General features: G+C 39.2%; 5 protein-coding genes, 1 long non-coding RNA gene and 1 pseudogene across 9 annotated transcripts in view; 4 read left to right on the top strand and 3 right to left on the bottom strand.

Annotated features, from left to right (window-relative positions):
- The window catches only part of LOC107771054 (FT-interacting protein 3-like), a 2641-nt gene extending 2414 nt beyond the window's left edge, over positions 1-227 (bottom strand). Inside the window, exon 1 of the mRNA XM_016590381.2 lies at positions 1-227. This exon is cut by the window's left edge and continues 2414 nt beyond it. Coding sequence (XP_016445867.1) covers positions 1-41 — 41 coding nt within the window. The 5' untranslated portion in view covers positions 42-227.
- Positions 228-6568: 6341 nt separating this feature from the next.
- On the bottom strand, positions 6569-15565 carry LOC107771052 (dehydrogenase FPY6). The gene is made up of 12 exons (XM_016590379.2): positions 15363-15565; positions 13740-13880; positions 12566-12614; positions 12076-12093; positions 8718-8833; positions 8529-8642; positions 8173-8223; positions 7951-8039; positions 7805-7865; positions 7623-7700; positions 7380-7490; positions 6569-7078 (listed from the first exon to the last, which is right to left on the bottom strand). The coding sequence occupies exons 1-12, from the start codon at positions 15489-15491 to the stop codon at positions 6950-6952; spliced, it is 1086 nt and encodes a 361-aa protein (XP_016445865.1). The 5' UTR covers positions 15492-15565; the 3' UTR covers positions 6569-6949.
- Positions 15566-18852: 3287 nt separating this feature from the next.
- Positions 18853-24449, top strand: LOC107771051 (uncharacterized). Of its 2 annotated transcripts, none has more exons than XR_012695075.1 (3): positions 18853-19038; positions 23104-23238; positions 23375-24449. It is a non-coding gene; the product is annotated as an uncharacterized LOC107771051 (long non-coding RNA). The 2 variants fall into 2 exon arrangements; XR_001644736.2 differs by having other exon boundaries at positions 18854-19038; positions 23118-23238.
- A 26752-nt stretch (positions 24450-51201) lies between these two features.
- LOC142164130 (uncharacterized) lies at positions 51202-87366 on the bottom strand (annotated as a pseudogene).
- A 15228-nt stretch (positions 87367-102594) lies between these two features.
- Positions 102595-104508, top strand: LOC142164129 (uncharacterized). Its single transcript, XM_075221313.1, has 4 exons — positions 102595-102796; positions 103200-103402; positions 103538-103985; positions 104075-104508. The coding sequence occupies exons 1-4, from the start codon at positions 102595-102597 to the stop codon at positions 104506-104508; spliced, it is 1287 nt and encodes a 428-aa protein (XP_075077414.1).
- Positions 104509-104545: 37 nt separating this feature from the next.
- On the top strand, positions 104546-110695 carry LOC107798689 (uncharacterized). Its single transcript, XM_016621716.2, has 3 exons — positions 104546-104710; positions 104800-107766; positions 107906-110695. The coding sequence occupies exons 1-3, from the start codon at positions 104609-104611 to the stop codon at positions 110492-110494; spliced, it is 5658 nt and encodes a 1885-aa protein (XP_016477202.2). The 5' UTR covers positions 104546-104608; the 3' UTR covers positions 110495-110695.
- Positions 110696-115224: 4529 nt separating this feature from the next.
- On the top strand, positions 115225-119912 carry LOC107798690 (ETHYLENE INSENSITIVE 3-like 3 protein). 3 transcript variants are annotated; one of them, XR_012695074.1, is made up of 4 exons: positions 115225-115560; positions 116325-118290; positions 118384-118453; positions 119411-119912. XR_012695074.1 is itself a non-coding variant. In XM_016621717.1 (3 exons), exons 1-2 carry the CDS (start codon positions 115526-115528, stop codon positions 118255-118257), a joined length of 1968 nt encoding a protein of 655 aa, XP_016477203.1. In that variant the 5' UTR covers positions 115225-115525; the 3' UTR covers positions 118258-118290; positions 118384-118752. The 3 variants fall into 3 exon arrangements, 1 of the variants encoding a protein (XP_016477203.1); XR_001650966.2 differs by having other exon boundaries at positions 119244-119912; XM_016621717.1 differs by lacking the exon at positions 119411-119912 and having other exon boundaries at positions 118384-118752.
- Positions 119913-144179: the final 24267 nt, after the last annotated feature.

The following is a 144179-nucleotide window of genomic DNA, read 5'->3' as shown; positions in this document are numbered from 1 at the left end:
TGCTTTAGAGCAAACTCTTCTTGTATTGGACCTTTCTGCATTTTTCCTTCTTCGTATATTTAGAAGGATATGAACAAGTTGTATCTTCTTGGACAGTAATTAGTTCCTCAATGTTCAATAGTCTGAATTTGCAAATGATCAAGAATTGAAGTGAATTAGAACTAGAATACTTTCCTTCTGCTTAAAAACATAGGAGAACATAAAAATGCCAAAAACAATTATTTGTTTTGTTACTGTTTAATGATGAGCTTTAAGAAAAATTATTGTTATAGTAACAAGAAGAAGAATACTATTTTTTCAAATATCTTGAAAACAACTTTTGCATTGAGTATAGAAATGGAGATAGATGATAAAAATAAGTAAGCTACTCTAGTAAGAAAGTTTCAGTATAATTATATAAAAATTGATTTTTTTTTTTTCCAAATTTTTAGCATGTTAGAAAAGTTAAGAGTGGGGGAAAGGAGGGAAAAACAGATGACTTACCTCAAGAAGCAGTTGAAAAGGACAATAGAGTTGTTTTGGGTAGTTATAACTACAGCAGAATTAGTAGAAATTTTGGTATGGACCAATTTGTAATTAACAGAAAGTTCTGGGGCTGAAGTAGAAATAAAGAAAACGTACACAACAATTTGTTGTAGAATGAGTCTTGGATTACATGGTTATGTAATCTGCAATTCTGCATATGATCTTTAGAAGATACAGAAAAAAAAACTAATGTGATCCGTGTGGGTATCATATTTTGCATATATCACCCTTTTTCAAAGAGGACCATGTCCTATATTGAGAAAAAAAAATGATGTGTTGTAAGAACATGTCACGGGTCGAATTCTATAGGTTGATGAATCAGGTGCGAATAAAGTTAGAGGGACGGGTTCATTATCCGTCGAGTTTGAAGCTGTAAACGAGATATTGGACTAATTACATGAATGGCAAAGTTTGTAGTTTGGGTAAAGAACTCACTATCATATTCAGTGAAATAGACAATATTAACATTTGACTTAAATGATGTTAACGCATGCTATAATAAATATATTTATCAGTTAATTAGGTATCGGATTTCTTATTCATTTTTTGTTTGCTTAAGTTAGTTCTCAGTTATTGGGATTGTCAAGTTATGTAAGACTGAAAACGTGAATCATTTTCAAGGGAAAGAGTATGTTGTCAATATTAAGTTGTGCTCGATCGGCTAAATAAATTCTCGATTTCTTAAGTCCATATCGTTCCATTAAGAGAATATATATGTTCTTTTTTTTGTCTTTTTTTCTTTTTTCTTTTTTTTTGTGAAAGAGAATATATATATGTGCTTATTGGATCAGCTATCGAGAGGTATTGCTATAGGTCTTTGTCACACTACTTGTGGAACCAATCAATGAACAATATCTAATTTTTAAATTAAACAATCATACATACCGGTGAAATTATACATCGTCTAATTGTTATCTTGAAATGGTACATGTATTATTTATTATCTTGAAATGGCACATGTTGATAGCTTATGGAATAGTTACTATCAGGATTATTTTTTAATAAATTAAGAGATCCTGTTGTTTGGAATTATAGATCGCCAAAGTGTTATCTAGGAATCACTCATGTATTATTTATGATCGTCTAAATGATCTCTGGCTAATCGCTTATTAGTTATTACCATGTTCATTTTTTATAAAATGGAAGATTATCATGATGAATTCATAGATCGCCTATGTGTAATCTACAAAACGCCCGTGTATTATATACTACATCTTAGGCGATTCAACTTCATAGTATAGAAATCAAAAGAATTATATACGAAATGTCAATACTTTGGGTAAACAATAACTTATGAATTTATATTTCGCTCCGAAAGTACTAAACCTATTACCTGCTACATCCGTCTTTGAGGAGAATAACATCTTAAATTTAGAATATTTCAATGTTTTTTATTTTTATGTTGACTATATATCACATAGTGCATGACTATATTTATATTTTATACTTCTAAAGAAATTACTTGAGAACATTACTTCATGTACATGGGGAAGTTAGTCCACATATTAAAAGAACGAGTCTATAATAAGAATGCCTTGTTCCTAACAACTTTTTATTTCCCTTTTTCTTATCTAAAATTTACAAATACGAGGACTTTTTTTTTTTTAAACAATAACTTGCTCCTTCTGACATTAAATTTTCTGAAGAAGGAATTTAATTGGTCCATACTTTAAAACTTTCAATTCAAATAATTTTGATACGAGAGATTGCTTTCAAAATGGGTCCAAAATCAACTACTTGACTCAATTAGTAATGTGCTGTTTGTTCACTTCTCAATCAATATTCTTCATGATTTGGTAAGAAAATGTCTATAACTTTCTTTATTTGTATCTCAAAGTCACTTCCCTATATAGATCATAAAAATTATGAGGAAGAATTGATGTGAGGTGTCGTTGGTTTTAATACAAATAATTGTTTTCCTATCTACTCTCCTTTTTATCTTCTTATAGCAAGAAATATGTAACGACTCAGCCGGTCGTTTTGAGTATTACAGCCATATTTCCCCATTTAGTGCTCAATTTATGCTTTACAGTTATTTTATGAATTACCGGGTTAGTTGGTTCAGGTCAGGAAGGATTTCAGGGTGAAATGAGACACTTAGTCTCATAATTAAAAACTTAAGTTAGGAAAAGTTAACAGGATATTGACTTATGTATAAACGACCTCGGATTTGAATTATGATGATTCTAATAGTTCTATATGGTGATTTTGGACTTAGGAGCATGTCCGAAAAGTTATTTGGAGGTTCATAGTGGAATTTGGCTTGAAATGGCGAAAGTTGAATTTTTGGAAAATTTGACCCGGGGGTTGACTTTTTGATATTGGGGTCGAAATCCGATTCTGAAAATTTGAATAGCTTCGTTATGTCAAATGTAACTTGTGTGCAAAATTTGAGGCCAATCGGACGTGATTTGATAGGTTTCGACGTCGTTTGTAGAATTCGAAAATTTCTAAGTTCATTAGGCTTGAATCCGTGTGTAATTCGTATTTTTTATGTTATTTGAGGTGGTTTGAGGATTCGACTAAGTTCGTATAGTGTTTTGGGACTTGATGGTATGTTTGGTTGAGGTCTCGGGGGCCTCGGGTGAGTTTCGGGTGGTTAACGGATCATTTTTGAACTTTAGTTGATGGTTGATATCTGCTGGTGTATATTTTCTGGTTTCCTTTTACGCGTTCGCGAGAGGAGCCTCGCATTCACGAAGGGTTAAGGTGAGCTGCGAAGATTTTATTCTTCGCGTTCGCGAAGAAGAGGATGCGAACGCGAAAGTGTGGTCTGTGTGTGCATCGCGAACGCGTGAATGGTGTCGTGTTTGCGAAGAGAAGTAAGGCAGCTGGGGACCCCAGGTATTTGGTCTACGCGTTCGCGAGGTATGAGTCGCGTTCGCGATGAGTTGAGCTTGTAAAGCTTCGCGTTCGCGAAGCGTTGATCGTGTTTGCGAAGAGTAAACTGGGAGGCAGTATGAGTTGGCCTACGCGAACGTGAGAGGACGGTCGCATTCGCGAAGAAGGAAATCTGGGCAGTCAGTATTATTTCAAAAAATGAGGGTTTGAACCCATTTTACATATTTTGAGCTAGAGAACACGGAATTGGGTGATTTTTGAAGGGATTTTTGTGGAGTTGATTGGGGTAAGTGATTCCTACTTGGTTTTGGTTAAATCCCGCGATTTCATCTTTAAATTTTCTCATCTAATTTGTGATTTGGGGTGAGAAATTGGGGGAAAAGAGGAAGAACTCTTGAATTAGAATTTTGAGGTTTTGAATGGGATTTTGTTATCGGATTTGAGTAATTTTGGTATGGTTAGGCTCGTGAGTGAATGAGCTTTCGGGTTTTGTAACTTTTGTCGGATTTCGAGACGTGGGCTCGGGGGCTCGGTTCGGGCCGATTTCAGATTTTTGGGTAGAATTTCATGTTTTCTTTGTGGAATATATTCCTTTAGCCTACACTGATCACCTTAAATTATTTGTGGCTAGATTCGAGGCGTTTGGTGGCCAATTTACGAGGCAAAGACCTAGTGGAATAAAGAATTTCACGTTTTGAGGTAAGTAACTCTTCTAATCTTGGAGCTGAGGGTATGAAACCCCGAAATACACGTTATGTGATTAGTGTTGAGGTGAGCACATGCTAGACGACGGGCGTGTGGGCGTGCACCATGTGAATTGAGACTCTGTTGTTCCCACGACACTGTATAGTAGTCCTACTTTGTTGATATTCGTGTTCTCACCATGTGATAAAGTAGTTACGCTGTCAATCATGCTAGATATCATGTTTAGGCATTATGTCGATACTGTTTGGACCCATAGTGGTTGTTTCTTACTGTCATCTCACTTATTTCATTGATATTTCATACTCAGTCATATCCATGCATTCATACCATATCTCAGTCTCAGATATTATTTATTGATACATCATATCATTGTTGTCGGGCTAGTTTCATGACATGGTGAGCCCGTGAGTGAGATTGGAGAGATTGATGATTGAGTGAGGACAAGGGCCTGAGTGAGAGTGACATTTTGAGATCGGGCTGCACGCCGCAGCATATTATATTGATTATATTTTATATGGATCAGGTTGTACGTCGCAACGAGCCTTAACATATATATATATATATATATATATATATATATATATATATATATATATATATATATATATATATATATATATATATATATATATATATGGATCAGGTTGCACGCCGCAACGAGCTTTATGGCTATTTATATGTTATGGGATCAGGTTGCACGCCGCAACGAGCTTTATGGCTATTTATATGTTATGGGATCGGGTTGCACGCCGCAGCGATATAATGCTTGGGCGAAAGGAGCCCCTTCGGAGTCTGCACACCCCCAGTAAGTGCAGTCGACTATATATATGTGGATCGGGTTGCATGCCGCAACGAGCCTTATGGCCATATATGGATCGGGCTGCACGTCGCAACAAGTATTGTACAGCGCTGAGTGATTGAGTGTGCTGAGCATTGAACATAGTGAGAGAGAATACGAGACATTGAGATTGACTACTTTGAGAGTGTGAGTACATGATCTCATCATTGAGATGCATTGCATTTGACATGCGTATTTGAGATACATGCATAGAGATGCATTTTCTTCTGCTACCCGGTGTTGGTGACATTTATGATTTTACCTGTATCTTGACATGTAGGCATAGAGACGTACTTTTCTCATGCTATCTGAAAATGAAACATCTTACTTATTATTGAAAGAAGTTTTGGGAAAAATCACAGTTTTCAAACTTACTCATATTTTGGCATTTTCGGTAAAAGATTTGGGATTTTCACTAAGATACTTGAAAAGAAATGTCTATTTTTCTGGAGCTGTGAACGCAGTGAGTATTTTATTTCTGAGATACCTCTTTTATTACTTATACTATATTGTTATGAACTGTTGTGAAATATTAGTATTGGACCCGACCTTCGTGCTAGGTTTGTACTATACTTTCAACCTAAGGTTAGGTTTGTTACTTATTGAGTACATGAGGTCGGTTGTACTCATACTATACTTCTGCACCTTACGTGCAAATGTTGGTTGCTGATGTTGCTGTGTTCGATGGGAGATGGATTGAAGATGTACCTGCATCCCGGTTGTAGTTGCCCCTTGTTCGTGGTAGCTTTAGGTCTATGAAACTCTGTTTATGTGCTTTTCAAACAGACGATATATTTATTTCATTTCAGCTTTGTAAATTCTATTCTTAGAAGCTCATGATTTGTACTACTAGTTCTTGGGGAAGCGTATCAGATTCAGATATTTCTTTACTTAGTTGCTTTATTAATTGTTATTGGAACTGGTTAGTGGTTAATTGGCTTACCTATCGGGTTGGGTTAGGTGTCATCACGACTAGTGGATTTAGGATCGTGACAAAATATATTTCTCTTTATTGGTGAATAACAACCGCAACAATAATTACTACACCTTAGTGCCAAACAAGTTGGGGTTAGCGATATAAATTGGTGTGTGCAACAAGATTTTAATTTTGCGGTAAATAATTATTCTCTCATAGGAGAATGATGACTATGACTATAGCCAAAACATTTCCTCGACGATGAACTGTTGGCACCAATCTTACTGTGTCTATAAATCTGAGGAGAAAAGAGGCTCGACGAGAAGAGTGTACCATAAGAGAAGCAATCGGAGTGGTAAAATAACGGCTAGGACTTTTTACTTAAATTTCTTGAGAAATAAAGTGGACAATATTCATTGAGTCGCTTTCTTGTAAAGATTGACATTTTTGGTTCTCATAATTCGTCCTTAATGGGCAGCCCGGTGCATAAAGCATCACGCAGAATCCGGTGAAGGACCACATCCAAAGGGGTATGATGTAAGCAATCTACCCTAGTACAAGTATCAATGACTAATTCCCCAGATCAATTATTTTTCGTCCATCATTCTTAAAGTTCATAGGTCTATATTAATTGTTTAGTATGATATAAATCTTTCATAAACTAGATTCTCACTTGTTAGTTGTGGATCAAATTTCTTATCCATAGCCCTATCCCAAGAAACAAAAATAAATGCATGTACATATAGGATCAAAACAAATTTTCATCACTTTTATTCAGCTTCAACAAGGCTAGGTAACTAAAATTCCAGTTCATATAGTACTTTTTCTTTTACATATATATAGTCCAAACTTTTCTTTCTTCTCACCCTGGAAAACAGAAAGGATCTCATAGATTAAGAGGTTTTTCAGCTTCATAATATTGTCCCAAAAGAGTACAATGGTTTCGTCCTAGAAATCTTCAAGAGTTTAGAGACAATGAGATCTCTCGATCGATCCGTTTTCTGTAACCTCAATTATGAACCATTTTTTTCCCAGTAAACGTATCCGCTCCATGGTATAAAGATCAAGAATCATGTGCACGACATATTCAAGGAGAGTAATGGCTGCGTAAAAAAGTCGTAAAACTAGAACTTTTTTACTTGGACCAAAGCTCCTTGTCTCTTTCCTGATTCGAGCATTGCATCCAAAACAGCAACATCACGAGCACCTTCAGCAAATGAGAGACGAGGATCGATGTGGGAACTATGGTCCTTCTGCATAAAAGAAATCTTATGTGGTGACGATAGAAAACCTTACAAAAATGTTCTGGAATGTAAACCACAGGAACAATGATTTTGGAGTAGTGGTTTAACACTGCAATCATCCATAATTTGGTAAAGAGCGAGTAAAAGGAGCACAAGCATGGTTATTGTAACTGGAAAATGACTGTTCTTTCCCAAGCCAAATAAGCATACATGAAGTGTTTGTTGGACGCTAACAACTAAGCATTTCGAACTAGCTAATTTGTAGGAAACTAACAACTAAGCAAATGAGAGATTACAGGACGCGTTTTACCTTCAGGTTGGCCGTTGATACATCTGATAGGAATGTTTTCAGTTCGTCAGTGACCCCGCTAAAAGGATAAAAGAAGCTCTTGCTTTGACCATCAGCCATATGAAGGTGAATCTGGGACAGCAATTTAAAGAGAAAACAGATATGTGAGATTTGCACTGAAACCATTGTTCGTTGTGAAGGGAAAGAAGTTAAACAAAATTACATTTCGTTCTAATCGGAATTAAGAATAAAGTTTCCAATTACCGAGTAGCCATGTTTTCCATCCTTGTTACCACGCTCAACTTGCAGCACTCCATTCAAACCGACAACTCGCCAGATTATCTAGAGATGTGAACAGTATAATTGATCAAGAATTACAGCTCTACGGATATGTTGTCACAGAAAATACTTTCTGGAGAAAAAAATCTAGTCAGTATTAATCTTGCCTTCGGTGACTTTGAAGATACCACCATCACAAAAACTCCTGAACAACCATTCTCCAGTTGACTAAATAGAAGAAAAGTCCATCATCAATACGTTCAACTTTGTTAAAGTTAAATCCTTAGTATCAGGATAATAGTGTAGAACTCACAACATAGACGAGATGTTATCAGGAGGAGGCAAAGTCTTATCCACATGAGAATTTATGGCTGACAAAGATGCAATCTCACATCCAACAAGCTGCACATTTGAAGAAGACAATAGTGCTAATTAATAATCGAAGAAGCTTTATCTTTAAAGAATATCTTTTTGTCTTTAAATTGAACACTCGTTACAAATAGCTATCACCAAATAGAAGGGATGACAATATTACCATCCTTAGTCCAGCTACAAAATGTACACCCATGTCTAGAATGAAACCACCCTGAGGAAACCAAATGAAATTGTCAAAGAGCAAGTCAATTATTTTAAACTGAAAGAGAGATGGAAACGCATACAACGTGCTTAACAACTCGAAAATGCTTCCATTGTGCTTAAGACTACAATTGAAAAAGAAAACTTTGTGACAAGAGATGTTACAAGCAACTATTCAGTGCTATTCTATTTGTGCGAAATGTTAGCTTCAAGATTATTTAACATGTATTATGGCGAAAGAAGCCATTTTATTCTAAAACATTTTCCTCACTCATAAGATAGCGGAGCTAATATATCATTTAGTGAAATACTCACATCAAACTGGCGTCTCCAGGAGCTGGAGAAGTAAGGATTTGAGCTGTTCATTGATCCTTCAACGATTACTTGAATATTCATCATCTCTCCAATTTCAGAAATTAGTTTTTTGCCCTGTACAATACAATATTTAATTTATCCAGCTAGCCACATATGAAAAATAAGATCAAGATGCCGTTGTGGAAGTACCTCAATGAAGGCAGGTTCGAAGCGATAATTTTCTGCAACTGCCCATATTGGTTGATGAGTCAATGTGGTGCTGAGAGAATTATAGTGAGTCAATGCTGTTTCTGCCTCGTCCACAGCTGTATTAATACAATAATCTCAGATGTATAAAGGTGAAATGCATATATTAATACAATAATCCCATATGTATAGAAGTATCATTATTTGATTGACCTAAGTTAATGCAAAATATTAATAATAATGAATAATATGTTATTTCTCTTTCATCTTTAACCAGAGGCCTCAGGTTCGAGCCCTGGGTATAGAGTCGTCTTTGTTAGGGAGCGTTTTACCCCCAATGTGGGACTTCCCGGCGCGAATTCGAATTTAGTCGGGCCCCAATGTGGGTAACCGGACACAGGGTGGAAAACCAAAAAAAAATTATTTATTCATTTTTATTATTTATTTATTAATTATTAATATTTTGGTCAATCGTTGAATGTATACATGGATACACACACACACACACACATATATATATATATATATATATATATATATATATATATATATATATATATATATATATATTTATTTATTTATTTAATTTTTTTTTTTTGGCAATAAATCTAGTTTTAAATAACTAATATAAAGGTACTATTGTAATTTAGTAATTTTAACTACTTGATTACAAAAGGTTTATAAATATATATATTCAGTGAATATCAACAATTATATATGTGTAACAGTGAAATGTAATAAATGCCATGTGTCAAAAGAAATCCTAAATTTGATTTGTTTTGTCAAAACGTGTGCAGTAAAAAAATTCCATGCTTCAAAACGTGTGAAAAGTGAAATCCAAACCAATATTGCTTTCCACGTGGCAACATCTAATGGTCCAACAGAAAGGTTGAAACAAATAAAGGTCAAAAACCCTAATATTTTCCTTCAAAAAGAACTGAGAGCAGTCAGTGGTAAATTTTCTACGTCAAAAAAATGACTCCAAAATTCATCGAAGAAAAAGGCATGGACTTCAATGAAAACGACGGAAATAAAGAAAAGTACATAACCCGAACCATAAATTTCTACGGGTGGGCCGGTTTTGTAAAACCACCCGGAGATTATAGCCCAGATTTAGTACTTGAGTTCTACGCCAACTTGAATCCAACATACAATCTCTCTTATGTTAAGGGACAGCTTGTTGATTTTTCTCCTGAAGAAATTAACAATCTCTACGGTCTTATACCCGTTGATGATTCGTCGACCCGATTGGTAATAGCTGACCCGCCCGTTGAAGAGATTGAGGAAATTCTCTGTCCTTATGGAGCTAACTGGTCAGTTGATGAAGATGGAATTAAAACCAGCTGTAAAAGCAAGTATATTGGGTTTGCGGCGCGGGCCTGGTTAACCTTCGTTAATAGTAGAGTGGTTCCGAGCACGAATGTGAATGCTTCGGAGATTTGTATGGATCAGTTGGCTCTGTTGTATGCAATACATACTAGGTTGCCTCTTGATTTGGGTCGAATTATCAATGCGAATATCAAATCTGCTTGTTGGAGAGACAGTGTTAGGTTTCCTTCCACCATTACTAAGTTGTTGAGGAAGAAGGGAATAAACTCCGAGAGTTTGGTGAAAATGCAGAATGAAATGATTGATAGAAGAATATGGAAGAAAATGGAAATGACAATTGGACCAAATAAGGTACAGGGGCGTGAGGATGAACTGCGCGACGAGCAGCTAGCACCACCATCTGAGCAAAGTGCTCGGGAATACATGGAAAGTATTCGGAGTGTGGAGGAAAGGATGGACATGTTTGAGGAACGAGTAATGAGCAAGTTGGTTAGAAGTCAACATAATCAGATGCAATATCTAACATACAGTACTCGGTTGTTGTGGACATTCTGCAACATGATGAAACAGATGGCTATGATTTGGGAATTTGCTGATCTTCCTGAGTTTCCGCCATTTGTATTTGCTCATCCTACGTCTCAGCCTATTCCTCGAGTTGTGCCTACCGAGGGACCAAATGATTTAGCTGGACCAAGTCAGTATCAGCCGCCTCCACCACCACACCAAAGTGCTCAGAATTACACAGAAATAGTTCAAAGGTTGGTAGAACGAATGGACAGGTTGGAGGAACGCGTGATGAGCAAGTTGGACAGATACGAACAAATTCAGATGCAACAACTGTCTTACACTAGTCAGATGTTTTTGTTGCTCTCCAACATGATTAGACAAATTGCTATAACTTGGGAAATTTCTGATCTTCCGGAGATTCCTCCATTTGTATTTGTTGATCCTGTATCTCAGCCTGTTCCGCCTCAGCTTCCGCCTCTGTCAACTCGGAGTTACACGGAAAATATTCAAAGGGTGTACGAACGAACAGAGAGGTTGGACGAACGAGTGACAAGCAAAATGGAAAGAATTGAACACATTCAGATGCAACATCTAACTTATAATACGCATTCATTGTGGTTGTCCGCCAACGCTATGAGACAAATTGGTGTGGCTAGGAACTTTACTGATTTTCCGGAGTTTCCTCCATTTGTATTTGTTGATCCTTTTCAGCCTATTCCGTTTCTGCCTCCACCTCGGTCTTATGAGTTTCCCCAGCCATCACCCCCGCCCCCAGCACCACCAGCACCTTGAGAATATGACTCATAAATATCTGCAGTAGATGTTTCCTGTGTGTTGTAAATTTTTGTGAGTACCAGATTATCTGTTTGTTAGTTGCATCTTTAGCTGGTAAATTTGTAGTATGTCTTTAATCTTTTTGGAGTAGTGATGCCGAGGAAGTGAAGGAAACTCTTGTTTGTTGGCACAGACAGAAGATCAAGAAGAAGCTAAACTATTGCTGCATCTCTTATGGAATGTTTTGGGGAAGGATCTCAGATGTTTCAAAGGAAAATGGAAGCTTTGCACTATATAGATGCTTATGTTTTTGTTTTGTTTTCTGGTGTCCTGTTTCACATGTACCGCACCTCGTTTGTACTTTTGCAAGTAATATATTATATAGATATATCCTTAATAAGAAAGAGTACTGTCAATGTGCCTCCCCAACTCTGGCCTCAGTCCACTGATGAAGGATGTTGCAAGGTTATTAAGTTCAGATTTAACTCCAAAACAAGATTTTGAATGTAAGACATGCAATGTCTTAATTTGAATCTCAAAAAAGATCTTCACTAGCCTCAAGACCGAGCTCATGTTAAACTTCTTATATCAGTCATGTCACTAAGAGTACTGTAGTATAACACATTTAAGGCTGAACAAGTCGCAATAGGAACAATGCCAGAAGTTGGTTAGCTAACTGCACTTCAAACAGAAATAAATTGAACAGAGCAACATGCATAAGTTCAATGAAATAAAAATGCATCTTACTTACTTGCAGCGGCTGGTTTCTCTGGAGTTCCCAATTTCGCCAAGTAAAAGAAGATATGCAAATACACAATGGTTAGTTGATTGCACGTCATGCAGAATTGAGCTAAACCTTTCACAAGTAATTTCAACTACTCATAGAACATAAATGTAAGAGATAACTCAGATAAGGATAAAAAAATGATAAAACACAAGTATTTGTCCTGCTTTATCGACAACGTAACAAACGTTGAAATTTATTAGAAAATGAACTTCAAACACAAGTATTTGTCCTGCTTTATCGACAAGGTAACAAATATTGAAATTTATTAGAAAATGAACTTCAAAAAATGTCAGGCCATTATCCACGCCACCATCCAACCTACTCAAGGTGGCTTCGTTTTCAAATATATATGACAGAAAAAAGAAGTGCTCAAAAGTAAAGAAATACACCATTAAAAAGGAAGTGCTAAAAAGTAAAGAAATACACCATTTATTGCAACTTTTTATGCAATTACCTTGAAGAACATGCTTTCCTGCCTTAAGCAACTTCAATGACATATCCACCTGCATGAATTAATCCATTTATCAAAGACAATTTTCTGAACTAACTGCGATTTATTAAAGTGTAATGCTGATAGTCAGATGTTTCACTTTAGAACTAAGCAAATTGTTAAGTTCAATGCCGACAGGGAAGACATTTCCCTTTAACGTGATTGATAATCTGATTTCCTGTGAAGTTGGGTCGTGAAAAGTATGTACCTTTCTTCTTTTAATAAATAAGTACAGTCAACTTAATTCATAAATACTTCCCAATCCCAGATATTGTAATTCTGACATCAATGATTTTTTAACTATGTTCTTTTTTGCTGTTTGAAGGGGAGCCTTGGCGTAACTGGTAAAGTCGTTGCCATGTGATCTGGAGGTCATGGGCTCGAGCCGTGAAAACAGTTTCTTGCAGAAATGCAGGGTAAGGCTGCGTATAATAGACCCTTGTGGTCCAGCCCTTCCGTAGACCCCGCGCATAGCGGGAGCTTAGTGCACCGGGCTGCCTTTTTGTTCTTTCTGCTGTTTCTCTACACATTACTGCGTCATTCTTATAGTAATCTCCATAACCATGTAGTGGCTTCCTATCCCATGAGTCTGCAAAATCATTGCAGCCATCCAAACCCACCCACCCCCTCCCCACCCACACTATGCTTGTTGATAGGTAACAGTAAGTGCCCAATACAACTTTAAGACAAAGTGAGTTTATAAACAGGGGCGAAGCTATGTTGGCCCACCCTTGGCCGAAAAATTATAATACGTATAAGGTAAAATATTGCTTGTTATTGATTAAAAATAAACTTTGAACACCCTTGCATAGCCCACTGGCAAAGGGTGTTCAAAATTTGAACACCCTTATTGAATTTCCTGGCTTCGCCACTGTTTATAAAGGTCCTGACACGAATAACAACTAAGCCAACAAAACGTATTATGAAAGCGAAATAAGGAAAAAATTAAGTGAATTATTGTACATATTCTAGAAGCTCATAACCGAAAGCAATGATACTTCCTTTCCTACTCCATAATTACCTCCTTGACATGAAACAAACACAGGGTAATAAGACGCAGACAACTAACATCAATTACGATGTGCATATAGAACTTTTATGATATATACAAGCATACAGAAAAGACAGAGAGATATACCATGGTTTGTCCAGCAAGAACGACGGCAACACCAGTAATAGAACTATCCTTAATGATATCTTCAAGCCCGGCATCTCCCCACTTACATTCCACATCTGGGAAATGCTTCCGAGCTATTTCAACAGCACTTCTGGCAGATTCCTAACAAACATAAGAGTAGCAATCAAGACTAAGAATAACAACTACTTGGTGTTCGTTCCATGTTCACCACAAAAATATTGACAACTTAAATCTTTACTTAATAACTATGTTGCTCGGACTCTCTGAAAATATCACTAGGTGCGTGTGGGATCCTGAGGGTCCGGCACGGGTGCGGCATCATTTTGAAGAGTGCGCACAACATAGCTTATCAAAAAAAAAAAAAAAAATTCAGAGAAAAGGTACACAAAGAGACTCAGTTATTATTCAAACTTTCATTTCAAGAGAACGCACCAACGAGACTACACAAAGTTACAAAGTTCCTGTTTTTATGCCCACAATCTAAAATCCACAAACATACACTAGCAAATATCCTGCATTTTCTCGACAATACAATTTTCACTTTCAAGAAAAAATGCTACACTAGACTGCATAAAGTTCACATTTTTATCAAGTTCAGTCAGTAAATCCACTAACAAATGCGAGAAAATAGCAAAAGTTTTATAGTGTATAACTTGTAGTTTCCAAACAAACCAATTCTTGCTGCCAAGGAAAATGCAACAGCTAGACTACATAGTGTTGCCAATTTTATCATATGGATTTAATTTATATATACTAACACTATAGTTAGGCGGGACATGTCGGTGTTTCACCTAACCGAGGACATGACTAGCGATAGGAAGGTGTGGAGGTCGAGGATTAAGGTGGTGGGTTGACAGGTAGTTGTGAGTTTCTCCTAGGTTTACCAGTAGTACAAGTATTATTCTTTTTGTTGGTTGAAAGTTACTTCCTTCTAGTTTGCTATTATATCTGGTATTTAGCGACCACGTCCATTGTTTTTGAAAATTGCTACTGGAAATTGTTGCTCCCTAATTGTTACTATTTGATGCTACTCTTTCTCCCCTTTTACTGAAAATTGTTGCTCCCTGATTGTTACTATCTGATTCTTTTTCCTCATCGTCTTTTGTCTCCCTCTTCTCTCTTTCTCCCCCATCTTCCATCTTTTCTTGAGCCGAGGTCTATCAGAAACAGCCTCTCTACCTCTCAAGATAGGGCCATAGGGGTGAGGTCTGTGTACACACTACCTTCCCCAAATCCACCCGTGGGATTATATTGGGTATGTTGTTGTTGTTGTTGACACTGTAATGAAAATACTTTTTACAGCGTCACTGCATATAACTTAAAATTTTATCAAATCTGGATATCTAAATCCATGAAAAGGAAAGGGAGATTTATTTTAAATTCTAGATAACGCAACCTAAAAATAATATTAAATTAATTAATTAATTCCACAGTTAGACTACATAAAGTTCCCATTTTTATGAACCTCAGGAACTAAAACTAATATAATTAAATAATTCCACAGCCAGACTACATAAAGTTCCAATTTTTATCAAAACCCAGAAACTAAAATCCACAAACAAATGCATACAAATGGAGAATATTTTTTGTTTCTATAAAAATTCAAGAAATAAGTTCAATTACCTCACTGCGACTCCAAATAGCTCTTAGAACAAAGAGGTCAGGAATTTCAGCTAATCTGGGAATGTATTGAGTTTTGACAAATATGCCAGCTCCAAGAATTGCTATTTGGGGTACCTGAGACTGAGCCATTGCAGATCTTAACACTGATTGATTTGATTAGTACTCAGTAATGTTGTTCCGTTTTGATTATTCAGTTTGTTGTACTGGTATTGGTAAATGTATAAAAACTATCTATGCACGTGAGAATCACGTGACACAACCAATGGCTTTAATAATAATAATAATAATTACTCCAATTTCAAAAAGAATGAAACTATTTCATTTTGTAGTTAATTTCAAAAAATAAACATTTCTAAATTTGAAAACAATTTAACTTAAAAATTGTATTTTCCTTGGCCACACATATATCTACGAATGTTTTAAACCACAAGTTTCAGAAGTCTTATTTTTTTCTTAAACTTAGCATCGAATCAAATAAGTTTAAACAAATTAAAACAAGGGAGTAATAATTTAGGTGTCAAGTCTCGTTACTCCTCTATTAATGTCTCCTGTGAGCAGCCAAGTACATGACAAAATTTTATTTATGTGCACCTAGACTATTGCAGACTATTTTCCTCCATTCGATTTTTGCAAAATCATCTCTCAACTGCCCATATATAATTTTAATAGAGAACTTATCAATCATTTGCATATCACTCTGACACTCTCCACGTATCCAGTTTGGTTCAAGAACTTTTTAGCCTTCAGGATCCTCTGTACCACCATGAAGCTTGACTTGTTATAGCTTCATAGACTCTCACTTTTTATGAAAAAAATGATGGACCCATATAACCCATAGCTTGTTTTTTTGTTACTCAGACTCCACAACAGCTTACAAATTGCAGTCTTATTCCATGTATATATGTCTAATCAGATGCGGATTCAGAATTTTTACGGGACGGGGCATATTATTCTGCTCAACCAGTGCCCCTAAATATTTTTAGTGTTCAGGGTGCCAACTGCTTTAAATTAACCATTTTCAAGGTATATACGTATATATATATATATATATATATATATATATATATATATATATATATACAGGATTTTAGCCGAAGTTTACGGGGTCCGGTGACCCCTCACCCATACACATGGGTCTGCCTCTGTGTCTAATTAGATGTTAAGCCCACCTGCAGTCAGGGGTGGCCCATCGAATTTTGTGGCCTAAAGCCAAATTTAATGAGGGGCCTTAACTTTTTAAAATTTATTTATTTATTTATTTATTTATTTATTTGAAGTCTATTTTTTAAACTTTTCTTAGATACAAAGTAATTAATAATTTTTTTATAATCAATAACTCCTAATAAGTATTTTTCAGTTGACAATATAGCTAATCCATTTAATCTTTCTTGAGACATTGTTGATGTTAGATAAGATTTTATCAATTTTAATTTTGACAACTTCTTTCCGCTGAAGCAACGGTAATAAAAGTTATTAACATTATTCATAAGCAATATAGACATTTGGAAAAGAATAAAATATTTATATTTGATTGAGTGTATCAATTAAACTGCTACTCCATCTTCTAATTGTACTATTTTTTTTGGATAGTTTTAATTTAGAAAATAAATCTAAATCATCAATATCGAATTGATTATTATGCCATAAGGAACATTCAATATTTTTTTAAATTTTTATCATCTAGTGATCTTAGTTTTTACTGCTAAATAGAAAATTAAAAATATTTTCATATGCTTTGAATTGTTCAAATCTATTTTGAAGGGAAAAAATAGCCTTGTCTATTATGTATAAAAGTAATCAACTCTAAATGACTATTCGAAAGATTTTGAGATTTTATTATCAATATTCTCATCAAATTGTTACTTACTATATATCACATGTTTGTTACAAAATTTGGGTTCGATATTCATTTCAAGTGCAATTTTCTTGGCAGAAATTATAGCAGTTTCATATCCTTTTTTAAGAAATCAAACTTTTTCACTTTACAAATATTTTTCAAACTTATATATAACCTATTAGGTGTAACAAAAAATAAGGTTCCCACAAATATGAGGCCTAAAACAGTTGCTTTATTTGCTTTATGGAAGGGCCACCTTGGATAACACAACTTATCCCAATCTATTAGTGCCTTTTTTGAAACCTCAACTCCTTCGGTCCACAAGAACCTTCTAAAGTAGCCTCAATCAAGTGGACTATTTTTTTTGGGACCAGAAAACTTGTATCGATAATATGACAGTTTTAATCAGCTTAACTCTCCCGACATATTATAGAAATCTAGTAGTCCACGATTTTATCCTACCCAGAATTTTGTCTATTAGAGTTTGGCATTGTACTACAGACACTCTCTTTGTACTTAGAGACACTCCCGAATATCTAAAAGGCAACTCACCCTTCACGAATCCTAGAGCTTGCATAATGACACACTGATCATCTAAACTTACTCCACCAAAATAAATGGAACTCTTCTCAATATTAGCGGTCAAACCAGAAGCATGAGAAAACATCTGAAAATACTCAAAAAGCATCTAGAAGGAAAGATAAAAAAAAACTTTTTATCCTCTTTTCAAATCAAATGCGTGAATAAAGATTTTCAATAAAAATATTTATCGTTTTAAAATTTTAATAAAAAATAAATACGTAAAGAGTTTTAAGTTTTAAAAATAATCATATTTTAATATACTTATAGTTAGAGATAGGGTGTAAGTATAAATTTTTCATAATATAGGAAGTGTCAGTGTTTGGTTTTAAATCAGAGTAGGTGCATCCGAAACTGAGTCAAATATAGGGAAGTTTTAATGTGAAAAGCATGCGTCGGATTTACAGCTTGTTTGGATGGTTGTTACCCATTGTATCGTATTGTAAAATAATTTTTGTTTTGATTGTTTATTTAAAATTGATTATATCGTATTGTTAAATTCATTATTCCGAAACAATCAAAAACTCTATTTTATGAAACAACCGATTTAGTGTGGTGCGATCGTTTCCTATTTTCTTTTCTAATTATGTCCAAACTTATTACTCCATAATTTTATTTTATTATTTAATTTTTTTTTTATTTTAACTCCAAATCTCCAACCTATTGACCTACTTTGTTTTCTTCCATCTTTTCTAGAGTTGGTTTGCCCAATTCTTTTTATTATCCAAGTCTCCGTTCCATTCTTTGTCTCTTTACATAGTTTTAATTTTTTTTTTGGTGTTTCTAATATTAGTTAACTTTTTTTTTTCCAGATTTTTGCTCTTGTTTTCAAGTTACGTAATTGATGATAAATTAGTAGAAAAAGTTTTTTTAAAATTACTTTTATGTGTAATTCTTGATAAATTTTATTTAAAATAATTACGGGTATTTTAGTGAACTTATCAGTTACAATAATGTACGATACAGTCAAACCAATAATAAAAATATTATTTAATAATAATAAATAATACAATAGTACAGTATAATATAATATAATACATTATAACAAAAAATAAGAATGATCCGGACATAGTGTTAAGTCGCATTATTTCATAAGTCGCTTTACGTTTCGCCCTTATAAGTCAACTAGAACACACTTCGCGGTCCCTCCTTCCTATGTATTCCTCCATTTTCGACGGCGAATGAAGTAATTTCGGCTGACATAACCTACATTCAACCTCCAATTCCTTCACAAAACAGTCCAAAATCTTCTGATTTCAGGTAATTCTATTGTGTTTTGAGTTATCAGAAATATTTAGTTTATTTGTAATATTAGAAGATTGATTTGAGTTATTTTGGTGACTAAAAACTGATTTGAGTTACTTTGGTGACTAAAAACTGAAACTTGCTCAGTTCTTCCAAATTCAAACATTTTTTAATTTGAAAGTAGTACTGATAGTGAGGCTAGTGTATTCAGTAATTTTAGTCATAATTGCGTGGCTTTCATTTGGTTTTCATGTGCACCATTGGTTTTTGAAAGAACATTTCGTAAAGGTTGGATGAAAGTTGCTAACTTTTGGATGTTTTGTTCACTGTGATAGTACAAAGACATACCTTAGATTTGAGGCATAGTTAGTTTTTAGCCAAGAACTCTAAAATACCTCGTCTTTTATCAGATAATTCATCCCATGGATTAAGAAGTTTAGTATAAGAGTTGTCCAATCAAGAACTTTCAATCCCTGTCATGTGCACAGGCTGTGAGTAGCAATCATCTTGACATGAATTGCATTAAGATTGAAAAATTGAATTCTACGATATATTATTAGACCAATGACAACATATTCCATTTGGCAACCAAATCTTCGCTATCATTTTGAAAGTGAATACAGATGTAAGGGAAAAAAGAGAGAATGGGAATGATGAAAAGGGGTATCGTGATTCATTGTGCATATGAAATGAAGTGAGTCTAGCAGGGAACTTGTTGAAGCAAGTCTGTGGACATTGAGGATGTCTTAACAAATAAAAGAACAATACCAACATTGGTTATTTTCTCCTCCTTTTTGCATCAGATGTCTTCTCCAGCAATTTGCATTGAAGTCCCTCTGAGATTTTCTTTAATGAAGGACAATTAAGAACTACAATCTTCTTGATCTTTGGCATTCCCATATCATCCACTATCAATTCTTGTAGAGAACTACAATTTTCAATTTCGAGCAATTCAAGTTGCAGAAAACTATCTACTCCAGAGCAATCCAGCTTTTTTACACTGTTGTAGTAAAAGTCTCTGAGTTTCAAGATCTTCAATTTGAGTAGTCTTTTTAGTGTATTCATTGGATCTTCTGTCATTGTAAATGCGGAAATAGTAAGTTTGACGATATTTGGAGGAAATGCTTCCGAGTTGGGTAGTTTTTTCAGTGGTATGTGCTCAATATTTAGCTTGGTGAGATAATGATAGCCTGAAAGATTGAATGTCTGTGCATAATACGTACTGCTGATTGCCCCTGCTTCAATACTTCTAAACATTCTGTCATCGAAATTTCCGCTCAAACAAAGCTTCTCGAGCTTCTGTAACACATGAGCTGCATCCATCAATGCCCTCAATATCACTTCTGAGATATACCTTATCTTCAATCTTCTTAAATTGATGAATTTAGAGAACCAGCTTGGTTTCAAATACTCGGATTGTACATTGTACAGTGTCTGGAGATTTACTGAATCCACCTTATCTGGAAGGGACAGATTTTTGTGCTTAAATCTGCGCGTGAGAGAAAATGAGGATATGAAGTTAGTAGTATATCCAAGAAGGAGATATCTCACTTGTCTCATCCTCCAGACAGAAGTAGGAAGGTATATGGTTCCCAAACATCCTCGGATGTCCAAGGTAAGAAGGGTTTCAAGATAACATATACGGGAAGGAAATTCTCCATGGAAAGTTCCTTTTAGTTTAATGTAACTTAAGTGGTTCATGTTCACAATTTCATTTGGCAAAGAGCACCAAGAATATCTTGCCTCTAGACTCAAAACACGCAGGAACCTGAATCTGGAAATCATATGTTGGAGATGTTGCTGGTCGATTCCCTGGTAATCGCTGGTGAAACATAGCAAAGCACGAATCTTGGGAGCTTCAGAGTTTGAAGTGACATACTCAGTGACATGTTGAGGATGGAGAGCAAGTCTTCGAATTCTGGTAGTAGTAGCACCAAAACCTCTGCTGTCTACCTTCTGAAAAAAGTTGCTCTCTTCAGCCAGTGTAATGCAAAGATCATGCAAAAGATCATGAATTCGACAACTTTTGATCCTTCCATCGAATCCTCTACTAGCAACCTGGATTAAATTCCGAGCCACCAAGATGTTTAGGTAGTCTGCCCCAATATCTGTAGCATCCATCCCCCTTTCAGTTCCTAGAAATTTCTCAGCAACCCACATGTTGATCAAATCAGAAGCATATATTTGTGTATCCTCAGGAAAGAGTCCAAAATAGAGAAAGCAAGGTTTTAAAGTGGCCGGCAAATCCGTGTAACTCAAAGTCAAAATCCTTGAGAATTTGTCTTGATCATCTTGACCTATTTTCTTGAGTATCCCATTCCATTCAAGTTCTGTTCTTTCTCGGGCACGCAACATACCTGCTGTCATCTCAATAGCTAGAGGCACGCCACCACATCTTCCTACTATCTTCCTAGCAATGTCTATCAGCTCTGGTGGATCGATGGTGGTTTCTTGAAGGGTTGTGATCATCTTGGAGAATAGCTTCCAGCTATTTTCTGGATCTAGAGGTTGCAACTTATGAAGTGATTTTTCACCTCCAATGTATCGACCAACATTATTATTTCGTGAAGTAATAATAAGCCTACTGCCACTTCTACAATTGTTGGGGAAGACAAGTTTCAAACCATCCCAAGTGCTAGTATTCCAAATGTCATCCAAGAAAACAAGATACCTTTTTTCCTTCAAGAATATGCTCAAGTTGGACTCCAAGTCCTCATCTCTCCTTCCTTCTGGTAGGCCTACTTGTCTAGCTATGCTGAGTAGAAGCTCCCTCATTCTTGGCTCTTGAGAAATATAGACTAAAGCGGAGCACTCGAAATTACCTTGAACACGCCTGTAAATTCTCTTTCCAAGTGTTGTCTTTCCCAGACCTGGCATGCCAACTATTGAGACTACAGCGTACCTTAAATGTGCATCGAGTAATTTGGCCTCTAAACTTTGGCAATCTTTGTCTAGACCAACAACATCAGGTTCATCGGCATAGAGAAATGATCTTCTAAAATCCCAGTTGCCATCAGCTTCAGCACTAACACCGGTATCCATGATACCATAAGTTGTTCTTATGCGATCAATTTCATGCACCCTTCTCTTGATCTTCTCAATTTCTGAAACAAACTTAAATGCAGCTATTGCAAACGGAATGGCGTGTAAAGTGTTCTTAAAAAACCCTAGTGATTTTCCTCCCTTGGATGCAACTTTGGGAAGAAACTCATCCAGAATATCTTCCACATCACGAGCTATTTCTTCAATATCCTTGATCATGTTCTTGATTCTTTCGTCTCTGGCTTGCTTGGACTCAGCATCTTTGAGGTAAGATTGCATGTGTCTCATCTCTCTTTCGATCCATTTTGTGTTCTCTGGCAATTTACTATACCTAGAAACTTGTGCTGAAATAAGTTCACCGGCAATATCTGCAGCCTTCTTGATTACTACTGTCAGCAGAATTTCTGCCATGTTTTGTTTTGTCACAGTAAAATTGAATCTGAAAGTTGAATTGTGTAATGTTATCTCTATTGCAATGCTAATAGTTCTGAATTCTTCATTGTATTGCTGGTCAACCTACTGATGTATCTGTCTATTGTTCTAAAGTCAACCATCTCCTGCCCCCTTCATAAATATATAAGAAGTAGGCATCCATCCAACACTAGGAAAACAAAAGGAAATAATATTAAAGTATTTCTCTAGTTCAACATGGTACAGATGGAATTTGAGAATTGTAAATGCAATAAAATAGTGAAAGGCACCGACTCTGGTATCTGGCTTGTGGATTTCAACTTTTAAATCTTTAATCCTATTGTTGGTTATAGAGTTAGTGGTGTGCAGGATTTCAGGTCCTTGAGTTCTTAGTAATAAAAATAATAAAACAGCTAGGCTTTAAATAAGCACCTATATTTAAGTTATAAGTGGCTTTTGGAAATCTTTTTAACTTTTCTTGGTCTAATAATCCATATGACTATGCTTACTGTTAACTGCCAAGTGCCAACACAAAAACTGATCATACAAAAACTTATGGTAATATGAGTACTGGTGAAAGTGCTGAAACTGAAAGTGAAGACCATTTACTATCACTGAAGTTTACAGTTTTGATCTAACAGGACATTGCAAGAAATGTTAAAGGTATAGCCTTTGAAGATGTGTAGTTCAGATACATTGGAACATTTGTCAAGATTTATTTTTCTCTGTGATCAATCTAGAGATCCTCTTCTAAATCACCAGGTATGCATATGTGAAAGCTATATTAACTCTTTTTCCATCAATAATAGTTTGACCAAAAGAAAATGGACACCCAATCCTTTGTCTTTTTTATTCTAGTGTAAGGTAGGTGGCATATCATCCGATTTCTTTTATGCAGGGGATTATTGACTTAAGAATGAATTGATTTAGACACTTCAGAAGGTTGACCTTCCATATGATAAAGGATATACTGACATCAGTTATCCAACAGGGTGCATTACACAATTCAGGCCCGGGTGACTGCTTATCAAAAACGTAGGTCTCCACAAAGTTGTAAGACCATGTATGGGAGCTGATGCTTGCCCAGTGCCGGAAGGGTCAAGGAAGTTGGTGACTCAATGACAGGGGAGTTGACGACCAAAGGCCGGGTAAACGGTGGCCATAAATGTAACGGTCGTCGGGTAAGTTTCGATCCTCACGAAAGGTGTAATTATCTGGGCATTGTCTTGGAGAGAGGCTCGGTGAAATAGACATGTTTGTGAAGAAGCGGACTTCTGGACAAAAAGACCGGATGAAGCTTCACTATTCCGCAGTAATTTAGATTGGAAATATGGTGAAATGTTATTAACATCAGTGACCAATAAGGCTGCAGAAATAGCTGGTGAACCTATTTTCTTGTTTTTATCAGTTGTCAGAGAACATCAATTGAATCAATCAAAAAAGAGATGAGAACATGCAATCATACCTCAAAGATGCTGAGACCAAACAAGAGAGTGACCAAAGGGTCAAAATCATGAAGAGAAAGTGTTTTTTGTTCTTTAACATTTAGAGGGTGTTTGGCTAAACTTATAAGCTGGTCTAACGAGCTTATAAGCACTTTTCGGCTTATCTACGCGTTTGATAAAGTTAAAAGTGCTTATAAGTCAAGTGCTTATAAGTCAAAAATAAGCCAAAAGCCATAAGATGGTCACCCCCAGCTTATAAATTTTTAGCTTATAAGCACTTTAAGTTTGACCAAGATTTTTACTATTTTATCCTTAAAATTTTCCTTTTTAGAACAAAACTCCTACATCGATAATCACTGCCTCAAGTATTTTTTCAACCTAAACCCTCCTCCTCTTCAAGTCTGCAATTCTCATTGACTATTTAAGATAAGCAAATCCTCTATTCCTTTGCATATTTGTATAAATGTAATTGTGTATTAATCTTTGAACTGTATGTAATAAATGAAGACATATCAATTTTTTGGTGTATTGCTTTCTAAGTATTGTGGTGATGAAGACAATGTTTGTTTCTCTTCAAATATTGTCCTATTTAGGTTTATTTTTTACTGAGAAACTTTTGTCAATTTATTAATTATTATAACTTATGATTATATGCTTATCATAAAATAAATTATATTTATCATAAAAATTATCTTATCTAAGCACAGTTGTATTTAAAATAAAATGACAAATAGAATATTTTGTATTTGAATCGATCTAGAATCTAAAATTTTGAAGAAATTACGCCCTTATAAGTGTAAACAATTCTAAGGTTATTTAAGTCATTTTAACAGAAAAAGAGCTTATCAGCATTTTTTTATCAAATACTGCAACAACTTATTATCAATTTCAGCATTTGTATCCAAACACGTAACTGCTTATTTATTAAATCAGTTTCAGCACTTAAAAGTATATTTCAGCACCTAATGCTTATCAGCTAATTCAAATCAGCTAATCCAAACGGGCTCTTTTGCTCCTTTTTTGAGTGTTTTTTGCACAATATTGCCGCACAAGCTTAGTCAACAAGGAGAGGTGTATAAAACATGTGTTTTCACCATAACTAGTGGTGTACTTTAGTTGGAGGATTGGTTTTACAAAACCGTGCAAGCAGAAGTGTCTATTTGTGTAAAAAAAAAAGAAAGGATAGGACAGTGAGATACATAAATGACATGGTGAAAGAAGTACAATTAGATTAATGACACACTGCTACAGTCTACAGCAACAACACCTATGAATTAAGTTAAAAAATCAACTGATGGACAACAAGCTCAAACATATGCTTTTTATCCTAAAACCAGTGTCTTGTTTGTCCTCTTAGTCTGATCATCGGTTTGAGGATGGAAGGTCACGCTAAGATTGTGTTACTGATAGCTTTTCATAAACTTTGTTACAAAGTTGAAATTTAAAACGGTGGATCTGTGTGATACTATGAATTAGTGGTGACAAAATGGTTAAAAGAAAACAGTTATTCCCCCATATTATCCATTAAAAAATAGGTTGGATAATGAACTATTTAAAAATGGGTCAAATATAGATAAGAATCATATTATCCACTTAGAAAATGAATAACCAATGGATAACTAATGTTTAACTTTTACATTTGTAAAACCTAAATTGGGGGTTCCTCAAGTTTGGGAGATTAAGAATTCTCTCAAAAGTGATCATATTCAAGAAGCCATGGATAATACGGATATCCATATTATTCGCCGGATAAACCATTTTTTATCCGTATTAAATATGGGTCGGGTCGAATAATTTATCCATATTTTGCATTACCCGCTTTCGACCCGCCCATATCCGACCTGACCCGCCCATTTATCACCCCTACTATGAATGATGGTATTCCACGTAGGTGCATTATCTCATTAATACATATCTCGACTAGTTTACCGGTACCGTAGGTCATTTATGACTGGTAAGAAATGAACTAGTTTGGTCAAGTGATCAACAATCACTCAAATAATTAGACAAAGTCTGTGGCTATCTCGTCCCACTTTCAAAAAATATCTTAACTAGTTGTAATTTTCGTCTTGTTTGACCAAAAAATATAGATCTTGGTTCAACTAATTAAATTTATATAAATGAAAGGTTAATCTTAGCTAACAATAATATCCCAAAGACAGAGTTCTCAAAAGTGCAATAACTACTACGTAAGTATATCTTGATAACAACATCAACATACATTCAATATTCAAGAAATCAAAGGCAATAATGTAGCATTAAATATTGATGAATAACAGTAAATGACATTTAAGTAAATAGAATGAATGAGTCACCCAAGAAAGGATGGAATCGGTGAAAGTTCTTTCTGACAATAATGAGTGATGAACAATCCTTTGAATATTTGAGTCATTCTCGGATTTAGTGGAAAAATGTAAACAACAATCTTAGTGAAAATGTGATATTCGTATGCTTACAATGAAATCAGATTCTCTCTCTCTAAAGTCAAAGTGTATTTTTACAAATGAATATCACATGTCTCTTATCATTGCCTCTTTTTCTATTTATAGGGAACATGTTCCTAAAAAACCTTAATAGTATAAGTGCAGAGAATATCCTTTAGAATATACTCTTTAATGTCCTATCTTGAAAACTAGCTGTTATAACTCTGTCAAAAATACTCGACATCGGCCTTGATCCTTGTTGACTCCTCGACTTCATTCCTTGTTAATTCTTCGACCACAAACTTTTCCGCTTCTTAGGTCATTTCGACAAACGACGACCTGGGAACATTTTTCCCCAGTATTATCTTGACTTAAGTATTCTAAAGATAGATTTTGACCCATACAGTTAGTCCCTCCATTTATTGAGGCCGGCTTCACGGGCGGGTTCGATGAGCGGATCATGTTGTTTGTGGACGAGCTAATCGAGTGAGCTACGCAGGTCATGGTGGTTGCGGCGAATAGGCAGTGTGGTCCTCCGTGGCCGCACATTTCAAATGCTTCGATTTTTTCGGGTGATTTGCTGGAGTTATCTTGCCCATGAGTTAGGATGACGTCATGATGTCATGCATCATTATGATGTATATTCCCGATGTGTCGCTTTGTTTCGTGTGTGACCTCTGATTAGACCTGCCGCTTCAGTTCCGGTGCCAATTATGATGATCCGGTTTTGGTTTTGGTGCCATGACCTTTATAAATAGAGGTATTTGGACACGATTTTGAAGTTTAAATTTTTTGTTGTTTCGAAATCCCATACCTTTCTCTTCCTTCTCTTCTCCTCCGAACTTCTTTTCTCTGTTCCAGTGACTTACATTGTTTCTTACTCCCTATCGTTTGATGCTTTTCTTCCTTACATTGAATCATGTCTAATGTACCTTCTGAGTCAGGTTAGGGAAGTCGTGTTTCTCCCTCGGCAGTGGTGTTTCCCTCTCACGGGGAAGGTGCTTCTGCCATTGCTGAGGACGAAAAATTCCCGTCAGTAGAGGAGATAATCACGCGTAATCCCGATTCCAGGTCCGATCTTACCAAAGTACCAGATGCTGCACCTGGAATTTTTAAATCAATGATGACGCCTAAAGAATTGGCGGAGCTCAAGGCCAAATTTGGCCTTCCCAACCATGCTGAGTTGATCCCGGCCGAGGGGGACGTGGTACAGGTACACCGCCCTGGGTACTGCACCCTCTATGTCTATCCCTTCCTCATCGGCTATTCTCTCCCTCTCCTCCCGTTAGTGAAGGAATTTTGTCGCCACTACGGTGTTTCCCTGGCTCATCTTGCACCGTACGTTAGGTGATTAAGACGTTGACCAAATTCGCCGAGGTAGCCGGGGTCAAACTAATGCTACGGCACTTGATACACCTATTCGCCCATGGCTTTTATAGGGAGATGATGTTGAACCATTGCCACCGAGGAGGCAAGTGCTTGGTGGTAAAAATGGACGACAAAGCTAACCGTCGGTTGTGGGTTAACTTCTTCTTTGTCAGGACCGAGGACATTGTGGCCAACGTCAATGGCTTCCCCGAATCTTGGAACTACACTCGTGAATGCCCTGTTTCCTTTTGCTTTTACTTTTGATTCTGAACTTTGATTGGTGATTTTTTGTTTTCCCTTTTGTAGCCAACAGTCAACCTCCTTCTCTAGCTTCTCATATTTTGTGACTGGGTCGAGCGACTCCTCACTCACATCGTAGGGATCCGTTATTGGCCAAGTTTTTTCAAGAAATTCGGGCATGTTCTCCCTTCAACTAGTAATTTCCTTTCTTTTATCGTGGCTACTCCGTCTCCTATTATATGCGGATTCGTTTTTCTGATTTAGTACTTACTTTTTCTCAGGTATGGGTTCTCGTAGGAGCTGGGTACCAGTGCCTTCTTTCCGTAAGGTGGCTGTTGCCTCATCGACTTCGGCTCATGTTACGGCTACAACATCTTCTATTCTGATATCGACCCCGGCTACCATAACTCGGGAGCACGTCTCCATTCGTTCTGCAGTTCCTGCCCCTAACTTTATTAGCTAATTGATGAGGACGACGTCTCGCTTGAATACGATGTGCCGGCTTCGTGAAGGCGACGATGTGCGCCAACTGATGGAGGACTTGAAGGCAAGAGATGAGGAGCTGGTGTGGGTAGTGGGGAAGTGCAGCGTCCTAGTGGGGACGTTGAGGAATAAGGAGGAAGAGCTCAAGCTTAGCAGGGGGGTCGAAGCCCAGTGCAGTGATATTCAAGATCATGTAGTCTTGCTGGAAGGCCAACTTGAGGAATGTCAGTTTAGGGCGAAGGCTCTTAGTGGCGAGGTCGTTGAGAAGTAAGGTGAGCTAGAGAAGGCGGAGTTTGCATAGTCGGAGGCTTTGAGGAAAGCGGAGTCCCTTGAGGTGGTGATCCGGACTCTCCGTTCCGAGTGATAAAAATGATTTAATGACGGCAAGGCTCAAAGAAGAGCGGCTCGATGAAAGGATTGGGGAGTTAGAGAAAGAGACCTCTGATATTTACGATCGAGTTGCTACTTTGGAGGTCGAAAAGGCCAAACTACTTGATCGGCCCTCTTCATCTGCGATTTCCAGCTTTCCCAACATTCCTTGTGATTTGTACGAGGTGTGGGTTCTACCGAAGCCCAACTGTATATGCTTCGCGAGTTGCATGTAGCGGGATCCGTTTCTGCTACAAACTTTAAGGGTGCTCGTGCCAAAGCTCGCAAGGCTCGGATTGTGTGTGGTTATTATCCGGCTACTCCTCGTCCTGGTGAGGAAGATGAGGGCGATGAGGATGCTATAGATTGCCTCGAGGCCGAGGCCCCGTATGATTCTGTATACCCTCTGGTCGGGGATGGAAAGGGCACTAGGGGCCAAGATGGTGAGGGTGTTGGTGGTCAGGGTGGTGATGATGTTGAAGATCGAGCTGGCGAGGGCGCTGAAGGCTGTAATGGCGACGACCAGTAGTTTTCTACCCCAATTTTTGTGTAGTTTTGCCGGCGTCTTCACGAGACTTTATAAACGGTTTAAGTGTGAAATATCAAAGTTGTTCCTTACATCATCTTCCATTCATGTGGTTTGTTTTCTGTACTTGTATATATTGTTTGCTTCTGTTGTTTGCTCATTTCACTCTTGTCCTTCTAATAGTTGTTATCTTTTAGCTGGTCGTGGCCTTGGAGTCGAATGTTCTTAGGTCGCGTGCGTTTCTTTGTTGAGATGTGGCCGAGGGACAATAGGTGTTTGTTCAAATGAGTTCGAACATAATCATTCTTTAAATCGTGGCCGAGGAGCGGTAGGTGTTTGCTCGAGCTTTGTCAAACAGAACCTTTCGTTAAGTTGCGGCCGAGGGCCGATAGGTGTTTGTTCGAGCTTAGTCGAAGATAACCTTTCGTTAAGTCCCGACCGTGGGCCGGTAGGTGTTTGATCGAGCGGGGTCGAACATAACTTTTCGTTAAATAGCGACTGAGGGCCGATATGTGTTTGTTCGAGCTTAGTCGAACATAACCTTTTGTTAACTCGCAGCCGATGGCCAGTAGGTGTTTGTTCGAGCATCGTCGAACATAACCTTTCGTTAAGTTGCGGACGAGGTCGGTAGGTGTTTGTTCGAGCTTAGTCGAACATAACCTTTTGTTAAGTCTCGGCCGAGGGCCGATAGGTGTTTGATCGAGCGGGGTCGAACATAACCTTTCGTTAAATCATGACCGAGGGCCGGTAGGTGTTTGTTCGAGCGGGGTCGAACATAACCTTTCGTTAAGTCACGACCGAGGTGTTTGTTCGAGCGAGGTCGAACATAACCTTTCGTTAAGTCACGGCCGAGGGCCGGTAGGTGTTTGTTCGAGCGATGTCGAACATAACCTTAATACGAAAAAGGTGTCCTGATAAACGTAAGTTTTTTATTGCTTTGACATTGTTGCTTTGGTTACATATTTGGAGAAAATTATAGATTTTAGGCATTGCTTGGCGTTCCAGTCCCAGTCCCATTCTACCTAGCCCCTTCATTGGTTGACTTGGAGCGTATTGAGAAGTCGATCAATGAAAGAGTAACAACGATCCTACCCTCGCGTACTTCAACTCGAAGTGTTCCCTTCTCCTCCTCGTTAAAAACCTCCTCGAGAAAACCCAAATGGAATAAAACTCAAGTGAGGAAAAACGAGTACGACTCGGGGGACGCTTTGTCTCTCAGAAGTTGAAGTATTTTAGGTGGCTGGTGTTCCAGTTGTTTGATAGTAGCTTTCCTTCCATTGTCTCTAGTTGGAATGAACCCTTGTTTTCTTTGGTTGTGATTTTGTACGGACCATCCCAATTCGTTCCCAGCTTGCCTTACCGGGGTCTTTGCTCGCTTTAGTTTTGGCTTTCAGTACGTAGTCCCCGACTTTAAGCGGTCAGACCTTTGCTTTCTTGTTGTAATAGCGTTCTGCTTATTGTTTTTGAGCGACCATTCTTATGTATGACATATCTTCTCGTTCGTCGATTTCGTCGAGTTCCTGCCTTCTGCTCTTGTATCACCACGGAATATTTCAAAGTACTTAAGCGCTATTAAGAAAGTTGATGTGCGCTAATTATATTATTTTATGTGCAGACGAGGGCTATTAATATGATACATATCAATTGGATATGATAATAATTGTAAGAGGCATATTATAAGTGATGTGGGGTCTAAGGAAAGCCCTATGTCTAAGTCAAGTTGGAAATTACATGATAGACTAAAGTTCCAAATGAGTACGCACAAGACCAAACTTTGGATGAGCATATCTACATATGTATAAAGAGTTATGTGATTGACAACCTATCAAATTAACAATCTTTGAGTCTAGTCTCTAACTCTTTAAACCGTTTGTCATTTGGACATTCATACAAGAAGTTATGACCAAATTACCAAAGGCTGAAAGAGGAGTTTGCGGATGCAAAGCATCCGGGGCCGCGTCCGAAAGAATGGCTGGCAGTGAAGTGCTGCCATAGCATCCAGGTCCGCGTCCGAGCTTCGAATAGGAGTGAACTGGGGATGTGAAGCATCCGAGGCCACGTCCGAAACCTAGAAATCTGGGATATTGGGGGTTAGGGTTCTTGAGGTGAAGGGGCGATTTTAAGCTCAAATCAAGTCCAATCAACCAAGGTAAGTTGTTAATGAAGTTTTGGGTTGATTCTTACTCAATATACATGAGTTATAACATTACTCTTGCATCCAAATGCTATATTTCATCATCAAATCCTCAAGAATACTAAAATCACCAAAGTTGTGATTTTTCAAGATTGAGCTACTGGAGGTAATTTCAATGCTTCAAACTCGTTTATTATGAGTAGTTAGAAGCATTTGAAGCATTTATTACAAGTTTTAATGGTTGAAAGATTAGATTATAAAATTCTAGTTCATGGCATGAATAGTACTTTTGAGGATATAAGAGAGAAGATGAGTATTAATCTTGGCGATGAAACTAATGAATACAATGAACCTATGGCGTTATTTGTTAGCAAAAGTTGGAAGTGATCAACTAAGTAATCACCCGCATTGTATATTTTGCAAGTGTTGATTATGAAAGACGATGAATAGTAAAGTTGGAGGCTTGTAGCCAACTTATGAGTCATATATGGATATTGATCAATATCTTAGGTCATACTTTGATGTAATTAGGATATCTAATTGTAGATATCGACTTGTTGGTGATGTTGAGCATTTTAATCAACATTGGAATAATGGAGGAGGATTGAAGGCTTGTGAATATTAATAAATTAAAAGCGAGGTAAGTTGATTAAAACTTACTCTTCTTGAAGGACTTTCTCTAAAAGCATATTTCGAGTTAATACTTAAGTTGTTTGCAAATGTGCTTTCGTGCTTGTGGGGACAAAAAAGTACGAATATCTCCATGTACTAGAATATTATGTTGCATATGTAGTGTCATGCCATTTTATAAAATTTTATTTTAAATATTGTTGGCAAAATGACACTCAAGGTAAATGTTATAAGTTTTTGTCAAAACTTACGTATTTACAAGAGTATACATATTTGAGTGCTAAATATAAGTTTTCATGAAAAGTACTTCTTTTGGGAAATTGATGAACATAATAGAACTTGTGGTATCTTTTAAAGATTGATGTTAAATTGCTAAAGGTTGTAGCATGTAAAAGGTTGTTTATTTAATTTTTGTTCAAATGATTTAGATTTTCTATAAATTCTATGAGTTGATAAAAATAGATCATTTGAATCTAGTATGCTATGAATCTATTTTTGAAGTATCAAATGTTTTAGGAGTAAATAAAGCACCTCCAGGGTCCCACTTACTTTACATGTTTCAGGATGATCTATGATACGTGGCATGCGGTCAGGGCTAGGATGACTCTCTTTCCGAGGTATTATGTATCCTCTATTTTGTTGGAATTACTCCAAGTGTTGGTTCTATTCTTTGGTATAGAGGCTCCATAGATAGTTGTGGGATTGTAAAAATAGGATTGTGGACGTCATGCATAAAGGAATAATCATTTAATTTGATTATATCATTTTTATAAAAGGTTTCATGTATGATTTTGGAAATAAAAAATATGTTGTGACTTGATTTGAAAATGTACAAGATTTTCAATTGGCTTCCGCAATTATAATTAGTCTTGAAATATGGGTTGGTTCACTCGGGTCGGGTAGTGTGCCAGGTGCCAGTCACATGGATTTGGGTCGTGACAAACTTGGTATCAGAGTACTAGGTTCTAAGTCGAGTCCTAGGAAGTGTATGGAGCCGTGTCATGTAGAGTCCTTTTTATCGGTGTGTTATCAGCCACACTTATACCAGGGAGGCTACAATGACATCTAGGGAGTTTCACTTTCTTCATACTCTATATCGTGCATTTGTGCCTGAAGTGAGAGTACGAATTCTCGATCGTATTGATTACTTGATGAGGAAGATATGGAAGTGACGAGAATAAAGGTCAAGGTTCAAGTTATAATACAAGATGTTTAGGCTAATATCTAGGAAGTGCCAGATTTGTTCAAAATGGAAGGATAAGTTGAGAATAGATTGGGATTGATACAGTCAACACGTATGACTTTGGTGAATAAGGATTATCAGTCGAATACTGAGAAATCATGGAAAAAAACAAGGTGATAATGTCATCTAGTATTGTCAAGATGGTGTCCTGACTTATAAAGAATTTTACTAAAGGATGTGAATAAGGGCACCTATGTTAGACCATAAATTTTAATTCAAGATTGTTGGTCAAGATGTTGGAGCGTCTGTTTACTATGGTAGTCACCATTAACGAGTTAAGCAAAGGTACACAAAAAAAGAATATTGTAATGAAGATGTTACATCTTAAATTATCTTGACAAGATATAGAGAGGTGATATGGGTCTAATTGATAAGTGAATGTGAATCATTCAAGTTTGTGGTAAACATAGTATGACTCATAAAAGTATGGCATGATTAAAACAATGTCAATAATGACCAAAGACACATTCCCAAAAGAAAAAGAAAAAGACTTTCTTGATCATTCGAAAAGGGAATGTTACAGGATGAGGGAAATGAACCTTAATTATACTAGACGCTGGGTTTCCTATGAGCATGATAGGTTATCGTCATGATTGTGTCATACGTAATAGAAGTGATACACAAGAAATAAAGTGCCACGTGTAAGTACGAGTTGAGGATAGACGAAGCATGCCATATGTAAAAGATGGGCATGATAACCTTGAGTTCCTCCAGATGATGAATGTGATACAAATAAAAGTCCTCTAATTATGCATACCAAGGTATGCGAGGATAAAGTATGTGAACTTAAATGGGTAAGCGTGAAAATATTAAGGCATGGGATGCACAAATGGTGTAATCTTGGATCTTGTATGAAGCAATATATGTTGCAAGAGAAGGAAAATAAAATGACGTGAAATGGTAATCTTGAGTTTTTTCTAGTCGAGGTATGTCTTATTTTATTCTGTTGAAATGATAAAAAATTGAGAATCTCCAAGAGTGATGTCAAAGCAACTCTATATGTGCCCGACATTGAAAGAGCAGTTAACTTGTGAGTAAACAGATCCTTATGATTTAAGAAGAATAAATATTGAAATGGCTCATGGGCTAAGTTAAAGTTGTTGGAAATTTATACATATAAGGTGTACGACGTAAGGCTCAAAACAAAGATTGAAAACGGTTGTGGTACGGATTTGGAGATTGAAAAGTTACAAGAATTCTAAGACTAAATGATAATGTATCATAAATCCCTACATGAATGTGTATAGACGAGGTCAACGATACCATGAAGAATGGAAAAATATGCAAGTATATATTTATCATATGAAACGTGTTGATGTAAATATGTGGTACTAGCTATGGCCAAAAGAGTTCGCATTATGATGAAGATATGAAGTAATAAGACCCTACAGGCATGATATCTTTATCACAAATATTAGTGTACTCAGTGGGATACCATCGAAATAAAGTTTTATGAAAGGACTTAATAGCAAGAAATATAATTTCTGAGATATACACTACGGAATCTCATATATATATATATATATATATGCGGCTTGAGAACACGATGTTGGCATAAATATAGAATGTGTAATTCTTACGTTTAATATTGTGAAAATAGTATATATTGTGAAAAGTTATATAATGATATGTAGATTTAGCCTAAGGGAGTCACACTTGTTCAACATATTTAAGCATGAGATGAGAGGCGCAAGGTAGTCATACTTGCTAGAACTGTATTAGAGCATGGATTGAAGGATGAAATGTGAGAAGAGATTTCAATGGCAGAGTGAACATGAAAGAGTGAAGTGTTAACTATAATGATATCATAAGGCTGGAAAATAAAGACCCTTAGCAATATATGTTGCAGCTAGTAGCAACGTGATACTTGGATACAAAAATGAACAAAGAAAGTTCCTATGAGTATAACCAATCTATCCTATTGTCAGAATAATGAGCATATTGACATAATGATGAAATAAAAGTTAATGTACGATGAAAGATTGAAGCGGTAAAACAAAGATTTCTAATTGGGCGGGATAAATAGCCTATTGTAGTGGGTGAACAAATTGATTGTCAATGAAAAGTTTTATGTGAGATAGAATTTTAATAATGACTTCGCGTGGCAAGTAAGAATTTGAATTGGGTTTACTCTTAAGTTGGGGAGCATCGGAACAGAAAATATTCACCTTAAAAGTAATGAATTGAGAAATAAGATATTTTATTTACTAGAGTCAAGATGAAGAGAAAACCTTCGGTAACTTCATGATGGAATGAGTACAATTACCATAAAGTATTTGTAGAGAATCAAGGAATCATTACAAGTAATAGTTACGATGTTCTGCATCAGGGATGTTAAAAGTTATGTCTGATAGTCAAAGACTTAATGGGCAACTCGAATGTATTCCTACAACTTTGGGGACATGTGCAATTTGAATTAAATTCAAGTGTTGGCAGAGAACAAGGAAGTACATTGAATTGTACGTGGGATTAAGTGGAATAAGAGTGTATTTTAATATGTGCACACTTAGCATGAGATGAAATAGAAAAGGGTAATGTAATGCGCATTCTTGAATGAGAAGAGACTCTTCTATACAAAAATAAAGTGTGCGAATAAAGGGCATGGGTTCAAAGAAGAGCATTAATATTAAAAGTGTACAAGTACCATCGTGATAATGATGACTCTCGACTGTTGAAGGCTTACGAGCTATGGTAGCATGTCTATGGTGCGCATGAAAATAAATGCAATCCCAAGTTTTTGGTAGAAAAATATCACAACATACTCAATAGTGTGAAGGAATTGGTAAAAGTTAAAAAATAAAACTGGAACACGGATGTCCGCGAGTAGATGGCAAACTAGTGTCATGAAATCGAACGAAGTGAGTGGAATTATATTTTTTGAGTAAACTTGTCGGTAACAATAGTTATCAAGTTATGAATCTAACGTGAGCTCTAAAGGTATGAGCGAAAGTGGGGGTATTAAATTATCATATATATATATGATGGATAAATCTGAGACAAATATCTTATTAATCTTTGGAAGGAATAAAAGAACATTCCAAAATAGTTTTGATGATTAGAGAATATTAAATGTCACGACCCAAAATCCACTAAAGGTCGTGATGGCGCCTAGCACCGCCGTCAGGCAAACCAACAATGGATGATTAACTTAATTACTCATTTAATATTTTTGAAATCATAATTTTTATCAATTAAGTAGTAGGAAATAGAATTTTTACAGGGTAACTGACAATATTTTCACAACTACAATAATGAACCACCTATAAGCACCCCTAAAACCCGGTGTCACAAGTGCGTGAGCATCAACTAGGAAATATAATACAATACAATATCTGTCTGGAGTACAAATTAGACAGAAGAATATAAATAACTCTGATGGAGACTCTGCAGGCTGCGGATCGTAATATGAAATGCAGCTCACGGTAAGTCCCTGCAACATCCTTGCTTCTGTGACCCAACTGCCCCTCTCGTTTTCTGTTTCTGCGGAGTCTCCTTCGCATCTGCAGGCTCGCAGATGCGGAAATACACTCTCATTTGCGGCCAAGCTTAGTCCAAAGGTCGCTTCTGTAGACACAGTGCCGTTTCTGCGGCTCCGCACCTGTGGCCAAAACCTCGCAGGTGCGGTTACACCAGATATGCTGCCACCAACATTTTCATAAGGTCAAATTCAATCCGTTAACCATTCGAGATCTACCCGCCCCACCGGGACCTCGACCAATTATACCAACCAGTCCTAAAACATCATACGAATTTAGTCGATCCTTTAAATCACATCAAACAATGTTAAAACCACAAATATCACCCCAATTCAAGCTCAATGAACTTTAAAACTTCATACTTCTACATCCGACGCAACTTATCAAATCAATTCGGAATGACTTCAAATTTCACACACGAGCCACAAATGACATAACGAAGCTATTCCAAGGATCGTAACCCCAAACGGACATTGATAACATCAGAATCCACTTCAAACCAAACTTACGAAATTCTTAAACTTTCAAAATGCCAACTCTCCTCAATAAGCGTCGAAATACTCCCGGGCGACCCGATACTCAATCTGAACATACACCAAGTGCGAAATCATCATACGAATCTATTGGAACCTTCAAATCCTGATTCTGAGGTCGTTTACTCAAAAGTCCAACCTTAGTCAATTCTTCTAACTTAAAGCTTCCGAAATTTGAGATTTCTCTCCAAATCAACTCCAAACTTCTGAAATTAAATTCCGACCACGCGCACAAGTCATAATACCTGAAGTGAAGCTACTCAAGGCCTCAAACCGCTGAATGATGCGCTAGAGCTCAAAATGACCGGTCGGGTCGTTACATTCTCTCCCACTTAAACATACGTTTGTCCTCGAACGTGCTAAGAACTACTCCGGAGTTGTCAAAAATCTCTGTTTAACACCTCGTGCACCTACCCATGCCACCACAATCCAGTTGAGCATATCAGCTCAAGTCAGACTGAAGATCCTTCCCGCTACTTTAGCTAACAAGCTTTAGAACCAAATTCCAATATCCAGAATTCTCCACGATACCACATTCTAACACACGAGCACCGTATCAATCACCAGACATTGAACCCAACGTGACCATGCTCCTCCGCTGAAATCACACCATGCACCACATAACTCATTTGCCCAAGGCAATCTCCCCCAAGAACAACAGTTGAAATTTTCACAGACTCGAATCCCGTAGTATACCTCATAACATATATAAGCCATGTTTCAACTCATGCACTACTGCCACGACGGAAGAGATCTGTAGAAACTAATAATCACCTGCCGAATCAACAAATAATGGAGCCTCTCCTCCTGTTAAGGGACATCAACTCATTCTGAACTGGATAACGATATTTGCTCTTTAATTTACCTTATATAAATCAGATTGCACTGATTTGAGGTCCAAAAATCTCGTCTAGCTGCTCTGCAATAAGCCACCTCAAACATTGACCAAGATCTCATATGATGCCATAATGCGCCAACAAACTACAAACTCGAATATGATACATAAGGAAAACGAACTCTGGAAAGAACTACTCAACCCACGTAACTAATTAAACAACCGAAAAATGTTATGAACCTTCCTCAGAAAATGAGAAACAAAACACACAAGAATAGATATTGGGGAACTGTACTCAACATTACACTGTTGCGGCGTGCAACCTGATCCACATATGATACCGTTGCGGCATGCAACTCGATCCAACCATGATACCCGTGGCGGCGTGCCACCCGATCCAACATAGTAATCAATAACGAAATACCTACCGAGCTAGAATGCTCATACTTACAAAATACCCGAATGTCGACCACAAGCACACCAAGTGCATAGTACAAATTCTGGGGAGACAGATAGCGCCATACGCTACGAAACTCAAGCACAACTAAGGTACGATATTTGACCTGCATCTCAAGAGCCATCCTGCCCACGTAACACCACCGCTACGCGGGACCTCAACACATGTGCGAATAATCAAGTCGTTTCATAACCCACATGGCACATTAGAGTATTACATGAAATAGTTGACGACGAAATTAACTTTCAATGCCCGAATACTCCTCCATAAGAAATGCTATGCTGAATGAACACACTCGGCCTGGTGTAGAGCGCACATACACATTTAGACCCACCAACGGACCTCAAACCGATTCTGATCGTACCATACTGGCTAATAATCTTTCAAGGATCCACAATAACCCTTTTCCATGACATATAAGAATAACTGTCAAATTCGAAACAAACTCACACGGTCAACAGCCCAAGGAATAGAATGCCCCTCAGGTATAAACTCTCTCACATTAGCGATAGTACCATAATCCCCATACTTGGTTTCAATCTTTAATCAATCAAGTGACTTCATGTCACACTTATACAATCTTCCCGTGGGATATGCCCCCATGACCTCCCGCACCAGGTAGCAAAGTCTGCATATCCATACCACCGGCCATATAATTCTGCAAAGCGAATCGAGAATCCGCAAATCAGTACACAAAGCCTCTAACACAGGACACCGTTCTCAGGTGACGCTCAGACAATACCAGCTTACTCTAAACATCTTAATTCTTTCCTGCTCATCCGAGCTTGTGACATTCTTGTCAACGCCGAACCGCAACCTTGATCCTCAACTTTCAATTCCCATGCCGCTCACTGCACATAACATGTCAATACGCGAGAGTACAAGAATTCCATCATAACTCCTAAACCACTAATAGAATAAACACTCCATCATATAGAAATCTTTCACTTAACTCATTTCAGGAGAACCATTGCAACACGCGACTGAATTCCCATAACCGCAGAAAATACAATCCTCAAGTAGTGGTCTAAACCCCCATAACTCTTCCAGGATCCATCTACACATAACAAGCCATTCGAATCAAATACCTCCCAAATCAACCAAGTGGTGATGGCGCTCAAGCCCAAGTGTGCAACCACAAACTACACGTATAACTTCACGTTGAAGAAACTGATCACTGCCACAATCATGTTGATTCAACTATTACTAACTGACCCAACTTCTTCCAATTTACTCTGGACTTGCCTTAGAAATAATAATAGCTCCATTCAAAATATAACGAACTTGATCCGCACTCATCCTGAGTGACCCTATTTCACGAGATAACGCTGTCTCAAAACCCACGAACCATCTCATGCCCTCCTTGTGCGCATATTCGCATCTTCAACTGGTACACCCATTCTGATAATTCCTCTATGAATCCGAAGTTATTTTCTCACATTCCTCCAAAGCTACGCCGCATACCGATGACAACATAGAACACTCCAAGCCCCTTTCATAATCCACTGCAAAAGCTTGATACTTAACCATGCCACGAAGTCGAAATCGTTAGGCACCACACTTTAATGTTTTTGAACCCACTAGGACCGTTGTTGAGAGTCACCCACTCTGAATTGTTCCCGAATATAATCAAACTCCAAGGCCCTTCTAGCACATGAACACCTTCTCAAAGAAGCAATCGGCTGAATTTCTTTCCTTGCATATAACCCCCACAAGAAGCATAAACTTTGAGTCTTCCCAAAACCTGATTATGAATAGATAAGGCCAAATATAGCACACCGTCCTCAAATCCATTGCTCGAATTACCACTGATATTTTCTTTCCTTAGTTATGATACCCCACCAGAAACCGCACAAGCAGACAACCATGCGATCCAATCGTAGATGGTGGGACTCCCCCCACTTAGCTTGAAGTTGCAATTACATAAACCTGGAACCCACCAAGATTCCTTCTACCCCATTGACATCAACTAAAAGTCCAACAATACATTACAAACTCTAAGTCATGTTGCATCCAAATAAAATCCGTGGACCTAGTCATTGCCCAACATGGATTCCCAGATTGCTGTAAACTTTCCTCAAGATGTGTGGATATCCTACCACAGAACCCATATGCTACTCCGTCACTCTTCCACTTTGATTAAACACTCTCCTTTAAGCAACTACTCGACTTCCGCTTTTCATACTCGACCTGCTAGTAATTCAACCACCGTGAGACAACTTTCGCCATGCCTTTCCTCATACTTTGCTGCCCGAATATTGCCCCAAATCAATCCATACCTGTAGCACTTGAACAAATGAGTCGCTACCGACTCTAAACCTTCTAGAAGATCATCTTTCTTGAGCCACAAATACTAGAATTACCAATTCGATTCCTAAATCGCTACACTCTGCTATCTCTGACGACTGTTTCTCAGGCACCATTCCACAATACCCTGCCCCGAAGGCAAATTGGTGAAGACCATAACACCGGCAAACCTTAGCGCGTTCAACAAGGATGATGACACCACATCACAATTAATAATTCCACCACACTCCAAAATATTGTGTCTCATCACTCCATTAACCTAAACTTGAATATTCATAGTACGGTTGCCTTTTCTTTATTAGAACTAAATGCCGAACCTCTACATCATGTGCTGAGAAATCCTTCTTTCAAGTCATACAATGCGTCGGCACATAAGTGAGCACCCTACCATTACATCAATACCGTGAGATAATAACTCATGAACATCATAGCAACATGTGCATAACCTCAAAACCATCCAAAATATAGCTACTGAGCTAAAATGACAGAACATCCTTCTGCAAGAAGACGATAATAACTTGCTTGAATGCGCAAAGAGAAACATCCTGCTCCACGTCTGTTGTACCACTGCAACTCCTCAGTACTCAATTGACCCGGGGGGTTTAATATCGTATATGAATGAGTAGGAAGTAAATAAAGGCACAAGCCTCAAAGGAATCAAATTGCACGATGAGGAATCAAGAAGGGAAGTTCTCCTAACAGCCCTGTAGCCTCTCGAAGATAAGTACAGATGTCTCTGTACCGATCCGCAAGACTCTACTAGACTTGCTCATGACTCGTGAGACCTAAGTGAACCTAAGGCTCTGATACCAAGCTGTCACGACCCAAAATCCACTAAAGGTCGTGATGACACCTAACACCGCCATCAGACAAGCCAACAATGGATGATTAACTTAATTACTCATTTTAGTATTTTTGAAATCATAATTTCATCAATTAAGTAGTAAGAAATATAATTTTTACAGGGTAACTAATAATATTTTCACGACTACAATAATAAACCACCTATAAGCACCCCTAAAACCCGGTGTCACAAGTGCATGTGCATCAACTAAAAAATGTAATACAATACAACATCTGTCCGGAGTACAAATTAGACAGAAAAATATAAATAACTCTGATGGAGACTCTACAGGTTGCGGATCGTAACATGAAATGCAGCTCACGGTAAGTCCCCGCAACATCCTTGCTTCTGCGCCCAGAAGACCACCAGATATATATGTACCTGCACAAAAATGTGCAACAAGTGTAGTATGAGTACGTAAATCAACGCGTACCCAGTAAGTATCTAGCCTAACCCCAGAGAAGTAGTGACGAGGGGTCGACATCGACACTTACTAGTGGTCTAATAAGACAGATACAATAAGAAGTAAACAAATATGGGGCAGAGTAAATAAATGAAATGAACAAGTATAAATACGTGGTACAATCCTCTTCTCTACAATAAACTCAAGCTCTTAATTAGTAATTTCCTCCTCAACCGGAGCATGTATATATATAAAAAGGACCTCACTTGATGGGTCGTCATAACTCAAATCAGGAAAAACTCCCAGATACACTGGCTTTTTGACAAAGGATACGCACGTTTCCATAGAAGTGTTTCATAGAAATGCCGAGGCGTACGGCCCGATCCCATCATAGTCTGGTATATAACCATTGATACATCTATTATATATATATTTTCGAGGCGAAGGGCCCGCTCCCATGAGAGTGTGATACATAATCCTGCCGAGGCGAACGACCCGATCCCATAAGATATGTGCACTGCTGAGGGTTGAACGGCACGAACCATAGATGTATCTATCCTGTCGAGGCAAACGGCCCGATCCCATTAGAATAAGAAACTTTAACGGGTCCTTAACCCCACTCACGAAGGGACATGTGAGTTATAAGGATCTTTGAGGAAACCTTTCGATGAGAACGCATAATGCAGGAGAAATTTGTAAGAGGAGTATAATTATTCCACGGCTAGTCATGAAACTCGTCAAATCTCTACGATAGCAAGTCTATCACTCTATGCACGTCTAGTCTCAAGTAGTAATGTGAAGTTAAGGAATTTAATAGGCCAGAAATAACTCAAATAGTATAGTTATAGCATGGCGTTAACCTGAGTCTACCCTACACAATAACGTGAATATAGCTACGTACGGACTCTCGTCATCTCGTGCGTACGTAGCCCCCGCAACAAATAGAAATTATCGAATACAACACCTAGGGGTTGTTTCCCCCTCATAGAGTTAGACAGGAGACTTACCTCACGCTAAAGTTCCATAATCCGGCTCCAACGCCACTCTAACACCCCAAACCGATGTCCGTCACTCCAAAACAAGTCAATCAATGTGCAAATCCATAAATATATACTCTAATACTCATAATAAATCAATTTTTAACAATTTCCCACTCCGCTCGAAAAGTCGATAAAATCTGAAAGTATTGGTTATAAGAAACTTTCGAGACTATAAGTAGGAATGGATAAGTTTACAGGTACCAAGTGGGCAATATAATTTTTCTCTCACCAAGCATGAGCCATAGCTTCGAGGAAGCTGAGAATTTAGGTAGCATGAAAATGTGCTATTCTACATTATGAAATTTGTAAAATTTCCAATCATAGAGAGATTTTAGTTTACTTGAAGATACTGTTCAAGTACAAGTTGACGTATTCAAGATAAAGGACTACACATATGTTCAGTAGTGATATGGGTACTATGTCGAGTGACTATTATTAATATTGAGCAGTATGCAAGTATGTAAATACTCAAAGTACAAAAGTATATATTTGATGCACTTATGGTATATGTAAGGTCGTGAGAGCCTAAAGAGTTCATCATGTTCTATATTTCTAGTTGTTGAGCTATATTGTTATTGATGCCCGTGTGGAGGCTTGTTATAGATAGGTTAAATAGTTTTTTTGATAGTCCCAATTGCAAGGGAAACTCTGCCGAAAATTTTAAGAATTTGTAAAGATAGACAAATTTTGAGGGCCATAAGTAAGTTGAGATTTTGGAAAGAAAGTATAAGACCCATGTAGTCATAAGTGCCTATGCATAATGGTTGGAGGTAAAAGGATGGTAAATATATTCTTAGAAATGACTTGCAAAACATTCGAGGATGAATGTTCTTAAGTGGAGGAGAATGTAGCACCTCGAAAAATTTCAAAGTACTTAAGCGCTATTAAAAAAGTTTATGTACGCTAATTATATTATTTTGTGTGCTGACGAGGACTATTAATATGATAGATATCAATTGAATATGATAATAAGTGTACGAGGCATATTATAAGTGATGTGGGGTCTAAGGATAGCTCTAAGTCCAAGTCAAGTTGGAAATTACATGATAGACTAAAGTTCCAAATGAGTACGTATAAGACCAAATTTTGGAAGATCATATCTACTTATTTATAAGGATTTATGTGATGGAAAACCAATCAAATTAAAGATTTTCGAGTCTAGTTTCTAAATCTTTAAACCGTTTGTCATTTGGACATTCCTACAAGAAGTTATGACCATATTACCAAAGGCTGGCAGAGGAGTCTGCGGATGCGAAGCATCCGGGGCCGCATCCGAAAGAATGGCTGGCAGTGAAGTGCTGCCATAGCATCCGAGGATGCATCTGAAACCCAAAAATCTGGGCCTATAAATACAAAGTCGGGGGAGGAGAGTATTTTTTAAGTATTAGGGGTTAGGGTTCTTGAGGTGAAGGGGCGATTTTAAGCTCAAATCAAGTCCAATCAACCAAGGTAAGTTGTTAATGATATTTTGGGTCGATTCTTACTCAATATGCATGAGTTCTAACATCACTCTTGCATCCAAATACTATATTTCATCATCAAATCCTCAAGAATACTAAAATCACCAAAGTTGTGATTTTTCAAGATTGAGCTACTAGAGATAATTTCAATGTTTCAAACTCGTTTATTATGAGTGGTTAGAAGTATTTGAAGCATTTGTTACAAATTTTAATGGTTGAAATATTAGATATAAAACTCTAGTTCATGGCATGAATAATACTTTTGAGAATATATGAGAGAAGATGAGTATTAATCTTGCCGATGAAACTAATGAATACAATGAACATATGGAGTTATTTGTTAGCAAAAATTGGAAGTGATCAACTAAGTAATCACCCGAATTGTATATTTTACAAGTGTTGATTATGAAAGACGATGAATAGTAAAGTTGGAGGCTTGTAGCCAACTTATGAGCCATATATGGATATTGATCAATATCTTAGGTCATACTTTGATGTAATTAGGATATCTAATTGTAGATATCGACTTGTTGGTGATGTTGAGCATTTTAATCAACATTGGAATGATGGAGGAGGATTGAAGGCTTGTGAATATTAATAAAGTAAAAGCGAGGTAAGTTGATTAAAACTTACTCTTCTTGAAGGACTTTCTCTAAAAGCATGTTTCGAGTTAATACTTAAGTTGTTTGCAAATATGCTTTCATGCTTGTGGGGACAAACAAGTACGGATGTCTCCATGTACTAGAATATTATATTGCATATGTAGTGTCATGCCATTTTATAAAATTTTATTTTAAATCTTATTGGCAAAATGACACTCAAGGTAAATGTTATAAGTTTTTATCAAAACTTGCGTATTGACTAGAGTATACATATTTGAGTGCTAAAGATAAGTTTTCATGAAAAGTACTTCTTTTGGGAAATTGACGAACATAATAGCACTTGTGTATCTTTTAAATATTGATGTTAAATTGCTAAAGGTTGTAGCATGTAAAAGGTTGTTTATTTAATTTTTGTTCAAATGATTTAGATTTTCTATAAATGCTATGAGTTTATAAAAATAGATCATTTGAAGCTACTATGCTATGAATCTATTTTTGAAGTATCAAATGTTTTGGGAGTTACTTATTTTCACCAAGATTGACTTCGGATATATTGTGTTCATTGTCACGAAACTACACATGCCGGTGTAGGCGTAGATGATCACTTTATGGTATAGACTATGATAGAGTGCTCTCCCTCGAGAGAGTACTATTTAGTGCTATTATTAGCATGGATGAGTCAATTTGTACGACACTACGATGAGACGACATGAGCAAGTAGGGTATATGATACTTGCCGCTAGGTACATAACCTAGTTGACCTTCTTATGTCGGTGATGGTATAGTACTCCCAGTGAAATGTTAGGATGTGATGACCCAAAATGTCATCTTTAATTTAAACATTCATTTCTATGTTCTATGACCTCGAATAGTACTATTCATCATTCATCGACTTGCGTGCGCAATTCGTAAAATTTTTCGAAAAGTTTTTATATGAAAAATTAATTAAAATCTGAAAATAGAGCTTTAAAACTCAACTGAGTTGACTTCGGTCAACATTTTGAGCAAACGAGCCCGGAGTAGTGTTTTGACAGTTCTGGTAGGTCCGTATCATGATTTAGGAATTAGGCATATGTCCGGAATCGAATTCGGAGGTCCCTAACTCGAGTTATCGCTTGTTGTCGAAAGTTTGAAGTTTAATGGTTTAATGACTTAAGAGATTTAACTAATGTGTGACTTTATTAATGCCGGGTCCGTATTCTGGTTCCAGAATACGAAATAGGTCCATTACTATATTTATGACTTGACTGTCAAATTTGGTAAAAACCAGAGTTAGTTTGACGTGATTCGGACCTCCGGTTGTGAAAATAGAAGTTCTAAAGTTTTCTTGAAGATTTCATTTAGTTTGGTGTCCGATTCGTAGTTCTAGGTGCTATTTTGGTATTTTGATCGCGCGAGCAAGTTCGTATGATATTTTTGGACTTGTGTACATGTTTGGTTTGGAGCCCTGAGGCTCGGTGAATTTCGGATAGGCTACGGGTGGTTTGGGACTTAAAAAATCTGATTTTTCATTAGCTTCATCTGTCATCTGGTTTGCTTCTTCGCATTCGCGAAGGCACTCTCGCGAACGCGAAGAGTGAACTGGGCTGGATGGGATTTTACCCTACGCGAACGCGAAGGGCTGTACGCGAACACGAAGTGGAGGGTGGCTGCCCTCCGCGAACGCGAACATTGTATCACGAACGCGTAGCTTTGTGGACCTAGGGGAGGGGAACTGATCAATATTCTTCGCGAATGCGGCACAAGGCTCGCGAACGCGTAGGCTGGTGGGTGTAAGCCTTCGCGAACGTGAAGGGTATCTCGCGAACGCAAAGGCCACTTGGGTTTGCTACACATCGCGAACGCGACAGGCCCTTCGCGAACGCGAAGAAGGCCTGGCGCAAGTGATTAAAACAGACCTAAAAATGAGATTTTCCCCATATTTCACAAACCCTCCATTAGAGCTCGGCCTAGGGGCGATTTCAAAGGAGTTTTTTACGATTTTGAACTGGGTAAGTGTTCTTTATCATATAGTGATTATATAATCCATGTGTATATTCATCATTTATTTCGGATTTAGATGGAAGAAAATTGAAATTTTTGGAAAACTTTCCAAAAAATGAAATTTATGATTTGAAGGTCAATCCGATGTCGGAATTCGATAATTTTTGTATGGTTGAACTCGTATCAGAACGGGTGTTCGAATTTCGTGAGTTTTTTTGGGATCTGAGACGTGGGTCCCACTATCAATTTTTAAAATGAATTTCAGATTTTAATCCGGAAAATTAGTAAATTCATATGGAATTAATTCCTACGATTCGTGTTGAGTATATTGAATTGTTTGTGACTAGATTTGAAGCTTTCAGACACGAATTTGCGAGGCAAAGGTTTATTGGAATCTTGAAATTGGTTGCGAAGTGAGGTAAGTGTCATGGTTAACCTTGACTTGATGGAGTAGGACTTATTTGTCTATTTGCTACGCGATTTAATGTGCGGGTACAACGTATATGTGAGGTGAAGAGTACTTATGCGTTGTGGTTGAGTCAAAGCATGCTGGTGGAATTTGCTTATTGTGAATAATTTTCTATTTAATAAAGATGTTCCTGCTTAAGTTATTATTGTTTATTTGACCATTTTTTCATGAGATTATTGTTAGTTTAATTATTGTTGAATATTTTGGAAGGTGAGGTCGGTATTCTAGTATTGAATTAATTGATAAGTATATATCCCCGCATTTAAATACTCTTACGAATTTATATTATTATTTTCATGATAAGGAAGAGTGTAAAAGCACGAAGGGTGATGCCGTGCCATTTATATTATCCTTGCCATGGTGAGAAAGAGAGTAAAAGCACAAAGGGTGATGTCGTGCCATTTTCAAAGAGAGTTAAAGAACGAAGGGTGATGACGTGCCAATTATTATTATTTATTTATCAATATATGGGAAGAATGAGAGTAAAAGCACAAAGGGTGGTGCTGTGCCATTTTCATATTATCAGCTACTCATTTTATTTTTGAAGAATTAATTGGCTGCTACGTGATACTTCTCCTGCTGAAATTATTATATCATCCCCCTTCGCATGTTCCCTCCCAAATTTATAATTGTTAATTATTGTGTTATTGTCGCTTCGTATGTGTATAAGCTTGTACATGTTGTTTACATACGTGTCTTGTCATAGCCTCGTCACTACTTCGTCGAGGTTCGGCACGACACTTATAGAGTACATGGGGTCGGTTGTACTCATACTACACTCTGCACTTCTTGTGCAGATTTTGGAGTTGGTCCCAGCGGCGTACCATATACTTGCTCGGATTCAGCTATCCAGAGGAGACTTGAGGTATAACTGCACAGCGCCCGCAGTTCTGAAGTCCCCTTCTATCTTATCTTAGCTATGTATTATCTTTCAAACAGCTTGAATTTTATTCAGACCTTTATTTGTATTATTCTAGTAGCTCGTGCACCAGATTCGGGGATGTATTTTGATGATTCGGTAGTTATGGTCTTCCGCACTTTATTTCAGTAATTGACTTTCGTTTAATTTAATTTGTTTAGAAAGAGATAAGATTATTCTAAAGTTGGCTTACCTAGCAAGTGAAATGTTAGGCGCCATCACGGTCCCGAAGGTGGGAATTTCGGGTCGTGACAAAGGATGATTTTCTTATGTTTAGGCCTAAGGAGACGAAAGTGATTTCGATGAATTAAAGCAAATGGAATGATATTATCCAAAATCTTGGGTTGATATAAATGTTTTAAAAGTATATATTGTGGGTTATGTTTTACTTGTCTTTCATTTAAAATGTCACAACCCAAAATTTTCCACCGACGGGACTGTGATGGCACCTAACATTTCACTTGCTAGGCAAGCCAACGTTAGAAAATCGTTAAACTAATTTCTTATTTCCATTCAGTAAATAACAATAATTAACTGAGATGAAATATAATAAGTGCGGAATATCATAAAACTATATTAATTACTACCACCCGGATCTGGAGTCACAATTCACGACCATTCTAGAATTTACTATAAGTAATAGTCTGAAAAAAATACAACTGTCTGAATGAAAGAAAACAGTAGGACATAAAAGATAGACGGGGACTTCAAGGTCTGTGAACGCCGACAAATCTACCTTGAGTCTTCGGACAACGGACCAGTAGCAAATCTCGATCAACCTGAGTCGGTAACAAAATCTGCACAGAAAGTGCAGTGTGCAGCATCAGTACAACCGACCCCATGTACTGATAAGTGTCGAGCCTAACCCCGGCGAAGTAGTGACGAGGCTAGGACAAGACACCCACATATAACCTGAACAATATAATCATGCTAGTGGCAACAACAGTAAATAAAGCAATAATGCAGAAATAATGGGAAGGGGACATACAGTGGGGGAATACAACATAAAGAGTGAGAATAATGAAAAGACAGAATTAAACAGAAAATCCTTAAACGAATTGAGCAATTAAAACAGCAAAAGAAAACTGTACGGCATCACCCTTCGTGCTTTTACTCTCAACCTCACCAAATAAATAAATAGAATGGCACGGCATCACCCTTCGTGCTTTTACTCTCAACCTCACCAAATAAATAAATAGAACAGCATGGCATCACCCTTCGTGCTTTTACTCTCAACCTCACCAAATAAATAAATAGAACGGCACGGCATCACCCTTCGTGCTTTTACTCTCAACCTCACCAAATAAATAAATAGAACATCATGGAATCACCCTTCGTGCTTTTACTCTCAACCTCACAATATAAATAATGCATGCACGGCATCACCCTTTGTGCTTTACACCCCTCCTCACCAATCACAAAATCAATAACAATGGATAGATAAGAGTATCACAAAGAAATCAGTATTTTACCCATAATCAATAGCACAATGTAATCTCAACCTTGAATCAATATTTGAAAGTTACCAAATCTCAGTGAAACCAGATATGAGTCACCCATCATTTCAAATAACCCGATAAGCAGGGATAGTAGAATTTAAGGCTACAAAATAGACAAGAATAGAATTTCACTCGCATGCTATGACTCGACAACGACGCATAGATGCTCGTCACCTCACCTGTACATCGTTCCGCTTCTACAGTCCCGCTCATGCGGAGAGAAGTCCGCATCTGCGAAAAAATAAAGTCCAGGCCTTGGTCGAACCTGCAAGCTCGCACCTACGACCAAAGGCTCGCAGGTGCGGGCACACCAGATTTGGTGCACCAGCAGCCTTGTTGAGGTTAGAACTTAACTCGCGCATCGCCCGAATGGCACCCGAGCCCTCGGGGCTCCAAACCAAGCATGCACGCAAGTCTAAAAACATCATATAGACTTGCTCGCGCGATCAAATTGCCAAAGCAACACCTAGAACTACGAATTTAGCACCAAATCAAATAAAATTCTCAAGAACACTTTACAATTTCTATTTTCTCAACTGGACGTCCGAATCATATCAAATCAACTCTGTTTCTCACCAAATTTCACAGATGAGTCTTAAATATCATAATGAACCTGTACCGGGCTCCGAAACCAAAATACGGACCCGATACTAATAATGCCAAATATCAGTCAATTCTTAAAAACAAATAATTTCCAAACTTTTAATTTTCATCAAAAATTCATAACTCAAGCTAGAGACCTCCGAATTCGATTTCGGGCATACGCCCAGGTCCCATAATTCGATACGGACCTACCGGGACCGTCAAAGCATGGGTCCGAGCTCGTTTACCAAAAATGTTGACCGAAGTCAACTAAAATTAACTTTTAAGGTAAAAATTCTTATTTTCATTAGTTTTCAACATAAAAGCTTTCCGGAAACCTGCCCGGATTGCGCATGCAAATCGAGGAGGGTAAAAATAAGATTTTTAAGGCTTAAGAGTGCAGATTCGAGTTCTAAAACATAAGATGACCTTTTGGGTCATCACATTCTCCACCTCTAAAACAACCGTTTGTCCTCAAACGGACATAGAAAAGTACTTGGGCTGGTGAAAAGGTGGGGATATCTACTCCGCATATCGGACTCGGACTCCCAAGTAGCTGCCTCAATAGGCTGACCTCTCCATTGCATTCGAATGGAAGGGTAATTCTTTGATCTCAACTGGCGAACTTGCCGGGCTAGAATTGCCACCGGCTCCTCCTCATAAGTCAAATCCTTGTCCAACTGGACAGAGTTGAAATCTAACACATGGGACGGATCACTGTGATACTTTTGAAGCATGGGCACATGGAATACCGGATGAATAGCTGCTAAACTAGGTGGCAACGCAAGCCTGTAAGCCACTTCTCCCACTCTCTCCAGAATCTCAAAAGGTCCGATATACCTAGGTCTCAACTTGCCCTTCTTTCCGAACCTCATTACACCCTTCATGAGTGATACCCGAAGTAACACTCTCTCTCCGACCATGAACGCAACATCACGAACTCTACGGTCGGCATAACTCTCCTACCTGGACTGAGCTGTGCGAAGTCGATCCTGAATAATCTTGACCTTATCCAAGACATCCTGTACTAAGTTTGTGCCTAACAACCGAGTTTCTCCCGGCTCGAACCACCCAACTGGCGACCGACACCGCCTACCATATAATGCCTCGTAGGGAGCTATCTGAATGCTCGACTGTTAGCTGTTGTTGTAGGCGAACTCTGCAAGGGGCAAGAACGGATTCCATGATCCTCCGAAGTCTATAACACAAGCACGGAGCATATCCTCCAAGATCTGAATAGTACACTCGGACTGCCCGTCCGTCTGAGGATGAAACGCTGTGCTCAATTCAACCCGCGTACCCAACTCACGTTGTACTTCCCTCCAAAAGTGCGAGGTAAACTGCGTACCTTGATCAGAAATGATAGACATGGGTATACCGTGAAGATAGACGATCTCACGAATGTAAATATCTACCAATCGTTCTGAGGAATATGCCACATGAATGAAATGTGCTGACTTAGTCAGCCTGTCCACAATGACCCAAACTGCATCGAACTTTCTCTGAGTCCGTGGGAGTCCAATAACAAAATCCATAGTGATACGCTCCCACTTCCACTCTGGAATTTCTAACCTCTGAAGTAAACTACCAGGTCTCTAATGCTCACACTTTACCTGCTGGCAATTTAGGCACCGAGCTACATAGGCAACTATGTCCTTCTTCATTCGCCTCTACCAATAATGTTGCCTCAAGTCCTGATACATCTTGGCGGCGCCCGGATGAATAGAATACCGGGAACTGTGGGACTCTTCAAGGATCAACTCACGAAGTCCATCCACATTAGGCACACAAATACGACCCTGCATCCTAAAAACTCGGTCATCTCCAACAGTAACCTGCCTGGCACCACCGTGCCGCACTGTGTCTCTAAGGACAAGTAAATGCGGATCGTCATCTTGCCGATCTCTGATGCGCTCAAACAAAGAAGACCGAGCGACTGTACAATCTAGAACACGGCTGGGCTCAGAAACATCTAACCTCACGAACTGGTTGGCCAAGGCCTGAACATCCAATGCAAGTGGTCTCTCACCAACTGGAATATATGCAAGGCTACCCATACTGACTGATTTTCTACTCAAAGCGTCGGCCACCATGTTGGCCTTCCCAGGATGATACAATATGGTGATATCATAGTCTTTCAATAGCTCCAGCCACCTCCTCTGCCTCAAATTGAATTCCTTCTGATTGAACAAATACTGCAAGCTCCGATGATTAGTGAATACCTCACATGGCACGCCGTAAAGATAGTGCCTCCAAATCTTCAGCGCATGAACAATGGCTGCCAGTTCTAGATCATGAACAGGGTAATTCTTCTCGTGAACCTTCAGCTTTCGCGAAGCATATGCAATAACCTTGCCACCCTACATCAATACCGCACCCAGATCAATACGGGATGCGTCACAGTATACTGTATAAGATCCTGAACCTGTGGGTAACACTAATACCGGTGCCATAGTCAAAGCAGTCTTGAGCTTCTGAAATCTCGTTTCACACTCGTCTGACCACCTGAACAGGGCACCCTTCTGGGTCAATCTGGTCAATGGGGCTGCTATGGATGAAAACCTCTCCACAAATCGACGGTAATAGCCCGCCAAACCTAGGAAACTATGAATCTCTGCTGATACAACGTGACCCAATAAAGCAACTGAACTCAACCAAAACTCGCATTTTCAGAACTCGGCATATAACTGGTTGTCTTTTAGAGTCTGAAGAACGATCCGAAGGTGCTGCTCATGCTCCTCTCGACTGTGGGAGTAGATCAAGATATCATCAATAAACACAACCACAAAGGAATCCAAGTAGGGTTTGAACACCCGGTTCATCAAATCCATGAATGCTGCTGGGGCATTTGTCAGCCCAAATGACATCACTAGAAACTCATAATGCCCATACCGAGTCCGAAAAGCTATCTTAGGAACATCGGATGCCCTAATCCTCAATTGATGGTAGCCAGATCTCAAATCAATCGTTGAAAACACCATGGCACCCTGAAGCTGATCAAATAAATCATCAATCCTCGGCAATGGATACTTGTTCTTGATGGTGACTTTGTTCAACTGCCGATAATCTATACACATCCTCATCGATCCATCTTTCTTCTTTACAAATAACACAAGTTCACCCCAGGGCGAGACACTAGGTCTAATAAAGCCCTTATCAAAAAAATCTTGCAACTGCTCCTTCAATTCTTTCAACTCTTGCGGGGCCATGCGATATGGCGGAATGGAAATAGGCTGAGTGCTCGGAGCCAAATCAATGAAGAAATCAATATCCCTGTCGGGTGGCATCCCCGGCAGGTCTGCAGAAAACACCTCTGGAAACTCACGAACAACCGACACCAAATCTATGGAAGGAACCTCCGCACTAGAATCGCAGACATTAGCCAAATAAGCTAGACACCCCTTCTCGACCATATGCCGAGCCTTCACATTAGAGATAACCCTGCTAGCAGAATGGCTAAGATTCCCTCTCCACTCTAATCGAGGCAACCCGCAAGGCTAAGGTCACCGTCTTCGTATGATAATCTAGTATAGCATGATAAGGTGACAGCCAATACATACCCAGTATGACATCAAAATCAACCATGTCGAGAAGTAGAATATCTACACGAGTCTCAAAACTCCCAAGGGTGACCACACAAGAACGATAAACACAATCTATAACAATAGCATCTCCCACTGGTGTGGACATATACACAGGAGCACTCAAAGAATCACGGGGCACAACAAAATAGGAAGCAAAATAGGATGACACATAGGAGTAAGTAGATCCCGGATCAAATAGAACTAAAGCATCTCTACTGCAAACTGAAACAGTACCTGTTATAACAACGTCGGATGACTCAGCCTCAGGCCTGGCTAGGAAAGCATAACACCGGGGTTGGGCCCCACCACCCTAAACTACGTCCCTGGGATGGCCTCTAACTGGCTGGTCTCCACCTCTAACGACCTGACCTCTACCTCTAATAGTCTGGCCTCTACCACTGGCTGCTGACCCCTGCCTCTGGCTGGCAGAGCAGGTGGTGCAACAACTGGTGTCGGGACCATGGAACGCGAACTCTAATGTTGTGAGCTGCCTGTTGCTCGAGGGAAAAATCTAGCAATGTGCCTCGGATCACCACAAGTATAACATAACTTCGGCTGCTGTGAGTGCTGACCCTGAAGCTGGCCCTGTCGACCTGAATAACCACCCTGATAACTCTGGAGTGGAGGTGCACTAATAGGAGTTGGTGGTGCACTGTAGGCTAGCTGGTCGGAATAATGCATCTGAGGGCCGCGAACACCTGAGGCACCGTGGGATGCCTGGAGCGCTGAATGAAATGGCCTGGGAGGATGGCCTCTACCAAAAGTACTCCTGCCTCTAGGTGAGGCACCGCTGAACTCACCGGAATGACGAGGTCTCTTGTCAGACCCCTGACCTCCCTGAGTAAGAACCAGTTCGACTCGTCTGGTGACATTAGCAGCCGCCTGAAAAGATGTCTCACTCCCCGTCTCCTTAGCCATCTTCAATCTGATAGGCTGAGAAAGTCCATCAATAAACCTCCTCACCCTCTCTCTCTCGGTGGGAAGCAGAATAATAGCATGACGGGCCAAATCCACAAAACGGGTCTCATACTGAGTAACAGTCATACTGCCCTGCTGGAGACGCTCAAACTGACGGCGACGCTCCTCTCTCAATGTGATAGGAAGAAACTTATTTGTGAAGAGCTGAGATAACTGGTCCCAAGTAAGAGCAGGCGACCCAGCTGGTCTGGTCAACAAGTAATCTCTCCACCATTTCTTGGCGGAACCAGTCATCTGAAATGCAGCAAAATCGACCCCATTGGTCTCCACTATACCCATGTTCCGTAAAACCTCGTGACACCTGTCAAGATACTCCTGGGGATCCTCTGAAGGAGCACCACTGAAGTGAACAGGAAAGAGCTTGATAAACTTGTCCAATCTCCATAAAGCCTCGAAAGACATAGCTGGCCCATCTCCGACCGGTACCGCAATAATCGGCTGAACTAATCCGACTGGCTGAGCTGCTAGAGCCTGATACTGGGGAGCTATCTGCTTCTGAGCGGGAGTGGTGGGAGTCTGGGCTCCTCCCCCAGACTGAGAGACTGTTGGTGCCATGGGAAATACGCCAGTCTGGGCCACGCTCTCCATAAGGCTCACCAAACGGACCAAAGCGTCCTGAAGTACTAGGGTAGCAATGAACCCCTCTGAAACCTAAGCTGGTCCGGCACGAACAATCTGGGATGGAACCTCCTCGTCAAGCTCTTTCTAAGGCTCCACTTCTGGGGCTGCTGCTCGGGCTCTAGGCTGAGCCCTGCCCCTACCTCGGCCTTTGGCACGGCCTCGGCCTCTGCCCCGCGTAGGAGCTTCCACTGGAGGCTCTGGCTGCTGCTCAGCTGAGGAAGTGGTACGTGTTCTCTCCATCTGCGAGAGAATAAGAGTAGAAGAGTTCAATCAGTATTTAGAAAGTAAAATCACACGACAGAGAAGAATATAAGTGAAACTTGTTCCTAAACTTCATAGCCTCTGAAAGATAAGCACAGACGTCTCCATGCCGATCCTCCATACTCTACTAAGCTTTCTCGTGAATCGTGAGACCTAAGCAACCTAGTGCTACGATACCAACTGTCACGACGCGAACTTTCCCACCGACGGGACCGTGGTGGCGCCTAATATTTCACTTGCTAGGCAAGCCAACATTAGAAAATTGTTAAACCAATTCCTTATTTCCATTCAGTAAATAAAAATAATTAACTAAGATGAAATATAATAAGTTTGGAATATCATAAAACTGTATTAATTACTACCACCCGGATCTAGAGTCACAATTCACGAGCATTCTAGAATTTACTATAAGTAATAGTTTGAAAGAAATACAACTGTTTGAATAAAAGAAAACAGTAGGACATAAAAGATAGTCGGGGACTTCAAGGTCTGTGAACGCCGACAGATCTACCTTGAGTCTCCATACAACGGACCAGTAGCAAATCTCGATCAACCTGAGCCGGTATCCAAATCTGCACAGAAAGTGCAGAGTGCAGCATCAGTACAACCGACCCCATGTACTGGTAAGTGTCGAGCCTAACCTCAGCAAAGTAGTGACGAGGCTAGGACAAGACACCCACATATAACCTGAACAGTATAATCATGCTAGTGGCAACAACAGTAAATAAAGCAATAACGCAGAAATAATGGGAATGGGACATACAGTAGGGGAATACAACATAAAGAGTGAGAATAATAAAAGACAGAATTAAACAGAAAATCCTTAAACGAATTGAGCAATTAAAATAACAAAGGAAAACTGCACGGCATCACCCTTCGTGCTTTTACTCTCAACCTCACCAAATAAATAAATAGAACGGCACGGCATCACCCTTCGTGCTTTTACTCTCAACCTCACCAAATAAATAAATAGAACGGCATGGCATCACCCTTCGTGCTTTTACTCTCAACCTCACCAAATAAATAAATAGAACGGCACGGCATCACCCTTCGTGCTTTTACTCTCAACCTCACCAAATAAATAAATAGAACATCATGGAATCACCCTTCGTGCTTTTACTCTCAACCTCACAATATAAATAATGCATGCACGGCATCACCCTTTGTGCTTTACACCCCTCCTCACCAATCACAAAATCAATAACAATGGATAGATAAGAGTATCACAAAGAAATCAGTATTTTACCCATAATCAATAGCACAATGTAATCTCAACCTTGAATCAATATTTGAAAGTTACCAAATCTCAGTGAAACCAGATATGAGTCACCTATCATTTCAAATAACCCGATAAGCATGGATAGTAGAATTTAAGGCTACAAAATAGACAAGAATAAAATTTCACTCGCATGTTATGACTCGACAACGACGCATAGATGCTCGTCACCTCACCTACACATCGTATTTAACAACCAAACACGTAGCAAATGAACACATAATACCTATTCCCTCAAGCCAAAGTTAGACACGACACATACCTCGCTCTGAAGGCCACTAAATACTCAATCACAGCCTTTCCTTTGGGATTCAACTCCAAACCACTCGTATCTATTCAAAAATGACTCAATAATATCAAGCATTGCTAAAGGAATCAACTTTCATGAATAATTACAGATTTCCCAATTTTTTCTCCAAAAAGTCAAAAATTGACCCCGGGCACGTTTGGTCAAAACCAGAGGTTCAGACCAAAATTAATTTACCCATTCATCCCCGAGCTCGAATATGTAATTGGTTTTTGAATCCGACCTCAAATCGAGGTCTAAATCCCCAAATTCACGAAATCCCTAGTTTCTACCCTACCCCCTAATTCTATCATGAACACTCTAGATTTTAGGTTGAATTCTTGTAAAATGAAGTAAAATATTGAAAGAAACAAGTTGAGGAACACTTACCTATGTTTTGGGAAAGAAAATGTCCTTGAAAAATCGCCCTAGGCCTCCTATCCTTTTGAAACTAGAAGAAAAATGGCTGGAGTCCGAATTAAATGAACTCACTGCCCAGCGACCTTCGCACCCGCGGTGCTTTGGTCGCACCTGCGCATCCGCACGTGCGGACAGGACGTGTGCTTATGCGGAAAAGGACTGGGCCAACTGGGGCAGCACCTACGGATAGGGTTCCGCTTCTGCGGTCCCGCTCCTGCGGAGAGAAGTCCGCATCTGCGGAAAAATGAAGTCCAAGCCTGGGTCGCACCTGCGAGGCTATCGCTCGCACTTGCGACCAAAGGCTCACAGGTTCGGGCACACCAGATTTGGTGCACCAACAACCTTGTTGAGGTTTGAACTCAACTCGCGCATCGCCCGAATGGCACCCGAGCTCTCGGGGCTCCAAACCAAGCATGCACGCAAGTCTAAAAATATCATACGGACTTGCTCGCATGATCAAATCGCCAAAACAATACCTAGAACTACGAGTTTAGCACCAAATCAAATGAAATTCTCAATAACACTTTAAAATTTCTATTTTCTCAACTGGACGTCCGAATCACGTCAAATCAACTCTGTTTCTCACCAAATTTCACAGATAAGTCTTAAATATCATAATGAACCTGTACCGGGCTCCGAAACCAAAATTCAGACCCGATACTAACAATGCCAAATATCAGTCAATTATTAAAAACAAATAATTTCCAAACATTTAATTTTTATCAAAAATTCATAACTCAAGCTAGGGACCTCCGAATTCGATTCCGGGCATACGCCCAGATCCCATAATTTTATACGGACCTACCAAGACCGTCAAAGCACGGGTCCGGGCCCGTTTACCAAAAATATTGATCGAAGTCAACTAAAATTAACTTTTAAGGCAAAAATTCTTATATTTATTAGTTTTAAACATAAAAGCTTTCCGGAAACCTGCACGGACTGCGCATGCAAATCGAGGAGGGTAAAAATAAGATTTTTAAGGCTTAAAAGCACAGATTCGAGTTCTAAAACATAAGATGACATTTTGGGTCATCACATAAAATGACAAGGATCATGAATTGATAAAATTTCTTATCGTTTTATTTCCAATATTGATGCATTATTTTTATAAAGTTTGTCCCAAGAACTTAAGTTATAGAGAGTCTATGACACTTATTGAGTACCACCGTGGTGTACTCATCCCTTATAGGCCCCCTCCAGGGTCCCGCTTACTTTACATATTTCAGGATGATATATGATGTGTGGCATGCGGTCAGAGCTAGGGTGACTCTCTTTCCGATGTATTATGAAGCACCACTTTTATTTCATGATAGATAATGTGTTATTTCTTATTTTATTTTGTTGGAATTACTCCAAGTGTTGGTTCTATTCTTTGGTATAGAGGCTCCATAGATAGTTGTGGGATTGTAAAAATAGGATTGTGGACGTCATGCATAAAGGAATAATAATTTAATTTGATTATATCATTTTTATAAAAGGTTTTATGTATGATTTTGGAAATGAAAAATATGTTATGACTTGATTTGAAAATGTATAATATTTTCAATTGGCTTCCGCAATTATAATTGGTCTTGACATATGGGTTGGTTCACTCGGGTCGGGTAGTATGCCGGGTTCCAGTCACATGGATTTGGGTCGTGACAGCTCTCATCGTTACTCATGCCACTTTCGTGGGAGTACCTTAGGTTGCGTTCTCCAACCTCGACCGGTACTACTGACTCAGTCCCATAGACCAAAGAGTAGGGCGTCTCTCTTGTGCTCATCTTCAGAGTTGTTCGGTAGGCCCATAATACTTCTAGTATTATTTCAGGCCATAGTCCCTTGGCGTCTTCGCGCTTTTTATTCATGATGTTTAGTATGGACTTATTGGAGGAGCCCGTTACCCGTGGGTGATATAGGGTTGAGAATATCCTCTTGATATGCAATTTTTGGAAGTACTCGGCGATTGTCTTTCCTGTGAACTAGGGTCCGTTGTTACAACTAATTTCCTTGGGTAGGCCGAATCGACAGATGATGTTTCTCCATATAAAGGTGATTACCTCATGTTCCCATATTTGGGCGAATACTCCTACTTCCACCCATTTAGAAAAATAGTCAGTTAAACCCAAAAGGAATCATACATTACCTCGCCCTGCTGGGAGGTAGCCTACGATGTCCATTCCCCATTTGATGAACGACCAAGGGGAGGTGACTGAGTGAAGGTGTTCGCCTTCTTGGTGAATCATTGGGGCGTACTTTTGGCACTGTTCATATTTTCTTATGAAGTATGCGGCGTCCTTTTTCATGGTGGGCCAATAGTATCCCGCTCGTATGAGGCATCTAACAAGTGCTTGATTGCCGGAGTGAGTACCGCAATGGGCTTCATGGACTTCTTTGAGGATGCGCTGGGTTTGGTTCGGGCCCAAACATTTCATTAGAGGGTCGTTGTATGTCCTCTTGTATAGGTCGCTATGGAGGAGATTGTATCTGGCCGCCTGCATTCTTAGTTTCTTGGCTTTTATTTTGTCTCTTGTGAGTGTGTCGTCCTGAAAATATGTGATAATACGATTGCGCTAGTCCTAAGTTAAGTTTATGGTTTTTACCTCGATTTGGTCTAGTGATAAGTTGAGAAGATGGACTACGCTTTTATCTCCGGTTGTGATGCTTTTGGTAGCTACGGCTAGTTTGGCGAGGCTATCTGCTTCAACATTCTGCGCTCGTGGGATCTAATCGAGCTGGCATTCGTCGAACCCAGGCAATAGCTTGCAGATTTTGGTCTAGTATTTTTGCAACCTTTGGTTCTTGATTTTGAAAGTCCCTATGACTTGGTTGACTACGAGTTGGGAGTCACAATGGAGTTTCAACTGTTTTGCCCCATACTTGAGTGCTATCCTCAACCCTGAAATTATGACCTCATACTCAACCACATTATTAGTCATATCCGGGCACGTTATGGACTAGCAAATTACTTCGCCTGTAGGGACCTCGAGTACAAGTCCTAGTCCGAACCCTGATACGTTGGATGCTCCATCGGTGTATAGGACCCAAAGGTCTTGTGTTTGAAGGGAAGCTTGGATAGCTTCCCTTTCGACTTCAGGCATTATTTTTGCACTGAAGTCGACGAACATTTGTGATTTTATCGCCGTTCACAGCTGGTATGTAATATTATACTCGCTTAGCTCGATGGCCCATTTGGCTAGCCTTCCCGATAGCTCGGGTTTATGAAAAATTCTCCTAAGGGGAAAGGTTGTGACGTCTGAGATGGGGTGGCTTTGGAAATAGGGTCTAAGCTTTCGTGAAGCTACGACTAAGGCTAGAGCCAATTTTTTGAGGTGCGGGTACCTCGTCTCGACGTCAACGAATGTTTTACTAATGTAATATATGGGAGATTGCATACCTTTGTTTTCGCGGATCAAGACTGCGCTTACCACTACCTCGGAGACGGCTAGATAGATGAGGAGTTGCTCTGTCGGTTCGGGTTTTGAAAGCAGGGGCAGTGATGATAGGTATGCCTTCAGTTCTTACAGGGCCTGGACGCACTCGAGAGTCCATTCGAGGTCGTTGTCCTTATTGAGTATGCCAAAATATTTGTGGCATATGTCCGACGACCGCGAGATGAACCTTGATAGGGCGGCGATTCGACCAATCAACCTTTGGACTTGCGTTTTGGTGGTTAAGAGTTCCGGTATCCCCTTAATAGATTTGATTTGGTATGGGTTGACCTCAATACCTCGTTGTGACACCAGAAAATCCAAGAACTTTCCCGAGGCTATGCCAAACGCGCATTTCTCCGGGTTCAGCTTCATTCTGTACCGTCAGAGTATGTTAAAAGTTTCTTTTAAATGATCGATGTGATTCTCTGCCCTTTCGTACTTGACCAACATGTCTTCTATATATACCTCCATGCTCTTACCGAACTGGTCTTTGAACATCTTTGTTACCAATCTTTGATAAGTAGCCCCCGCGTTCTTCAGTCCAAACGGCATGACCCTATCGCAATACGTTCCTTGGTGGGTGATGAACGTGGTCTTCTCCTGATCTTCTTCATCCATAAAAATTTGGTTATAGCCTGAGTAAGCGTCCAAGAAACTCAATAGTTCATACCTGGCTGTTGCGTCGATGAGTTGGTCGATATGGGGTAATGGGAATAAATCCTTCGGACATGCTTTGTTCAAGTATGTGAAATCCACGCACATCCATCATTTCTCATTTTTCTTTTTGACCGTCACTACGTTGGCGATCTGCTTGGGGTACTTTGACTTCCTGATGGAACCGTTCTTTAACAATTTTTCCACCTCTTCGCGGACTGCATCATTGATGGTGGAGTTGAATTTATGCTTGACTTGTCTTATTGGGGGGTGGAATGGGTCGACATTTAATTTGTGTGTGGTAATTTCCTTTGGGATTCCCGGAATATCTGCATGGTGAAAGCAAGCAAATCTGCATTAGCTATTAAGAATTGACTGAATTTACCTAGTTCCCAGAGTTTGCAGCCGATATAAGCCTTCTTGCTATGGTCGTTGAGGTCCAATTTAATGGGGTTGAGGTCTTCTATGGTCGAATCTGCAGCCTCGACCGTGTCGGGATCCGTGATGACGTCCCCGGTCTCTTCTTGTGTCGACCTCAACCCTATTGATTGCTATGCCTCTTTTTGCTTGTCTTTTTTCTGTTGGGTTATCGTGCTATCTAAGGAAATGCGGTAGCATTCTAGGGATGTGCGTTGTTCTCTGCGTATGCTGAATATTCCCCATGGTATTGAGAATTTAAATACTTGGTATAGTTTGGAGTGGACGGCTCTTATGGGGTGTATCCTTGGTCGTCCTACAATGGCGTTGTATGCGCTGGCCTGGTCCATGATGTGGAATGTCGTCTCTAGAGTCACGCCGCCGGCCAAGACATGGAGTGTAATTTTCCCAGACGTCTGTTCAACTGCATTATTAAAACTGGTTTGCGTGATGCAGCGCAACACTATCTTGTCCTCGAGTCTCATTTGAGTGAGGACTCGGGGATAATGCATGCTCCACTTCCATCGTCCACCATGATGCGTTTTATTTCGGTATCTAAAATGCATAAAGTAATAACGAGGGCATCATTATGAGGAAAAGTCAAACCGTCGGCATCCGACATCGAAGATGATACTTTTTTTGAGTACGTCGTGTCGTTCGCGTGTGATAGACCGCTTGAGCTTGTGAGTGTCACACCTCCTTTTTCCGAAGATAAGGAGTTTTTCCAATTAAAGTGATATTATTCAAAATGAGATTATTTATTTAATTAGAGTCGCCACTTGAAATATTTATTTTGGTGTCCCAACTCACCGGTTCATTTTTAAAATCCCAAATCAAGGAAATTGACTCTATTAAAGTCCGCAAAACATAGAAGATCGAGTAAGAAATTCTGTTAATCCGGAAAAAGGTATTAGGCATTCCCGAATTCCGTAGTTTTAGCACGGTCATTTTAATCATACCTGGCTTAATTAATTATTTAATTGCATACTTTTTAAAACCTATGTGCATTTTACCCTTTACCGCTTTTAATTATGGCGTTATGGATTTATCCTTTGAAATGGATCACGTGTGTGTAAATTCGTTTTATTTTTGGGTGTCAAAACCATGTCACGCGTACATGTATACAATTAATAATACTTTATTATTATTAAGATTGTTTAGCTAAAGTTGCGCGAATGCGTACTTTGATTTATTTTTGGGAATTATAATTATGCCACGCGAACGTATAGATAACCACGATAGTAGATTTAAAGCGTGCCTAAAGCATTCTAGGAGTATTCAAAAAATCTATTAATTTTCCTAGAGCTTGTTTGAGATTAATATGGAGGTCCATGATTATGGAACGAATGGTGGTAGATAAGATATATAATTAGCTAAATTATATTGGAATTATTAGTTGATTTCTAAGGCTGGCTCATTTAATGGATACTCGATTTGACGAAAGATAATCAGTTAATAATAAAAGGAAATTGATCATAAAAGTTACGTAATTCTCTTTTTGCCTTAATGAAATCATGGTGAATCAAATAAAAGGGGTGAATGGGCCCAGGTGACAGGCCCATGTCGGCATGATGGACGGTAGTGTTGGATTTATACCCCAAGCCCAAAGTCAGGCCTTATGTAAGGTCACAATTCGAGTTGCAATTATATTCACTAATTCCCCAGAAATTAACTATTATTCAGATGTTTGGATGGACTTCCACTAACTTCAGAACACATTATATACAACAGGAATGCTTAACTATCATGATCAACATCATAATTTGTACACATTGTCTGACCTACACTAGGCAAATTTCGGTGTTTACTGCCGTAGCCACTTTAATTGCATTAGGTAATAACATACATTCTGCTCAAATTCAAAGTATAGCTAAAAAATATATTCTGCTCAAATTCATACTTGCATCCATATTCTAAATTAACCAATGTTGATTTCAAACATTATTACTATTATAATTACATGATAAGATATAATCTTACCCAGAAATTCATATTACAGTCTAAACATAACAAACTGTGTTTCTATGAGCGAAATATTGTAGTGATTTCACACATTTCTGATGCTCCTATTTTTGTCTTGTGATTTACATATTTGGCCAACTAGTGGTTAAATCCATGAGCCACAGCCATATCCATTGCATCAGTGGCCCTTGCTTGTCATGATTTCTGCTACCAGGCTCTACTTAACATAGCCTTATAAACATATTTGAATTGAAATTCATGCTCAAAACAGTCTAGGATATGTGAATGCCAAAACAGAATCTAACAGAGATAACATATGCTTTAGAGAAATTGATGAGCAGTAATAGAATGATAAGGTCGAGCAGATTTCGATTCAAATCACTTAAACATTTTAGAACATTTCACAAAACAGAACATCACATAAACACAATAGCACATCTGAAATTCACAGAAGAAGCAGGAAAATTTGATTATGCTAAATTCAAAATTGTACAAGTTTATAGATGTGTACCTAGACTTGAAACAAGCTGAATTAGCAAAATAAAGGCACACAAACAGATTTAAGCTCAAAGAATCATAAATCAGCAGATTCGGCAGTGAAACAACAACAAACTTCTAACCAAACAACTTTCTAGAGTCCAAAAAATATGCAGCAATTGTTTTCAGATGACAATTGCGTGTGTTTTTGAGAGGAGTCGAGATAAGAGTAGAGTGTATTGAGGTGAATGTGTGTGAGTGAAGAAGAGGAATGAGTAAATTCTCTGAAAATATAGATGGAGTCCGCCTAAATCTGTGGGAGGGTCTTTTTATAGCAAATGAGAGAGTAAATCCACAGAATCTGTCCCCCCCCCCCCCCCAATGTGGGAAAAAGGCATCTTTTGTAACAAATTTTGTATAGTTGTCCTTTTCAGATTATTCCTCATTCTTTCCATCCCCTTTTCTTTTCTGTATTTAAACCTTAAGTCCATTTTTTGACCTAAATTCTATTGTTTTATTGCTAAATAGTCCCTTATCTATCTCTAGAACCTTCTTAGGCAGTTTCAGACTAAGATTCACTTAATTTTTAATTACCAAATGCCCCCCTTCAGCTCTGTGAATTGAAATTCTACTACTATAACCTCTCAAATGGGTCTAGATTGGGCTAGGTCTGTTTAACAGACTTGAGCTTGCACCTCATTCTTCCTTCAAGCCCAATGATGAACCAAAATCCAACTAGTCTACAAACCAAACACTACTCCCAATTCTAGTAATTCTAAACCTAAAAGAAAAAATAATCTCAGAAGTTATAGAACACAATTAATTCTAAAACCTATCTAAACAAACCATCATAGGGCAATTAATGAGAATAATTTGATTAAACAAACAAACAAAAAAACATGATGAGATGCAACCAATTATAGAAACATAAGAAATAAAATAGGGAAAAGATTATACCATTCAAAGCAACCAATCAGGACAGAACTCTATTTGGCGCGTGAAACCAAATCCAGCCGCCATACGTCTTTGCTCCAACTGACCCGTCTCGAACTTATGAAGCCCTGATGGATCTAGCTAGAGCAAACACTCATGAGAGTCGGATAGAGACATCAATCAACTTGTATCTGAAGAAAAGGAAAAAAGATTCAAAGAGGCGACCCAAGGCTCGGTCATTTCCAGATGTATTATTTGTGAAGTTTGAAGGATTTTTAGGAGAAAATAGCTAGAGATTGTGAAATATGAGGGGGAGGATTTTGTATGGTGAAAGTTTGAGGTGGTGCCTCCGCCGTGGGCGATTTTCGGTGGCGGCTCTGGGTGGATGGTGAGAGAGAGTGAGGGAGATGAAGAAATGAGATGGTCTCTAGGGTTCGGGGGGTTGGTTCGGACAATTATAAGAGGGAAGGGTGATCAGTTCAGGGTCGTTGTATGTGGCACGATGAAGGGCTCAGATTAAACACGCCAAAACGACATCGTATAAATTAAAGGGGAGACCGGACCTAGCTATCAGACTAGGTTGGGGCAGATTTTGGCTGGCAATTGGGTCGTCTCCATGTGTTTGGCCCAATTCGTTTTGAATAAATGGTCAGCCAACACTTCCTTCCCCTCTCTTTTGTTTTACTTTCAAAAATACCCATTTAATCAGAACATCCTAATTTAACACTAATTTTCAAAACTAACCCTACAAGAATTATCTAATTAAACTGAATATTTATGGATTACCAATTTCACTAATTAGATGAACCTAAGATGTAAAACAAAAGTAAGAAAGATTACATGTGTTTTTTTTATATATATTTTAGAAATGCAACTAAATCATGCAACTAAATGCAATTAAGATCTAAAATGTGATAACATGAAAACATAAATATTTTTGACATTTTGTGGTTTAAATTACTTCTAAATATGTGAAAAAGAGATAAAAATACGAATGCAAATAAATTAACTAAAATATAGAAAAACGCCTAAAATTCTATCAAAATAATTAAAAGCTATTTTGAAATATTTTAGGAGCAATTTTATATCAGGCAAATATTACGTGCTCACAGCTGCCCCTCTTTGCTCAAGAACATGAAGGGTTTTTGGACAAAGATAAAGTGAGAAAATATGAATAATTTTAGTGCATTTAATACTCCATGGGAAGCATTTTGAAAGAGTTTGACCGAACCTTGCTTCTGAGGTTGCCTACATATCCTTGGCTGTAAAGGAATCAGGTCAGTGTAGTTCTGAAAAGTTTATTAGCTGTGACTACCGAAGAGTTGTGATTTCACTGTTGTTGCTGCTACTGTTGCTTGCTAAACTCCTTATTACACCAAAATCAAAATCAAAAGAAACTAAACAAGCCTATCAGCTATGAGTTACAAGATTCCTATCTATAAGTCTTTTGAAACTTGATCTTGAGTCTTGACTTGTTCTTCACGTAGACTCTGATCTGAACCTTGATGCTTGCTAGCTGCAGGTGCTAGTTCATTGTTCTATGGCTTCTTCTGACCAAAACGAGACATGCAATGCTTGTGACTTTAGTCATGCCTTGAGCAGTCCACATTTTTTCCATCTACTTCTGTATTTTGGATTTACTTCTTTTCTTTTTATTTTTTTTATTCTGGATTGAAACTTTTTCTTTTGGTCATCTAGAACTTTGTGAATCGAGGTAAAACCTTCTCAAACACCAAACAAATAAACAAACAAACGAAATTTTTCTGCCCCAATTTTTACTAGGAAACTTTCGTGAGTTATTTGTAACAAAAACTCTATACTACTTCATTATTGAAAGTAATAAAAGGTCGAGATTAGTGTACCCTGGGAAAATATGATTCTTTGGGAATGGTGTACCCTGGTGCCTCAACTAAGGATTAGTCTACCTTATGTTGGGAGAATGCGGCTAAGGAATGGTGTACCCTATATTAACAATGATATCATGGAGGTGTACCCTGCATTTAAGATCAAATCAACTAGGGAGTGGTGTACCCTACATTTGAAAACACGGGTAGGGATTGGTGTACCCTATACTAGAAAGGATATCAGAGAGTGGTGTACCCTCCATTTAAGATCAATTGATAATGACATCATGGAGTGGAGTACCCTGTATTTAAGCTCAATCAACTAGAGAGTGTTGTACCCTATGTTGGAAAATACACCTAGGGATTGGTGTACTCTATACTGGTAAGGAGAATAGGGAGTGGTGTACTCTATGTCTAAGAAAGATATCAGGGAGTGGTGTACCCTGCATTTCAACTCGACTCAACTAGAGAGTGGTGTACCCTATATTAGAAAACAACAGCTAGGGATTGGTGTATCCTATACTGGTAATAAGACTAGGGAGTGGTGTATCCTATGTCTAAAATATCGTCAACTAGGGAGTGGTGTACCCTACGTTGGAAAACACAGCTACAGATTGGTGTACGCTATACTGGTAAGGAGACTAGGGAGTGGTTTACCCTATGTCTAAAATATCATTAACTAGGGAGTGGTGTACCCTATGTTAGAAAACATAGCTAGGGATTGGTGTACCCTAATACTAGTAAGGATACTAGAGAGTGGTGTACCCTATGTCTAAAATATCATCATCTAGGGAGTGATGTACCCTATGTTGGAATACACAACTAGGGATTGGTGTACCCTATGTTAGAAAACATAGCTAGGGATTGGTGTACCCTAATACTGGTAAGGATATTGGGGAGTGGTGTACCCTATTTCTAAAATATCATCAACTAGGGAGTGATGTACCCCATGTTGGAATACACAACTAGGGATTGGTGTACCCTAATACTGGTATGGAGACTAGGGAATGATGTACCCTATGTCTAGAAAAGATATCAGGGAGTGGTGTACCATGCGTTTCAGCTCTATCAATAAAGATATTAGGGAGTGGTGTACCCTGCATTTTAAGATCAACTCAACTAGAAATTGGTGTACCCTATGTTGGAGAACACAACTAGGGATTGGTGTACCATATATTGGTAATGAGACTAGGGAATGGTGTACCCTAGTCTAGAAATATCATCAACTAGGGGATGGTGTACCATACGTTGGAAAATACAGCTAGGGATTGGTGTATCCTATACTACCATGATTTTCAATTTTCTTTCTTTTTGTTTTTTTTCATTTTATTTAGAGAATGAGCAAGAAAGAATTTTGAGAAGACTTCCCTTTTTGGAGTTTTGCTATTGCAGAGCTGTTTTTAGTCCCTGCGCGGTTTCCTTTTTGGTTGCACCTGCTTTTTGCAAGGTTGTCTTTGATTCACCTGTTTCTTGTTTTTCAACAAAGAACAATTGTTAGTTTGAAACGGTGGTTGGTTTTGTAGCCTTGAGTGTGTCAGTCACTTGATCTCAACCCATCTTAATTTGATGATTTCAACGACAACTGTTTGTTTCCTGAATACCGATTACATTTTTGGCCCCGGATATCCTTTGGCTTTTCGGAATTTTGCCATGACGGCTAGTCGCGTGGGACTTAATCTTTTCAACTCCATTTTTCCCTTACATGCACTTTAATTTGATTTCCTTCTCTCTAGAATTTTCGATTTCAAAACACCAGCCACCATGGCCAGTCGGGGCCGACTTGATACTCTTGCAGAGGCTGGGTGCCTTTTGAACATATCAGCTTGTATCGAACGAGAGCCTTGTCAATTAGTCTTTTCATATCTTTTTTATCTTAGTTTTTGGAACAAGAGTTAGACCGAAAGGGATTCAAAGAAAAAACAAGCAATGGAATGGAGAATGAGTTTAAACAAAAGGTGTCCCTTTCGAGGAATAGAAAGACGGACTTATTTGGAGTACATGCGGACTTCAATGAACATGACATGCCTTTTGGACTGGATGCCTGATCTGTGTAAACCATCCGACTCTTAGAAATTCATCACAACTTTCACCTTGAAACCGAGAAACCCTGCCCAGGACTGTGTTGATGCCAATGACTGTGAGGATCCTCTTTGCAATCAGTAGCGCCCTTTGCGGGTTTTCACCAGTTGACCTCTCTCATTTCTCTTCTTATCATCGCCTTATAGGGCCCTTTGCAAGTTTTTACTAACAAGACTCTCTCATTTTTAATTTCTCTACTCACCATCGCCTTATGGTGTCCATGAGGGTTTTTACCCTCATTTTATTTCACTTATTTCAGTTGCACTGTATCCCCTAATTTTCAAACATTCCTGATGATTGATCGGAAGGACTTAAAAGGATTTGGGTAAAACTAATTGGGATTGAATTACAACGTTGGAACCTTTAAGGCGAAACTATCGCCGAACCATTGTAATATCTACCCTACTTTTTACTTTTGGGGAAATGTGGATTTTTGTTTTGGTGTGACCGAACCCCAGAGAGAGGCTTCCTATGTATCCTTTCAGAATCAGGTTGAACGTTGTTTAATTACATGAACTTTGTTTTTTTTTTCTTTTTTTTTTCTTTTTCTTTTGTTTTCTTCTTTCCTCTTTTTTTTCACTAATAACTTTCAGGTTCCAAAGAGGGTAATCAAAGAAAGGGAACCGGCTCAAAGGTTTTGCCAAGTGTTGATAGTGTTTGGGTAGCGAGAAAGAAAACCTTTGTCATCCCAAACAGAGAATGTTAAAGTTGTGTAAAGGGTCAAACATAATATCTTTTGACCGTGTCTGCATTGATAGCTGTCTCGGGGACATTTCCTTTGATGTTTCCGAAATATAGCGCTCACTTTGGCAACACTCTTGTTACAATGTATGGACCTTTTCAATTTGGAAAAAATTTTCCCTTAGCTTCTTCATGATGCGGGAGAATATGTCTCAGAACGAGTTGCCCCACTTTCAATTTCCTGGGCTGCACTTTCTTGTTATTGGTACGGGCCATTCTTTGTTGGTAAAATTGTCCGTGGCAAACTGCAGCTAATCGTTTTTCATCAATCATCGTCAATTGTTCCAGTCGGGTTTTGATCCATTCATCATCATCGATCTCGGCTTCAACAATGATCCGAAGAGAGGGAATCTCGACTTCTGCAGATATTACAGCTTCAGTGCCATAAACCAATAAGTAAGGAGTGGCCCCAACTGATGTGCGCACGATTGTGCGATATCCCAATAGTGCAAAAGGCAACTTTTCATGCCACTGTTTGGAACCAGAACCATTTTCTTGAGAATCTTTTTAATGTTCTTTTTTGCATCTTCAACGGCATCATTAGCTTTGGGCCGATAGGGGATAGAATTACGATGCATAATTTTAAATTGCTCGCATGCCTCCCTCATCAAGTGGTTGTTCAAATTTGCAGCATTATCTGTAATGATAGTTTTAGGGATATAAAACGACAAATAATGTTAGATTGCACGAAGTCTACCACAACTTTCTTAGTGACGACTTTGAAAGTGACTGCTTCAACCCACTTTGTGAAATAATCAATGGTACCCAAGATGAATCTGTGCCCCTTTGAAGCTTTCGGCTCGATTGGCCCAATAACATCCATGCCCCAAGTAACAAACGGCCAAGATGCTGACATAGGATGTAACTCTGAAGGCGGTGAATGAATCAAGTCATTGTGTATATGACACTGATGGCATTTCCGGACAAAACTAAAATAATCTTTTTCCATGGTCATCCAATAATAACTTGCCTGGAGGATTTTCTTTGCAATGACATACCTGTTCATGTGAGGCCCATATACTCTCGAATGCACTTCGTTCACGATCCTTTTAGCTTCTCGAGAATCTATGCACCTCAACAAATTCATATCTGGAGTTCTTTTGTACAGGATCTCTCCATTCAAAAAGAAATTGCTTGCAAGCCTTCTGATAGTTCTCTTTTGATCTCCACTGGCATGCTTGGGATATTCTTTTGTTTTCAAGAACCTTTTGATATCATGATACCATGTCTCACCATATGGCTCCATTTTAATTGTATTACAATAACCATGCATTTCTCGAACCTGAATTTCCAGCGGGTCAATATGAACATTACCCAGGTACGGCAGCATTGAGGCCAAAGTAGCTAGTGCATCTGCTAGCTCATTGCGAAATCGAGGAATATACTTGAACTCAACAGATTTGAACCATTTACTGAGATCTTCCACATGTTTCTTGTAGGGGATAAGCTTGATGTCCTGAGTTTCTCATTCAATTTTGGGCTTGTCGAATAATTAAATCAGAATCGCCCATGATTAATAGATCTTGTACATCCAAATCAACCGTCATATTCATGCCCATGATGCAGGCTTCATACTTAGCCGTGTTGTTTGTGAAAAAGAACCGAAGTCGAGACGTGGACAGATGTGTTGACCTATGGGCGAGATTAGAATTGCCCTAATCCCTACGCCTTTTGCATTTACAGCCCCATCAAAGAACATTTTCGAGGCATTGATGTTCTCCGAAATCACTTCAACCGAGTTTACTTCCTCATCTGGAAAGTAAGTGCTTAGGAGTTGGTATTCATCATCGACCGGATTCTCATCTAGATGATCTGCCAAGGCTTGCGTTTTATCACCGTGCGAGTGACATAGACAATGTCAAACTCGGTAAGTAGGATCTGCCATTTTGCCAACCTTCCAGTGGGCATTGGCTTCTGGAATATATACTTCAAAGGATCCATTCTGGTTATGAGATATGTTGTGTCAACCAACAAGTAGTGTCTCAGCTTTTGGGCGACCCATGTTAGGGCGCAACAAGTTCTTTCCAATAGAGTGTACTTGGCTTCATATCTGGTGAACTTCTTGCTCAGATAATATATGGCTTATTCTCTTTTCCTGATTACATCGTGTTGCCCCAGGACACAGCCGAAAGAATTTTCCAGGACTGTCAAATATAAGAACAAAGGTCTTCTTGATTCGGGAAGAACCACCACCGGCGGATTTGACAGATATTCCTTGATTTTATCAAAAGCTTATTGACACTCATCTATCCATTTAATTGATACTTCTTTCTTCAATAGCTTGAATATGGGCTCACAAGTGGTGGTAAGCTGAGCGATGAATCTGCTGATATAATTCAATCTCCCTAGCAGACTCATGACCTCTTTCTTGCTCTTCGGAGGTCGCAAATCCCGAATAGACATTATCTTTGTCGGATCTAATTCGATACCCCTCTGACTAACTATAAACCCCGGGAGTTTCCCAGACGAAACTCCGAATGCACATTTAGCTGGGTTTAATTTCAAGTCGTAGCTGCGCAGACGCTCAAAGAACTTCCTCAGATCTCGCACATGGTCTTCTTGCATCCTAGATTTAATGATCACATCATACACATATACCTCAATCTCCGGATGCATCATGTCATGGAAGATGGCAGTCACAGCACTCATATAGGTTGCTCTAGCGTTTTTCAGACCAAACCCCAAGGTGTGGTAAAAATAGTCTTTTCTACATCTTTTCGTCCATCATAACCTAGTGATACCCAGTATAACAATCCACGAAAGACTGTATCTCATGTTTAGCATAATTGTCAACAAGAATGTGGATATTTGGCAATGGAAAGTTGTCCTTTGGCACTGGTACCATGTTAGCCAACCATGTGGTGTATTGGACAACTCGGATCACACCAGCTTTCAATATTTTGGTGACTTCTTCCTTGATCTTATCACTAATATCAATTTTGAACTTTCTCTACTTCTGTTTGACGGGCGAATAACTGAGATAGGTAGGCAGTTTATGCACTACCAAATCAACATTGAAACTTGGCATATCATCATAAGACCATGCAAATACGTCTTGGAATTCAAACAAAAGTTGGATCAAGGCATCTCTAGTTCTCTCATCTACGTGAATGCTTATCATGGTTTCTCGGATCACTTCTGAATTACCCAAATTAACTTGCTCAATTTCATTTAAGTTTGGCTTAGGCTTTTTCTAAAAAATTTCCGATTCTCGATTTATTTTCCTAAAAGCCTCATCTTCATCATATTTTGACTCTTGATTCATTATTTCAAAATTAGACAGTATTTTAAAATCTGAGCATGAAGTCCGCAAGCATGCTATGTTATTAAAGTCCACATTATTAGAATTGAAAAAGAAAAAGATAAGAAAAATAGCAAAATTAGAAAGAGAAATAGAGACACCTATGAACGATGAAATATTGATTTCATTTCATTGAATTGAAAGATAGAAAGGTTTACATCAGAATTTAAAGACAAAAAACATTCAGATTACACCCTGAAATAACCCGTAATGCAAAAAAGATAGCAAGACTGAACTACCGGGATTCCCGCCTGACGGGGAACGGGGTAACCTCCTAGTTCTGGAGCTTGAAATATGGGACCATATACTGTACCTCAGCACAGCTCGTGCCTTCCCCTGACTGGACCATGTTGGATTCATATAGCATTTATTTCAAAGCTTCGTAGATATCATCAATTTCTTCAGTCGTGAAGGCCTCTTCTTCTTCCTTCACATACTTTTATTTGACAAATGACCAAGCGAGATCTGGGATGGGTTGTGACAGGACCCACCCATTTTCTTTGAGTTTGTCAGCCCATGTTCTGTTATCCTCTGTAGCTCGGAAACCCAACCCAAAAGACTTCTCATTGACGACCGGGGAAATGGGCTTAGTAATGCCCTGCAGAGATGCTCCGACCCCCTTTCTGGGCTTGTACACATATTTGATCATTTGGGTGGTAACCATAATTGGAGCATTAGACAAACAAGGTTGAGGTAGTGGGGCCCTCTCTTCAAACTGGTTAGCGACCACAATTTCAAAAGCTTGATACACGATGTGCTCACTGTCTTCCCTAGCTTCAAGACACGGACTAAGGGGTCCTGATAAATAGATTGCTCGTCTTCTCTATGGACAATGATTTCTTGATTGTCATACTCAAACTTGACCATCTGGTGGAGAGTGGAAGGAACAGCTCTAGCGGCATGAATCCATGGTCTACCCAAGAAAGAAATTGTATGAGGTTTCCATGTCCAAAACTTTGAAGGTCACCTCAAAGTCCACGGGGCCAATAGTTAAGATTAGATCAATTTCTCCGATTGTGTCCCTCTTAACCCCATCAAAGGCTCGTACACAGACATTGTGTCACGCCCCAAACTAGGGGAGGCACGACTGGCACTCGATACTGTATTCGATCGAGTTAGCCACTAAACATACTAGCTAACTAGACTGGGGGCCCAACAGATCGGGCAGCACAACATCTGAAATACTAAGCCTGGACCGTAAGGTTATGACATGAATAACAATAAGCCATATAAACATAGGTAGACAAGCCAAAATAATAAAATACTAGCTGGCTGACGAGGCCGCGACTGAAGACATACATGCCTACACACCTATATATACATGCCAAGCCTATGGGCTGGAGACTGAAAGCAGCAAAAAGAAACCCAGAATATTGTGTCCACAATAGCCTCTAAGAGTGTCATAAGCACTATCGGGATAAGGCCCCAACTATACCCAAACTGTACAACAAAAGTAACCATCCTATGAAAGCTCCAGGAAGAGGTGGAGCTTACCAACTCACAGCTGAACCCCGAAATCCTAACGGAGGGGTCGATTAGAGTCCCTACCTGGACCTGCACGCACGAAACAAAAATGCAGTGTCCCCAGGCAACGGGACATCAGTACGAATAAAAATGTACTGGTATGTAAGGCAGAAAGTAGAATCATACATAGCTGATGTAAAAAGGTAATAAAGATACCACCTGACACTGAAACTCTAATAGCCTCCATGGCCGACATCCGACCTCATAGTAATAAAATATGTATGGTATGCTCGTGTAATCGTATGTCGTGAATACATATATATTGATTTAAATGCATGACATACCCAACCAAATGCTAGCAATGGCGGTCTCTCCCGGTAGCTAACCGGTATCATATTGCCAACCTGTGGCCATCTGTACAATATATATAGTCTTTCGGGCAAATAGGCCCCTTACCTCCGATTATAGCTCGAAGTCCATGCATAATATGTCATGTATGATATGAACTTTGAATGCACATAATAGGCCATAACAAGAACTTAGCCAACCTTGGCTCATTGGTACTCTTATTCTCATAATCTCATAATCACCTTCGTATCGCATACAAATGTCTCGTGGAACCTCATATCTTTTTTAATAAGTTTGAAAACTTAACTCAACTTTTAGAAAGATAACTTAACTCTGAATATGTTCATAAAAAGCTTAAGGTGCTTCACTTAGTCCTTATACCTGATTTCTTGATAATTAGTAAAAGAAAGTATTTCAAAAAAATCAAAGGTTTTAGTAGTTTAAACATAAAAATTATATTTGAGAATTTTGAAATCGACGTGTCACTTTAGAGATTTTAAAATACACTTTAACAAGGAAGAAGGACTGATCGCGAATACTAAATGCCTTTATTTTTAAGTCACACAACCCAAAGACGAATAAGAATTCATATATATGGACATATATTTAAGAAAGCCGACAAAATGACATATATAGATGTCAAATACCCTTTTTAACCGAACGAGTGGAATATCAACCTAATAGCATCTTGAAAATACTTCAGCTATGATACCAATGCCTTTCACAGAAGGTCTTTCTAGCAACAGAATAGTAAAATATCACATTTGGTGTCTTCATCCTGTGTTTCATGTATCTATGTTGCGGAAGTGCATTGGAGATCCTTCACGTATTACGCCCATTGAGGATATTCACATTGCTGAAGACTTATCTTATGCAGAGGTACCAGTAGTTATTTTAGATCGGCAGGTAAGGAAGCTTCGAACTAAAGAAGTGGCTTCCGTGAAAGTGTTATGGCGAAATAACAACATCGAGGAAATGACCTGGGAAGCTGAGGAGGAAATGAGGAAGAAGTACCCCCACCTATTTATGACTTAAGGTGAGGTCGCATTTAAATAATTGCCAATTATTTCTTTACAGCAACTTAATTGGATTTTAAATGACTTGAAAGTGCAATTTAATTATTTCTTATTGCGAGATAGCTATACGAAGCCTAGTAGTTGGAATCTTCAGAATTTGATTTATGCTTTGCAAATGTAACAAATATAGCCTCGCAAATAACGTATTAGCGGACAAGAAATGAAACCAAAGAATTGACTTGACCCATTCGCGGACGAATGTTCTTAGGGGGAGACTGTGAGACCCCAGGTGTTTCTCTCTTCTCTTACGTAATATACGTAACGTGGCGTGGTTATATTAGGTATATATGATTGGGTATAGCACATTGGGAGAATAAGACTGAAAATGTGTGGTAATATCAAGGAACTAAACTAAAGCTTTAAGTCAAAGGAATCCCTTAAACAAAGGTTCATGGTTAAAGAAATGGCTCGGGTAGCACCCCGCGCGTTCGGAAGATTTAAGTTAACTTGCACCTGTGGGATAAGACTAAGAGTGTATAATATGCTAAGAATAATGTGTTATGAGGTATTATAATATCACACTGGTCACATGTTAAGTTTTGGAGTCAAGCAAGTTGCGAAATAAAGGTCGGCAAAAGTTATCGTAAATTTCTCTAATAAATTTTCTAAACTTTAGGTCAAATGTATCAGATCATTTCTCCCAATATATAAAGAGTTATGGGACCCACAACCTACCAAATCGAAGGTCTACAAGTCTAGTTTGCAACCAAAGAAATCTCACATCAAACCGACATTGAAGTAAAACGTTATGACCGTTTTACCGCGGACTATCCGGGCTGAAATCGGGTCGCGAACCGGGTCGGGTCAAACAAGTGGTATAAGTCGGAAAATCCGACTTTTAAGACCCTAAAATATTTCATCTTCGTCCCAAAATAGTGAGAAAGCTTAAGAGAGGGTTTCATGGTGTTCTTGAGTGATTAAGGTGCGTTTTTAACGATTTTTATCGTTAAAGTTTTCCCCCGTGCCTAGAAGCGCAATCTCTACGCTTTGCAATCGTTTTTCCCTTCTATTAGCTGTGTTTGGAGCTATTTTTGGAAGATAGGAAATTGTTGTTCTTGTTGGTTCTTCAGGATTTATACTTGGTTTGCCAAGGTAATCATCTTGGGACTCTTTTATGATCGTTTTTACAAAGTTCTACGGGCGTTTCGTCAAGTTAGGGTCATATGGCAAATCTGCCGATTTAAACTCATTTATGAACTATTTATAAGTGCGTATAAGCTGCATATATATAGTGGTTTCGAAGCTTAGGACGTAAGGAACAACATTCGTGAAGGAACTACAGGTATTCGGACGTTCGTTGGAGAGGTATGTTAAGGCTAAGCTTCGTCCTTCCTTTTAGCACTAATTTTGCAAATCAAGCTCGTACGCCACCCTACCAATCCTCCGAATAATCTTATACGGTCCAACATACCTGGGGCTGAGCTTCCCCTTATTTCCAAATCGCATGACGCCCTTCATAGGCGATACTTTCAGGAAAACCCAATCTTCTATATCAAACTCTAAGTCTCGTCGTCGAACATCTGCATAAGACTTTTGCTGACTTTGTGCTGTACGCAGCCGGTCTCTAATAAGTTTTACCTTTTCCATTGCTTGCTGGACTAAGTTAGGACCTAGCAACTCTGCTTCCCCGACCTCGAACCAACCGATCAGCGACCTACACTTCCGCTCGTATAGTGCTTCGTAAGGAGCCATCTGAATACTAGCTTGGAAGCTGTTATTATAAGCGAACTCAATAAGAGGTAGATGATCATCCCAACTTCCTTTAAAATCTAGCACGTAGGCACGTAACATATCCTCAACTGTCTGAATAGTACGCTCTGCCTGTCCATCAGTTTGCGGATGAAAAGCGGTGCTAAGATTTACCTGCGTGCCTAGACCCTTCTGAAAAGATTTCCAAAAATATGCTGTAAATTGAGCCCCTCGATCAGAGATAATAGATAATGGAACTCCGTGAAGGCGAATAATCTCTCGAATGTAAAGCTTGGAATAATCCTCGGCTGAATATGTCATCCTGACTGGCAGGAAATGAGCAGATTTTGTAAGCCTATCAATAATTACCCAAATAGAATCATACCTCCGTGGAGTGCGAGGCAAACCAGTGATGAAGTCCATATTTATCATGTCCCATTTCCATAATGGAAGCTCAATACACTGAGTTAGGCCTCCAGGCCTCTGATGTTCGGCTTTAACTTGCTGGCAGTTGGGACATTGGGCTACCATCTCCGCGATATCTTTTTTCATTCCATTCCACCAATAGATCTGTCGAAGGTCCCGATACATCTTTGTCGCTCCGGGATGAACTGCATATCTAGAATAATGGGCCTCCGAAAGAATCTTGGCATGGAGCTCTCCTACTGACGGTACACATAAGCGGCCCTGGTATCTAAGGACTCCATCTCCAGTTAGCTCAAATAAAGTTTGTCGCTGCTGTGGAATACTTTCCCTCAGTTTTATAAGCTCAGGATCCTCGTGTTGTCGCTCTTTCACTTCAGTAACAAAAGAAGATTTTGCTGTATTCTGAACGAGAATGCGTCCACCCTCTGCATCTACCAAACGCACCTGCAAACTAGCTAGCTGGCATAGATATTTGGTCATCTTGACCTTATCAGCTTCAACATGGCTTAGACTGCCCATGGACTTCCGGCTAAGGGCATCAGCAACAATATTAGCTTTGCCGGGATGATATAAAATATCAACATCATAGTCCTTTAGTAATTCTAGCCATCTTCTTTGTCGTAGGTTCAGCTCCCTCTATTTAAATAAATACTGAAGGCTCTGGTGGTCGGTGAAAACATCAATATGAACCCCATATAGATAATGCCGCCAAATCTTTAGGGCAAATACAACTACGGCTAACTCAAGATCGTGCGTAGGATAGTTCTGTTCATGTTTTCGCAACTGTCTGGAGGCGTACGCGATAACCTTACCATGCTGCATAAGAACACAACCTAGGCCAATTCTCGAGGCATCACAATATACAACATAACCCTCGGTGCCATCCGGAAGAGTCAAGACAGGTGCCGTAGTAAGCCTTTTCTTTAGTTCCTGAAAACTTTGTTCACATGCCTCAGTCCACTGAAACTTAGCTCCCTTATGTGTTAGTTTCGTCAATGGTGCAGAGATAGAGAAAAATCCCTCCACAAACCTTCGGTAATACCCTGCCAAGCCTAAAAAGCTACGAACCTATGTCGGATTCAAGGGCCTCGGCCAAGTCATCACAACTTCAATCTTTTGGCCATCAACCTTGATACCATCGCCGGTAATAACATGACCAAGAAAAGCTACAGAAGTTAGCCAAAATTTACATTTAAAGAATTTAGCATATAACCTGTAGTCCTGGAGAGTCTGCAATACAGCTCGCAAGTGGTCCGCATGCTCGACTTCCGATCGTGAATATATCAGGATGTCGTCAATAAACACAATCACAAATTCATCCAAGAATGGTTTGAATACCCGGTTCATAAGATCCATAAAGGCTGCTGGGGAATTTGTAAGCCCGAAAGACATGACAAGGAATTCAAAATGGCCATACCTTGTCCTAAATGCTGTTTTTGGGATATCAATATCCCTGACTCGTAGCTGATGATAACCGGATTGCAAGTCGATCTTCGAAAAGCATTTGGCACCTTGTAACTAGTCGAACAAGTCATCAATCCGTGGAAGAGGATACTTATTCTTGATAGTGACTTTATTTAGTTGCCTGTAGTCAATGCACATCCGCAAGGACCCATCTTTCTTTCGAACAAAGAGCACCGGAGCACCCCATGGGGATGTACTTGGCCTAATAAAGCCTTTATCGAGCAAGTCCTTCAGTTGTTCCTTCAATTCCCTTAGCTCTGCAGGAGCCATTATATAGGGAGGAATGGATATAGGCTGCGCATCAGGAAGCAAATCTATAGCTAAATCGATTTCCCTTTTAGGGGGAATTCCTGGAAGCTCGTCAGGGAATACCGTCGAGAATTCATTCACAATAGGAACCGACTGAAAAGTCACTGGCTCCTTATCTATATCCCTAACATGAACCAGATGGTATATACAACCTTTAGCAATAAACTTCCGAGCCCTAAGGTATGAAATAAACTTACCCTTGGGCGTGGCTGCATTACCTTTCCATTCAAGGACAGGCTCACCAGGAAAATGAAATCGGACCAACTTTGCACGACAATCAATATTAGCATAACAAGCTGCCAACCAATCCATACCCATAATGACATCGAAGTCTAGCATAACCAATTCAACTAAATCAACAGAGGTTGGACGGTCATTAATTAACACTGTACAATCTCGATAGACATGAGTAGCTACAATAGAGTCGCCAACTGGCGTAGACACCTCAACTGGCTATGGCAACAACTCAGATCTCATGTCAAGCTTACCAGCAATAAATGGAGTAATATATGAAAATGTAGGGCCGGGATCCATCAATGCATAAATGGCATAAGAATGTACTGTCAATATACCTGTGACAACATCTGGGGATGCCTCTGAATCCTGTCGGCCTGTGAGTGCATAAAAGCAGTTCTGGCCACCACTAGAACCTGAGGTGTCTCCTCCACCTCTCCCCCTACCACGGCCCTGAGTAGACTGTGGACCTGGTCGGGGAGCATGGACTGAGGGCGAAGAGGCTGCTGTGAATCCTGAAGGCTGAGCTGGTGTACCTCTGCCTAACCCTGGGCACCGACTAATATAATGTCCTATCTGCCCATAATGAAAACATGCACTCGAACCCTGTCTACATTGCCCGGTGTGCAGCTTACCGCACTAAGTACATGGAGGAGTAAGCTGTCTCATCTATGCAGAACGCTCCTGTCGACGGCCCTCAGGCTGGCCTGAGCTCTGCCCCGGTCCTGACTGAATATAACGATCAAATCGCTGGCCCTGCATCTGTGGTGGGAAACTACCTGCTGATCAAGGTGGATATCGATGGAGTGGGGGCCTAAAATCAACTCGTGGCTCCCTATAAGACCCCATAGTACGAGCCCTCTTACTCTGCTCCCTATCCCTGCGAGTATCATGAATCCGACAGGAAAGGTCCTCTGTAGTCTGAGCAAAAGCCTGTATGCAGGAAATATCTACATCATCTGATAGGGATGCAACCCTACAGTCTCTAATCAGATGATCCCCCAAACCATCCACATAATGATGAACTCTAGCCCTCATGGTATGTACTATATCTGGTGCATACCTTGCCAAAGAATTAAACTTATGGCTATAATCCCTCACACTCATATCCCCCTACTTTAGGCTAAGAAACTGGTCAAGACGGGCCTCCCGAACCTCCCGTGGCAATTAATGGGCTAAAAAAGCCTCAGAGAAGTCCTCCCACTCTGCTGGCGGAGCATCAGGTCCTCTAGATCTCTCCTATGCCTCATACCATAGGACGACTACATCACGTAGTCGAAAAGAAGCCAACTCCACAGCCTCGGTGACGAAGGCATGCATCACCCTCAATACTCTATACATATGGTCTATAAAGTCCTGGGGATCCTCAGTGGAACTGGATCCTTTAAATAATGGAGGGGCCAAGTGAAGAAACTCTCGTACCACCGAGCTTCCTATCCGATCTCTCCGGGAATCTGCTCCTGACTCTAGCTGTCGCTCATGAATAGAAACCATCCTAGTCAGCAACTGAACAGCCTCCCTCATCCCCTACTCCCCAGTCTCTGATGGGGGAACAATAGGTGCTGGAGGTCCTGTGTCTCTAGTTGCCTCAGGTACCAATGGAACTGGTGAGGCTGGGTGTACTGCATCTCCCTGGGCTCCAACAAGTGCTGGGGAAGCTAAAACTAGGGGTACTGGAGACTCACTGTGAGCCTCTAAGGGAAATCTATCCCTCTGACCCGGTGGGGAACGACTGGTACCTTCTCCCGGATCCATACCTATCTCTCATTGTGCCATCTCCTGAGCGTAGGTAGTCTGTTAGATAGGAAACACAAAGCACGATTTAGATTTCATATGTTCTTATAACTTCGCTCTATAGCACGATCTATTAATTGAAAGAAATGTAATCATTGCTAGATGCCTCATAGCCTCCTGATTATAAGTGTGGTGCACAACACACCCATAAGCAAGACTCTACTAGACACAGCTTGTGGACTCCCTGGGATACGACCTGCTCTGATACCAAGTTTGTCACGCCCCAAACTAGGGGAGGCACGACTGGCACTCGATATTGTATTCGATCGAGTTAGCCACTAAACATACTAGCTAACTAGACTGGGGGCCCAACAGATTGGGCAGCACAACATCTGAAATACTAAGCCTAGACCGTAAGGTTATGACATGAATAACAATAAGCCATATAAACATAGGTAGACAAGCCAAAATAATAAAATACTAGCTGGCTGACGAGGCCGCGACTGAAGACATACATGCCTACACACCTATATATACATGCCAAGCCTATGGGCTGGAGACTAAAAGCAGCAAAAAGAAACCCAGAATATTGTGTCCACAATAGCCTCTAAGAGTGTCATAAGCACTGTCGGGATAAGGCCCCAACTATACCCAAACTGTACAACAAAAGTAACCATCCTATGAAAGCTCCAGGAAGAGGTGGAGCTTACCAACTCACAGCTGAACCCCGAAATCCTAGCGGAGGGGTCGATCAGAGTCCCTACCTGGACCTGCACGCACGAAACAAATATACAGTGTCCCCAGGCAACGGGACATCAGTACGAATAAAAATGTACTGGTATGTAAGGCAGAAAGTAGAATCATACATAGCTGATGTAAAAAGGTAATAAAGATACCACCTGACACTGAAACTCTGATAGCCTCCATGGCCGACATCCGACCTCATAGTAATAAAATATGCATGGTATGCTCGTGTAATCGTATGTCGTGAATACATATATATTGATTTAAATGCATGACATACCCAACCAAATGCTAGCAATGGCGGTCTCTCCCGGTAGCTAACCGGTATCATATTGCCAACCTGTGGCCATCTGTACAATATATATAGTCTTTCGGGCAAATAGGCCCCTTACCTCCGATTATAGCTCGAAGTCCATGCATAATATGTCATGTATGATATGAACTTTGAATGCACATAATAGGCCATAACAAGAACTTAGCCAACCTTGGCTCATTGGTACTCTTATTCTCATAATCTCATAATCACCTTCGTATCGCATACAAATATCTCGTGGAACCTCATATCTTTTTTAATAAGTTTGAAAACTTAACAAAACTTTTAGAAAGATAACTTAACTCTGAATATTTCATAAAAAGCTTAAGGTGCTTCACTTAGTCCTTATACCTGATTTCTTGATAATTAGTAAAAGAAAGTATTTCAAAAAAAATCAAATGTTTTAGTTGTTTAAACATAAAAATTATATTTGAGAATTTTGAAATCGACGTGTCACTTTAGAGATTTTAAAATACACTTTAACAAGGAAGGACTGATCGCAAATACTAAATGCCTTTATTTTTAAGTCACACAACCCAAAGACGAATAAGAATTCATATATATGGACATATATTTAAGAAAGCCGACAAAATGACATATATAGATGTTGAATACCCTTTTTAACCGAACGAGTGGAATATCAACCTAATAGCATCATGAAAATACTTCAGCTATAATACCAATGTCTTTCACAAAAGGTCTTTCTAGCAATAGAATAGTAAAATATCACATTTGGTGTCTTAGGAATTTCCCAAAATTAGTGCTAAAAGGAAGGACGAAGCTTAGCCTTAACACACCTCTCCAACGAACGTCCGAATGCCTGTAGTTCCTTCACGAATGTTGTTCCTTACGTCCTAAGCTTCGAAACCACTATATATATGCAGCTTATACGCACCTATAAACAGTTCATAAATGAGTTTAAATCGGCAGATTTGCCATATGACCCTAACTTGACGAAACGCCCGTAGAACTTTATAAAAACGATCATAAAAGAGTCCCAAGATGATTACCTTGGCAAACCAAGTATAAATCCTGAAGAACCAGCAAGAACAACAATTTTCTATCTTCCAAAAATAGCTCCAAACACAGCTAATAGAAGGGGAAAATGATTGCAAAGCGTAGAGATTGCGCTTCTAGGCACGGGGGCAAACTTTAATGATAAAAATCGTTAAAAACGCACCTTAATCACTCAAGAACACCATGAAACCCTCTCTTAAGCTTTCTCACTATTTTGGGACGAAGATGAAATGTTTTGGGGTCTTAAAAGTCGGATTTTCCGACTTATACCACTTGTTTGACCCGACCCGGTTCGCGACCCGATTTCAGCCCAGACAGTCCGCGGTAAAACAGTCATAACCTTTTACTCCAATGTCGGTTTGATGTGAGATTTCTTTGGTTGCCAACTATACTCGTAGATCTTCGATTTGGTAGGTTGTGGGTCCCATAACTCTTTATATATTGAGAGAAATGATCTGATACATTTGACCCAAAGTTTAGAAAATTTATTAGAGAAATTTACGATAACTTTTGCCGACCTTTATTTCGTAACTTGCTTGACTCCAAAACTTAACATGTGACCAGTGTGATATTATAATACCTCATAACATATTATTCTTAGCATATTATACACTCTTAGTCTTATCCCACAGGTGCAAGTTAACTTAAACCTTCCGAACGCACGGGGTGCTACCCGAGCCATTTCTTTAACCATGAACCTTTGTTTAAGTGATTCCTTTGACTTAAAGCTTTAGTTTAGTTCCTTGATATTACCACACATTTTCAGTCTTATTCTCCCAATGTGCTATATCCAATCATATATACCTAATATAACCATGCCACGTTACGTATATTACGTAAGAGAAGAGAGAAACACCTGGGGTCTCACACATTGTTTGTCCAATTTTTTCTGTACCGATTTCCATTATCTGGAATGTTGAGAGGGGACAAATATCTACTCGAAACCTACCATCCAGCATCACCCTTTTCACATAGTAACCCTCACATTTAACAGTCAATTGAGGGCTTTGTTGTGGGCATCTCCCTCTGCAGGCAAATCATTACGACTGAATGAGATCTTATTAACCTCAAAAAATCTTTCGGCCATCCTTTATAATTGTTTGACAGTAGTTACTACTAGGACATACACTTCATTCAAAGTTTTGACGAGCACTTTTTGGTGTTCATCTAAACTCAACAACAGAGATGGGAGTGAGATCTGGGATGGAGTCTTCTGGAGTTGGTCAAATATCAAGTACTCTGAAGTTTTCATCTTCTTAAAGAACTCCTCTGCTTCTTCATTGCTCTTGGTTGGCATCTGTTTGTCCCTGTTTTGTTTGGACTTCCTTATCTCATCCGGGTATAGCTCCCAGACCGAGTCATCTCATTTACTTTTCCCATAACCTCTTTCCCTTTGTAAGTGACAATTGTCTTGCTATAATTCCAAGGGACCGTAGTAGGATCTTTCATAGGACTTTGTGGTACGGGACTGATAACCATAGACTCAGTTAGCCTTGGTGAAATTACCGACCCCCGCGCCACATGAGTTCTCTTTGGTACATACAACCTTGTCATATTTTACGCAACTTTCCTTTCATCAAACTTCTTTGGAGTGTTGAGCACAAGCTGTTCTTTTCTCGGGGCTTTTGGAACATAAAGAACCAAATTCTTAGTAGGTGCCGTCTCAACTTTTGTTTTAACGGCCTAAGGAATCGGAGCTACTTTCTTTTCGGGTTTGGCCGATTTGCTCCTAGTTTAGGTCTTGCCTCTGAACTAGTGATAGCAACAATAGCCTTCAGCGCTGGGTCAAATTCTTTGTCATCACAGATCATACCAATAGATGGCCCGTTATTGTGAGCAGACAATGGATTGTAAGTCACATTGGGGACCTCCTCGTCCCTCAGCACAATTCTTTTCGCTTCAATCAAGTCTTCGACTGCACTCTTGAGGGTCCAGCAATCTTCTGTATCATGTCATACCACCTCTGAATAGTATGCACATTTGGCATTGGCCCTGTACGTTTGAGAGTCGGGATTTGGCCGATTTGGAGCCACATTTTACAATTAACCCAATTGGATTAACTTCTAGAGCAAACTGGAGTGAGATTCACCAATGGGGGTGAAATTGTTTCTTCTGGGAGGCTCTCGGGGACATGGATTATATTGGGGGTGTATTTTGTGGTGGAGAGGATTATATGGAGCTTGGTAAGGAGTATTATTTCTAGGAGGTGGAGCTCAATTTTTATTGTAGTTTTGTTGGGGTCGTATCTAGGGTTGTACATTCATCACCGCATATGGAGTCGGTTCCACGGTGTACACAACGTCATGGTGCGGGTCGTAATGTTGTGGGGTTCGAGGTAGCATATAAGACTGGTAAAAAGATCTGCGAGACCCCTTTGAGCTTGAAGCCATCCTGGCTCCCTCTTCTCTCTTTTTGCGATTGGCCAGACGCCCTGAGCCATTCTGGATGGCTTGTGATGTAGCTTTAAGGGCTGCCTGACTCAATATCTGTCCTGTTTTCAAATCTTTCTCAACCATTCCCCCAATCTTTATGGCTTCAGCAAATGGTTTTCCCATGACGGACATCATGTTCTAATAATAATCGGCCTCTTGGGCCTATAAAAAAACCATGACCATTTCTGTCTCATCCATTGGTGACTTCACACGGGCAGCCTGCTCATGCCATTTAACAGCATACTCACCGAAACTCTCTGTGGATTTCTTCCTTAGAATAGATAGAGAATTTCTATCCTAAGCAATATCCATATTATATTGAAATTAGCGGACGAAATCTCAGGCAAGATCATCCCATACATGCCAATGAGCGATTTCCTGGTCCATGTACCACTCAGAAGCGATTCCCACCAGACTCTCTCCAAAGTATGCCATCAGAAGTTCCTTTTTTCCACCTGCCCCTCTTAGCTGATTGCAATTGCTTTTCAAATAGGCGATCAGATCTCCGTGCCAATCATACTTTACAAATTTCGGCATTTTGAAACCAGCTGGCAAATGAACATTTGGAAACAAGCACAAGTCGGAGTAGGAGACACTTTTTTGGCCACTCAAGCCCTACATGTTCTTCAAACTCTACTCCAAATTTTTTATTTTTTGAGCCATTTCTTCCTGCTTTGGATTTTTAACTGTTCTTTTTGGTTCATCCGGAAGCTCATACTGTGGATGTTGGGTGTATGAGTCCGGAGTGATGTAAGTCATATCCTATTGAATTTGGGGGCCCTGGAATATAAAGGCTGTAGGTTCAAAACACGGTCTGGGCACGGTTGGTTGTGCCGTAGTCAAGACAGGCATTGCGGAGAACAATGCTGGAGGTGCACCGGAAACCAGTGCCTGGGGGGCGAACCACATAAGGCATGCCGGGAAAGTTAGATGACATTGTAGGGTACCCTCACGGGATAAACGGGTCGAATGTAGGGACGTAGGTAGACCCACCCGACCTTAGGATCAACTCAGGGAATCCAGGAATTGCACTTGGCGGTTCCCTACCATTAGACCGGGAGTCCCACATTTCCAACATGGAGAGACGTAGCATCTTATTCTCTTCAATAGTTGCTGATTCAGGTTGTGAAATAGCCGGTGTCGGGCTATCCTCAGGATTGATAATGTGTAGATTGCTTTCAGAGGCCATCGGAACATTTCCTTTGGATCTTGTGAAATAGGGATAAGAAGCCAGATAACCAACAAAAACCAATCACCTGAATAGAACCTGTCTAAATTGCACGCACAACAACCTTGTTAGCTTTGAAACATTTTAACATGTAGGAAATCGCATGTTGGGATGTAATGCACCTAAACAATTAAATGTTTCTACCATGTGTTTGAACAGTTGCGTGTTTCATCCCAGCTTTCATTATCTCTTTTCCACTTTGTAACTTTTTTCTTTCATTTCTAGCTCTCCTTTTCTCTTTTCTTTCATTTCTAGCTCTCCTTTTCTCTTTTGTTTTGTCGCTCCTTTTCTTATTTTTTTTTGGTTTGGTTTTCTCAATTTCTTTCTCTTTTTGTTGAATTTTTGCTCCGTTTTGTTTATGGCTATGATCGCATCTGATGGGGATTGCCTATGTATCATAACATCGCATGAATCATTAGTAAAATCTTTTTAGGTTTTTCATTACAAAGACTCGAATACATCGACAACTAACTTTAAAAGGAAAACATACAGATTTAAAGCAAAATAACAGCAGACTCGAAATGATCGAAGGACAAACAAACTCAACGCGAGAAAAAAGTAAACTATAGACTCGATGACTGGACAATTAAGAATACAAATGACTTTCAAACGTTATTCCAGGGGTGCAGGTGACTTCAGTCGGTCTAGGCGTAGGCCTACTTGTAAGTTCATCCTGAAGGAACTCCTGGTCGGCCATGACCTGGCAAGTGAAAGACAACACTGAAGCAAAGAACATAGCTCTAGTCATATTCTCATACTCATTGCATTTCATCGCGGTGTAGTCAGTTATTTCTTTGATTTTGAGCTTAATATCACCCTTCTCCTGGAGAAATCGTCCAATATGCTGTTCTTGGAGTTCCACCACTTGCATGGCCCTGTTGTTCCGGTTTTGCAATTTCAACACATCCTCTTCCAACTTGTTAATCAATGCATAGAAATGCTTCATCTCCGTCCTAAAGTCTTTTACTTGTTGACCCATTTTGTTTTCCAAAGCGGGCGACTCTTTCCTTAAGACTGCGACTTCTTTTTCATAACTTTGCTTTGCCTAGAGGGATAACCTTGTCCATTCTTCTGCATCTTTCCCCAATTGGACCATCCTTGCCCGAGCTTTTGCTAAATCTTTTTCGGCCTTTGTTAGATCGGTTGCATAGTCATGCACTTTTTGCCTCAAGTTGCCCATAATCTTTTGGTCCCTTTCACTTGTTACAGGTGTATCAGCATCTATTCTCATTTTCCGGAGTTGGGCTCGAAGGGCCTCGTTCTCACGGGTCAAACTTTTCTTTTCACCTTCAGCCTCTTGCGCTTGTAAGTCATTCTCAAATTTGAGGTTTCTCAGCTTTTCTTCTAAGGCGTGAATAGTCTCTTGGTATCCCTTTTTCTTTTCACCCCAGGCCAATCATTCTTGGATTTTCTCATCAAAAGCTTGAACATGCGGCCTTTTTGCAGGACTTTCCGGCTCTGGCTCATCATCTACGCAGGACCTTTTCCCAAACCACATTGCATAACCCGGATCTACCTCACCTCTCTCAGGATCTAGCACTTGGGTATCATCTTTCATGTACCGGTAACTATCACAAATTTGCTGGATTAAAGTCTCATGGAGTGGGGCTTCTAGGTGTAGCTCTATTACTTGCACACACAAATCTTCATCCTCAGGCACTGCTTGGTACCTACCTACATGTCTTAGAACTATCTGTAGTGCATACAGTTGGACACTTCTCAAACCTATCAGCAGCAGATAACTTTTTAGGGCCGACATGTGTATCACCTCTTTTACCGGGAGCCATCCCAAAGTCCACTCAATTTGACTTACGTTTAAAGATCTCAAATGGGATATCCATGCTTCCACCCCTTCCGGTGAGTTGTAATCTTTTACCCTGTCTTCGTAACTCCCGATGAGGTTTTTCTTGCTCGGGCCATAGCTCATGAACTTGGGGTGATGCCGGAGATGCTCGATCAACCACATTTGCAACAAAATATTGCACTATTTGAAGAACTTTGCCCAGACTTACACAAAGTCAATGCCCGATAAATATCTGATATAATGATCGGAGCAAGAGTGTGATATTCTTTGGTAGTGAGGACATGTACAACTCTGGCTATGCGGGTATCAATTGTCCTCTCTTCGTTTGGGAAGACAATAATTCCCAAAAATGCCACTATGAAGGCGAAGCGACGGTGAACCTGCCATGTGTCCTTATTCTGCTTGTTGTTAAGACCCTTTTCATGCATTTCGAAACCATTTGGTTGTCCAAACCTGGAGTACAAGAAGTAGAAATAACAACACCCTTTGTCTACATTGGTTTCTCTGATTTGCTTACTGATATTCAGAAGATCGAAGAATCTATGCACAGAGAGAGCCTTTGGGAATATGAGTTTCTGGTTTCTCAATCCCTGCCGAAACCGAAATATCCAACTATTTCTTCTAAGGTGGGAGTAAGCTCAAAATCCGAGAAGCGGATGACATTGTGACGAGATCCAAAAAAGTCACTAATGCCTCAATCAAATCGTCATGTGGTTTAACTTTCATAATATCTGTGAGGGTGCCCAAGTGCTTTGTTACCCAATCCTGACCATCTTGCCCCAAGTCATACCACCACATATGAAGCTGAAGTGGAGCCTGGTCTATAAACGTTAACGGCGTATTTTGGACAATGTTCATTTTGTACCTATAGACAGTTAAGGTTAGGGTTGACGCTAGTTTCAAAAAACAAAACCAAAGTACTCTTTTTGCAAAACAGCATCTTGTAAATTACCCAATTTCTAAGAAAAGTCAAAATGAGGGCGGCTATTTATGTAATATTGTCAAGGAAAAGGTGGCTATTTTTGCAACTATGGCCCTTTCATACTTTCAAGGAAATTTTTAAGTCCGGGGGGAGGGCGTTATGATAAAAGTGATGCCAAATTAACAGACATGTCCGTTCTTGTGAGAATAGCCCTTCGACAATTTTGAAGATGTTCTACGGCTATTCCGACATAAATGACTTAGGATGCAACCGAGGTTGGGTCAGTTTACTTATTTGACCAAAACACTGGACACATTTCTTTCTTTTTGGTTGTTTTTGCAAAAATAAGGTCAGATCCTATGGAGGTTGCCTACGTATCTCACATCCGGTGAGAATCACACCTGCTTACTTTGGTTAGTTTTGGCAAAACAGGGGAAACCTGACACTTGAAAATTTTGGCTCATTTTGAAATGACTTTTCTTTTTCTTTTTTTTCAAATATTCGTCAGAGTATCGGGATTTTCAAATATCGAGATATTTGGAAACCGGGTGAATTTTATTTCCTATCTCTCACTCCTGCTTTTTCCCAATTTTTTGTACATATTCTAGAAGCCAGTCTACATGCAAACCAGATCAAACAAAATGTACAAGTACCACGTAGGATGCATCAGGATGGTCTTTTATTTTTGGGTACACATGTCCTACACGGACTCAACCCCAGTGTTGAGTCCCCAAAGTCAAATGCACATGATGCAAACAAATATTCCTACTAGAGATCCGTCATGAGGCTATGTTATTCTAGGTTTAAAATCCTGGGGGTATATTTTAGACTTGGCTTACCCAAGCGGACAGCTCGAGCCGAGGTGGGGGCAACGTACCAGGAGCACGAAAGTCTACCTGGCCTAGTTACTCATCCAGCCTCGTTCTATTTGGTATGACCTCTGACAAAAAAGTGGGCCACGTGCACATATGCACCAATAGTTCAGAAGACTCAGAAGGGAGGCGTAAGAAGACAATTTAATATAGTTCAAATAATATCAAAGTTGTAAATGAGCTACAATTAGCACATTAGGCCCACAAATACAGTAATATCAACAATCAAAAAAGCCAAGCATAAATCACATTACAAGCTCGAATTCTGCATCCTAAACCAGAGATTCTAGGTTCGGTCCCCAGCAGAGTCGCCAGAGCTGTCACACCTCCTTTTATCGAAGATAAGGAGTTTTTCCAATTAAAGTGACATTATTCAAATGGAATTATTTATTTAATTAGAGTCGCCACTTGGAATATTTATTATGGTGTCCCAAGTCACCAGTTCATTTTTAAAATCCCAAATCGAGGAAATTGAGTCTGTTTAAAGTCCACAAAACACAGAAGACCGGATAAAATATTTTGTTAATCCGGGAGAAGGTATTAGGCATTTCTGGATTTTATAGTTTTAGCATGGTCGCTTTAACTATACATAACTTAATTAATTACTTAATTACGTACTTTTTAAAACCTAAGTGCGTTTTACTTTTTACCTCTTTTAATATGGTGTTATGGATTTATCCTTTGAAACGAATCTCGTGTGTGTAAATTCATTTTATTTTAGGGTGTCAAAATTGTGTCACACATATGCGTACACAATTAATAACACTCTATTATTATTAAGATTGTTTAGCCAAAGTCGCGTGAACGCGTACTTTGATTTATTTTTGAAAATCATAATTATGTCACACGAACTTGTACATAATCATGATAGTAGATTTAAAGTGTGCCTAAAGCATTCTAGGTGTATTCAAAAAATCTATTAATTTTCTTAGAGCTTGTTTGAGATTAATGTGGAGATCCATGATTATGGAACGAATGATGGTAGACAAGATATATAATTAGATAAACTATGTTAGAATTATCAGTTGATTTCTAAGGCTGGCTCATTTAGTAGCTACTAGATTTGACGAAAGACAATCAGTTAATAATAAAAGGAAATTGATCATAAAAGTTACGTAATTCTCTTTTTGCCTTAATGAAATCATGGTGAATCAAATAAGAGGAGTGAATGGGCCCAGGTGACAGGCCCATGTCAGCGTGATGGACGGCAGTGTTGGATTTACACCCCAAGCCTAAAGTCAGGCCTTATGTAAGGCCACAATTCTAGTTGCAATTATATTCACTAATTCCCCAGAAATTAACTATTATTCAGTTGTTTGGATGGACTTTCACTAACTTCATACCACATTATATAAAACAGGAATGCTTAACTATAATAATCAACATCACAATTTGTACACACAGTCTGACCTACACTAGGAGAATTTTAGTGTTTACTGCAGTAGCCACTTTAATTGCATTAGGTAATAACATACATTCTGCTCAAATTCAAAGTATAGCTAAAAAATACATTCTGCTCAAATTCATACTTGCATCCATATTCTAAATTAACCAATGTTGATTTCAAACTTGATTACTATTATAATTACATAATAACATACAGTCTTACCCAGAAATTCATATTACAGTCTAAACATAACAATTTGTGCTTCTATGAGCAAAAAATTATAGTGATTTCGCACACTTCTGATGCTCATGTTTTTGCCGTGTGATTTACAGATTTGACCAACTGGTTGTTAAATCCATGAGCCACAGCCATATCCATTGCAATAGTGGCCTTTGCTCGTCATGATTTTTGCTACCAAACTCTACTTAACAGAGCCTTATAAACAAATTTGAATTGAAATTCATGCTCAAAACCGCATGGGATATGTGAATGCCAAAACAGAATCTAACAGAGATAACATATGCTTTAGAGAAATTGATGAGCAGTAATATAATGATATGGTTGAACAGATTTCGATTCAAATCACTCAAACATTTTAGAATATTTCACAAAACGCAACATCACATAAACATAATAGCACATCTGAAATTCACAGAAGAAAACAGGGAAATTTGATTATGCTAAATTCAAAATTGTACAATTTTATACAGGTGTACCTAGACTTGAAACAAGGTGAATTATCCAAATAAAGGAAGATATATAAATTTGAGCTCAAGGAATCAGAAATCAGCAGATTCAGCAGAGAAACAACAACAAACTTCTAACCAAACAGCATTCTAGAGTCCAGAAAATATACAACAATCTTTTTCAAGTGAGAGTTGCGTGTGTTTTTTAGATGAGTCGAGATAAGAGAAGAGTGTATTGAGGTGAATGTGTGTGAGTGAGGGAGAGGAATGAGTGAATTCTCTGAAAATGTAGATGGAGTCTGTCTGTGGGAGGGTATTTTTATAGCAATGAGAGAATAAATCGAGAGAATCTGTCCACCCTCCCCCCCCTCCCAAAAAAAAAAAATAATGTAGGGAAAAGGGTATCTTTTGTAACAAATTTTGTACAATTGTCCTTTTCAGATTATTCCTTTTTCTTTCCAGTCCCTTTTCTTTTATGTATTTAAACCTTAAGTCCCATTTTTTTTTACCTAAATTCTACTATTTTATTGCTAAATAGTCTCTTCCCCTATCTCTAGAACCTTCTTTGGCAGTTACAGACTAAGATTCCCTTAAGTTTTAATTCCCAAATGCCCCCCTTCAGTTTTGTGAATTGAAATTCTACTACTATAACCTCTTAAACGGGTCTAGATTGGGCTAGGTCTGTTTAATAGACTTGGGCCTGTACCTCATTCTTCCTTCAAGCCCAATGATGAACCAAAATCCAACCATTCTACAAACCAAACACTACTCCCAATTCTAGTAACTCTAAACCTAAAAGAAAAAATAATCTCAGAAGTTACATAACACAATTAATTCTAAAACCCATCTAAACAAACCACCGTAGTGTAATTAACGAGAATAATCTGATTAAACAAACAAATAAAAAAAAAAAATATATGCTGAGATGCAACCAATTATAGAAACAGAATAAATAATACAAGGAAAAGATTATACCATTCAAAGCAACCAATTATGACAAAACTCAATTTGGCGAGTGAAACCAAATCCAACCGCCATACGTCTTTACTCCAATAGACATGTCTCGAACTTATGAAGCACTGATGGATCTAGCTGGAGCAAAGACTCATGCGAGTCAGATAGAGACAACAATCAACTTGTATCTGAAGAAAAGGGAAAAAGATTCAAAGAGGCGACCTAAGGCTCGGTCATTTCCAGATCTATTATTTGTGAATTTTGAAGGGTTTTTAGGAGACAATAGCTAGAGATTATGAAAGAGAGGGGGGGTTGTATGGTGAAAGTTTGAGGTGGTTTGGAGTGGTGCAGATGGTGAGAGAGAGTGAGGGAGATGAAGAAATCTCTAGGGTTCGGGGGGTTTGTTCGGACAGTTATAAGGGGGAAGGATGATCAGTTCAGGGCCGTTGGATGTGGCATGATGAAGGGCTCAGATTAAACACGCCAAAACGGCATCATTTAAATTAAAGGGGAGATCGGACCGGGCTATAAGACTGGGTTGGGATGGATTTTGGCTGGCAATTAGGCCGTCTCCATGTTCTTGGCCCAGTTCGTTTCGAATAAATGGGCAGCCAACACTTCTTTCCCCTCTCTTTTGTTTTACTTTCAAAAATACCCATTTAATCAAAACATCCTAATTTAACACTAATTTACAAAATTAACCCTACAAGAATTATCTAATTAAAATAAATATTTGTGGATTACCAATTTCACTAATTAGATGAACCTAAGATGTAAAAGAAAAGTAAGAAAGATTACATGTATATTTTGTGATTTTTATATTTTAGAAATGCAACTAAATCATGCAACTAAATGCAATAAATATCTAACATGTGATAACATGAAAACATAAATATTTTTTGACATTTTGTGATTTAAATTACTTCTAAATATGCGAAAAAGAGATAAAAATACGAATGCAAACAAATTAACTAAAATATAGAAAAACTCCTAAAAATCTATCAAAATAATTAAAAGCTATTTTGGAATGTTTTAGGAGCAATTTTATATCGGAAAAAAATTACGTGCTCATAGTGAGTGGTGGTGAATTTCACGCCGTTCTCAGAGGCGTCATCGTCGCCGCCGATGATCATGTTGATAGTACAAGCTGGTGATGGCGCCTTCGGCGGGCCTTGGTGTTCACGTCCTCTGGCGAAGTTGGTTCTCCCCTTATCGTTTAAAAGCTCCTTGAGGTTCCCTTGCCGCAATATGTTTACGACTTCTTGTCTGAGGGCAATGCAATCTTCTATTTTGTGCCCACGTTCCTGGTGGAACTCATAGAGGGCGTCAGATTTTCTGGTGTCCAGGTTTGATCTCATCTTCAGCGGACACTTCACCTTTGTTCCGAGTTTCTCAAGAGCGTATACTATTTATGTAGGTGACCCACAAAAATTGTGAGCAGATAATAAGGGGCATACCTCTTTCATTCTGGTGAGTTCCCGTCCTTGGCCGGGATGGACCTTCTTCATAGCGGGGGGGATGCGCAGCGGCCGTCCTGACGTATGGTTGGTGTCGTTCCCTGTTGGGTCACAGAACCGGGTGATCTTTTCTGGTGTTGTCTCTTCGTTCTTTCATGAATTCGACTTGTACCGAGGTTAGCCGATGAGTTGGTTCATTGAGGTCGTCCTCGTCTGCTCGGACCTCGGCACAATAAGCATTATGGATTTCGTCCCAAGTGGTTGGGGGATACTTTATCAATTGGCTCAACAGTTTTCTAGTTGCTCTTGAACCATCTCTACTCAGCCTATTCTGGAAAGTTGCGACTGCCATCCCTTCAGATACGTTCGGCAGAGTCATCCTTACTCTGTTGAACCGGGCGATAAAGTCCCTTTGTCCCTCTCCCAAGGACTACTTAATAGAGAATATGTCATTTTCTCTTGCTTCGGCCTTCTTGGCTCCGGCATGGGCGGTTACGAACTTATCGGCCATTCCTCGAAAGTTTCTATGGAGCGGGCTGGTAGCTGTGAATACCATGTTAATGCCCCTCCCGTAAGGGTTTCGCCAAACTTCTTCAGTAAAATAGAGGACACTTGTTCCTTGGCGAGGTCGTTGCCTTTCACGACGATGACGTAGTGAGTCACATGATCCTCAGGATCGGTCGTTTCGTCGTATATCCTGAGGTAGGGCGGCATTTTGAAGGTCTCTGGTATGGCATAAGGGGATGCGTCATCGTTGTACGACCGCACTACGTACCTGCCGGCGTCCCTTTTTGGCAGCAGCTTAAGAGCGCCCGGTATCTTGTCAACTCATTCTTGGTGTTCTTTCATCTAGTCTAGGAGTGCCTTGTTTTCATTCTCCATTTCTTCCATCCTCTTTAGAATGGCAGCAAGAGCGTTGTCACCTGCACTGTTAGTAATATTCTGAGTTATACTTGTCGTTGGAGGGTTCGGTCGGTCGCACTGCTCGTCTCTTTTGTTGTATCATGCAAGCTTTTGCGGTTTCTGCAGTCATGCCTAGAGAAGGTTTGTTGAGAGAGCTCGCTAGCGTGTTGGTCAGCCATGCTTCGAGGAGTTTTTTCACATCTGGGGGTGTCCCTTCTTCTGCAGACGTGGAGGCCCCTTTTCCGCTGGGTTTTGTTGTTGCAGTAGAGGGAGGCGACCTCTCTTGCCTAGAGGACGCGTTGGGCGTCACGTCCTCGCCTACTGTTTCACAGCTTTCGTTGATGACATCCATGAGGTTGGTTGGGAAATCACTTGTTATTTTGGTCCTTTCTCCTTGGTTACCTGCCATGTAGGGTTTTGTATGCACAAAGAAAGGAGATCTCGGGGTTTTTGACATTAGTGACGTGCGTTAATTGTAGATCTAGAGGAAACTAAAAATTTAACTAAGAAATCCCCATAGACGGCGCTAAATTGTTTGACAAAAAAATATAGATCTTGGTTCAACTAATTAAATTTATATAAATGAGGGTTAATCTTAGTTAGCTAACAACAATATCCCCAAGATGGAGTTCTCAAAAGTGCAATAAATACTATGTAGGTATATCTTGATAACAACATCAACATACATTCAATATTCAAGAAATCAAAGGCAATAATGTAGCATTAAATATTGATAAATAACAATAAATGACATTTAAGTAAATAGAATGAATGAGTCATCCAAGAAAGGATGGAATGTTCTTTCAGACAATGATGAGTGATGGACAATCCTTTGAATATCTGAGTTATTCTCGGATCTAGTGAAAAAGTTCAAACAAGAATCTTAGTGAAAAGATGATGTTTGTATGCTTGTAATGAAATCTGATTCTCTTTCTAAAGTCAAGGTGTATTTTTACAAATGAATATCACATGTCCCCTATCATTATTTCTTTTTTTATTTATAGGGAACATGTACCTAAAAAAACATAATAGTACAAGTGCAGAGAATATCCACTAGAATATTCTCTTTAATGTCTTATCTTGAAAATTAGCCGTTATAACTCTGTCAAGAGTACTCGACCTCGACCCTGATCCTTGTTGACTCCTCGACTTCAACCCTTGGTAACTCTTCGACCACAAGCTTCGCTGCTTCTAATTAGGCCATTTCGACAAACGACGACCTCGGAACGTTTCCCCCGGTATTATCTTGACTTAAGTATTCTAAAGATAGATTTTGATCCATACAGGTCTCTAGTGTGTAACCTTGACCGGCTTTATAAATTAAATATTTAACCAGTACATGTTCAGCGACATATTTAATCAATAATATAAGACTTTTGTAATTATAAACTAACTACAAGGTATTTTTAATCCATTTGTTGAGAAGCTAAAAAATTCAGATTGTATATTTTATTTCTTATCTTATTTTCTGAAGTCAGCGCGTACAAATATAACTTACATTTCAACCTATTTTGACATTCTTTTTTCCAGTTGCCTTTTTAAAACTTATTTTTCCTATTATTAAATCAATATTCTTACTCTTTTCTCTCTCCGTAAACTAATATATTGACTTACTAAATCAATATTCACCAATTGCAATTCTTTTTTAACTCCCTCCCCCTTTTCAGACATTGGATTTGCTTGAACTACTAACTTAAAGTATTTACTTAAAGAAATTAAGATATATGCTATTTTTGTTTTCTTACTCTTGTTTTTACATTTGTAGTTAGTCCTACAAATGTTAAGGTATTTTGATGACAATGCCGGCTTTTTGTGACACAAGAGTGGTTTATGGCATCTTCAATTAATTTTATAATACTAGTTCCCCAATCATAAACCAAAACGTTGAACTTTTTCAAATATATATGTTCTAGTTGATTGAGTAATAAAACAGAGTTTAATAGTATTAAAATATTTAAATCAAATGCAACCAACAAGAATGTGGAATAACCGTCATAATTGATTTCAAGCGAAAATTATCTGACTCTTGATTCTTAGTGGAGTAATACGTGGGATTTTTAAGAAGAGATGAAGGATAGTTTCGCAAAATGCAAAGGATATTAAATTATCTTTTTTTAGGTGTGTACAAAAACCTTAAAAGGGAGATAATATGGACGGCATGTAGTATCAATTGTTACTACAGAGGCGGAGCTAAGATTTGAAGTTTATGAGTTCTGAATTTGCTATGGAACCCATAGCTCGTTTTTGTTACTGGGTTGACAATTAAATATTTATATACATTTAATGGGATTTTCTAATACAAATACAGTGACTAAGCAAAAGTGACTGGGTTCGGCCGAACCCGCACATAATAGGCTTGCTCCGCCCTTGGTTACTGGTATAATATAATAATACTCTCTCCGGTCCATAATAAGTGACTTTTTAGCATTTGACACACCCCTTAAAAAAATATGAACTCATCCTAGAGAAAAAAAGATGTATTCACTAAATTATCCTTAATTAATTGTTACTTTGACACATTGGGATATGTAAATAAGGGCAAATTTTGAAAAAATAAAATTAATTCATTCTTGATTATATAAAAGGACACTTATTTTGGACTAAAATAAAAAAGTCAAAATGTCACTTATTATGGACAGGAGAGAGTAATAAATTAATATAATTTGGTGCAGGATCGTCCTACGTGTTTTTTCTCTCATATATCTCTTCTTTGAACCCCAAGAAAAGAAAAAGAAAAATGACACTTTATAGCCGTTGTAAAAATAATATAAATTTTAAACATTTTTTCGGCTACCAAATGTAAATAGTTTATGGCGCTGGCTAAAAGTGATAATACCCCGAAAGAAAACGCATTATCCTTCCTCTGCTCCCTCTATTCTCCGAATCACACAGACATCAAATACTATACCCTTTTCCCAGTGTTAAAACGGAGTTCACAAAGTAATGAATATGGCATAAGCTGGAATATCCTGTAATATTCATAGTATAAATATTAAAAAGATAGTAAAAAAATAATTATCGGAATTAACAATAGAAAATAGAAGACTATATATACACTTTGTTTGCTACCTTTGTAAAATTAAGAGCATCTCTTGCGTTCTAATTCCTACTGATCTCACCTCAGCAGTTGAATTTAGAATTTTAAAGGTTTAGTTCCTTCTTTTAATTTTGCCATTTGGCGTTTAAATCCTCAATGTGTCCCCTTAGTTGTTAACTTGTTATAGTACTTGAAAGAGTGGTCTTTTGCTCACATCAGCTCTCATTTTCAAGTATAAGTTTGAAAAAAAATATATTTTGTTGGTCAGTGGAAATTGCTTATGTTCTAGTGGTTTTAAACTACTTCTTGTGCTTATTATTTTTTACGTACTCTTCACATGCAAGTGTTAGGATTTTCGTAAGAAGTATATGAAGGTTTCTTGTTTTGGTAGGTTAATATATATATTGAGTCTATTACTTCTTTCTTATTTTTCTCTAGATCATGACATCGTTTCTCATGTAACAAATGAGTAAAATTTATCATGCAAGGCTATATTATAATTAGGATTTCAATATTAAAACAACATTGGGATGGATCTTTATTGATAGTCAACAATATTAAAAATGAACCACTTAGCTCTTCTTCTTCTTCTTTTTTTTAAAAAAAGTCATAGAGTCACAAATTTGATGTTGTATGTGGGCTGAAACTAATACTTAACTTTATAGAGCTTTTCTTTCTCCGGCTGGCCGTGATTTTCTATATAGTTTGGAAACAATTAAGCAGTGGCGGAGCCACCTTATCCTAAGGGTCGTCTGGAAAATTACACTGGGTAGTTCGGTAATTTTTATTTTATATGTATATATTAGTATATGTTGACTCTCCTTAACTTCTTTGTGTGTTTACTTCTTTATATTTTTATACCCCTTAGTGAAAATGCTGACTCCACCACTAGAAACAAGAAACATCCTTTCTTCACTATGCATATTGTTCAATGTCTCTTCAGTTGCGTTGCTATGTAATCACTTAAAGTGATATAAGTAAAACAATATGAGAAACAATTGAAACATAAATGTTGAGAAAATGCAAAGGAAATTTGTATTGGATGATGTTAGTTAAACTTACGATGACAACAACTGGCTTCCAATAATAGCTGTTGATTTCATTGCAGAGCTCACCTTGTTATTTCAGTAGCAACAAAGTTCCCTCATAGTTCAAACTGAGGTATGTTTCTCTCTTTCTTTCTTTTTTTGTAGGGGGAGGAGGAACACTACTAAAAAATTCAAGTTTTAGCGACGGACAAATTCTGTAGCTAAACAGAAATATCCGTCGCTAATCTCATTTAGCGACGGATTAGCAACGGTTTATCAAGAAATTCTGCTTGCTACGAGCGTTTTAGCGACAGATTAGCGACGACGTTCGTAGCTAATTCTAGTTTTGTTTTGTTTTCTCAAGCAATCTAACAGAGTAAAGATTTTAGTTATACATTTTAATAGCACCAGTATTAAGATAATTGGATAGTTGTACCCATAATATTTATATTACTACTTATGTTTATAGAGATTGCTTGTAATTATGTTACAAGTGATCTGATTGTGTAAATATTTTTTACGCCGTTAATGATACAACTTAGCCTCTCTTTTGTCCCTTTCGTTTTATGTCTTTTTAAGTTTATAAAAAAGTAGATTAATAATAAATGGAGTATGCAAATCAAAGCTGCAAATACTTCCATGTGGAAACCATGGAGAAATGTAAATTCTGTTCACATCAAATAACATAGTAAGTGACAACAGAGGAATATTATGTTGATTCTTCTCTTGAACAATGTCTTGTTGAGAACAAACTTTTGTTTTTGTTTCTTCTTATTTCTGTTTTTTGAGTTTTCTTTATATCGGCATATACCTCTGTCTGAGAAATGATAATTAAGACCATTGTTTTCATCGATAAATATTTTTTCTAACCAAGTTCTGTTTTATTCTTTTTGCCATATATAGTTCTCATTATAGAAATATCCAGCAAACCTTTGGTTCTTAAAAATTAAAATAATAACAAGGCTGGCTTAGTCTATTCAGCTCCCATTAGCTTAATTAGATGGAAGTTGAAGTTGGAGGCTAAAAAGTTGTTATATGTATTTAGCAGGTACAATTGAAGGTAATTAAAAGCAATGGATGCTCAAAAATCCATTGAAGATAAATTCTCAAAGATACATCCATGTTTTCCAGTGAATACAAGAATAGCAATAGTTGGAGCAGGTCCAAGTGGAATATCTGCTGCTTATGCACTATCTAATCTTGGCTACAACAATGTGATAGTAATCGAAAAACATCACTCGGTTGGTGGAATGTGTGAATCTGTTGATATTGAAGGTAAACAAATATGTCTTATATAGAGTTTACATTCTGTGCACTGACAACGTAAAATAGAGTAATAAACCGCCATAGCTGGTTAAATTGAACGGATCGTGTTAAAATTCTTTATACTGTTAGTGAACAAGGGCAGCCCGGTGCACTAAGCTCCCTCTATGCGCGGGGTCCGGGGAAGGGACGGATCACAAGGGTCTATTGTATGCAGCCTTACCCTGCATTTTAGCAAGAGGTTATTTTCACGGCTCGAAACCGTCACCTCCTTGTCATATGGCAGCAACTTTACCAGTTACACCAAGGCTCCCCTCCTTTATACTGTTAGCGTATATAATTTAAACTCGTTCTATATGTAGGTACTTTTTGATTGAGGGTTTGTGAGAGGTAACAGATTTTGTGTGTTATGTAGGAAAAATTTATGATCTTGGAGGTCAAGTCCTAGCAGCAAATAGTGCTCCAACAATTTTCCATTTGGCAAAGGAAACAGGAAGTGAGCTTGTAGAATTAGGCTCTCACAAACTTGCATTAATTGATAGCCAAACAGGGAATTATCAGGACAACAAAGTTGCAGATGATTATGTATCTGTTATATCATTGACATTAGAACTCCAGGTCAGCCTATGTCATGTACAAAAATTCAGTTGAAATACAAAAAGAAAAGGCATCATAATTCATAATTCGTAATTGACTAGTCTTACGCTGACTGTCATAATTCAGCTCGTTTGAACCATAAAAGCTTATTCACAGGACAAAGCAAAGGACTCAGGTAGAATTGGTGTTCATGCAGTGAGTGACATTGCTTCTGATATGACACCTTCATTTCTTGATAGTCGCGGATTTAAGTCTGTTCCAAAATCTGTTGCATATGGCTACACTGCTTCTGGATATGGATTTGTTCAAGACATGCCTTATGCATATATTCATGAGTTTACTCGAACGTCTATGGCTGGGAAAATTCGACGCTTCAAAGATGGATACACAAGCCTCTGGAAGAAAGTTAGTGAATCTTTGCCAATAACAGTCATGTGCCAAACGGAAGTCCTTTCAGTCAGACGCGATACTTCAGGCGTTAAAATTGATGTCAAAAACAGCAGTGGGGATTTCAAAAGTATGGAATTTGATAAAGTGATATTATCCGGGGCATTTCCTTATAGGAATGGGAAGATATATAGATCACCATCTTCCATTTCAGCAGGTATTACTAGTCTCTATATCAAGATATGCAGCCTTCTTTGTGCTTGAGTTTCGGCTCAGTTTTATGCTAATGTTAGTTTGATATAACAGATCCTGAAAATGAAGTTCTGGAATTGAGTGAACTTGAAAAGGAGTTGTTCAGTAAAGTACAGACCATCGACTATTACACGACGGTTCTGAAGATTAAGGGACTAGAACACATGCCAGTTGGATTCTATTACTTTGAGGAATTTATGGATGATCCTGAAACAATAGGAAATCCAGTTGCCATGCAGAGATTCTATTCCAATTCAAACATTTTCCTTTTCTGGTCTTACGGAAACTTAGCCAATGTTGAGGGTTCAACAGTTTTACAGCTCGCGATTGATGCTGTCAAAAGGATTGGAGGTGAAGTTGAAATGATCGTCCTACAACGACGATTCAAGTATTTTCCTCATGTAAATAGCCAAGGTAAAGATTATTATACTGAAAGCACAACATGTCTTTCCTGTCAAAAATTAACTCTAGAATTTAGGGGTAGCTAACTTCGTTTATAATTTGAACACAGATATGAAGGATGGATTCTATGACAAAATAGAAAACCAGCTACAAGGTCAGCAAAACACTTATTATGTGGGTGGATTAATGGCATTTGAGCTGACTGAAAGAAATTCATCCTATTCTATGGACTTAATTTCCAAGCACTTTGCAAATCCTGATACACAACCGACATTTCCTTACGTTAAGGTACTCGAAAGAGAAAATGATTGTTGCATTTTAAGAAAAGTTGAAGTGTGACATGTGAATAATTCAAATCAAAACCATTGATTTTGCAGAGATTATTTCCGCTCTTATCTGATCGCTTGGATAAGAATCCTACAGCTTTGAAAGAATACCAGCAAGTGGAATTTCCTGAATTGACTAGCCTCGACGGTTATTTAAAGCACTGGAGTACTCATAACATCACCAGAAAGAAGACATTGTACAAATGGATTAGTGAAGAAGGACAAGTAGTTAACCAGAGGACATATGAAGAACTTAATGCTAATGCTTCTTGTATTTCTCAGAAGCTGTTGTCTAGTCAAAAACCAAACATGAAGCAAGGTGACAGAGTTCTCCTTGTTTATGTCCCAGGGCTTGATTTTGTCGATGCCTTCTTTGGGTGTTTACGAGCTGGAGTATTGCCTGTCCCAGTACTTCCGTCGGATCCGATGCAAAGAGGAGGACAAGCACTACTCAAGATTGAAAACATTGCTAAATCATGCAATGCAGTGGCTATTTTGTCAACTGCTGGTTATCATGCAGCTGTTCGAGCAGGCTCCGTGAAGAGTCTATTATCACTGAACCGTAAAAATGGAACGTGCTCAGCTCGCTGGCCTAATCTTCCATGGATACACACAGACTCTTGGGTCAAGAATTCCAAAGGAATGCATTCAAATAACAATGAAAGTTTTGAGCCCCGACCGGACAACGTATGCTTTCTACAATTTACATCAGGATCAACAGGAGATGCTAAAGGAGTTATGATAACTCATGGCGGGTTAATCCACAACGTGAAGTTAATGCGAAGAGTATACAAAAGCACATCAAACACAGTACTAATAAGCTGGCTTCCTCAGTATCATGATATGGGACTTATCGGTGGCCTTTTCACAGCTCTAGTAAGTGGGGGATCAGCAATTCTGTTTTCCCCAATGACATTCATCAGGAACCCTCTCTTGTGGCTCGAGACGATGAGCAAGTACAAAGCAACTCACAGCGCTGGCCCAAACTTTGCGTTTGAACTTGTCATCCGGAGGTTAGAGGCTAACAAAGAGAAGGAATGGAAGTATGATCTTTCATCACTCAAGTTTCTAATGGTTGCTGCTGAACCAGTGAGGCAGAAAACTCTAAAGAGATTTATTGAGCTCACGAGACCTTTCGGTCTTTCCCAAAGAGTGATGGCTCCTGGGTATGGATTGGCAGAAAACTGTGTGTTTGCAAGCTGTGCTTATGGAGAAGGAAGACCAATATTGGTGGATTGGCAAGGAAGAGTCTGTTGTGGCTACGCGAATCAAAATGAGGCAGATGTTGATATCAAAATAGTTGATCCGGAAAGTGGTGAGGAGCACAAGGAATCAGGAAAGGAAGGAGAAATATGGATTAGCAGTCCTAGTGCTGGTATTGGATACTGGGGAAGGGAGGAACTGACTGAGAAAACTTTCAGAAACAAGCTCGGAACGCGTTCCGAAAAGGTATACACAAGAACTGGAGACCTTGGAAGGATAATCGAAGGGAAACTGTTTATAACTGGAAGAATCAAGGACCTCATTATAGTTGCTGGAAGAAATATCTACCCATCAGATATTGAAAAAACTGTTGAAAGCTCATCCGAACTCTTGCGACCGGGTTGTTGTGCTGTCATTGGAGTTCCAGAAGAGACCTTATCCAGCAAAGGAGTGTCAGTACCTGATCACTCTGATCAGGTTGGATTAGTTGTCATTGCAGAACTTAGAGATGGTAAACCTGCTAGCAAAAATGTTGCTGAGGAAATAAAGGCAAGAGTTGCTGAAGAACATGGTGTTACTTTGGCTTCTGTTAAGCTGATCAAGCCAAGAACTATCAGCAAAACAACATCTGGAAAGATAAAGAGATTTGAGTGCTTGAAACAATTCAGTGATGGAACACTGGATGTGGTTCCAGATCAAATTTCGTCGAAGCGGAAACTTCTTAGATCTTTTACCACAGCTTCATGTAGGGAGGGACATACACCAAGGCCACATTTGAATATAACATCACCTTCACCAACTCCAAGATTGAATAAAATAGAAATAGTGGAGTTCCTGAAAAGACTGATTTCTGAGCAGACAGGAATCTCTATCAGCAAGATTACTACTACTGAGAGCTTAGTATCTTATGGTATTGATTCTATTGGTGTAGTCAGGGCAGCTCAAAAGCTTTCAGATTTTCTTGGAGTGCAAGTTGGTGCAATTGATATCTTCACTGCAACTTGCATTGAGGATTTGGCAAGCTTCACAGAGGATTTGGTTAGGAAATCTCGGCCTCAGGATACCGAAAATCCTTCTTATTTTCAAGACTACTCAGAGGATGATTCATGTAATTTGGTGGCTGAAGTTTCCTCGTCTCGTCGATTCGGTATCATGCTATTACAACTTCTTGCTCTTGTCTATGCCATTTTCATGCTGGTCCTTCCTGCATACTCATCCATATCTGTCTTTAAAACTCTGATTTTGGCAAGTCCTATTCTGATGAATTCATTTCCTTGGGTTGGTTATGCGATTTCTTTGATATTTGCACCATTTGCTTGGCTTTTATGCATGTGTACCACATGCATATGCATTGGTACACTTGGAAATTTAGTCCTTCAACCAAATTATTCCCTGACACCAGAAGTTTCCATCTGGTCATTGGATTTTGTTAAGTGGTGGGCACTATATAAGGCACAAGAAATGTCATCCAAAGTTATGGCAGTGCAATTGAGAGGAACAGTATTTCTGAAATACTGGTTCCAAGTATTTGGAGCAAGGATAGGATCATCAGTCGTACTGGATACCGTCGATATCAGCGATCCAGCACTCGTTTCGATTGGAGATGGAGCTGTTATTGCAGAAGGAGTTTTAATTCAAGGTCATGAAGTGAAGAATGGAATCTTGAGTTTCCTTCCAGTTAGAATTGGCGAAAACTGTTCAGTTGGTCCTTATGCTGTACTTCAGAAAGGAGGTGTTTTGGGAGAAGGGACTGAGGTAGCATCATTACAGAAGACAGAAGGAAAGGCAGTATCAAAATCAAACAGCAGCAAGAAGGTGAGGAATTTAATTTCACAAGTTAAATTTATCTGATTGTTCAACTTTTTATAACCTTCATATTTTCTTATTTAGCCCCTAAACAGAATCCTAAGGAGCCTTTTTAACATAGTGAAATGCATTTCTATTGTGATTTCAGGTCATCGAACAGCCAAAAGAAACAGAAGGTGGTCTTAGTCAAGCTATGTATCACTTGATGGGAATCTACATTGTCGGATTCATAAGTGCTCTCTCAGGAGCGATCCTTTATTTCTTGTACATTCTGTTAGCTCAAAAATCTCCATCTCTTCAACACTTTTCCTTAATCTGTCTTTCTGGAGCATTCCATTGGCTTCCTTTCACTATCATTTCTTACATGACCATTATTTCTACTACCTCTTCAAGTCCAACAATCTTTGCTATCTCAGTTGCAACCGCCTACTTGGCTCATGGATTGATCCTGAGCTTCCTTACCATCTTTGTCAACAATTTTTTCTCAAAAAGCACAGATGATTCACTAAGAATATGGCTGAAACATAGAATTAACATTGCTTGTCATCTCAGATTTGCTAAACTCCTTTCTGGAACTGAAGCTTTCTGTATGTACTTAAGGCTCTTGGGGGGCAAAATTGGAAAACATTGTTCTATCCGAGCCATCAACGCGGTTTCTGATCCAAAATTGATATCACTAGGCGATGGTGTCCACCTAGGTGACTTCAGCAGGATTATAACCGGTTTCTATTCCTCGAGTGGATTCACAAGTGGGGTAGTTGAGGTACAAGACAATTCAGTTGTTGGGAGCCAAAGTGTTGTTCTCCCAAAGTCACTTGTCCAAAAGGATGTAATTCTTGGTGCACTTTCAGTTGCTCCAATGAATTTCGTTCTACATAGCGGTGGTGTTTATGTTGGATCTCAAGTTCCTGTCATGATAAAGAACACACAACATTCTATGGATGAGAGGATAGAAGAGATGGATACGAAGTACAAGAAGATAGTTGGAAATCTAGCTGCAAACTTGGCTGCAACCACTCTCAAGGTCAAAACAAGATATTTTCATCGAATTGGTGTTAGTGGAAAGGGAGTGCTTAAGATGTATGATAACATTAAAGGATTTCCAGAACACAAAATCTTTCGATCTGGCAAACATTTTCCTGTCATAGTCCGGCATAGCAACAGCTTAAGTGCCGATGATGATGCAAGGCTCGATGCTCGTGGTGCTGCTTTGAGAATACTCTCTGATACCACTTCAGATGATGGAAAAGCAATTCTAGACTTGACCCTGAAGACAGGGAAAGCATTTTATGCTCGAACTATTTCTGATTTTGCAACATGGCTTGTTTGTGGTTTAGCTGCAAGGGAAGAGCATGTGAAACGTGTTCCACATGTTCGCGATGCAGTATGGACATCATTACGTGATTCGAATTCATTTACTGAGATGCATTATTACTCAAATATATGCAGGCTTTTCAGGTTCAAAGATGGACAAGAAATGTATGTGAAGTTCAAGCTGAGGCCATGTGATGAAAACATTAGTGAAGATTCTGGTCAAGTTGAACCTATTGGAATACTTCCTCCAGAAACAGGTGCAATTCCAAGGAGAGATAACGACACACGCCCGTTACTTTTCCTTGCTGATGATTTCCAGAAACGTGTGAGCTCGCCAGGTGGCGTTTGCTACATTTTCCAACTCCAGTTCAGGCCTGTGCCAAAGGATGAAGCAACACAAGATATTGCACTTGACTGCACTAGGCCATGGGATGAAGCTGAATTCCAATATGTTGATGTTGGAGAAATCATTATTGATCAGAACCTCACTAAGGAACAATCAGAGAAGCTGGAATTCAACCCTTTTCTCCGATGCCACGAGGTTGATGTTGTTAAAGCAACATCAGCCTCTCAAAGTGCTTCAATCGATCACGGTCGTTCATTGATCTATGAAATTTGCCAACATTTGAGAAATGGTGAACCACTTCCAGAAGCTTGGAAGAATTTCATAGAACAATCTGATGTGAAAGTTGATCTCTCTGGTTGTCCTATTGCATCTTCACTACAAGTAAAACAAGAAACTAATCATGAAATAGCTCTATCAAGAACATGGTTTCAAACTTCTTGGTCTACTTTTGCTCAGCCACTACTCCAAACATTCTTGCCATACTTTTTCTTGGCATATTCAATTCATGGTCCACTAAATTGGCTGATGTTTTTAAAGCAAACTACAACTCAACCACTATACTGGTTTTTTCCTTTCTTTTGGATATCTTCAGGGCTAATAGCAGCATTGGTTTGTGTATTGGCAAAAGCTGTTTTCACAACAAGAAAGAAAGATGGAGGAAAAGCACACATATGGAGCACAAGTCTTTTAATGGAAACAATATGGCAAGCATTTAGGACATTAGTTAGTGACTATTTCATGGAAATGACAACAGGATCATTCTTGTTTGTTATTTGGATGAAACTAATGGGATCGGAAGTTGAAATAAGTCAAGGGGTTTATGTAGATAGCATGGGAGCTTTATTGAATCCTGAAATGATGGAAATTGAAAGAGGTGGATGTGTAGGCAAAGAAGCATTGTTATTTGGACATATATATGAAGGTGAAGGAGTAGTGAAATTTGGAAAAGTTAGAATAGGAGAAGGAAGTTTTGTGGGGAGTAGAGCTGTGGCAATGCCTGGAGTTGTAGTAGAAAGTGGTTGTAGTTTAAATGCACTTTCACTTGCCATGAAAGAAGAAATTGTTAAGTCAAGGTAAAATGGTTGTTGGCTTTTGTCATTTATTCAAAAGAATATGATAAGCTAATTACAATCTTTGTTTATGAGTCTATTGTGTTATGTTCATGGCTGGTTTAGTGAATAAAGAACAAGTCCTATAGTTTTTATGTGAAGAGAGAATAAGTGAAAGAAATTAAAGTTATTCTCTTCTTTGTATGATTCTAAAAAAAAAAGGTAAATAAAGGAGAATTGTTACGTTTTCTTTCTATTCTTTCTTTCACCTTGAACTTTTTAGTGTGCATACAATAAAACAATAACTATCTTTCAATTCCAAGCAAGTAGGGGTTGACCATATATATCATCATTGTCCATATCTTCCTTTCGCTTGTCAAATTCAGAGGCGGACCTATGTGTAGTGTTAAGGGGTCATCGGATCCCATAAATTTCGACAAGAATCTTATATATATGGTGCCCCATCATGTTAAAATGATGATATAAATAACTTGGCACCCATCATGTTAAAATCTTGGGTCCGCCTCTGATGGCGGGTGCCAATAGTTTATATGGATCAAAAAGAAAATACTTCGACATTTTGACCTCTGTATTTGTTTTCTCTTCACTCATCACTACTAACAAAAGTGTTAATTACATGGGGATTTTACATGAAAATTTTATTCGCAGATAATACCTACGGATTTTTATGGGAAACATTAGAAATCCTAAATTTAAAATATTTTACCTGCGAAAATATATTTTCCTAGGCAAATACGTAGGTAACTTTGGCGCCATTATGCGCCAAAATATTACCTAGGAAATTGTCTGGGGAAACGAATTAACAAATATATTTCCGTAAGAAAATCCACAGGTAAACCAATAAAGAAAACGGAAAAGAAATCCAATGTTAATCCGAAAGAAAATCTCTCGTTAACGCTACATGCGAATTTAGTTGGGGATATTTTCTTGGGGATTTACCTGGGGATTAGCTTATTTGGGAAATTACTTGGGGATATTGTTGTTGCGGATTTAGCCGGGAATTGTTTCTTGGGGATTTACTTGGGAATTCTCTTAGCTGGGGAATTACCTGGGGATGTTATTGCTGCAGATTTAGTTAGGGATATTTGCTCGGGGATTTACCTGGGAACTTTCTTACCTGGGGAATTACGTAGAGATTTTGTCGATGTGAATTTAGTTAGAATATTTTTCTTGGGATTTTACTTATTTGGGGAATTACATAGAGATTTTATTATTGTAATTTTGCCAGAAATTTATTCTTGGTGATATAGTTTGGGAGTTACCTAGAAATGTTATTATGTATGAAATTAACTAGAGATTATTTGTGTGGATTTAGGCAAAAATTATTGTTTGATAATTTACTTGAGTACTTCATGATACAATTTTGATTGGGGATTTGTTGTTAGGATTTAGATAGAAATTTTATTGTTATTGTTTTAATTCGATATATGATGCTTGAAAATTTACGTGATGATTTTATAACTAGATATTTAAGTTTGAAATTCTTTGAAGACTTTTTAAAATGTTATTTGAAATTTTAAGAAGATAATATTTTAAATTTAAAAATTATATTTTTTCGAAAAGTTACAAAACTTAATATGTAAAAAATATTCATAGAAATTAATTTTATCTATTATATTTTGTCGATTTATGTGTAAGTAAATGTAAAGATGTTGATCCTATATAAAACTTATAGATGTATACATGTTTGGATTGAGCATTATAAGGCATTAAGAACTCAATAATAAAATAATTATCACAAAGCTAGTTATTTTAAGAATTAAAAATTTAATATGACTAATATATAGGACATGATAAAGCTAGGATACAACTACATGTGACATATTTCAGCTAATATCTTCAAAAAATATACTAAATGTAACTGAATGATTGAAAAGTATTTACATTTAATTTCTTAGCAATGAAAATTATGTTACATTTATAAAAATATAACTAATTTTTATTAACTTTCTATCTTAAGTTTGTCATTTTTTTCACATGTATTTAATAAGATAAAATTTAATTATAGTATGTATAAAATGATGTAGTTTGAGATTGTCAGTATTCAAACTTAATCGAGTGATCTTATGATTCTATTTTCTAACATCATCTCTTGATTAAATTTTAGCATTATTAAAATCACTTAATCACGTATACTTTATTAGGATTAGCAAAATAACTCTTACTAATTATCATGTACAATGTGTTTAACTCTTGTTAATTAATATATTTTTATATAAAAAAAAAGAAATTAATATGTTAATCAAGAATATAAATGAATTTTAGAAAAATAACAAAATATATTAAATTTAAAAGTAATATGAACGTAATTTGCTATTACTGGGAGAAGAGTGTTTCATTGTTTTGCGGAATCCTTAATTAATACATCCTTTTATAAAATAAAAAAATAAAAATTATAAAGAGCAATTTCGAATAAGCGTATCAAGAATGGGCTTTCTAGGTGTAAGGTTGGATTGTGGTTTATATTAATGTAATAATCCTAACAGTAAAAAAAATTAAGAGAGCCTGATACAAGGCATGGGTTACATATAGATTTAGAGGAACTACTAGTTAGGAACGAGTAAAAATAATATATAATATAATATTAAAGCGTGGGGTATACATTATAGTATATACGAAAAACAAATATGCGGAGAGTTGAATTAATAAATATATAAAAATGATATGATAGTAATTTTAATTTATCGTCTAAAAATTTCGACACATACACTTGACGATTTTTATGGAGATTTACTTACATCTATTTCTCTATCAAAATCCACAAGAAAACTCTTAAGTTTCATTATTTTTTTACCAAAATTTCATGCGAATATTTTGAATTTTCTATGGAAAAATCTGCAAGTACTTTACATGCGAATTTACAACCCCAGGTAATTTATATGCGGATTCAAAATCCTCAAGTAACTTACCTGGGAATTTTTAAAATTTGCAGGTAATAATTACCTACGAAGGTTTTTCCATCGAAATTTTTTCGGAAGGAAAATCCGTAGAAAACTTATTTTTCTGCGAATTTTTCTACCTCAGTAAAATTCCAATGTAATACGTGATTTTCTTGTAGTGCATCCAACTTAGACAATAGAAAAGAAAACTTAACACTTTCTCTTTAAATAATAGTTTTTATTTAGGTCTTACACTTTGTAGGAGTGGTTTAACCTTACGGAGATTTATATATTTTAACAAAATAAAGAACTTATAATATTTTTCTTAGTATTTGCAAATTTGAAATATTTTTTATCGGAGTAACATGATCAATAGAATTCATATAGCCGTAGTAGTTATTGTTTTATTGTTGTAATCCTCATCTAAAATTAAAATGACTAAAAACTTATGCCAAAGCCGTACTTGCAATATAGTTTTAATCTCATGTTCGTGAATAAAATCATTTTCTGAATTAAGAGGAAATAATCTTTTTCTCAGTCCATTCCCTCAATGGAAATAAAAGGATAAATTTGCAACTTAAAATGAATTAAAAGAAAGAGAAAAAGAAAAAGAAAACCAGAGCCCGTGAATTCGTGAGTCATTCCCCCTTAATACACAAAGCGGTGCATGCATGCACAGATTCATTGTATTTGGACATTTTCCTTTTTGTTTTCCATTTTAGTGTTCCATATTTGTATTGGATCCCGATTAATTCTGGTTCGCGTCACATAAAGCTTATTCAAAAAACAAAAAAAAACCTTCCTTCTATGATTTTTTTTATTCTTAGAGATCAACCCGAAACTTCTGATCAAGCGTGATGAGATTCTATTCATCACATCACCACTTTTAGTGGTATTCATAATTCATTGAATCTGGACATTTTCACAATTTTTTTTTTGTGGTCATTTCACAAGTTTCTTGAGAAGAGACAAATGATAGGATGAAGAAAATCAAGAAACCAACAACGCCTGTAATCTCTAGGGTTGTGACACTTGTCAGTTGTCCCCTCTAACTTTACAATTTGTCAGGTAAATTCCATAGTTTTATATTCTAATCAAAATTAAAATGTAATTTGATGTAGTAAATACTAAGGACACTTTTTCTCTCATAGTTGACTATTAGGTTCTCACAATAACATCTCTCCTTTTTAGTGCTTGGCGAGTCTATTAACTTCACACAAAAAAAAGTACCAATTATAATTTTTAAATACATTACACAGTTTTTATCAATAAAATTTAACTTCTTTACTTTTGAGTAATTTCGAAGCATTTACATTTAGGAATCGGTTGGTTGATGCATTAGAATTTTAACCTTAGCATAATATTCAGCATAACAAAGTAGTCATCACATAACTAATGAAGTTTTAGTTGGTATAACTAAGTAATTATTCATATTAAATTATACGATAATCCATGTATTATTTTATATAGGATAAAAAATATAATAAGGATACGTATATCAATAGTGCGGTGTATTTAGAATAAAGTTATCATTTTAAAGTAAGTATAACATATAACAATCTCTTCAATATTAATTATATCATAACAATCTCTATATTATTACTCACTATTTAAATAATCTCTTTATTATTACTCACCATATAAATAATCTATGTATTAATTATATGAACCAAAAATACCTCAATGTTTAGGAAGTAGAGTAAAATTTACATGTCTGCCTTTGATATTTAATCCATAAATCAATACATGACACATACTTTTGTACAATTAATTACTTAATTATTATGTTTTAATATAATTTCGTATAAACAGTCTATAAACGCTGGTGATTTTCCGCCTCTTCTTTTTTGTCCTTTTACAATACGTCTTAGCCTTTTACTTTTTTTTTCCCCTCCTTTTCGCTTTTCTTAAGGAATTTTCAATCTCGTTGTCTTCAATCTAACATTCTGAGTTTTCGCCGTCTCTGTTAATAATACATGTCTGCATTTATATTTATTTATTTTATTCTAAAACCTTTTTTAAGTTTTTTATTGCCTCCTTTTGCTGTGTGACCATTTTTAACCAAAAAAAAAAGGAATAAAATCTGATACCCTTTTTAGGGTTGAATCAATCTGCTGCAACCAAAAGGAAATAAAAACTGCCGCAACTGTTGCGTAGGCATGGCTGTGATAGATGAGATTGGTGTTGATGTCAGGTTAGACCCTTCTAATTTATTTATTTTTTCTGTGTGTGTGTGTATATATATATATATGTTTCATTATTTGTGTTTATTTTTTGTGTTTTCTTTTTTGGGTTGTGTTGTTGTTTGAGCTGTGTGTAAACCAATGTATAATCTTGAATAGTTGTGTTATGACCAATTGTTATAGTATCAATTTATCAGAATTGTCATATGGGTAAGTTTTGTTTTTTATAATCTTGAAGGGTTTTATGAGTTTTGAGCATTTGTGTATGTTACGTCAAATCTATATTAGTATTTGAGAATTTGGGTATGTAAACACTAGCTTGAAAGTTGAGTTTTTTATTGTGATTTTTGTTCAATTGCTGGAAATTAGATAAGCTTCCTGCATTAGCAATCATAAAAACTGAATCTTGGATTGAAAAGAATAGTCTTTTGTGTTTTACGAGTGTGAGTTTGTTGCTTTCTGTGGCGAGCCTTAGTGGACAGAGTTGCCCGATACCTATGTTGGTTGGAGGTAGTAGGTACCCCGTGTAATTAGTCGAGGTGCGCACAAGCTGGCCCGGACACATTGGTTATCAAAAGAAAAAATTGTCGCTTTCTGTGGTCACTTTGAAATTGTTTGTCTTTAGTGTTTGCACGTCTTAGTTGTGTGTTCTTTGACATTTTGATGTTTGCTGGTTTATGAATAATGTACCTCTGTTGGATGGATATAATTTTACTGGCATTTAGTTTTGAAGTGAATAATGTATGATGATCGATGCTTATGTGTTGGGGAACAGCTCGGACATTGAAGTCGATGACATAAGGTGTGACAACATAGCAGAAAAGGATGTCAGTGATGAGGAGATTGAGCCAGAAGAATTGGAGAGACGGATGTGGAAGGACCATATTAAGCTCAAGCGGCTCAAGGAAAGACAGAAACTTGCAGCCCTGAAAGCCGCTGAGAAGCAGAACAATAAGCAAGTTACAGATCAGGCTAGGCGGAAGAAGATGTCGAGAGCTCAGGATGGGATTTTGAAGTACATGTTGAAGCTCATGGAAGTCTGCAATGCTCGAGGATTTGTTTATGGTATCATTCCTGATAAGGGTAAACCAGTGAGTGGTGCATCGGATAACATAAGAGCTTGGTGGAAAGAGAAGGTAAAGTTTGATAAGAACGGTCCTGCTGCAATAGCCAAGTATGAAGCAGAATGTCGTGCGAAAGGAGAGGGAGTCGGCAGCCAAAATGGGTACGCGGGAAGTGTTCTGCAAGACTTGCAAGATGCTACACTGGGGTCCCTTTTGTCTTCTTTGATGCAACATTGTGATCCACCTCAGCGGAAGTACCCGCTGGAGAAAGGCGTCTCACCACCGTGGTGGCCAACAGGGAATGAGGAATGGTGGTCTAAAACGGGACTACCCAAGGGTCAGAATCCGCCATACAAGAAGCCACATGATTTGAAGAAGATGTGGAAAGTTGGCGTTCTAACTGCTGTTATAAAGCATATGTCGCCTGATATTGCGAAGATCAGGAGATTAGTCCGCCAGTCAAAGTGTTTGCAGGACAAGATGACTGCTAAGGAGAGCTCGATCTGGTTGGCTGTTTTAAGCAGAGAGGAATCGATCCTCCAGCAACCGGGCAGTGAGAATGGATCATCTAGCATAGAGCCACCTGCTAGAAGCCGCAGTGAAAAGAAGAAACCTTCCATTAGCAGTGACAGTGAATATGATGTCGATGGCATTGATGATGGTATTGGCTGTGTTTCATCTAAAGATGAGAGGAGAAATCAACCATTGGATGTTCATCCTCTAAATGCCATTCCTCAATCTCACCAAAGTAAGGAGCAAGGAGATGGACGGCATAGAAGAAGAAAACGTGCTAGGTCAAATCCTACTGAGCAACAGATCCTACCATCTTTGAGACATAGTGATGACCATAGTAACTCATCACCTGATACAAACAGTTCGGAAATCCTAAGGGAAAATGACAAGAGCGGAGCACCAAAGCCTGTAGAGCACAACATTGTGACTCAATCCGAGTTACCATTACAAGACTCGAACCTTTCATTGGTTCTATCAGCTAATGTAGTCTCTACAGAAGATGCATATATAGGCACTGAGCCATCTCTTTATCCGATGGCGCAAAACTCTGCAGTTGTCCCTTATGAATCAGGAGCGCATCTTGGAAGTCAAGACTCTGCTGTCCAGCATCAATTTCATGACACTGAGTTCCATGGTCACCATAAAATTCCAGGAATAATCGATGGACCACAAAATTCCCATTTGCATTATGGATCTCACAGTTCTGTCGTACATACCGAACTGCAGGTTTCTGGATTTGCTCATGGATCTCAAATTTCTAACTTCAATCAACCTCCTCTGTATCAATCTTATTCTTCAGCTGAATTTGGATCCACACATGAGAAACCACAGTCCCACTTGGCCCGCAATGAGTTTCAGATTAGGCCAAGGGATTCTGGAGTTGGTTCGTTGCTTCACGTAAGCGGAAATAATATTACTGTAGACAATCAACATTATGGAAAAGACATGTCTCAGAATAACCATGATAGACATATTGAGATGCCTTTTCCATCACCACTTACTATTGGTTCACCGGATTATGCTACACTCGGCAGCCCATTTGACTTGGGGCTTGATGTCCAAAGTTATTTAGATAATACTGATTTTTATTTAGATTTTGACAAAGAAATGATGTCATTCTTTGCCTCATAGACAACCACAAAGGGCTCAAACAACATTTAGAATGTGAGTATTACTGAAGTGAACTACTTCTCCCTCTTTCATTTATTTGGGCTGTAGTTTTGCTTTTATTTTCTCATTACAAGAACTTCTTTGCAGGTGCGTGATAAAGGTGGAATGTGTTTCAAAGTGGAACAAGTCATTCTCTCATTAAATCAGAAGCTTGACTGTAAGTTATGGACTTAGTTTTCTTATACAGAAGTCAAATGTAAATTCATTGACAGCAATCTCAATTTTGTTTTTCTATTTTGGCCTATCCTTACTTTGTTGAAGAAAAGTGGTGAGGGGCAAGAAAGAGTTGTTATTGTCTTCTTTAGAGGTTGTAAAGTTGCTCATCATGCTCAAAACGCTCTTGTGGCCTATAAACTGTTACTGTAGCATTTTTTAAGGTTCTTTTTCCCTATAAACTGAAGGCCGAAGACTGGAGACGCAATTTATGACATATCAACTATTTTTGTGGCCTACTCATATTTGTTGTCATCATTCTTTTATCTTTTGATTTTCTTTTACCATAATCATTGTAATTTTCACATTCATTCTAAGCTAACTTTTACACATTTATAGTCTGTTTGGCTAAGTTTTTCCAAAGCCAAAAGCAATTTATTTTCTAAAAAAATGCTTTTGAGTAAAAGCAGAAGCCGTTTTGGTTACGGAAAAAAGTAGTTTCTCTCAAGAAGCACTTTTTAAAAGCTTGGTCAAACATTAATTATTGCTCAGAAGTACTTTTCAATAATTAGTCAAACACAAACTGCTTTTTTCGAAAAAAACATTTTTGAGAAGAGAAAAAACACTTCTCGAAATAAGCTTATTTTACAAGCCTGGCCAAACACGCTAGTAATTTCCTCTGCCTAGGAATGGGACATATATGGAGGGAGAATCGATAGATGGATATATGTACCAGAGAGAAGAATTTTATTTTTTGGTCCATAAGATTAAGTACTTTCATTACTTCAAAACAGGAGCGTACAAAGGAGGGAGGTGCAGGTGCACCACTGGTAGCATAAGGAAAAAGACATTCTACATCTATAGTTTCATCCGTAGATGGATCATTACAAAAAATAGTGGTTTCAGTATCTATATAGCTACATTCTTGATTGTTGTGGCTGTCTTGTGCTGGCACTTGCAGTGGATTTACAGCAGTGGTGTCGTGTTGGTTTACAAAAATACGAGTGCGGATGGATCGTCTACGAGCCACGCCTGTTAGGTCATGTGTGTATTCCTTGAGGGCAAAAGTAGGGGCTTGTTCCATGGTGCACATAGCAGAACCACTGGGCAACTTAGAGCCATACTTAGCTAAAACATCTGCTACCATATTTGCCTCCCCGTAGGTATGTTGGATGATAGGATCACCAAGCCGCATGAGCAAGAACCTGCAGTCATCAACAAGATTTAAGTAATGCGGATTTGTTGTTTTATGATGGTAATTAGCTCTTTTGCATCAATATTGATCTCTAATTCAGGGGTGGATTTATGCGGAGAGGGTGGGGTACATGCACCCATGCTCCCCTTCCTAGGCTATGTATATACAGTACAAAATTTGCAGTTATATACATCAATATATTGGTGACCACTCATGCTCAATTGACTACTTTGGTGCATTGGTGATTGAGTGCCCCTTTTGTCTCCCAGATCCAGAGTTCGAACCCCCATCCCCACATTCTTCTTTTTAATTAAATTTTTCTATTTTTTGTCTTTTCTAAAGTTCCTTTTAACTTTTAATTAAAATCTTCTATTAACAGATCCCTAAAACACTAAGACCCCAACCCCACGTCACTTTTTACTAGTATCGTTTTCGATCCTTTTCTTTTAGTCAAAATTAGATACAACTATTCTCTTTCTCTCTTCGAATACTCCATTCTTCAAGAATCAAGAGCGCAATTTCTTCTCATTGCTCTCTGCTTTTAGTTTCTCAGGTATGCAACTACCCTGTCTCTCTTCTTGCTTTGTATTTTAATTTACTCGCTGAACTTTCTTCTCCTCTTGCAATTTTCCGAATTCTCTTTTTCCTTTTTGTTCAATGTTTGAATCTCTTGCCAAGATTTTGTCTTGTTGGTGATTATTATTGTTTATTTCTAAGAAGATTAGGCTGTTGAATGCTATTTCTTGGGAGAATTTGGGAGAGCTATGGCTTTAAAGTCTTGAATATTGGTAGTATTGATTTGCCCACATATTATGCTTGAGAAAATGCTTGATCGATCTTAGTTAAGTGGGGGCTATGTGGACTTAATTTATGGCTAATTATTAGTATTTTGGGCCAAGATAACATAAGATTGAACTCTGCAAAGAACTAGAGTTAGAACTTCTGCTAAGAATTCTCTAAAAATGAAGTAATTACTAACAATCAAAAAAAGAATCATACTATGAAGCCAATGAATGAGAAAACTGATCTAATGTAGTAATTGATTGATTTGTGTCCCTTAAATTCAATTACTCTATGATTTGGATCATACTATTCTATTTGAAGTAAGATAGATTAAATAAAAGTGTAAATGTTTAACTTTGTAGGAACAATAATCCTTAAAATTGAAATGGATAGATTTCTCACCAAACCGAAAAATGGTGAGCCAAGTTCTAGTACTACTTGGCCCATCCGTGAGTTCACAAATAGCTCCGGAAGTTCAAAGGATGACAAATCCTTCACTGCTTTCAAGTAGTGCACCCATGATCTAAAAGTCGTTGGTACACCTCAGCTCTAATGGATAGCAGTGGTGTTGTAATGCTAATCTAAGGCCGACTACTAAGGCATGTAATTCCATGTGGATGCTATTTGCATTGGGATATTTCCAGCAAATCCCCATACCCATTTATTTAAATCCTTTCAGTTTAGTGCTTTTCCACAACTCATTTGAAGGCGATTTTAATGTTTTAATAAGTATCTTGTTAACCTCAATTCTATTATTTCCACCTTTTTGTATGAACCCAGTTAAAACATTATCTTTATCTAAATTATATTGGTATGAGAAGGTGGGTTGTTCTGATGGTAAGAGTTCTTGGAGGGAAGGATGTCGAGGGTCATTTGGAAACAGCCTCTCTACCCCAGGGTAGAAGTAAGGTCTGCGTACACACTACCCTCCCCACACCCTACTAGTGAGATTATACTGGGTTGTTGTTGTTGTTGTTGTTGTATATTGGTATGAGATCTCTAACTTTGATGATTTATGGTTGGTGAAAGTTTAGAAGTTAAAAGGAAAATGAGATTTCCCCAATTTAAGCTTGTCTTATAAGTAATTACTCTTAGCAATAGTAAAAAGGTAAGTTTAACTTTTAAGGAACTTTCTTAAAGCATATTTCATTTTTTTTAGGCAGGGGTGGGGGGGGGGGGGGCAGAAAAAGTTCGTCAAATGACTTTCTTTTTGGGCAAATAAATACTAGAAACTGAGTACTATAAATATTACCAATAACGATAGTACTGACTAGCCGTCAATACATCGATAATTAATTGTACCACATATATGTAATGAAGGGGTAATTACAGTAGTACAGAATATCCCCTATTCAAGCCTCCTAACTAATGACCTGGGATCCATCCCTCCTAGTGCCTTCTGAGTTGAGCTTGTCGCACATGTATTGCCTAGTGAGGTTTACATGTCTTGTGTAGTTTGCATGCTATTACACAGTGGAGGGTTTACCCAGTGCGCACAGTGTGCTCACCACAGAGTGCTCACGTAAAGCCCAAAGGGCAGAGAGGCTGTAGCGGATGCGGGTTATCCTAGAGTTCCAAAAAAAAAAATTAATCGCTCTTAGGTTCAACATCATTTTTCTCATCATCACTTTTCTTATCTATAGCCCATTCTTCAGCATCAGAAAAGACGTAACCTAAAGTCCATAAATGAGTATTTCTGAATACCATTCGGATGTAACAGCTCAATGTTATCTAAAGAGTGAGACTCGCCATTGATCACCTAGTAAAATAAGCACAAACTTAATTGATAACCTTTAACACATTAAGTATAAGCGCATATATTGTTTAATGAAACTAATACTCCACTTAATAATTACCACGAACACCCAACGTAGTCTTACAATCAGAGCATTCCCACTTTCCAGCAACATATATATATATATATATATATATATATATATATATATATATATATATATATATATATATATATATATGGAAGAGAAAAGGATGATCAGAATTATTTTATACCTCTTAATTATAGAATTCAAATTTTTTACTTATTAGTACCTCAGTTTGCATAGGTGGCTCAGCATCAGTACGGAAGACCCAATCAGGTACAAGTTATCACAATTTTTCAATACTGCATCGTAAGCGAGCCGGATCAGTTGTGGTCTTTCCTCTCCATCTGCAGGAGGCTCACCAGATAACGACCCAGGACGTACGCAGAATTTCTCGTAAGCGGTGTCGATATTTAAAAGAAATAGGGACAATCCAAAATAATGATATCATATACTAAAAAAAAATATAGTTCTATGTCATATTAATAAAGTACATTACTATAACTCTCCTCAGTGAGTGTTGTTTACTCTTTTGAAATGGACTTATAATATCCCAATTGAAAATACAACTTAATACTTCTTTTTGTATGTAAGAACCAAACATAATCACATCCCACAAATATTTTCGGCGCTTAACCGTGTGAGCTAAGCCTTCCCTTTTGACAAGCAACGTCATTTCAATTAATTTATTATTACTTCATTTCCGCATACTAATCACATTATTACTTCATTTCCGCCCTAAAAGCCTCGCCAAGTAGTTGTTTCTCCTCTTCAGTAAGTGGACGATGTTGCATCTTCTGCACCCGCGGACACATCGTCAGCGAGGTGTCCAAATTCTCCTTTGCTTCATATGATGGCCGAGTTCGATGAGGAGGAATCGTTGCTGAGTGATGGTAATTTTCTTCCCCGCAAGAGGAGATTGGTGGACGTCGGCGAAGGAGCTGTCCGGGCGGTGAATTCGATGATGGGAGATTTCATCGTCTGAAAAACGACGACCGTAGAACTTGAAGATGACGTCGAATTACCGCACGTGATTCCGCCATCGTCTGATGCCGAAGAGGGTATGTCTCTCTCTGAGACCATGATGGAATCTGAAGGGCCATCGGCGAGAGTCCCTGACGACTTGCGGCAGGATGAGCCATCGGCCTCGCGACCGGCCGAGGATCCTTCTTCGAGGGCCGACATAAAAGGAATGCGCGTAGCCAAGGAAGGTTACGAGATGGGCTCTGATGTGGATTCTGAGGAGGTGAGGATGATGGGGGAGGGATTTACCCGACTCGAGGTAAGGTTGGAGGGGACCACGTGGACTATTGCGATCCCTATGGATCGAGATTTGCTGGTTGACACGGAGGACGTGGTCCCCTCTGTTCTGATGTGGAGGGTAAAACCCTTGAAAGATGAAGGATGCCACTTTATCTAGGAGCATAGCCGGCCTCGCTCTTAGGGTAAGTTTTTTTTATCCCTCTTCGTTTTTGTATGTCGTGTTCAAAGTTTCATTCTTACTCTTCGTTTTCTGTTTTTCTTTCTTTCAGACTGTGATTTTGGAGATTGAGAGTGCCTGAAGAGAGTAAAGGCGTAAGGCTATCTTTTTTAAGATGGAGAGAAAATACCGTGAGTACCGTTGTAAGTATAGCGAGATCTGGAGGCGTTTTGGCGGGGGAGGCAACTTCCGAATTCTCTGAGACGAGCTGAAGGAAAAAGATGACGAGCTGGTAAAGGTCATCAAAAAATGAAGTGTTCTTGAGGGTGCGTTTAGGGACAAAGAGTAGGAGTTGGAGGTTAGTAGAGGGGTTTAAGCCCAGTGTGGTGATCTTCAGGCCCAGGTGGTCTCGTTGCGCGCCGAGCTTGAGGAGTAGGAGTTCAAAGCGGGAGCTTTAAGTGGTGAGGTCGCTGAGAAAGCAGCTAATCTCGAAAAGGTGGAGTCATCTTGGTCGAGGGCTACGAAGAAGGGGGAGGCCTTGGAGATCGTAATTCGTGTTCTCTGTTCCAAGCAAGAGAATGCATTGGAGACGACCAGAATCAAAGAAGAGCGGCTTGATGAACAGATCGGAGAACTAGAGAAAGAGGTTTTTGTCCTTTGTGATCGAGTTTCCGTTCTAGAGGCCGAGAAGGCACAATTGTTGGCTTGACCATCCTCTTCCTATGTTTCTAACTTTCCTAATGTCCCTCGAGATTTATACGAAGAGTGGATTCATGCCGAGGCCCAGCTGGATATATTCAGAGATTTGATGAAGGCGGGAACAGTTTCGGAAGCCGTCCTCGAGGATGCTCGTGTTAAGGCACGTGAAACTTGGGTTGCATGTGGCTACGATCCGGCTACACTGAAGGCCGGGGATGGCGAGGAGGATGCAAGCATGGACCAGATTGAAGATGACGCCTGGTATGAAGATGAGTATCCTGATGGCGATGGTGAAGGGGTGGACGATAATGGTCTAGGCGACCAGGCCGATGGTGCGGCTGGGCCAGGCATCGATTAACAGCTTTTCTTTTTCTTCTTTTGTGTTGCCATAGACTTGTGCATTTTTTTGTGGGCGTCTTCTCAAGACTTTTTTTTGGGTTTGTATGCTTTCTAATTTTGTTTCTTGGTTGCCTTGGTTTTCTTTGGTCGTAATAATCTAGATTGTGTGGGGTCGAACGAGGTCGAAACAAACTTAGGTTTGATCATGGTCGGGGGCCAGTGGACGTTAGTTCGAATGAGGTCGAACATATCGTATGTTTGTTTATGGTCGAGGGTTGCTTAGGTGTTGACTCGAACGAGGTCGAATGTAACCTACGCTTAGTTATGATTGAGGGCTGATTTGGGCGTTAATTCGAACGAGGTCGAATGTAACCTGCGCTTAGTTATGGACGAGGGCTGATATAAGCATTAATTCGAACGAGGTCGAATGTAACCTGCGCTCAGTTATGGCCGGGGGCCGATATAGGCATTAATTCGAAAGAGGTCAAATGTAACTTGCGCTTAGTTATGGCTGAGGGACGATATAGGCGTTAATTAAAACGAGGTCTAATGTAACCTGCGCTTGGTTATGGACGAGGGCCGATATAGGCGTTAATTCGAACAAAGTCGAATGTAACCTGCGCTTGGTTATGACCGGGGGACGATATAGGTGTTAATTCAAACAAGGCCAAATGTAGCATGTGCTTGGGGATAACAGAAATAAACTTCATGCATTTGTGCTTTATTCATATACTTGGAGAGATTTACATATTTTCCGCGTGTTGGCTTGCATTTCAGTCCCAGTCCTAGTCTATCTAGTTCCTTCATTGGTTGAACTGGAAAAGTATTGATAGGTCGAGCAATGAACTAGTCGTCCGGTGCCTTCGTCTGTGCGCACTTCAATCCTGAAGTATCCCCGTCATTGCCTCGTTAAAAACCTCCTCAAGAAAACCCAATTGGGACAAAATTCGAGTAAGGGAAAAAGAGTACGAATTTGGGACACCATCCTGTAAAAGTTGAAGTGCTTGAGGTGTGTAATATTCCAGTTGTTTGGTTGTCGCTTTCCTTCCATTGTTTCTAGTATGAATGACCCTTTGTTTGTTGTTGCCGTGATTTTGTAGGGGTTGTACCAGTTTTTTCCTAGTTTACCTTCTCGCGGGTCTTTGCTTGCTTGTGTTTTAACTTTAATCACGTAGTCCCCGACTTTGAGTGGCATGATCTTTGCCTTTTTGGTTATAATAGAGTTATGCTTGTTGTTTTTGGGCGACCATTCTCACGTAGGCTATATCTCTCTGTTCCTTGACTTCGTCGAGTTCCTGCATTCTACTGTCATCGTTCTGGGGTCCACTTTAGCTGGAGTATTTTAGGATGGGCTCCCCGACCTCGACCGATATTACTGCATCAGTCCCATAGACTAACGAGTATGGCGTTTCTCCTGTACTCATCTTTGGCATTGTTCGGTAGGCCTAGAGTACTTGTGGTAATATTTTCGGCCACAGTCCCTTGGCGTCTTCGAGTTTCTTCTTAATGATGTACAGTATTTCCCGCGGGGTGGTAAGGCGTTAAGACTATTCTTTTAATGTGCCATTTTTCAAAAAGGTCGACGACCTTCTTTCCTTCAAATTGGTGCCCGTTGTCGCAACTGATTTCTTTGGGGAGAGCGAAACAACATATGATGTTTTTCCATATGAAGGCGATCACTTCCTATTTGCGTATTTGGGCGAAGGCTCTTGCTTCCACCCATTTAGAGAAATAGTCAGTTTAAACCAAGAGAAATCGTATGTTACCTCGTCCTGCCGGGAGGGGGCCCACGATGTCCATTCCCCATTTGATGAACGGCCAAGGGGAAGTCACTGAGTGTAGGTGTTCTCCTGCTTGGTGGATCATTGGGGCGTACTTCTGGCATTGCTCGCTTTTTTTCACGAAATTCGCAGCCTTCTTTTTCATGGTGGGCCAGTAATACCCTGCCCATATGAGGCATCTAACTAAAGCTCGATTGCTGGAGTGAGATCCACAGTGGCCTTCGTGTACTTCTTCAAGGACGCGCCACGTTTGATTTGGGCCTAAGCATTTCACTAGAGGGCCGCCATATGTTCTCTTGTACAGGTCGTTGTGAATGATGTTATATTTGGCTGCTTGCATTCGCAGCTTCATAGCCTCTTTTTTATCGTTGGAGAGTACACCTTCCTACAAATATGTAATAATACGGTTGCGCCAGTCCCAAGTCAGGTTTATGGTTCTTACCTCGATTTGATCTATCGATGAGTTGAGGAGTTAGACCATATTTCTTTCACCCGTTGTAATGTTTTTGGTGGCTGCGACTAATTTGGCGAGGTCGTCTGCCTCGATGTTCTGTGCTCGGGGGATCTGGTCGAGTTGACATTCATTGAATTCAAGTAGTAGCTTACAGATTTCGGTCTGGTACTTTTGTAACTTTTGCTCCTTTATTTGGAAAGTCTCTTTGACTTGGTTAAACACGAGTTGAGAATCACAGCGCAGCCTTAGCCGCTTCGCCCCGTATTTGAGTGCTAGTCTTATTCTTGCAATTACGGCCTCATACTCGGCCTCGTTGTTAGTCATGTCCGGGCATCTTATAGACTGGCGAATCACTTCGCCTATTGGGACTTCGAGTACGAGTCCCAGCCCATATCCTGACGCGTTAGACGCGCCATCGGTGTACAAGACCCAGAGGTCTTGTGTTTGGGGGGAAGCGTGGGCGACTTCTTTTTCAACTTCGGGCATTAATTTTTCACTGAAGTCGGCGACGAAGTCTGGGAGGACGTGTGACTTTATTGTCGTTCGCGGTCGATATGTAATATCATGCTCGCTCAGTTCGATGGCCCATTTGGCCAACCTACCTGATAGCCTGGGTTTATGCAAAATGCTTCTTAAGGGGAAAGTCGTGACGACCGAGATGGGGTGGCATTGGAAGTATGGTGTTAGCTTTCGTGAAGCCACGACTAGTGCCAGAGCCATTTTTCGAGATGGGGGTATCTTGTCTCGACGTCGACTAGTGTTTTGCTAATGTAATAGATGGGAGATTGCGTACCCTTATTTTCCTGGACTAGGACTGTGCTCACAGCTACTTCGGACACGACGGGATAGACGAGGAGGGGTTGCCCCGGTTCTGGTTTTGAAAGCAGCGATGGCGAGGACAAGTACACCTTTAACTCCTTTAGGGCTTGGACGCACTCAGGATTCCATTGAAGGTCGTTCTCCTTTTTGAGTATGCCAAAGAACTTATGGCACCTATTAGAGGATCGTGAAATGAACCTCGAAAGGGCGGCGATATGGTCGGTCAGTCTTTGAACTTGGTTTTTGGTGGTCAAGTGCTCTGGTATCCCTTCGATGGCCTTGATATGATCGGGATTGACCTTGATACCTCGTTGTGACACTAGTAAACCCAAGAATGTTTCTTAGGCCACACCGAATGCATATTTTTTAGGGTTCAGTTTCATGTCGTATTGCCTGAGTGTGCCGAAGGATTCTCTCAAGTGGTCGATGTTATCTTCTTTCCTTTTGTATTTGACCAGCATGTTATCGATGTAAACTTCCATCGTTTTACCAAGTTAGTCTTTGAACATCTTCGTCACCAATCTTTGGTAAGTTGCCCCCGCATTTTCCAGCCTGAAGGGCATGACCATGTAGCAGTACGTCCCCTGGTGGGTGATGAAGGTGGTCTTTTCCTGGTCCTCTTCCTCCATGAGCATCTGATTATAGCATGTGTAAGCATCCAAGAAACTTAGTAGCTCGTGCCCGACTGTTGCGTCGCTGAGTTTGTTGATATGAGGTAGTGGAAATGAATCCTTGGGGCAAGCTTTGTTTAGGTCAGTTAAATCTACGCACATCCGCCACTTGCCATTCTTCTTTTTTACCACGACTACGTTGGCGACCCATTGGGGGTACTTCGACTCCCTGACGGAGTCATTTTCCAAATTTTTCCACTTCTTCGTGTACCGCATCATTAATTGCGGTGTTGAACTTACGCCTCACCTGCCTCACCGGGGGTGGGGGTGGGTAGAGTGGATCGACGTTTAATTTGTGCGTGGCGATCTCCTTTGGGATACATGGAATATCTGCATGGCTAAAAGCAAACAAGTCCATGTTAGTAGTTTAAAATTCATGAAACTTACCCGGTTCCTGAAGTTTGCAGCTGATGTAACCTTTTTTTTGTGGTCGTTGCTGTCTAATTGAATGGGGTCGAGGTCCTCTATGGTCGATCCTGCAGCCTTGACCATATGGGGTTCTCTGATGACGTCCTCGCTGTCATTGCATACCGACCTTGACCCTGTTGATTGTTATGCCTCCTTTTCTTTATCCTTTGTTTGTTAGGTGGCAGTACAATCTAGGGCGATATGGTAGCATTCCTGGTTTGTGCGTTGCTCCCCTCGAATAATAAATATTTCCTATGGAGTTGGAAATTTGATGACTTGGTATAAGCTTGAGGGGATAGCTCTTATGGTGTGTATCCATGGTCGTCCTATTATGGTGTTGTATGTCGTGTCCTGGTCTATGATGTGGAATGCGGTCTCCAGAGTGACGCCACCCGCCAAGACGGGGAGTGTGATCTCGCCATATGTTCGCTCAACTGCATTGTTAAATCATGTTAGTGTGATGCAGCGTAGAACTATCTTTTCCTCGAGTTTCATTTGTGCGGGTACTCGAGGATGGATAATACATGCGCCACTCCCATCGTCTACCATAATCCGTCTTACGTCGGTATCTAAAATTCATAAAAGTAATAACGAGAGCATCATAGTGAGGGAAAGCCATACCGTTGGTATCTGACTTATCGAAGATGATACTTTCTTCGAGTTCATCATACCGTTCATGGGTGATCGACCGTTTGAGCTTGTGGGTTGTGGTGAACTTCAATCTGTTGATGGAAGTGTCGTCCCCGCCACCGATGATCATGTGGATGGTGCGGGCTGGCGAGGGCAATTTTGGCGGCCCTTGATGTTGTTCACGTCCCCTGGCAAAGTTGGTCCTTCATTGACCGCTCAACAATTTTTTGAGGTGTCCCTGTCGCAACATGTTTACGACCTTCTGTCTTAGGGCGATGCAATTATCAATTTTGTGTCCTCGCTCTTGATAGAACTCGCAGAGGGCATCTGATTTTCTGGTATTCGGGTCTGACCTCATCTTTTATGTCCACTTCACCTTTGATCCGAGCTTCTCCAAGGCGTAGACTATCTCTGTAGGTGACGCGCAAAAATTATGAGCAGATAGCAAAGGGGACATACCTCTCTCATTCCGGTGAGTCCCTATTCTTGATCAGGGTGGGCCTTTTTCATGGCGGGATGATGACGCAACGGTGGTTCTCATATATTGGAGATGTCGTTCCCAGTTTGGTCGCGAGGCCATGAGATCTCTTCTGATATCATTTCTTCGATCTTTTTTGGATTCTGCTTACACCGTGGTCAGTCAATGGGTCGACCCATTGAGGTCGTCTTCGTCTGCTCGGACTTCGGCACAATATACGTTATGTATTTCGTCCCAAGTCGTGGGGTGATACTTCATAATTCGACTTAATAATTTTCTTGTCGTCCTTGAACTAATTCTGCTCAGCCCATTTTGAAAAGCTGATACTGCCATTACTTCCGATACATTTGGCAAGGTCATCCTTACTCGGTTAAAACGGGCGAGAAAATTCCTCAACCCCTCTCCCGGGGATTGTTTAATAAAAAAGATGTCATTTGCTCTAGCCTCAGCCTTTTTGGCCCCAGCATGGGCTGTTACGAACTTATCAGCCATTTCCTCAAAGGTTTCGATAGAACATGATGGGAATTGCGAATACCAGGTTAATGCGCCTCCTGTGAGGGTTTCTCCGAATTTCTTTAGTAGAATGGAGGATACTTGTTCCTTGGCGAGGTCATTGCCTTTCACGGAGGTGACGTTGTGGGTCACATGACCCTTAGTGTCTGTTGTCCCATCGTATATTTTCAGATAGGGCGGCATTCTGAAGGTCTTTAGTATGGCATGTGGGGCAGCACTATCACTGTACAAGTGCTCGACGAACCGACCGACATCTCTCTTCGACAATAGCTTAGGAATGCCCGATATTTTATCGACCCTTTCTTGGTGTTCTCTCATTTGGTCCCGAAGTGCCTTGTTCTCGTTTTCCATTTTCTCCATCCTTTTCAGGATGGCCGTGAGAGCGTCGTCACCAGCATTGTTAACAATATTATGAGTAATACTTCTCATCATGGGAAGGGAAAGAGGTTGATCATGTTGCTCGTCCACTAGTGGCATAACATAGGTTCTCGCATTTTCTGCGGCCGCATCCCGAACGGGCTTATGGAGGACGCTGGTCAGTGTATCAGTTAGCCAGGCTTCAAGGAGCTTCTTTACTGCTGGTGATTCCTCATCTACCATGGATGTGGAGGTTGCCTTACCAAGAGATTTTGTGATGCTGCAGTGGGGAAGGGGTGATCCACCTCGCCTAGGAGAGGCATTGGGCATCGTGTCCTCATCAACTACTTCATAGCTTTCATGGATGATGTTCATGAGGTTGGTTGGGAGGTCACTCATTATTCTCGTTCTTTATTCTCTGTTACCTGCCATATTAGATGTATGTATGCAAAGGGAAAAAGGTTCTTGTTTTTTTAATGTTAGTGACCAGTGTCGATTGTAGATCTAGAAGAAACTAAAAGACTTAACTAGAAAATCCCCACAGACGGCGCCAAATTATTTGACCAAAAAGTATAACTTTTGGCTAAACTATTAAATTTATGTAATAATGGGTTAAATCTAGTTAAAGATAATAACTCTAGGTGCAAATCTTGAAAACGTACGGTAGATGGGGACAGATCCTATAAAGGGTTGATAGCAATAAATACAAAATATTCTTAAAATATAAGCAATAATGGAGGTGTAGCAAGCAATAAATAACAATAAATGACATTTAAGTAAATAGGCGGAAGGATTCACCCAATAATGGATGGATTGGACGAATGTTCCTCCTGACAGTGATGAATGATATATAGATATAAGATTTGCTTGGTCAATCCTCGGATCTGGTGGAAAAGTGTGGAATAGTATGAGCAAATATCTTGATAAAAGGTAATATTTGTATTTTTATCAGAGAGAGAATCTTCTTCTCAAAAGTGTTCTTATCAAATGAATATTACATACCCCTATTCCTTTTCCTTTTCCCTTATATATTTGACACATATCCCTACCAAGCCCAAAATATCTTATTTCGAAAACTAGTCGTTCCTATACTGGTAACGATGCTTGACCTCGGCCATCACTGCCTTCTTTACCACGAACCTCGCTATCCCCTGGCCGACCTCAACTAATTCTTTCCTTAATGACGTATTACCCTAAATATTATAGGGCAAATTTTGGTCCTATACACAAATCGTAGCAAAAACAAACATGTTAGGTGATATTTTGGTGAACGAAAAGAAATAATCGAGGTGCATACAAGTCAAACACCACGTTATTAGAAAATAAATTGTGAACATAGGATGCTGAAGCTTTCAAAGGTTGCTCGAGGGTGAAGCTAAGAGTGTAGGTTCTAGTGCTCAAAGTTAGTGAAGATTGGACATTATTTACAACGTTACTAGCAATGGATAACTCAAAATTACAGTTTGAAAAGACGTTTGAAGAAAATCAAAGCAGATTATGAGATGTTAAACATGTTTGGGCTTCTGAATTTCAAATCCAAAGCGAAATGTATATTTTAACCGCTTCTATATATATATATATATATATATATATATATATATATATATATATATATATATATATATATATATATATATATATATATATATATATATATATATATATATATATATATATATATATATATATATATATATATATATATATATACCGAAGCCCCTAAAATATTAGGCAAAAAATAAATAAATGTAAGGACAAGAAGCAAGTAACAATAAGATAATTAAACCTGCAGAATAAAGAAAATTAGAGTGCAAATAAATAAATTTATGGGGCAGAGCCAGTCATGTAAATAAAATGCGATAAAGTAAATTAGGTGGTATAACCGACCATAATGCAGAGTAATATAAATGGAGTAAGTGAGCAAGAGTAAAGTAAATAAAAACTTGATTGTTATTGAAAATGCAAAAAATGATAATACAAGTTAAAAACTTATAACATACTTAGAGATAGAGAGCTCTAACCAATTCTAGATTGAGGGAGAGAATTCTTTCTCAAATGGTAGTGTAAGGTATGCCTTTTACAAGTGATATGGGGGGACTATTTATAGCCAAAAACAAAAAATTACATATTATTTTCTAATGTCATCCATGATATCATTAGGAGTAAGTGCTAGCTAATGTCATGGATGATGTCAACTGTGATGTCATTATGTTGTCACGCTGAGTTCTCAGAACATTAAATCATGGTCTTCTTCTTCTTCTTCTTCTGATGATGATGATTTTTTAGACGAACATTAAATCTCTAGGATCCTACGTTGAAGGTTAGAGAGCTGAGGATAGTCTTTAGCTTGGTGAATCCGAAGTTCCATAGAAAATGTTCTAGGGATCTCATAAGGTTTAAATGTAATAATCCGACCGGTCGTTTTGAGAGTTATAGTCCCGATCCCCTATTTACCTCTTTTCCCGTATCTGTTTCAACTTATGTGACTTCCCGGGAGGTTTTGTTTTGATTTTTGGAGGGTTTTGGGACACTTAGTCCCTAAATGGAAGCTTAAACCTTAAGCTTTTGACCGTAGTCAGAACTGTGTGAAGACGACATAGGAATAGAGTTCCATCGGTTTCGTTAGCTTTGTTGGGTGACTTTGGACTTAGGGGCGTGTCCGAATTGTGTTTTGGAGATCTGTAGCTCATTTAGGCTTCAAATGGCAAAAGTCGAATTTTTAGAGATTTTGACCGATAGTGGACTTTTTGATATCAGTGTTGGAATCCGATTCCGAAAGTTGCAGTAGGTCCGTAATGTTTAATATGACATGTGTATAGAATTTGGGGTCAATCGGAAGTGGTTTGATAAATTTCGGCATCGGTTGTTGAAATTGAAAGTTTCAAGTTCATTAAGTTTGAATCAGAGGGTGATTCGTGTTTTTAACGTTGTTTGATTTGATTTAAGGGCTCGACTAAGTTCATATGATGTTATAGAACTTGTTGGTATGTTTGGTTGAGGTCCCGGGGGCGTCGGGTTCCTAGAGTTTTGGCACTTGCGGTGGGGTAACCACATGTGCGGGCTCGCACGTGCGGAAGGAGGAGCACGGGTGAGGTTTGGTCAAGCTTGGTCTGTGGGAGGAGGTGCGAGATTGGCCCGCAAAAGCGAACCCGCATCTGTGAAAGATGGAGCGAAAAAACGGACGGGGCCTAGAGCGTGATGATCGCAGAAGCGGAAGATATCCGCAGGAGCGGGTGCGCATGTGAGGACCCTTGCTCGCAGATGTGGACACAACCTTCTTAAGTTATTCCTGCATATGCGATGGTTTTTCCGCAGATGCGAAAATGCTGGACAGAACACTTAAATGCAAGGGTTCGCGATATTTGCTCATTTTAAACATTTTGAGCTCGGGTTTGGCGATTTCTTGAGAGCATTTTCGAGGGATTTCGTGAGGTAAGTCCCTTATACTTATTTTTGACCAATAATCTTACTTCCCAATTTATTTTTCACCTAGCTAGTGTGTATTTAAGGTGGAATATGAGAGTTTGAGGCTAGGGATTTGAAGAGTTTGATTTTGGGTTTTTAGTGGTCATTCGAGGTTGGATTTTGATAAATTTAGTATGGTTGGACTCGTGAGTGAATGTGCTTTAGGATTTTGAGATTTTTACCTGATTCTGAGACGTGGGCTCGGGTCGACCTTTTAGGATGAATTTCGGATTTTTTGTTAAAGTCTTGATTTCATTGCTTAGATTAATTTCTTATAGTTATATTTATGGTATATAATTGATTTTGGCTAGATTTGGGCAAATCAGAGTCGGATATTCGTGGAAAAAGCATTGTTACAGATTGATTTGAGCTTGGTTCGAGGTAAGTGGCTTGCCTAACCTTGTGTGGGGAAAATCCCCTTAGGATTTGGTATTGTTATGATAGGTGAGTGCCGTGTACGCGAGGTGACGAGGCTATTTGTAGAAAAAACCTGATTTTTATTGAGTAATAGCTTGCTTTCATCTTATCTGAGTATACTAGCATGTGTAGTTATCCTGTTAGCCTAGAATAGCATGTCTACGTGTCCTAATTGCCTATTTGAACTCTTTGCATCATGTTTAGTAAGTCCTGTTTCTTTCTTGATTTGTACTTACCCTAAATTTTAGGTTTTCTTGTTGTAACTATTATATTCATTTGTTTGAGTTGCGTATTTATTTTGGGACTACGAAATGGTATCCCCAAAGATCCCCTTGTATTGCGTATTTACTTTGGGACTACGAGGCGTTTACTCAGGAGATTCCCCTGTACTACATATTTACTTTGGGACTACAAAGCGTTTACTCGGGAGATCCCCCTGTACTGCATATTTACTTTGAGACTACGAGGCGGTTCCTCGGGAGTTCTCCCTGCACATTTACTTTTGAGACTACGAGGCGGTTTCTCGGGAGTTCTCCCTCCACATTTACTTTTGAGACTACGAGGCGGTTCCTCGGGAGTTCTCCCTTCACATTTACTTTTGAGACTACGAGGTGGTCCCTCAGGATTTCTCCCTGCATATTTACTTTTCAGAGTACGATATGGTATCTCGGGAGTGCCTATGTTGTTATATCATTGTGCGATGTTGTTATTGCTTTGTGAATACTTATTGTTGTCTTCTCCGTTTTTATTTCATGTTTATTATATCATCTGTCTTATTATTATATACCAGTAGGTCCCGGACCTGACCTCGTCACTACTCTACCGAGGTTAGGCTTGACTCTTACTGGTTACCGTTGTGGTGTACTCATGCTACTCTTCTGCACATGTTTTGTGTGCAGATCCAGGTACTTCCTATAAGCCCCGCTACTAGCTGAGAGTGTTTGCTGCTCTACGGAGACTTCAAGGTATATTTGCCGCGTCCGCAGACCTCGAAGTCCCCCTCCATTCCATCCTATGTCATTTACCTTCCTTATGTTTTTTATTAGACTCTGGTGCATAGAGATACTAGTTTTCCTCCTGTAGCTTGTGACTTATGATGTTCCTAGTTTTGGGAATACTGTGTATTATTAGAGTGTTGGTTGTTGTAAATGCCAAGCGACATTGTTATCAGTTATTTAGTTATCTGTTACAGTTAGTTGTTAAGTTTTGTTTCCATTTTTGTTATTTCCGCATCTTTGTTAGGCTTACCTAGGCGTAGAGACTAGGTGCCGTCATGAAATCTTATGGAGGGAGAATTGGGTCGTGACAAGTTTATATTAGAGCTCTAGGTTCATAAGTGTCGTGAGTCACAAGAAAGTTTAGTATAGTCTCATGTATCGGTACAGAGACGTCTGTATTTATCTTCGGGAGGCCATGGAACTGTAGGAAAATTTCACTTCTTTGATTCCTTCTTGTGCGAAATTGTTGGTTTCGAAATTCTAAACTTATGTATTCTATTCTCTCACAGATGTTGAGGACACGTACGGACGGATCTGATGACCAGGCACTCTCACCCCCTGCTAGAGCCGCGAGAGGCCGGGGCTGGGGTAGTGGCCAAGGACGTCCACGCGGTGCATCAAGAGCACCCGCACGAGCTGCTACAGAGAAGCCCCTGGTATCTCCAGTTGGAGGGCAGACACCTGAGATACCTGTTGCTGCACCAACTCTCCAGGAGACTCTAGCCCAGTTTCTGAGCATGTTCAGTACCTTAGCTCAGGCTAGATTGATTTCACTTGCTCCTGCCACATCTCAGGCCGGGGGAGGAGCACATACTCCCATTCCCGATATTCCAGAGCAATGAGTTCAAGCCGACCGGGTTCCAGAGATTATATCAATGTAGCTGGTAGCTCCGGTTCAGTACGAGACTAGGACATCCGCTTTTGAGGCTAAGCAGCTCAGACTTGAGAGGTACAAGAAGTACCACCCAACTACCTTCAGCGGTTTGGCTACAGATGATGCTTAGGGTCTTCTGGAGGAGTGTCATCGTATCCTCCGTACTATGGGTGTAGTAGAGACGAGTGGGGTTTCTTTTACCACCTTCCATATTAGAGGAGCATCCTATAAGTGGTGGCGTGCTTATGAGTTGGATAGTCTGGCTGAGGCAGCTTCACTTACATGGACTCAGTTCTCGGACATGTTTTTGAGAGAGTATGTCCCTCAGAGCCTCAGGGACTCATGGCGCGTGGAGTTTGAGCAGTTACGCCAGGGTGCTATGACTATGTCAGAGTATCAGTTCATTTCAGTGATTTGGTCCGACATGCACCGGCCTTGGTTGCCACAGTTCGAGAGAGGGTTCATAGGTTTATTGAGGGACTCCACCCCAGTATCCGGATCAGTATGGCTAGGGAGTTGGATATGGATATTGCTTATCAACAAGTTGTGAGTATCGCGAGGAGATTGGAGGGAATGCTTACCTGGGATAGAGATGAGAGAGAGGCCAAGAGGTCTCAAGAGACTGGTTCTTATTCTGGTACTCGTGCCCCAGCAGCTCGCCATGGTAGGGGTTATATGAGTCGCCCCGTTCATTCCGCGCTTCCAGCCGCCAGTGGTATTCTAGTCCTTTTTAGGCTCCAGGAGCCTTATTATGCACCACCAGTATCTAGTGCACCTCCTGCACGGGGTGCTTTTAGCGGTCAGTCCAGCAGACCTAGCCCGAGTCAGTCACATCAGCCACGCTCTCCGGGAGCTTGTTTTGAGTGTAGAGACACCCTCTATATGGTGAGGGATTGCCCCAGATTTAGGAGGGGTGCACCTCCACAGACTTCTCAGGCACACCGTGCTCCACCGGGTCCTCAGGCTATGATTCCAGCACCAGCTACCACCCCACCTGCTCAGCCAGCTCGAGGTGGAGATTGGGGAGGTCGAGGTTGCCTTAGAGGGGGAGGCCAGGTCAGATATTATGCTCTTCCTGCTCGTACAAAGGTAGTTGCTTCCGACTCTGTCATTACATATATTGTCCCGGTCTGTCATAGAGACGCGTCGGTATTATTTGACCCAGGTTCTACATATTCCCATGTGTCCTCTTATTTTACCCCGTATTTGGGCGTATCTAGGGATTCTTTGAGTTCCCTTGTTTATGTGTCTACTCCTGTGGTAGATTCTCTTGTTGTGGACCGCGTGTATCGGTCGTGTTTGATTGCCCTTAGTGGTTTTGAGACCAGAGCCGATTTGTTATTGCTTTGCATGGTAGACTTTGATATTATTTTGGGCATGGACTGGTTGTCGCCCCATTATGCTACTCTTGATTGTCATGCTAAGACCGTGACACTGTCTATGCCAGGATTAACATGATTAGAGTGGAGAGGTGCCTTAGAGTATACCCCCAGCAGAGTTATTTCATTTCTTAAAGCTCAACGAATGGTTGAAAATGGGTGTGACGCGTATCTAGCTTATGTGAGAGATGTCAGTATTGATACACCTACAATTGAGTTAGTTCCAGTAGTGAGGGACTTTCCAGATATGTTTCCAACTGATCTTCTAGGCATGCCACCCGACAGAGATATTGATTTGTTGCCGGGCACTCAGCCCATCTTTATTCCTCTGTATCGTATGGCTCTTCCTGAGATAAAGGAGTTGAAGGAACAATTACATGAATTTCTTGATAAGGGCTTCATTCGGCCAGTGTATCACTTTGGGGTGCTCCTGTCTTATTTGTGAAGAAGAAAGATGGCTATATGCGGATGTGTATTGATTACCGCCAGTTGAACAAGGTCACAATGAAGAACAAGTATCATTTGCTTCGTATTGGTGACCTATTTGATCAGTTACATGGTGCTAGGGTGTTTTCCAAAATTGACTTACGTTCATTCTATCATCAGTTGAAGATTCAGGAGCCAAATATCCCGAAGACTGCTTTCAGGACTCGGTATGGTCACTACGAGTTCCTTGTGATGTCTTGTGGGATTACCAATGCCCCAGTAACTTTTATGCACTTAATGCACAATGTGTTCCGGCCCTAACTTGACTCATTTGTCATTGTATTTATTGACGACATTCTGGTGTACTCCCGGACTTTGGAGGATCATGAGCAACATATGATGACAGTGCTTCAGACCCTGAGAGAAAAGAAGTTATATGCAAAATTCTCAAAGTTTGAGTTTTGGCTAGACTCAGTGGAATTCTTGGGTCATATAGTATCGAGTGATGGGATCCAGGTGGATCCGAAGAAGGTGGAAGCAGTGCAGAGTTGTCCTAGACCGTCATCAGCTACGGAGATCCGGAGTTTTCTAGGATTGGCGGGGTATTACTATCATTTTGTAGATGGATTCTCATCTATTGCAGCATTTATGACCAGGCTGACCTAGAAGGGTGCTCCGTTCAGGTGGACAGAAGATTGTGAGGAGAGCTTTCAAAAGCTCAAGACAGCCTTGACTACAGCCCAGTATTGGTATTGCCTACAGGTTTGGGGTCTTATATTGTATATTGTGATGCATCGCGGATTGGTCTCGGTGCGGTGTTGATGCAGGATGGTAGGGTAATTGCTTACGCGTACAAATAGTTGAAGGTACATGAAAAGAACTATCCTATCCATGACCTTCAGTTAGCAGCTATTGTTCATGCCTTGAAGATTTGGCGGCACTATTTATATGGTGTTCCTTGTGAGATCTACATCTATAACTGGAGTTTGCAGCATCTGTTCAAGCAGAAGGATCTTAATTTACGTCAGAGGAGGTGGTTAGAGCTTCTTAAGGATTATGATATCACCATTTTGTACCACCCTAGGAAGGCCAATGTAGTGGTTGATGCTTTGAGTTACCAGGCAGAGAGTTTGAGGAGCTTAGCATATCTACCAGCAGCAGAGAGGCCCATGGCGTTGGATGTTCAGGCCTTAGCTGGCCAGTTTGTGAGATTGGATATTTTTGAGCCGAGTCGAGTATTGGCTTGTGTGGTCTCTTGGACACAGTCCAGCACGGTGATGCTAAGGAGGTCACTATTGGGGATGATAGAGTATTTAGGATGCACGACAGACTATGTGTGCCTAATATGGATGGTTTGCGTGAATTTATTCTCCAAGAGGCTCACAGTTCGCGGTACTCCATTCATCTGGGTGCTGCGAAGATGTATCAGGACTTGAGGCAGCATTACTGATGGAGGAGGATGAAGAAGGACATAATGGAGTTTGTGGCTCAGTGTCTAAATTGCCAGCAGGTTAAGTATGAGCATCAACGACCATGTGGATTGCTTTAGAAGATAGAGATTGCGGAGTGGAAATGGGAGCGGATCATTGTGGATTTCGTTGTTGGGCTCCCACGGCCTCTGCAAAAGTTTGACGCAGATTGGGTGATTGTGGATAGGCTAACAAGTCAGCTCATTTCATTCATGTGATGACTACCTATTCTTTCGAGCAGTTGGCTCGAATTTATATCCGCGAGATTGTCAGGCTTCATGGCGTACCGGTATCCATCATCTATGACCGGGGTACGCAATTTACATCATGGTTCTGGAGGGCTGTGCAGCAGAAGTTTGGTACTTGGGATGAGTTGAGCACAACATTTCACCCTCAGATGGACGGATAGTCCGAGCGCAATATTCAGATACTGGAGGATATGCTCAATGCTTGTGTGATAGTTTTTGGGGTGCTTGGGATCAGTTCTTGCCACTTGTGGAGTTTGCCTACAACAACAATTATCAGTCGAGCATTCAGATGGCACCGTATGAGGCTTTGTATGGTAGGCGTTGTCGGTCTCTAGTGGGTTGGTTCGAGCCGGGCGAGGCTATATTATTGGGTACAGACTTGGTTCAGGATGCCCTGGATAAGGTGAAGGTAATTTAGGATCGACTTTGCACAGCCCAGTCCAGACAGAAATGTTATGCGGACCGGAAGGTTCACGATATTGCATTCATGATTGGAGAGCGGGTCTTACTCTAGGTTTCGCCTATGAAGGGCGTTATGAGGTTCGGGAAGAAGGGAAAGCTGACCCCAAGGTTTATCAACCCATTTGAGGTGTTTCAGCGAGTTGGGGAGGTTGCTTATGAGCTTGCCTTACCTCCCAGTTTAGCAAGAGTCCATCCAATATTCTATGTTTCTATGCTCCAGAAGCATCACGGCGATCCGGCTCATGTGTTGGATTTCAGCTCAGTCCAGTTGGACAAAGATCTATCTTATGTTGAGGAGCCAGTGGCTATTTTGGACAGGCAGGTTTGAAAGCTGAGGTTAAAGAACATTGCTTCCGTGAATGTTCAATGGAGGGGTCAGCTGATCGAGGAGGCGACTTGGGAGACCGAGCAGGATATGCGCAGCCGTTATCCTCATCTTTTCAACACATTAGGTATGTCTCTATACTCGTTCGAGGACGAACGATTATTTTAAGAGGGGGAGGATGTAACGATGCAGCCGGTCATTTTGAGAGTTATAGCCCTGATTCCCTATTTACTGCTTTCCCCGTATCTGTTTTCTCTTATGTGACTTGCCGGGAGGTTTTGTTTTGGGTTTTGGGGTATTTTAGGACACTTAGTCCCCAAATAAAAGCTTAAGCCTTAAGATTTTGACCGTAGTCGGAACTGTGTAAAGCTGATTTCGGAGTAGAGTTCCGTCAGTTCCGTTAGCTCCGTTGGGTGATTTTGGACTTAGGGGCATGTCTGGATTGTATTTTGGAGATCTGTAGCTCATTTAGGCTTGAAATGGCGAAAGTCGAATTTTTGAAGATTTTGACCGGTAGTGGGATTTTTTATATCAGAGTCGGAATCCAATTCCTGAAGTTGGAGTAGGTCCATAATGTTGAATATTACTTGTGTACAAAATTTGGGGTCAATCGGACGTGGTTTGATAGGTTTTGGCATCGGTTGTAGAAATTGGAAGTTTCAAGTTCATTAAGTTTGAACTGGAGGGTGATTCATGTTTTTAGGTTGTTTGATGTGATTTAAGGGCTTGACTAAGTTCGTATGGTGTTATAGGACTAGTTGGTATGTTTGGTTGACGTCCCGGGGGCGTCGGGTGTGTTTAAGATGCTTAATGGATTGAATTTTGACTTATGCAAATTGCTGAAGTTTCTGGTTCCTGGTGTTTTCGCACCTGCGGTGAGGTGACCACAGGTGCGGGCTCGCACGTGCGAAAGGAGGATCACATGTGCGGTTTGGTCAAACTTGGTCTGTGGGAGCAGGTGCGAGATTAGCCTACAAAAGCGGACCCCCATCTGCGGAACATGGAGAGCAGAAGCGGACCGGGCCTGGAGCGTGATGATCGCAGAAGCGGAAGATATCCCAGGAGCGGGCGCGCAGGTGCGGCCCCTTGATCACAGATACGGACACAACCTCTTTAAGTCATTTCTGCACCTGCGATGGTGTTTTTGCAGGTGCGACTAGGGGTCTGCAGATGCGGAAATGCTGGATAGAACACTTAAATGCAAGGGTTCGCGATTTTTGCTTATTTTAAACATTTTGAGCACGAGTTTGGCGATTTCTTGAGAGCATTTTCGAGGGATTTCGTTAGATAAATCCCTTGTACTTATTTTTGATCAATAATCTTGCTTCCCCATTTATTTTCCACCTAGCTAGTGTGTACTTAAGGTGAAATTTGGGAGTTTCAGGTTAGGGATTTGAAGAGTTTGATTTTGGGTTTTGAGTGGTCATTGAGGTCAGATTTTGATAAATTTTGTATGGTTGGACTCGTGAGTTAATGGGATTTCAAATTTTTTGATTTTTTTTCCGATTCCAAGACGTGGGCCCGGGTCGACGTTTTAGGATGAATTTCAGAATTTTTGTTAAAGTCTTGATTTTATTAATTAGATTAATTTCTTATAGTTGTATTTATGGTATGTAATTGATTTTTGTTACATTTGGGCCATTCAGAGTCAGATATGCGTGGAAAAAGCATTGTTATAGATTGATTTATGCTTGGTTCGAGGTAAGTGGCTTGCCTAACCTTGTGTGAGGGTAATCCCCTTAGGATTTGGTGTTGTTATGATAGGTGAGCGCCGTGAACATGAGGTGACGAGTGCGTACACGGGCTATTTGTGGAAAAACTTAATTTTTATTGAGTAATAGCCTGTTTTCATCTTATCTGAGTATACTAGCATGTGTAGTTATCTTGTTAGCCTAGAATAGCATGTCTACGTGTCCTAATTGCCTATTTGAACTTTTTGCAGCATGTTTAGTAAGTCCTGTTTCTTTCTGGACTTCTACTTAGACTAAATTGTAGGTTTTCCTGTTGTAACTATTATATTCATTTGTTTGAGTTGCATATTTAATTTGGGACTCCGGGACGGTATCCCGGGAGATCCCCCTGTACTGCATATTTACTTTGGGACTACGAGACATTTACTCGAGAGATCCCTCTGTAATGCATATTTACTTTTGAGACTACGAGGTGGTTTCTCGGGAGTTCTCCTTGCACATTTACTTTTGAGCTATGAGGCGGTTCCTCGGGAGTTCTCCCTGCACATTTACTTTTGAAAGTACGAGGCGATTCCTCTGAAGTTCTCCCTTTACATTTACTTTTGAGACTACGAGACAGTTCCTCGGGAGTTATCCCTGCACATTTACTTTTGAGACTACGAGGCGATCCCTCGAGAGTTCTCCCTGCATATTTACTTTTGGGACTACGAGACGGTATCTCGGGAGCGCCCATACTGTTATATCATTGTGCGGTGTTGTTATTACTTTGTTAATACTTATTGTTGTCTTCTCCGTTTTTAGTTCATGTTTATTATAGCATCTGTCTTATTATTATATACCAGTAGGGCCCGGACCTGACCTCGTCACTACTCTACCGAGGTTAGGCTTGGAACTTACTGGGTACCGTTGTGGTGTACTCATACTACTCTTCTGCACATGTTTTGTGTGTAGATCCAGATACTTCTTATAAGCCCCGCTACTAGCTGAGAGTGTTTGCTGTTGTACGGAGACTTCAAGGTATTTCTGTCGCGTCCGTAGACCTCGAAGTCCCTCTCAATTCCCTCATATGCCATTTACCTTCCTTATTTTATTTATTAGACTCTAGTGTATAGAGATACTAGTTTTCCTCCTGTAGTTTGTGACTTATGATGTTCCGAGTTTTGGGAATACTGTGTATTATTAGAGTGTTGGTTGTTGTAAATACCAAGCGACATTGTTATCAGTTATTTAGTTATCTGTTACAGTTAGTTGTTAAGTTTTGTTTCTATTTTTGTTATTTCCGCATCTTCATTAAGCTTACCTAGTCGTAGAGACAAGGTGCCGTCACGACATCTTACGGAGGGAGAATTAGGTCGTGACATTAAATAAAGGGATTAAAGAAGTCGATGTTTCTGTAAGCTTAGAACTAGTAGATGATGAAGGTGGTTTTTTAACTAAATATTCACCAAGACATTGTAAATATTTGTTTGTATAATAATTTTTTTCAAAAGTATTTTTAATATCTTTGCGTGTAATAGTTTCATTTTTATTTTTTAATTTGAAAGGATTAGCTTCTACTGAAGTATTTGCATAACTTGTTGAAAATCCTTGTGTTGGTGGAAGTTGTGAG

This window comes from Nicotiana tabacum, chromosome 9, assembly GCF_000715075.1.
Source record: "Nicotiana tabacum cultivar K326 chromosome 9, ASM71507v2, whole genome shotgun sequence".
Lineage (NCBI taxonomy): Eukaryota > Viridiplantae > Streptophyta > Magnoliopsida > Solanales > Solanaceae > Nicotiana > Nicotiana tabacum.
The sequence above is the reverse complement of the archived record's forward strand: the minus strand, read 5'-3'. Positions and strand labels throughout refer to the sequence as shown.

Coding starts and splice junctions, on each gene's coding strand:
- LOC107771052 (XM_016590379.2), bottom strand. CDS start 15,491: ATGGCTCAGTCTCAGGTACCCCAAATAGCAATTCTTGGAGCTGGCATA. Junction 12,615..13,739: donor TTCTTGCTGGACAAACCATG/GTATATCTCTCT, acceptor TAATTCATGCAG/GTGGATATGTCATTGAAGTT. Junction 8,643..8,717: donor TCGAACCTGCCTTCATTGAG/GTACTTCCACAA, acceptor TGTATTGTACAG/GGCAAAAAACTAATTTCTGA.
- LOC107798690 (XM_016621717.1), top strand. CDS start 115,526: ATGGCTGTGATAGATGAGATTGGTGTTGATGTCAG. Junction 115,561..116,324: donor GAGATTGGTGTTGATGTCAG/GTTAGACCCTTC, acceptor GTTGGGGAACAG/CTCGGACATTGAAGTCGATG.
- LOC107798689 (XM_016621716.2), top strand. CDS start 104,609: ATGGCATTTGAGCTGACTGAAAGAAATTCATCCTATTCTATGGACTTA. Junction 104,711..104,799: donor CGACATTTCCTTACGTTAAG/GTACTCGAAAGA, acceptor TTGATTTTGCAG/AGATTATTTCCGCTCTTATC. Junction 107,767..107,905: donor AATCAAACAGCAGCAAGAAG/GTGAGGAATTTA, acceptor TTGTGATTTCAG/GTCATCGAACAGCCAAAAGA.
- LOC142164129 (XM_075221313.1), top strand. CDS start 102,595: ATGGATGCTCAAAAATCCATTGAAGATAAATTCTCAAAGATACATCCA. Junction 102,797..103,199: donor TGAATCTGTTGATATTGAAG/GTAAACAAATAT, acceptor TGTGTTATGTAG/GAAAAATTTATGATCTTGGA. Junction 103,403..103,537: donor CATTGACATTAGAACTCCAG/GTCAGCCTATGT, acceptor GCTTATTCACAG/GACAAAGCAAAGGACTCAGG.